Source organism: Xyrauchen texanus, chromosome 11 (genome assembly GCF_025860055.1).
Source record: "Xyrauchen texanus isolate HMW12.3.18 chromosome 11, RBS_HiC_50CHRs, whole genome shotgun sequence".
NCBI classification, from domain to species: Eukaryota; Metazoa; Chordata; class Actinopteri; order Cypriniformes; family Catostomidae; genus Xyrauchen; species Xyrauchen texanus.
The window spans coordinates 14,544,684-14,654,240 of NC_068286.1; the positions used below are offsets into that span (position 1 = coordinate 14,544,684).

At 38.2% G+C, this 109,557-nt stretch overlaps 2 protein-coding genes and 1 long non-coding RNA gene across 4 annotated transcripts; 2 read left to right on the top strand and 1 right to left on the bottom strand.

Moving 5' to 3' along the window:
* The first annotated feature begins 29,377 nt into the window (after positions 1-29,377).
* On the top strand, positions 29,378-67,232 carry LOC127651511 (palmitoyltransferase ZDHHC5-A-like). 2 transcript variants are annotated; one of them, XR_007971588.1, is made up of 12 exons: positions 29,378-29,711; positions 41,632-43,289; positions 47,238-47,359; positions 47,704-47,861; positions 48,185-48,357; positions 48,692-48,794; positions 51,639-51,730; positions 51,829-51,955; positions 59,073-59,190; positions 59,367-59,479; positions 61,333-62,336; positions 65,378-65,517. XR_007971588.1 is itself a non-coding variant. In XM_052137373.1 (12 exons), the coding sequence occupies exons 2-12, from the start codon at positions 43,135-43,137 to the stop codon at positions 65,604-65,606; spliced, it is 2,304 nt and encodes a 767-aa protein (XP_051993333.1). In that variant the 5' UTR covers positions 29,378-29,711; positions 41,632-43,134; the 3' UTR covers positions 65,607-67,232. The 2 variants fall into 2 exon arrangements, 1 of the variants encoding a protein (XP_051993333.1); XM_052137373.1 differs by having other exon boundaries at positions 61,333-62,246; positions 65,378-67,232.
* Positions 67,233-69,521: 2,289 nt separating this feature from the next.
* On the bottom strand, positions 69,522-78,282 carry LOC127651512 (thioredoxin-related transmembrane protein 2-B). The gene is made up of 8 exons (XM_052137375.1): positions 77,822-78,282; positions 77,497-77,557; positions 75,382-75,495; positions 75,087-75,163; positions 74,597-74,703; positions 74,043-74,108; positions 73,831-73,960; positions 69,522-70,649 (listed from the first exon to the last, which is right to left on the bottom strand). Exons 1-8 carry the CDS (start codon positions 78,008-78,010, stop codon positions 70,467-70,469), a joined length of 927 nt encoding a protein of 308 aa, XP_051993335.1. The 5' UTR covers positions 78,011-78,282; the 3' UTR covers positions 69,522-70,466.
* Positions 78,283-88,100: 9,818 nt separating this feature from the next.
* On the top strand, positions 88,101-95,239 carry LOC127652178 (uncharacterized). The gene is made up of 3 exons (XR_007971675.1): positions 88,101-88,191; positions 88,551-88,683; positions 95,183-95,239. It is a non-coding gene; the product is annotated as an uncharacterized LOC127652178 (long non-coding RNA).
* The last annotated feature ends 14,318 nt before the right edge of the window (positions 95,240-109,557 follow it).

A 109,557-nucleotide genomic window follows, 5' to 3' on the forward strand; every position in this document is an offset into this window, starting at 1 on the left:
ACCCATTTTCTTTATCTCTCTTTTTTTCCCCCTATATCTCTTTCTTTACAAATTGTATAACTACAGGTGTTCAGAGCAATGTGAAGGTGCTGCAGTGCTTTATGAGCACAAGATTCGATTCGTTTTTTAGGCCCAGCGTTTGATGGTGTCCTCATAATCGAAGAGAATGACTGTGAATGTCTGATGCAGGGTGAAAATAAACAGTGAGGGGCACTGATTTGAGAGAGTGTATCATATCTTTGCAAATCTCTTCTCCTTACTCTGCATCCCCTTTATTCTTCCAACAAACTGACAAGAAGCACTAAGTTTGCATCTTTAGATGTGATCTCAGAACAACACACATATTTATCTTCGTAAATGAAGAAAAGAGACAGAGTCTGACTCGAAAGGGAATGAAAAGAGAGACAGCAATGGAGGAAAACAGACTGAAAGAGACATTAGCAGAGCTCAAATGGTGTGTGAAGCAGTGAATAAAATGCAGGGAGGAGTGAGAGGAGATGTGAGATATTTCAGTCACATTCTTGGCAGATTCCTGTGCCACAGACATTTGGAGTGTTTATGAATTGCGTATGCAAAATCACACACTTTGCGCGGGTGCACACAAACACACTCATTTAGTCCTAATTACACATTCTCAAAGCGCTGCACTCGTCCTGCAGTGAGGCAGACGTTTGAACGGAGTGCGTCATCACTCCCTTCAGTGGACCGTGGAGAGTTCACGTGCATCCACCGCCTTCATCCCAAACTCACACACATAGCTGCACCTCAACTGTCTTAAGAAACTGATTTCATATGAAGCTCAAAGCCTACTGGATCTATGTAAGACGTCATGGAAGACTTGATTAAAGCTGTCAGTTAATAAAGAAGTTGACATTTCTACATCTTAATATTTTTGTTTGGGTGGGTGCACGTAATTGTGTGTATTTATGGTTGTGTGCGCATGCTATATGTGCTGAAACTTAAAATAAATAATATCCAAATTGAAATCATGATTCAACATTTGAGCTTTTTGGCTTTTTACCAATTGTTGTCAATTCAGTTATCTATATGTGTATGCCTAAAAGTTGGAAAAATCTTCACATTCAAGTTTTACAACCAAACTATTGTTAATACATTTGCATAATTCAAATTTTGTCCAATCAATGTTTTCTAGAATAAGCTATACAATACTACTAATATACACTCACCTAAAGGATTATTAGGAACACCATACTAATACTGTGTTTGACCCCCTTTCGCCTTCAGAACTGCCTTAATTCTACGTGGCATTTATTCAACAAGGTGCTGAAAGCATTCTTTAGAAATGTTGGCCCATATTGATAGGATAGCATCTTGCAGTTGATGGAGATTTGTGGGATGTACATCCAGGGCACGAAGCTCCCGTTCCACCACATCCCAAAGATGCTCTATTGGGTTGAGATCTGGTGACTGTGGGGGCCATTTTAGTACAGTAAACTCATTGTCATGTTCAAGAAACCAATTTGAAATGATTCGAGCTTTGTGACATGGTGCATTATCCTGCTGGAAGTAGCCATCAGAGAATGGGTACATGGTGGCCATAAAGGGATGGACATGGTCAGAAACAATGCTCAGGTAGGCCGTGGCATTTAAACGATGCCCAATTGGCACTAAGGGGCCTAAAGTGTGCCAAGAAAACATCCCCCACACCATTACACCACCACCACCACCAGCCTGCACAGTGGTAACAAGGCATGATGGATCCATGTTCTCATTCTGTTTACGCCAAATTCTGACTCTACCATCTGAATGTCTCAACAGAAATCGAGACTCATCAGACCAGGCAACATTTTTCCAGTCTTCAACTGTCCAATTTTGGTGAGCTCTTGCAAATTGTAGCCTCTTTTTCCTATTTGTAGTGGAGATGAGTGGTACCCGGTGGGGTCTTCTGCTGTTGTAGCCCATCCGCCTCAAGGTTGTGCGTGTTGTGGCTTCACAAATGCTTTGCTGCATACCTCGATGTAACGAGTGGTTATTTCAGGAAAAGTTGCTCTTCTATCAGCTTGAATCAGTCGGCCCATTCTCCTTTGACCTCTAGCATCAACAAGGCATTTTCGCCCACAGGACTGCCGCATACTGGATGTTTTTCCCTTTTAACACCATTCTTTGTAAACCCTAGAAATGGTTGTGCGTGAAAATCCCAGTAACTGAGCAGATTGTGAAATACTCAGACCGGCCCGTCTGGCACCAACAACCATGCCACGCTCAAAATTGCTTAAATCACCTTTCTTTCCCATTCTGACATTCAGTTTGGAGTTCAGGAGATTGTCTTGACCAGGACCACACCCCTAAATGCATTGAAGCAACTGCCATGTGATTGGTTGATTAGATAATTGCATTAATGAGAAATTGAACAGGTGTTCCTAATAATCCTTTAGGTGAGTGTATTTGCATGCAGGTCAGATGTCTGCCTGGTGTTCATAAAGAAGGTTCGCATTTGAGAACCGTTGATAAAAATTTATCATTGGTTAGATATTATTGACTAATTATTGATTAATAATGCTTAATGAGTCATAGCAAACAAAAATATACTTTCCATTCTAGCCTATGCAGTCGTTGGGGCTGGTTATCAACACAGATTTCCCTATTTGATTAGATTCTGTTCACAAGCTTGATATGAATCTCATTTTGCTTTGGTATTAATGTGATTTGGATTAATTTTGGTATATTAAGTACATTTTTAAGTAGTTTTTAAAACTATCAACAGGGCCCAAACTTTGCAGTTAACTTGCCATTTATTTAACAGCTATAATAATCAGAGTTGGGAGCAAGTAACACATGTTCAAGTCACAAGCAAGTCTCACGTCTTAACCATCAAGTCTCGAGTCAAGTCTCAAGTGCAGTGCAGACAAATCAAGCAAGTCAAGTAATTTTATGGAGACCCGCACAAACACCTGTACTCAATTCCACATTGCAACATGTTACCTATTGTTTGCATATTTGTTTGTTTTTGAGTAGTCTAAGGGCAATATAAACATTTTATTTTGAGAAGGTTTAGAAAAGGCACACACACATTTAGAGGAAATGTCGGGTCATTTCAAACTTGTCATGCTACAAAACATGAGCTTAATCGTGAATCATTTTAACCCTCTGACAACCCTCAAACATTTGAACATTAATTTGACATATTAATCTTTCTGAATAATGAAATGATTTTATTACCTTTCCTTGTGGTTTATAAAATGTCAGATGAAATTCAAGGTTGTGGTGGTTGTATCGGATATTTTTTGCTTGCATATTTTTGTAAAATGTTTTATGTCCAATTCTAAAGCTGTTTATCCAAAGGAGATTATATTGGGAACTCGACATTCATCTGTTATTTTGGTACATTGTGAGTGCAGTGTTAACTGCGCAGATGTAGATCAGTGGTGCTGACGGGCTTACAGATTTGCATATGAATTAATTGATGTTGCAATATTTCATTACTGTTTATAATAAGTTATTGAAAATAATAATAATAAAAAACATTAAAGTCATTTTCTTCATTTAGTCAAGCAAGTCACAAGTCCTTAAATTTGCGACCCGAGTCAGACTCGAGTCAAGTCTTGTAACTCGAGTCCCCCACCTCTGATAATAATCAAAACAACCAAAACTGAATTAAACTTAAAAGTAAAAGTTATTTGGGGGGATTTTAAGAATCAGTGTTGGGATTATTCACTTTCAGTTTTCAATTAATAAAAAAAAAAAAAAAAAAAAATCTGGATGTTTTACCATGCCCTAACAGTCTGTCATTATGTACATTATGTCATACTTTAAGTTAAACTTGCAGGGGAACTGACTTCTACCACTAAAACCAACCTTGAGACCAGTTGCATTGCAAAAATGGCTCATATTTGTTTTTTTACTAATGCAATGACTTTAATACCTTACTGGTCTCTGTGAAAGTAACGTTTTGGTCTCTGTGACAGTACTAGACTGTGCAAACAACAAACAAAAATGTCTTTGTGGGCTAGGTCTCAATGGTTCAACCTTATGTTTGGAGGGCAGGTTTTTGGAAAGAGGGGCGTGTGTAATTCAGTGGCTCAGTCTCTTAGAAATTGAATGGCTATAAGCTCTTACAGAACCTTTAAGATGACAAAATAATAATAATAATAATAATAATAATGTTCATTTTTGTTGGATAATTTGCATATAAATCAGTCTGAGCTTCACTTCTGGTGATGTGTACTACTATGTAATACTATTTTTTGATTGATCATTGACAGTGACCATTTATTTAGTGCTTCTTAATAGCGGCCACTTTCTATCATACTATTTCTATCCGGTGAGAATAAAAGTCTTGTAACAACTATTTCAGTTTTTGCGTCCTATACACCCACCCACACTACACTAATAATACATTTTCGCCAGACAGTGTGTGACGAAACCAATTAAGCGTCATCGCTTTTATTCACATGCTGCCAATCCCTCGATTCCCCATCCAGAGTCATAATCTTTCAAAACCTAGCACTCACCAATGCATTCATACTGTACGAATAACAAGAACGTCATCCCAGATTTTTTCTTTATCACTGTGTGATCACAGATCAACTTATTATGCGAGTTACTGTGATGTCAAAAGTCTGGTTAAAACATTTCATAAACTGCCATTTAACCACATTTAATATCGTCTGCAGGGAATAAAAATAACTTTTAACACAGAATACAATCACAGACTATTGATTTTCTATTGTTCTTGTTTAATGGGCCTATATCAAAATAAATATTTTTATAAATACTTCAGATTTATCTGTATTTTGGATACTTTCCTTCAGTGCATATTAAAATCTTTGTTACTATTTAGGAGGCTTCTTACAAAACAAACAAATCCTTTAATATATTCAGAGATCTAATTAGTTGACCTTACTTAGATTTTTAAAGGGTTAGTTAGTTCACCCAAAATGTTTAATTCTCTCATAATTTACTCACCCTCATGATATCCCAGGTGTGTATGACTTTCTTTCTTCAGCAAAACACTTTTGAAGAAAAATATCTTAGGTTCTTAAAATGCAAGTGGATGGTGATCCAACTTTTGAAGCTCCAAAAAGAAAAGATAGCACAAATGGCATCCATTTGACTCCAGCGGTTAAATTAAAGTCTTCTAAAGTGACACGATCTCTTTTGGTGTTAAATGATCAATATTGAAGAATTGACGCACATGCAACACAACCGGAAGAGCAGCGCTGTTTGCAACTGAGTAGGAGGAACACTGCACAAAGCTTTGTTAGTTTTGGTTTAGATCAGTATTTGTGTCTGTTTCTTTACTCACAATGGTGCATTTGTGTGCTTATACTGGCTGTCTTGACTGAGAGAAAACGTGAGATATACGTCACATGAGAGACCACATGAACTAAGTGCTCTCATGAAGCTTACTGGAAGTGATTATTTAGAGTTTAGAAAAGTACTTAAATATTGAAATGTTTCACACTAAATGTGATCATATCACTTTAGAAGACTTAATTTAACAGCTGGTGTCATATGGAGGACGTTTATGCTGACTGTCTGTGATTTTGGAGCTTCAAAATGTTGGATCACCATCCACTTGCATTTTAAGGACTAACTGGGCAAAGATATTTTTCTTCAAATATGTTCTTGTGAAGAAAAAATCATACACACCACTGATATCATGAGGGTGATTAAATAATGAGAGAATTTTCAATTTTGGGGTGAACTATCACTTTAAATGTAATCATTTTAAAGTAAATTTAACTCATTTATGATTAAAATATAATTGTTTTTATTAGCTTATTTAAAATGAATTATAGCACATCTTGTACAGTATGAGAGAAATCATGACTGGTATCTAGGTTAGCCATAGGGCACATTGGATACTCTTCAGTACTCCTCAGTGAACATGAATCTGCTCTTTTGTTAAGTACAATTGAGAAGAGAAGAATGGCTTAATATTCACAGCCTCCAAGTTCTCCAGAGGTAACAGTTATCACCCTAATGGTGACTTCGCACAAATCACAATTATCAAACAGCTAAAACAAAACAACAACAATAGCCATAAGTATTAAAATTATGTGCATTTTTAATTACCAATTATTATTTTTCGACATAAGTTCCCTTGTTTTGACCAAACTTTATTAAAGCGCAAGGGCTTATGGGTATTCCACACAGCCTTCATTTTGTACTTTAAAGAGTTAATACTCAAAGCCAAGGTTTAAAGAACATATATATATATACTTGAGTTGTGATTTCAAAATGTGACATTTCAAGTATTGTTTAATTAGGAGCAGGGGCATAGATTCTCTACTAAAGACAAAACCATAATAGATAAATGTCTTGGGTATTTAATCTGCTGATTTTTTAGGGTTATTTAAAATTGATTTAAGAATTTTTATTTTTTTTATCTAAACTGATTAAAACTGCACCACACTCTTTTATAATTTAAATTGACATTTTAAGAAAATGTGTTGATTTTTAAATGATTTAATAATCTGAACAATGATCAATTTTATTTGTATTAACTACAATAACAAAGATGAATAAATGCTGTAAAAATTGTTCATTGAATGTTCATGATATCTGATGCATTAACATATTGTAAATGAATGGAACCTTATGATAGAGTGTTACTATTGTTATTTTTTATTATTTGAAAAAAGAAATATCATAAATATTTTGTTGCATATTTTCCAATCAATCTATAATTTTCAGTTTCACTGACCCATTTTATCTGAACAGAATGGTGTTGATGGAGAGGAACATCTGACATTTAAACTGATCTTGGGCCTAAAAGGTAGTATTTATGTGATTTTTTTTTTTTTTTACCAAAGAATAAGAAGAGTACTGTAATGTATGTACATAGATATTTGATGCTGCTCTACATGATCAGTCCAAAAATGTCCCAAATTTACCTGACTTTACTGAAACGTTGTCCTTTTTGTTCACTAATCACCCTGTTTAAAAATCGTGTGGTGCATTGTTCATTGTGAAATCTTGTCTCATTCATTTTCAGTCTATTCTATGATCATCATTCCAGTTGAATGGATTTCTGCTCGAGTATTTCAAAAAACAATTTTGTATTTTTTTTTTTTTATGATCCTCTTCACCATTGACCATTAGGCCAACTTGTTTTAACCTCGATATTGACTGTGCAATTACCAAAATAATTTGCACTTGAATCCTACACTCTGTTTGTCTCCAGTTATGTTGGCTTGCCAAAATACTGTTATACTGCAAACTTTGTATAGGGATTTACACCAAAATCCCTAAACCAAGACTAAGCTTTCTAAAACTAACTCCTCCAAGAGCTTTCAAGCAACATTAACCAATCAAACATGCAAGTATCACACTAAAACCCCCCAATGTTCAAGCCAAATCAACACCCTTGAGGAGCACTAAAATGTTTTTAGTAATGACAACTTTAGGGTTTAGAGAGTAACAGTAACTTAAATAAAACTAGTTAACAATATTGAAAAATGTTGAGTAACCTGTTTTTGTTTTTTTTGGACAATGAGATAGCTATTAGTATTTACAGTGTTGTTACTTTTTTCATAATTTATGAGCATGTTAAATGTTTATGTCTTCTTTCCACTTTCCTTACAAAGTCCTATCTATGTTTCGTTCCTAACTGCTAGATCTCCCTCAACTTAATGCAGACACTCTTTCTCTGCATCAGCTTGTCTACGTCCTCCCTGCTGCTGTTTTCGTCATACTCATTCTTTTGTTTAAATCCCTGCCTCTGCTCCTTCCCCACACATTCTCGTCTTGTCTTACCCTCTGCTAACTCTTTCGCTCTTTGTTCTACTTCCCGCTTCAGCCTATTTTTGCTCTTGCTTGCCTCAGCAGTGTGTAGAGGGATCTCAGTGAGTCAAAAATAAACCAGGACAGATGCAGAGTTGTGCCCTGGGACATTCATGGATCCCATTTCATCCCTCTTAAGATGGCCGCCCATAATGAGTCATCAGCTGTCTGCCTCTTCATTCATCTGCCTTACAGCCTGTGAGCTATTAAAGAACACTCTTGACAGACAGACAGACAGACAGACAGACAGACAGACAGACAGACAGACAGACAGACAGATAGATAGATAGATAGATAGATAGATAGATAGATAGATAGATAGATAGATAGATAGATAGACAGATAGATGGACAGTCCAACAAAATCTATTATTCGATGAATGTCACACATTTTAAAACAATGACTGTCAATGAGGATATTTGTGATGACTGTAAAGAATATTGTCATGGCTTCTGTTAAACAATATATTCATTATAAAAAATATATATTAACACCCAAAGCAGTGGAAGAAACTGTGATGGGCATGGTTTGAGGAAATAAGGTGATGTCAATAGGAATGCAGTGCATTTTACTTTAAGCCATTGTTTTTGCTTCACCATCTACCTGATTGCCGTTTGTAGTTTTCCATGGGATTCCGGTGCCCTCAAGAGGAGAATGTTTGCAACAGACGTCTCAATGATCTAGATATTCCTCAACTATGATTTTCATTAATATATTTAATATTTTGATTATATCTCTGTGAAAGTATTGTTTGTTAATAATCCATCCATTTACTTTAAAATATAGAAGTCTATTGTGCTCCAGATGAAGTAAAGTGTTGTAAAACAGCAACAATCACAAGTTAAAAAATTGCTCAAATTCTGATGGCTAGTCAAGGCTTTTTTTGGCTGTAAAACCTCTAGTAAAACCTTTAGAGTAACTGTGTCTGTGATCGTTTAGTTAAAAAAAAAAAAAAAGAAAACAAAATTTGGGGATTATTTTATATAATGCAAATGAATTGTTCGTTTTAACATTACATACTGAAACTGGCTCTCTTTTCTGCACAAAGGTCCTTGACTGCCTGATAAACCTTCAAACAACATGAGATGCAAATCCTGGCCAGGAAGGGGGCGACATTGTACAAATGTCTTCTATGTATTCCTAAACTTGAATACAGCTACATGCTATTTAAACTTTGTAACACAGCTCTCAAGAGATTTATGTCTTTATGAAAAATTTAAGTGAAAGCAAAATAAAAAGTAATATTACCTTAATACTCATATAATATTATGTAATATTAATATGTATTATCTATTATTTCACTATTATGATTTTAACATTATTCATATTTAATATTAAAACCATAATAGAAAAATGTCTCAGGTCATTTACTCTGCTGATTTATTTTGAGTGATTTAAAATGTATTTAAGATTGATTTGAATGTGGGAAAAAAATATCTAAACTGATTAAAACTGCACCACACTCTTTTATGTTTTATATTTACGGTTAAAGAAAATGTATTGATTTTTAAATGATTTAATAATCCATGCATACTTAAATATTTTACATAGCAGGAGGCACTTTACGTAGGTAACAAATTGTCAATGAGCATAAATGTCACAATTCACTGTTGTCTGCCCTGTGTTTCTCCCCTGTCATCTGTTCCCGGACAACACTTCCCATAATTCCCTGCCCTCATCACTGCCAGCTGTCCTTCATTGTCCTCATCTGTGTTTCATTTAGTCATTATCCTTTGTGTATATAATGTCCTGTTGTTCACCGTCTGTCGCTCACTTCGACGTTGTGTCGAAGAAGCGACACTAGGGGTTTCTCTTGAGCGCCGAATATACCTCTTATCTATGAAAATAAGGCCAATGAGAAGTTGGCGAACAGAATTTGCATGTCCCGCCCCCGGACATACGGGTATAAAGGCGGGGAAATGCATCTATTTCTTTCAGAAATTTTCTTCGGAGCCGATGGTCGTGTATCCAGCGAGCTGCGAGTCACACACCTGTTCTTCTTACCTCTGGTCGAATCTGCTGTTGGATCTACAGCTTTCTCCTTCTCTGCATGGCAGTGCAGTTTGCCCCTGGGCGCTTCGACAGAGCGAACTTAAAAGAGTTTATAAAAGAGTGATTTTCTCTAAAAGAGTATTTCCCTCTTAAAAGAGCAATACACAACGGCATTGAACGTCCTTTTCAGGACGTGTCTTTGTAAAGATGCCTTTCTGCCCCTGTGTAGTTCCTGGATGCGGTACAGTGCTCTCTGCTTCAGACGGCCACAGGCGCTGTCTCGTGTGCCTGGGCTGCGATCACACCGAGGCAGTGTTTGTGAATGGTTCATGTTCTCACTGCAAGAACATGACCATGGCAATGTTGCGGTCACGGCTTTCCTTCAACCGAAGGAAAATGTCTCAATACTGCCTCGACATCGACCCTTTTTACGGTTCGCGTTCAACGGCCAGGCGTATCAGTACAAGGTCCTCCCCTTCGGCATGTCCCTGTCCCCTCGCATCTTTACGAATGTCGCAGAGGCAGCCCTTGCCCCGCTCCGAGAAGCCAGCATTTGCATACTCAACTACCTCAACGACTGGCTCATCCTGGCCCACTCCTGAGAGTTACTATGTGCCCACAGGGATCAGGTGCTCAGGCACCTCAGCCATTTAGGGCTTCAGGTAAACTGGGAAAAGAGCAAGCTAGCCCCGGTTCAGAGCATCTCTTTTCTCTGCATGGAGATAGACTCAGTCTCAATGTCAGCGCGCCTCACCAACGAGTGCGTGCAATCAGTGCTGAAATGCCTTGCCACTTTCAGGCCAGGCACAACAGTCTCTTTAAAACTTTTCCAGAAGCTCCTGGGGCATATGGCATCCTCAGCTGCGGGCCATTGGAAAGGGGCCCCGCTGCTCTGGCACATCAACTACCTGGAGTTGCTGACTGTATTCTTTGCCCTGCGGACGTTTCTCCCACTAGTTCAGGGTAACACGTCTTGATCAAATCAGACAGCACCACCGCGGTAGCGTACATAAATCACCAAGGCAGCATACGCTCCCGCCACATGTCACAACTCGCCTGTCGTCTCCTCCTTTGGAGCCAGCAGTGACTCAAGGTGCGACAACGCTTGCCCAGTGGAGAGTGGAGGCTTCACCCCCAGTCGGTCCAGCTGATTTGGGAACGGTTCGGCAAGGCTCAGGTAGACCTGTTCGCCTCCCGAAGAGACCTCCCACTGCCTCTCTCTGGTATGCCCGAACAGAGGCTCCCCTCGGGGCAGACGCACTGGCACACAGCTGGCCCGCAGGGCTGCGCAAGGACACCTTTCCCCCAGTGAGCCTTCTTGCACAGGTGCTATGCAAGGTCAGGGAGGACGAGGAACAAGTCACTCTAGTGGCTCCCTATTAGCCCACCCGGGCTTGGTTCTCGGACCTCATACTCCTCGCTACAGCCCCTCCCTGAAAAATTCCCCTGAGGAAAGACCTTCCTTCTCAGGGATGGGGCATGCTCTTGCATCCGCAACCAGACCTCTGGAACCTCCACGTCTGGGCCCTGGACGAGACACGGAAGATCTAGTTGATCTACCACCTACTGTCGTAGACACGATCAACCAAGCCAGATCCCCTTCTACCAGGCAACTTTACGCCCTAAAGTGGTGCTTTTTCGCGAATTGGTGTTCTTCTCGGTGCGAAGACCCACAAAGGTGCGCAGTCAGGTTAGTGCTCTCATTTCTGCAGGAGAGGTTGGAGGGGAGGCTGTCCCCGTCCACCTTGAAGGTGTATGTAGCTGCTATCGCAGCCCACCATGATGCAGTAGACCGCAAGTCTTTGGGTAAGCACGACTTTATTATCAGGTTCCTAAGAGGTTGTTCCCCTCCTGGGATCTCTCAGTGGTCCTCTCGGGCCTTCAGAGACCCCCCTTTGAGCTGCTAGAATCAGTTGGACTCAGGGCCATCTCCTTAAAAATGGCCCTGCTGATCACGCTCGCCTCCATCAAGAGGGTCGGCGACCTGCAAGCGTTCTCTGTCAGCGACACTTGCCTGTAGTTCGGTCCGGCAGACATACATGTGATCCTAAGACTGCGGCCAGGCTACGTGCCCAAGGTTCCTACCACGCCCTTCAGAGACCAGGTAGTGAACCTGCAAGCGCTGCCCCGGGAGGAGGCAGACTCAGCCCCTTCGTTGCTGTGTCCGGTATGTGCTTTGCGTACCTACTTGGACGGCACGCAGAGCTTTAGACGCTCTGAGCAGCTCTTTGTCTCCTTCGGTGGACAGCGGAAAGGGAACACTGTCTCCAAACAGAGGCTCTCCCATTGGGTGGTGGACACCATTTTATTAGCCTATCGCACCCAGGCCGTGCCACCCCCCCCCCCCCCCCTTTGCGGGTCCGAGCACACTCAACAAGGAGTATTGCATCCTCATGGGCACTGGCCAGAGGTATCTCCCTGGCAGACATACGCAGAGCAGCGGGTTGGGCAACAACTAATACCTTTGCGAGATTGTACAATCTCAGGGTAGAGTCAGTTTCGTCCTGTGTTTTCTCAGGTCCGAGCCGGTAGAACTCAGTAACACGCTGATGGATTGACCGGGTGAATCGCTTGCACCTAGCACCTTTTCCCTCGGCTGAGGTAATACCGTGAGCTTTTTCTCCCAGGAGAGCCCACTCACACGGCTCCCTGGATGACTCCTCCCTAGCCCTGTGGGTTTGCAATTCGGCAGAGGAATTTGCAGACCTAATCCACTGTGGGTACTCAAATCTACCCTGTACTGGTATAGGTGCTCCACAGGTTAGGGCTCCTATGTGGACGTTCCGCCTGTATGTATTTTCCGTGGTGCGGTCTCCTTACGAGTGAACCCGTGTCTCCCTTGGGCAGTTCCCGCTTTCCCCCGGTCGCCGTGTCAGTGGGAACTCCTTCCTCCGAAGAGGTGGGATCTACCACTGCGCCACTTACCACATGTTAACTAAAAGCCCATGTGGTGTATTTCGGCACTTTTACCTCCCCCTCTCTGGGCGGGTGTGGTCTCTGCAGGGTTTTTTCCCCCTGAAAGAATAGGAAACTGGGTAATACCCCCTTCCCACGATGCGTGTAAGGGCCCCAGCCTTTTTGCTCTATGCGAGAAACATAGAGAGAAAAAAGGCCCGGCTAGGCTCGGCCCGTTCCCTGGTTGGCAAGCGTCGCCTTGTTCCTCTGTCTAGGGTAACTATAAGGGTTCCGACAACTTTATGGGGCATTGGGGAAGGCTACGTGCAATCTGATACAGCTTGTCGTTTTGGCACGTCAAGTACCTGTCCGCTCCTGTGTCAGCAGTACACGTACACGGCTCAGCACATGGCGTTAAATTGGACCCTTAGTGTCGCTTCTTCGACACAAAGTCAAAGTGAGCGACAGACGGGGAACGTCTAGGTTACGGATGTAACCTCCATTCCCTGATGGAGGGAACGAGACGTTGTGTCCTCCCGGCCATGTTGCTGAGCAAAGCCACTGTTGTGGCCAGACCATTTCCGGCTCCTCAGAAAAATCCTGAATGAAACAGATGCATTTCCCCACCTTTATACCCGTATGCAAATTCTGTTCGCCAACTTCTCATTGGCCTTTTTTTCATAGATCAGAGGTATATTCGGTGCTCAAGAGAGACCCCTAGTGTCGCTTCTTCGACACAACGTCTTGTTCCCTCGATCAGGGAATGGAGGTTACATCCGTAAACTAGAAGTTTGCTTGTTCTTTGTCAGTTGTTGTATGTGTTTTGACCTCCCGAATATTACCGTTGCATTCGTAGACATTTACTCCTGTTTATGTTCTTGTTTCTCATCGTGGATGTTTTATTTGTTCCAGTATCTACCTGTTGTTTGTATTTGTTTACCTTCATTAAAAACCCTAGCCGCACCTAGATCCAGCTCTCGTTACTTCCTTCCCAGCGTCACAATAAACTACATGGCTGTTTGAATAAGAGGCAAGCAATGACCAAAAGCAATATATATATATATATATATATATATATATATATATACTAACAGCTACTAGTCTGATTACTGAGCTACTAGTGGCAGCTTACTCTTCAATTCTTGCATGTTTTTTTTCATCTTAAAACATGAAAATCCATCATAAAAGTATTAATTACATTTTAAAATGGATAAGCCATTTCAGTATTTATTGTGTGGAACTGATTTAAAGTGGTGATTTAAATCTAAACACAACTTATGACTGTCCCTCAGTCATGACATACAGTAATTTCCATTATGACTTTAAGAGCATGCTTGTAATATGAAATATGTGATGTGTGAACAACATTTTGTGAAGAATTGTTTTGGTAACACTTTACAATAACATTTCATTTGTTAACAACATTTGTTAATATGAACTAACAATGAACAATACTTTTACAGCATTTATTAATCTTGGTTAATTATGTTAATTTCAACATGTACTAATACATTTCTTGTATTTTTTAACATTAGGTTATGAACAATGAACTAACATGAATGAACAATGAACAATTTTATTTGTATTAACTACAATAACAAAGATGAATAAATGCTGTAAAAAATTGTTCATTGTATGTTCATGATATCTGATGCATTAACATAATGTGAACGAATGGAACCTTATGATAGAGTGTTACCATTGTAATTTTTTTTTATTTTTTTAATATCACAAATGTTTTTCTTGCATATTTTCCAATCACTCTATAATTTTGGATATGTAAAATGCTTGCTATGAAATTAGCAAGACAAATGATTCATAATTTTCAGTTTCACTGACCCATTTTATCTGAACACAATGGTGTTGATGGAGAGGAACATCTGAAATTTGAACTGATCTTGGGCATAAAAGGTAGTATTTATGTGACTTTTTTTTATACCAAAGAATAAGAAGAGTACTGTAATGTATGTACATAGATATTTTGATGCTGCTCTACATGATCAGTCCAAAAATGTCCCACATTTACCTGACTATACTGAAACGTTGTCCTTTTTGTTCACTAATCACCCTGTTTAAAAATCGTGTGGTGCATTGTTCATTGTGAAATCTTGTCTCTTTCATTTTCAGTCCAGGTATTTCTATTCTATGAACATCATTCCAGTTGAATAGATTTCTGCTCGAGTATTTGAAACAACAAATGTTTTTTTTTTTTATGATCCTCTTCACCATTGACCATTAGGCCAACTTGTTTTAACCTCGATATTGACTGTGCAATTACCAAAATAATTTGCACTTGAATCCTACACTCTGTTTGTCTCCAGTTATGTTGGCTTGCCAAAATATTGCTATACTTCAAACTTTGTATAGGGATTTACACCAAAATTCCTAAACCAAGACTAAGCTTTCTAAAACTAACTCCTCCAAGAGCTTTCAAGCAACATCAGCCATACTTGGCACAGACTTTCAGACTGTTCTGGAATAGTGTTCAATGTCTTTTTTAACTGATCGGACTTACAGTTTTTGCACAGCGAATGATCACAAATGGCTTGCACTGATGGAATGTTCAAATGGGCAAATGGAATGCTTGTTAATTCAAACCCCAACAGACAAATATTCAGATGTAAACAAACCCACAAAAGGCCTTTAATTGTTTCTCGGTCTCTTTCTGTTCTCTCTATCTGACCATCTGTTACAGTCTGTCTGACTAGCTAGCTGGCTGTTTGTCTTACTGTAATGTCTGTATATCCATTAGAAATTTTAAAATTGGTTAAACTTTCAGACAAGGTTTTGTGAAGCCAACAAGTTTGTCTTGACAAACTTTACCTACAGCATGTACTTTTACCTGTACTTTCCTAAATACTTTACTGAGTATTTTACCTGTATCATATGTATTACTAGGCTACCAGTAATAAGTAAAACTGCTAAATCTTGCCACTTCGTATCTAGGATGAAAGGAATAGTTCACCCAAAAATAGAAATTCTCATTAACTCACCCTCATAACACAAATTATGATTTTTAGAAGAATATTTATGCTTGGCAGTTCCATACAATGCAAGAAGAAAATCCTAACCTTTCACTTTCAATTCCTCATTCTTCTTTTGTTTTTGACGTGCATTCTTCATGCATATCACCACCTTATGCATGTGAAGTAAATATATCAACTTACATAAAAGTTGAAAGCTTGAAAGAAATTCCTGAAATAATGTCATTTAATGAGCAGGGGCGAAAATGTCATCAAAATGTTGGGGGGGACAATTGTCAAGAGCAATTTTTGAAAGGTTTTTTTGTTGTTGCCCCGTATATATTTGTATTCTTTTATTTCTTAAACAATTATTTTAAGAATATATCATTATATTATTTACAATACAAATATTTTAATTATATTTTAGGGGGGGGACAACCCTCAGATAGGGGGGGTCCCCCCGCCTATGTTAATGAGTATAGTCGAGTATTAGATGCTTAGTAACAGTGTTGTGGATTCTTCATCCAAGGGATGCTTTAATTTTCTGTTTTAAGACTTCTTGTTTTTGCAATATGTAGTGGCAATGGTGTATTCGAAATGTTATTATGTAAATAACTTGAAAGAAAGGACTCGTGCCCATTAATGCACTCTATCTAAAAGTCAAGCTCTGTTGTACATTCGCTTCATTACAGATTTAATTTGTAATATTATATTTATGCAATTTATTGTTGATTAGAATCATATACTGTACATATATATATATATACCAAAACAAAAGTACCGGTACTTCGGTACCAAGTCGATACTAAAATAAGAAGATGTAATGATACCAGTGTTTCTGCATTACTCAATCCGGTAGCCTACCAGCCTGCAGTAAAACTGACACAAGACTGTTTTAAAATACTAATTTTGAGCACGTGCTCTGTTACTCCATACACTGAAATGGATAATTAATCAAAATAAAATTGTGACATTCCCTAGTATGATTTATTAAACCACTAAAGCCTGCAATCTTGGTGTGGAAGAGATGCGTACTTTAAATTAATGTATAAATCTGACCGCTCAAACTCTGGAAACTCCAGACATTAAGAATCATTCATGTTGTATCAGATGACTGAGCAGAGCACTAATCCACGGTGAACCACGCAGCACATTTGAACTATATTTCTGTAATTAAATCACAGAATTTGCGCTTTAATCTCAACTCAACTTTATTAAAAGAGCATAAACAACAAAAGAGTTGACCAAAGTGCTTCAGAGTAATAACATTTAAAACATAACACTTCAAAATTACCACATACACAAAATCAGTAATCTATAATACAAACACTTCAAAACTGTGCAAAGGCCTGTGTAAAGAGATGAGATTTCAGACATGACTTAAAAGTGTCGCAAACTGTTTATCTGGAAAGTGGAGCTTCCGGCAAAAAATACACTTCATCACATTTAAAAATATAAGATAGATCCCTGAAATTGTGACAGAAATATATTAAATCTGTATAGTAAACAGTAATATTCACTACAATGATAATAAATAAATAAATAAATGTTAACTAAGCAATATATCACAAGCAAGACTGCTGTTGAATAAAAGTGTAGCAAAAAAAATACAATGACATGTTAAAAAGTTATATTTTCACTTGCTAAAAGTTTTAAGAATGATTTTATTAGACTCCATTTGAAATGAGTGTCAATTAAATGAAATTCTAAAACATGGAGTTCTGGAAAAATAATAATAATAACAAAAAGGAAAACTTGATTTGGTAAAGAATAAAAAAAGATTTCAGTAGGGTGCTACTTAAAAACACTTAATCAATGCATCCTTGATTAAAAAACATTTGAAGGAAACATGCATGTCTTTTAATTTATTATTTACATTGAAATTGAATATTGAATTTAATTTAAATAGGCTAAACTGGTGTGCTCAAAAGCACAATGTCATATTTTTGTGATTAACATTTTTTATTGATTCATCTATTAAACAAAGAAAAGCAAAACATATACAAACAGAATCAATATTTAACCCTCACTAATGCCCCCTCCCCCATCCCCAATCCCAGCCCGACCCCCAACAACACCCCATTTGTCACATAATTATAGACACACAAACAAACAAAAACAAAAAACAAAAAAATATATAATAATCACACACATCCACTACACCTCTCTCTCCACTGTCCCTCTCTGAGAGCTGTCAGATAAAAAAGCCAAATATTTGCCACATTTCCCCATGAACAAGTCTAAATTTCCCAGTCTTCTGGATAACTCCTCTTCAAAAGCTGTCACCCTGCCCAATTCCGAACACCACTCCTGAAATGGGGGCACTCCAGCCGACTTCCAACCCCTTAAAATGATCTGTCTGGCGATCATAATGCTTGTTAGGACCAATTATTCATATGCTTATTCTCCATATTAATCACCTAAAATACAGAGTCTGGGACAAAATAACATTTGAGAAAACACTGAATCTTCAACCAAAATTCTTGGATTTTAACACATCCCCAAAAAGTTGTGTCTCCATCTTCTGATTGACATCGGCAGCAGGTGGGTGTGTCTTTAAGACCAAGCCTATACAATGTAGAGGGGGTCCAATAGACTATATATAAAATCTTGAATCGCATAAGGCGCACCCTTGCATCTCTGGATGCAAAATGTATGTTATTTAGAATCCTATCCCACACTCCCTCCTCCAATACCAAGTTGAAATCTTTCTTCCATAATCTCTTAAGAGAAGTTAAAGCTCCATCCCCCAGACTCTGAATTAGCAGGGAGTAATACACTGGATATAAACACCAACTGTATGATTTATTTTTCTAAATATGTGGCAACACCTCTAAACTCACCAGGGCATTATCTGACACTAAGATGTTTCCAATTGAGCAATCCACAACAGATGAAATGAGGAACTTAGATATATAAAAAAATCTATTCTAGAATAAATCTCATGGACTGATGAAAAAAAATTATAGTCCCTACCAGATGGGTTCAAAAGCCTCCCAATATCTGTAAGACCAAAATGTTTACACATCCTGTGAAGCATCAGTGTTGCTCTAGTGGGCTTGCACACTTTTGCTTCACTATGATCAAGGACTGAGTCCAACAAAAGATTAAAGTCTCCTCCCAATATTATATCATGAGGGGTGTCAGCGGCTTGCAACATGCCTTCAAGATCTATAAAAATTTTCAACGTTAGGTGCATAAATATTAGCCAAAATCAAACTTTGCCCCTGAATTTCTGCTAATACAATAATGACTCCTAATTTATCTTTAATCTGTTTGAGACATTTGAATTGTTGATGCTTACTTACCAATGTAATGATTCCCTTGCTCATACTTAAGGTGTCAAAAACAAGATTATAAAACCACATTCCAACATTAGTGCAACAATTAATCCCCTAAACCCCCGAACCAAACAAACAGAAAAAAGACAAACATGCGCATTAACCCCACGCACCGTAGCACCATCAAACCGTCCATCCATCAAACAGTCCATATATGCCTACGAGAGCACCCGCAACTCAACTGTCACATTTCTTAAATCCAGTGCTTCTATACAAATTTTGGGAGACAGAATTACATAACAGAAGAAAATCTATAAAACAAACTCCAGACAATAGGCAGAATAAACACAAAGAACGGGTAGATTCATCCACATACTGTCTCAAAGGTCTAGTCCTCCCCAAAACCAGCTCCAGCACACACACACACACACACACACACAAACACAAATAAATAAATTAAATACAAATAAATAACGGTCATTTTCTTCGGGAAGTCAAACGAATGTTCAGTGAGCCGGCTGTTTCATAAGTGCAGCAGATGACCTAATCCTTCCAATGTCCTTAAAATAATTTCCACAAAACAAACTCCATCCTATAGGAGGCATAAGCACAAAGAATGAGTAGATTCATCCACAACTGTCCCGAAGGAGTGTTATTCCACAAAACAAACTCCAGCCGCTAGGCGGAACCATCACAAAAAAGGGGCCCAGCTTCCAGCACTTGCAGCACGTTTGGGAAAAACTGGAGGATTCGGAGAATCGTAATCGATGAAACAACATCTGAATTGTTGGAATTCCTGAGCATGAGGAAGGCCAAGATATGGTAAAACTCCTAGACGAGCTCTTCCTGAGTCTGCTCGACATAACAAGACATAAGCTGGAAATCGAGCAAGCTCACAGAGTCCCAGCTCGGAGATCCACTGAGGGAGACAGGCCCTGATCAATTCTGGCCACATTTCTGAAATCATCCGATAAAGATCTCGTGTTACGCAATGCGAGGAGCAAAGGAACGCTTTGAATGGACCATATAATTTTCTTGTTCCCAGACTTTGCGAATTCGACGAGAGAAACGTGATCGATTCAGGTAATTCAAGAATCTCATGTTCAAAACATCAATGGAAGATCGCTTTTGTACTGATGTTTCTGGCCAAATTGTAAATAGATTCTAAGTATGGCCACAAAATATTTACATGGCAACAGCAAGCATTGTCTTTCATAAAAACTTTGGAGTGAGTAATCCATTTAGTGATTTTCATGTTGCTATTTAGTGGACTTGTCTCACTGAACATACACTCGACTGTCTGAGGAAGCTGGCCGCCTTCTTTGTTTCTTTTTGTGCTGGTTCCGCCTAGTGGCTGGAGTTTGTTTTGTGTAATATAATTTCTTCAGGACAGCTTGTGAATAAATAGTTTTTTGGTGCTTATGCCTCTTGTGACCTGGAGTTTGTTTTGTGGAAAATCTCTTGCAGGACATTGGAGTGATTGGTTCTTTTTTTGCACTCATGTAAAGGCCAAATGGGCCGGCTTACTGAACATTCGTTCCACTGCCGGAAGAACTTTTTGTGTGTGTGTGTGCTGGTTCCGCTAGTGGCTGGAGCTTGTTCTGTGGAGAAACACACCTTCGGGACAGTTACGTGGATGAATCTACATATTTTATGGGTTTATTCTGCTTATTGGCTGGAGTTTGTATTATAGACTATTTTTTGTTGTGTAATTCTGTTTCAAAATTTTTTATAGAAACACCGGACTTGAGCAATCCTTTGGCAAAGTTGTTGCGGGGAATCTCGTAGGCATAAATGGACTGTTTGAGTTTAGAGGGATGGACTCTGGTTGGCGCTGTTGTGCACAGAGTTAATGCACATGTTTTTCCTTTTTCTGTTTGTTTGGTTCGGGGGGGATGTTTGGGGTTTAATTGTTACACTAATGTTGGAATGTGGTCTTCATAATATTGTTTTTGACACAATCTATTTTTTCTAATATGTCAAAATGTCAATATGAGTGGATTATCTCTCTCCACGTGAATGGGCTGGGGCACCCCATAAAAAGAAGGAAGGTTCTTTCCTTAAACGTAAGAAGTACAATATAGTGTTTCTTCAAGAAATGCATCTATCCCCATAGGAAGCCGAAAAATTTGGGACGATAAAGGGTGGACATATTTTCTTTAGTGCTGGCTCAAGTAAGAGCAGGTAGTCAAGTCAAGTCAAGTGGTTTTTATTGTCGTTTCAACCATATACAGTTAGTACAGTACACAGTGAAATGAGACAACTTTCCTCCAGGACCATGGTGCTACATAAAACAACATAGGACAAACCCAGAACCACATGAGACTACACAGCCTAAATACCATACCTATATAAAGTGCACGTGCAAACGTGTGCAAAAAGTATGGGACAGTACAATAAATTACTAACAATGAACAGGACAATAGACACAGTAAGAGACGGTGCAGCGCCGTCTAGTACACAGTAGTGCAAAAGACGATAGTTTTTAAAAATGCCTAATGTAAACATAACATACTATGAGATAGTGTTCTATGCACATAGCAGAGATATTGAGGTAGCAGCCAGTTATAAATTGACAAAATTAAAGTGCATCTCAGGACATGTGTGTGTGTGTCAAACCAGTCTCTGAGTATTGAGGTGGGGAATACTCGGCTTGGGGGAAGAGGGGCTTGGGGGAAGAAGCTGTTACACAGTCTGGCCGTGAGGGCCCGAATGCTTCGTTACCTCTTGCCAGACGACAGGAGGTTGAAGAGTTTGTGTGAGGGGTGTGTGGGGTCGTCCACAATGCTGGTTGCTTTGCGGATGCAGTGTTTTATGTAAATGTCTTTGATGGAGGGAAGAGAGACCCTGATGATCTTCTCAGCTGTCCTCACTATCCTCTGTTGGGCTTTGCGGTCCGAAACGGTGCAAGTCCCAAACCAGGCAGTGATGAAGCTGCTCAGGATGCTCTCAATAGTCCCTCTATAGAATGTAGTGAGGATGGGGGTGAGAGATGTGTTTTCCTCAGCCTTCAAAGAAAGTAGAGACACTGCTGGGCTTTCTTGGTAATAAAGCTGGTGTTGAGGGACCAGGTGAGGTTCTCCGTGAGGTGAACACCAAGGAATTTGTTGCTCTTGACGATCTCCACAGAGGAGCCATCGATGTTCAGCAGAGAGTGGTCACTCTGTGCTCTCCTAAAGTCAACAACCATCTCTTTTGTTTTGTTGACATTCAGAGACAGGTTGTTGGCTCTACACCAGTCTGTTAGCCACTGCACCTCCTCTCTGTATGCTGACTCGTCGTTCTTGCTGATGAGACCCACCACGGTCGTGAAGGTGGATTTTTGGCTATTCAGGGAAAACAGTCATACTTTGAATCAGGGAGAAAAGCAGGGAAGCTTTGTCTAGATACATAAAGCAGAGAGAATCTTTTTCTACCATTCCTTCAGTGAAATCTGCTGGTAGGGAAATTTTTTCCTTAATCTCTATAATTCCATGTCTTTGTCTACTGATGATGATATTAGAAACTTTGTTGAACAATTAGAACTCCCTAAACTGATGACGGAGCAAAAAAATTCTCTTGATTCTGAGATAACCTTGGAGGAGCTTGACAAGGTAATTAAGGCCTTGCCTACAGGCAAGTCTCCAGGGCCAGATGGCTTTGCTGCTGATTTTTTAAAATCTTATGCTATAGAATTGGCTCCACTTTGCTATAAGTTTATACTGAATCATTAAAAAATGGAAAGCTTCCGCCAACCATGACACATGCATGGATCAGTCTGGTTCTTAAAAAGGACAAAGATTCAAGCGAGTGTAAGAGTTACCGTCCAATTTCCCCGGTCCAGCTAGACGTTAAAATATTGTCAAAAATTCTGGCTAACCAATTAAGTAAAGTTATGACATCTCTTATACATATAGATCAGGTGGGGTTTATTCGGGTATGCAGCTCTTCTGATAACATTAGGCGTTTCATCAATATCTTGTGGTCAGTGGCAAATTATCAGACTCCGGTCACTGCCATCTCACTTCACACCGAAAAGGTGTTTGATATAGTAGGATGGGATTATCTTTTTAAGATTTTGGAAATATACGGGTTCAGGAAAACTTTTATTGGATGGATTTAATGAAGTTATTTTATAGACACCTGGTAGTCACGGTACAAACAAATTGATTAATTTCAGATTTTTTTTACTATGGACAGGGGCACCCGGCACTGTTGCCCTCTTTCCCCCTTATTGTTCTGTCTGGCCCTGGAACCATTAGCAGCCACGATAAGAAAGGAGGATGATTTTCCAGGGGTGGTGGCGGGAGGTATGGCGCATAAGCTTTTGCTTTCCACAGATGTTATTTTATTTTTTGTCTCCAACTGTACTAGATCTATGTCTTGCCTCCGCAGAATTGTTAATTCCTTTTCTAATTTCTCAGGATACAGATTTAATTGGTGTAAATCCGAAGCTTTGGCTGTGACAGCATACTGCCCAGTAACAACCTTCCAGCCAGGCACCTTCCAGTGGCCCAAACAGGGCATTAAGTTTTTGGGCATTTTATTCGCAGCAAATTAGTTAATAAAAAGAGTTAATTTTTATCCTTAATAAAGAGGTTTTCGAGCGATGTGGACAGGTGGGCTTCATTACATTTATCAATGATTGGGAAGGTTAATCTTATTAAAGTGAATTGTATTCCAAAATTTAACTACATGCTACAGTCTCTCCATATAGATATCCCCCTCTCTTATTTCAAGCAATTTGATAGCAGAGCGAAGTCCTTCATTTGGTAAACATCCCAGATTACACTTCAGTAAGTTACATATTGCATATTAACACAGGTGGGCTAGGCCTACCCAATATTTTGTTTTATAATTATGCATTCATATTGCAATTATATTGAACAGGAAGTTCTTAACCCTATTTCGCCATTGCAAAGCCTTTCTATCAAACAATAGGAGAAGTTAAGGTACACCCCATTATCTCGCATTTGCACTCGGTATGGAAGAAAGTGTCCAGAGTGTTTAATTTGGACATTTATTTAAATGGTTGAACCTTAAATTATGTATTAATAAGACATCTTTCTGCTGGTCAGACTGGATTGTGGGGGGGTTACTACACTCGGTGACCTATATGAGAATGGAGTGTTGAGATATTGGGATTCCCAGATCTCTATTCTATAGGTATTTACAACTGAGCTACCTGCTCTGTATTGTATTTGGGAGTAGCACAACCCCTCCTAAAGCTGCATATACTCTGGATAAGGTGATTACTGCTTATGGAAAAGGTCATGCGGCATCAGTGTATTACTCCCTGCTAATTCGGAGTCTGGGGAATGGAACTTCAACTTCTCTCAAGAGATTATGGGAAAAAGATAAAAACTTGGCATTGGAGGAGGGAGTGTTGATAGGATTCTAACAAAACATCAAGTCTACATCTAGAGATGCAAGTGTTCGCCTTGTCCAATTCAAGATTTTACATAGATTCTATTGGACCCCCTCTACATTGCATAGGCTTGGACTTAAAGACACACCCACCTGCTGGTGATGCCAATCAGAAGATGGAGACACAACCCATGTTTTTGGGGGGGCAGGATTTTGGTGTCATATGTGACGTTTTGGGCACTCAATTTTTATTTGTATTCAATTAAACTCTGTATTCTGGCAATGGGGCGGTCATAAATTTGGGAGACAAACACATAAAAAATTGGGTCCTGGTCAGTATTATGATTGACAGGCAGATTATTTTAAGGGGATTGAAGTCACATGGGGCTCCCTCATTTTCAGAGTGTTGTGCAGAGATGGGGAGGGTGGTGGCTTTTGAAGAGAGCTTGAGGTTTGAGATTTGTTAGCTAGAAAGTGGGGAAGGTATTTGGTGTATTGGCAGGACTCTCTGGGAGGGGTTGTGGAAAGAGAGGTTTAGTTTTAATTATATATGATTATTATATATATGTCAGGATAATAGTGGAGAGAATTATTTATTTCAGCTTTTATTTCTTTCATCACATTCCCAGTGGATAAGAAGTTTACATACACTTTGTTAGTATTTGGTAGCAAGGTCTTTGCTGTTGTTCTGGGATTGATTTGTACTTTTCGCACCAAAATACTTTAATCTCTAAGAGACAGAATGCGTCTCCATCCTGAGCAGTATGATGGCTGCATGGTCCCATGGTGTATTCCGTACTATTGTTTGTAAATATGAGTGTGGTATCTTCAGGCATTTGGAAATTGCTCCCAAGGATGAACCAGACTTGTGGAGGTCTTGGCTGATTTCTTTTGATTTTCCCATGATGTCAAGCAAAGAGGCACTGAGTTTGAAGGTAGGCCTGAAAATACATTAACAGGTGCACCTCCAAGTAACTCCAGTTATCATTATCAGAAGCTAATTGGCTAATTGCTTAAAGGCTTGACATAATTTTTTTGAGTTTTCCAAGCTGCTTAAAGGCACAGTTAACTTAGTGTATGTAAACTTCTGACCCCCTGGAATTGTGATATAATAAATTAAAAGTGAAACAACTGTAAACAATTGTTGGAAAAATTACTCGTGACGCGTTCATATACAAAGTAGATGTCCTAAAATAAATTATTTAATTACTTCAACCTAAGTGTAGGTAAACTTCTGACTTCAACTATATATATTATATATATATAATATATATATATATATATTAGGGCTGTCGATTTAACACGTTAATTCAGTGTGATAAATTTTTTTTAATTAACGCAATTAAGCGCCATGCCCCCGGACCGTAATAAGGAAGATTTCTGAGAAATGCAAGATTGTAGTACCACCTGTTTACTCCAGAGGGAAGTAATTGAAATTGCAGCTGTGTGGCAATGCAGTTTATACAGTGAAGAAAACAACCATCAGGCAGACAACACAACACAAACATGCGTTACATTCTTGTGTTCAATACATTTGATGGAGAGATCTCAAGAAGTTTTCTAAGTATTAAACTATATTTAACTTGACATAGTTACCTAAAAATGTTATGTTTATGACGCAACACACAAGCATGTTTGACACAGGTGTATATTGACGGATCCTTAAACAAACCCTCATAATCTCGAACTGATTGACAAATTAATTTGTGAAATGGATTGCTGTGAACTGTATGCCAATGATTATGTTCAATAATATGGTAGTTAACAATACATTGTATTCTAAAACAGCATTTTGTATTATCTTATCAATGATTAACTCTTCTGCCACAAGAATGTAATGCATTTCAATTATTTGAATATCATGTGTTTTGCACCATACTCACTGCAGCAACTGTAGTAAAAATGTGAGCGTACAAGTTTCTTAAGTTGTGATTCGTAGGAAAGGATTTGTGCACCTGCAGTGAAGAATTTGAGAAGGTGTAACTGTTGTGTTAGTGGAAGAGAAAAAAATCTACAAACTCTTAATTTTTGTTTTCTGTGACTTCAAATTTACTGATACACATGTGTGGCTAATCTCTACAACTACAAATTACACTGTCACAGGCGCTCAGTTGATTTGCACCATTCATACATTCATAATTATGATGCATGCACACTGGAATTCATTCAAAGGTTAGCTGCTTAGATGCTTACATCCTTCAGCTGTTACTATGTGATGTGGGCATTTTAAGGACCTTGTGTTGCTCACGTTTCATTTCACTAGTCATGTACAACTGCACAAAAGATCTAATTGCTGGAGCTTGTTAAAGAAATTGTTTACCAAAAACTTAAAATTATCTCATTATTGACTCACCTTGATACTATCCCAAATATATATTTAACTTTTTTTTTTCATCAGCAGAACACATATTAAGAATTTTAGAAGAAAATCCAAACTCTGAGGGGCATCAGTGAAAGTGAATGGGTGCCAAAACTATGAAGTAAAAAAATCAGGGCAAAACAAACTACCACTGTACCATGTTTATATATTGATTTACCAGTGACCGTGCATAACTCCTAAACATATGCTAAAATGTAACATTACACTGTAGTAAAGGGCAGTGTTCCTGATAAAAAATAGACTTTGCTATATTTATATAATATAATTATATAATTATCCATACTAATTATGAACACACACATTTGTTTTTCAGGAGTTTCATCTGGATAAATCCTGAGAGAGGAATCAAGGATGGACGAGGCAAAGTCCGTACGGGGAAAGTCCCCCAGAAAAGATGACATCAGTCAACCCATGTGTTTCCAGTCTACTAAAGAAACAAGGGACTTTATATAAGTCAGTGAACACAGTCATACACACACACACACACACACACACACACACACACACACACACTCATGCTGGTCTACCTATCATTATGAGGACTTTCCATAGACATAATGATTTTTATTCTGTACAAACTATAGATTCTATCCCCTAACCCTCACAAAAAACTTTCTGCATTTTTACATTTTCAATAAAACATTGTTTAATATGATTTTTAAGCGATTTAAATTATGGGGACACTAGAAATGTCCTCATAAATCACATTTCTAGCATAATACCCTTGTAATTACTAATTTGTAACTTACAAAATTGTCCTCGTAAATCACAAAAACACGCACACACACACACACACACACACAAACACACACACACACACACACTGTTTTAGTCATTCATTCAGTCACTTTCTCAGTTATTTACATTATTTGTTATAATATGTATTTATTATTTATATGGCTGAAATGTAAGTTTATTTACCCGAATCAGCTTTGGGCTTTGTTTTACCAATTACCTTCTAATTTTGTACAGATGTTTTACAAGAATGGGTTTTTGCAAATAAAGAGAGACATGTTTTGAGAAGACACTTTGAAGCTGTATTATTTGTGTTAAAAGATTAAGTCACTATTTCAAATGCTACATTTATACACTGTATTAAGAAAAAAAAGTGTTACACATTGTAGTCCTTTTTTCTAGCGGTCCATTACTCAATAGCTTATACAGTAGCATGTAGTTTATTTGTATTGTACAGTAAAATCCTGAAAATATACCTCTTGTGAAAACGTACAAATAAACAGTAATTAACTGCTGATTCTTTTGTCAGTATTTTACTGTAAAGGTAGTAAAATAACAGCTTTATGCTGTATTTGCAAAAACAGAAGCAAACTGTAAATTTCAGCTACAGCAAGATACCGTTAATTTTACAGTAACTTGCTGGCAACCCTGCAGCCAGTTCTTTACTGTTTTTTTACAGGACATTTTTTAACAGTGTATGGCAAGTGCTACAGGAAGCGTGTGATGAAATATCACCTGAGGATCTGCACAAGCTGACAGCTAGAATGCCAAGGATCTCTAAACCAGCTGCCCTGGTTTTTTGATGACAGAAATACTCAAGCCAGCACAACTGGCACTACAACCATCCATGCGAATATCTAATCAGCCAATCGTAATGACTTGTTGATGAGAGAGGTCAACAGAGAATGGCCAGACTAGTTCAAACTGACAAAGTTTACGGTAACTCAGATAACCGCTCTGTACAATTGTGGTAATAAGAATAACATCTCAGAATACCATTCTGTGATGCGGGTTGGTGCTGTTTTGGCAGCACACCGGGGACCTACACAATATTAGGAAGGTGGATTTAATGTTGTGGCTGTTCAGTGTACATATATAATATATTGAAAATAGGTGATTTAAAAGCACTTCAATTTACCAGGGATGAGTGGCGCTTTCATCTCACTGCATTGAGATGGAGGGGGTGTACCCCACCCCACCCCGAAATTTCCGCAATTTCCGCCTATGGTTCCGCACCAGTCTAGAATAAGGTCACAATCATAAAATGCTGCTTTCGCCCCAATTGTTAGGGCCATGGCTATGCAACTTCAGTTGAATTATGTGGAAAAGCGATGTTGCTAGCCTAGCCTATTCTAGTTGACAACACATTTTATGCTTTGACTCATTGTCATTTTGACCATATCTAGGCATTTCAGAGTGTCCATGCTTTCCTGTATATTCCTTAGGAAATGACAGTATGGCTAAACCCAGGCATCTTTCAGAGTGCTTGTGTGTGTGTTGTAGGCTACACAGAACAGTATATTTGTGTTATTTTGTTCTATGAGGCAGCATGACAGATGTTGGTCAGATTTGTGGGATTTTAGAGTGGGGGAGACTCTTATCTGTAAAACTCCTGCTGTCTCTTTAATCCTGTGCTCAAGACAAGCGTCATGTCGGTCTACCTCCCTACCTCTCTACACATATTTAATGTCAATGTGTCACTTTTATCCTTCATTGAGCTGTTTATGTCTGTCAGTTCATTACAGGCTGAAAAGTATTAACAGTATTAACTATGAATGAAGAAAAAAACCCATAAAAACACTGAAAGCCCAACCAATGCTCGCTCTTTGTTTGGGCAGCCCTGTGCACTAGCGCGCTCCTGACAGGTGCCCGTTATGCTTTTTCATCAACACCTGAGATTCGGATGAGTTTGACAAGTCCAGTCAATGCTATCCTGCGTCTTGCCATTGGTCGCTACGCTTTGATTGATAGTCGCTGACGGCGAATGAGCTCACAGGAAGGCGGAGACTTCGGATTCTTCTGAGAGGCTCGTGCAGCTGAGCTGGTTGAAAATACGTAAAACCCGCCGTTAGCTTCAAGCTAAGCTTGCTTTATCAAGTCATGCGCGACAGAATATAGATTTAACGGAAATAGTAACGACTAGCGCGTGGAACCGAAACCGCGAATGGCATTTACTATGTACGGGTGTGTAAAGAAATAAGGCGAAAGCTTCATAATTTGGACGCAGGCTAACAGGCTAAGTGAGCCGTCGGGAGACCCCACCACCCAAAGATCGAAACAGAGATTAAAGTCATCATCTAATCTATTAAAGAGGATAACCAATGTCACACGCACCAATCCTCCAAAGCAGCGACGCAAATGAACTGACAGGTAGGTCGCCAGTGGTATTATTTTATTTTAATGTAAACATTGTTTTAAAAGGGGAGCTATAACGCTAGCTGTCATGCTAATGGTCCTTTCCAGCTGTGTTACAACTTCTCGGTGTGTAAATATCGATTGAACTCTTCCATATTTATTAAATTATCGAAATTTTTGACATGTGAGTCGATTATTCGCCACATCTCGTCGCTGTCAGTTCTCTAAAGTCCAAGTTGTCAAGGTGGTGACCACGGATAGATCTTACATTAACGTCTATGATCAACAGTTTTCAGATAAATATGCGGATTAATCAAAGCCTTTCGCTTCAGTTGCATTGATCGATTAAAGCCCCGTTATGAATCCGCAGCTGAGAATCGAAGTCGCGCGGATTCATGTTGAGGCCTAATCCGATGACAGCCGTGTAGCTGCAGCGAAACACACCCAAAAGATACACACCGCTTCTAAGTAAAACCTTTGCACAACGTGACACTTATTTTTTATTCTTTTTATCTCTTTAATCATCTCACCTGCTTACAATAAGATCACGTTCTTCAGTTCTGCACGTTTTGTATTCACAGGTGAGTCATTAATTTTCATCAGATGACTTGCTATAAATGCCCTGTTATGATTTCAGTCAACAGTGAGTAAAAAATAGCAACCTTTGTTTTCAATTGAAATCATAACCAGGGCCTTAACCAGGTTACTGCAAATCAATGACTCACGTATGACAAAACCGAAACGGAGACTATGTGTTTCCTCCTACCAGATACATGCCTGTGCTTGGATTTAATCGAACGATTCCTGGATTTGGGCCAGTGATTTTCCCAGTGTATTGGGTCGCATAACTAGCTGCCCCAGCTTTCATCTGGTGTGTCTGTCTGTTTTATGATTGGAGTGCAGAGGGGTGCGTCTGGTTAGACTGCATAAGCTATATGAAAGGAATGTCTATCTGTCTGCCCGTCTGTCTATCATTGGAAAGACTTTGATTCTGTGAGAGGAAACGGAGATGTTTTGCTTCACTATCACCATGTGAAGATGGCAGGTAGTAGGTTTCAGTCATTCTTTTATGCTGTTGAACAGGATAAGAAGTACTGCAAGCATGTCCATGAATGAGAAGCGTGTCTGACTTGGAGCGAGATGCTCCATTTCTTTGCAGAGTAATTTAACCTCAGCATGAAATATTGAATGTTCCTGGTCTTATTGGGCTTGATGCATCAGTGCACATTATGTAAAAAAAAAAAAAAAAAAAGTTACTATTTAAAATGCATTTTATGTAATTCTTTTAAGTAATATTTTCGAAATGGGGCTCCGGATTGGTTGGTTGCTTGGGGCCTCAGAAATAATGAGTGTACTGTATTAAACTGTATATAATGCTGAATAAAATGTATAATAATGCTTATTTTATATTTTTAAAAATAATATTTTTGCTAATATTTATGCACCTAACGCTGATGATCAGGACTTTTTTTTTTTAATAGATCTTGAAGGGATGTTTCAAGCTGCTGGCACCTCTCATGATATAATATTGGGAGGAAACTTTTGATGGATTCAGTCCTTGATCATAGTGAAGCAAAAGTGTGCAAGCCCCCTAGAGCAACATTCATGCGTCACAGGATGTGTAAAAATCTTGGCCTTAAAGATATTTGGAGACTTTTGAACCCATCTGGAAGGGACTATATATATATATATTTTTTTTTTTTTTCATCAGTCCATAAGATTTTCTCTAGAAATAAGTCCCTCATTTCATCTGTTGTAAATATTTGATTATATCTTTTCATGTGACAACACTGAAGAAATTACACTTTGTAAAGTAGTAGAGTGTACATCTTGTATAACAGTGTAAATTTGCTGTCCCCTCAAAATAACTCCATTAATGTCTAAACCGCTGGCAACAAAGGTGAGTACACCCCTAAGTGAAAATGTCCAAATTGGGCCCAATTAGCCATTTTCCCTCCCCGGTGTCATGTGACTCGTTTGTTACAAGGTCTCAGGTGTGAATGGGGAGCAGGTGTGTTACATTTGGTGTCATCGCTCTCACACTCCCTCATACGGGTCACTAGAAGTTCAACATGGCACCTCATGGCAAAGAACTCTCAGAGGATCTGAAAAAAGAATTATTGCTCTACATAAAGATGGCCTAGTCTATAAGAAGATTGCCAAGACCCTGACACTGAGCTGCAGCATGGTGGCCAAGACCATACAGCGGTTTAACAGGACAGGTTCGACTCAGAACAGGCCTCGCCATGGTCGACCAAAGAAGTTGAGTGCACGTGCTCAGCGTCATATCCAGAGGTTGTCTTTGGCAAATAGAGGTATGAGTGCTGCCAGCATTGCTACAGAGGTTGAAATGGTGGGGGGTCAGCCTGTCAGTGCTCAGACAATACGCTGCACACTGCATCAAATTGGTCTGCATGGCTGTCGTCCCAGAAGGAAGCCTCTCCTAAAGATGATGCACAAGAAAGCCCGCAAACAGTTTGCTGAAGACAAGTAGACTAAGGACATGGATTACTGGAACCATGTCCTGTGGTCTGATGAGACCAAGATAAACTTATTTAGTTCAGATGGTGTCAAGCGTGTGTGGCGAAAACCAGGTGAGGAGTACAAAGGCAAGTGTGCCTTGCCTACAGTCAAGCATGGTGGTGGGAGTGTCATGGTCTGGGGCTGCATGAGTGCTGCCGGCACTGGGGAGCTACAGTTCATTGAGGGAAACATGAATGTCAACATGTACTGTGACATACTGAAGCAGAGCATGATCCCCTCCCTTCGGAGACTGGGCTGCAGGGCAGTATTGATAATGACCCTAAACACACCTCCAAGATGACCACTGCCTTGTCAAAGAAGCTGAGGGTGAAGGTGATGGACTGGCCAAGCATGTCTCCAGACCTAAACCCTATTGAGCATCTGTGGGGCATCCTCAAATGGAAGGTGGAAGAGCACAAGTTCTCTAACATCCATCAGCTCCGTGATGTCGTCATGGAGGAGTGGAAGAGGACTCCAGTGGCAACCTGTGAAGCTCTGGTGAACTCCATGCCCAAGAGGATTAAAGCAGTGCTGGAAAATAATGGTGGCCACACAAAATATTTACACCTTGGGCCCAATTTTACATTTTCACTTAGGGGTGTACTCACTTTTGTTGCCAGTGGTTTATACATTAATGGCTGTGTGTTGAGTTATTTTGAGGGGACAGCAGATTTACTCTGTTATACAAGCTGTGCAGTCACTACATTCAATTTGAGCAAAGTGAAATTTCTTCAGTGTTGTCACATTAAAAGATATAATCAAATATTTACAAAAATGTGAGGAGTGTACTCACTCTTGTGAGATACTGTATATAACACAGAATGTTATTATTTTATGTTTTAACCCTCTGGGGTCTGAGGGTGTTTTGGGCCCTGGAGAAGTTTTGACATGCCTTGACATTTGTGCTTTTTTCAGTTGCTTAAAAACATATTAATGGCTAAAGTCTGATAACACTGTATTCAGCACAAACTGGGCTACAATAATATGTGAGCAACATGTATGTACAGGTTTGTATTTTTGAGAAAATAATGTTTATGCATGGTTTTTGAAAAAACTAAAATTTTAAGTCACTGAAATAAGGCCATATAACACATACTAAACATGCTAAACATTTGACTTTTGAGAACTGGATCTTGTAGCCTAGAGTTTTGCTACAAAATGATGTGAAAATCATCCTGATCACTCATTCATACAAAACAATATAGTCATTTAACTTTTGTGTGACAATTTTAGAGCTGAATGGTAATATGCGAGGAGGCGTGAACGATCATGAATATTGATGAGATTCACACCTGAGGACACAAAGACCACTCCTCTGGGCCTATCAGTGAGGAATGTGACAGAGAGAGAATTAATGTGAGGAGACTTAATGATCAAAATCAAGTTTTAAGTTAAAAGAAGTAATCTGACTATATATTTTCTTTACATAAAGACTTTACTTAATTTTAGACCTACACTACCATTAAAAGAAGTCTCTTCTGCTCACCAAGACTGCATTTATTTGATCCAAAATACATATGATAATATGCTGATTTTCTAATATGGGCATATTTAAAGTGCATTTTAACCTGAACAGATATTTGCAAGCACAAGCTTTGTTGATGATAACGAGTCAGCATAAACACATTAAAATATAATCTAACATTCATATTATTTTTATATCATATTACATATCATATTTATATCATACAGCATACAATGTAAATAACAACATTTACATGTAACTAAAACTTGCCTATTAGGACATGTCAAACTTTGAATCCTGTCTGGAAACAGTCCCACTAGTAAAATATGTACATGTTTATATAAAATAGCTTGTCAGCTAATGAAAACTAAATGACTTACTCGTTTGAAATTGTATCCTCTGCTGGAACAAATCTCTCTTCAAAATACAAATGTCCACCTCTTCGTCTGAGAAAAATGTTAACTCTTCCTTAATAGCCAAGAGTTTGATCGCCTGTGTATCGTTACAAGCACGCAGAAAAGTTTAGTTGTGTTTGTTTACATCAAATCTCGCAGTCGGGGGCGTGTACTTTTCCCTTGATCGCCTCAGCACATTAGCGTATGAATGGCGCTCTGCTGGTGGGTGGGATCACATTACAGATAATGAGATGGACCGGTAAAAAATGTACATCGCTTTGTTTCAAACAGATTGCATTGCAGGAGAATATTTGTTTTAAATTTGAATTGTTTTATTTAAAAGTAGACATTTTAAGCTTTCTTTAGACATATGTTTCATGTTTGTGTGAGAAGAATTCGCGGAGTTTAAGTTAATTTTAGTGACGTGTTTCTGAAATATGATCGTGAACACAGAGACTGCTGAAAGCTTACCCTTTTTATTTTATTTATTTAAAAAAAAACACAAGGTTTTGATGTTAATATGAGTGTACACAAAAAAAGAAGACCCTCTATAGTTTATAATCATGTATTGATTGTATTTATATGACCATAAATGACGGAGTATTTTAAGTCTATGTTACTGCTATGTGAAAAAAAAAACAGCAAAACGCGCCGGCGCGTTTGCCGACCCCAGAGGGTTAATCTTAGATGTACAGGCTGCAGAGTTGTGGTCACAATGAACTGCTCTGTGGAAATAAAGCAAACTTAACACAGAGCACCTCCTGAGCTGAGATGTCTGAGGTCCTTTGCAGCACTCATAAATGAAAATGTTCTTGCAAAAAAATTCAGAAGATTGCAACAAAGAATGAGAACCTTTTACATGCGTTCCACGAGACTGCACAACTCTGTACAAACAGTGTGTCATACATGTGCATAGACGGCTTTTCTGTCTTCTGTTCTTAATACTATAATATAGTGTGTTTCTTCAAGCGCGTGTCTATGGGCAAATTATTTGTAATATTAATTTAAAAATAGTAACCTAATAATAATTAAATACATTAATGGGAAAACGAGCCAAATATCATAATGTCATCGTCAAAGGCATCAGATATTGGGGATCACTCTGACCATTGTCGATCCCTGAGATCATCATCTATTGGCACAACCCTATTACAGATGATTGTACTAAATATAATGTTTAATAATGCTAAGGGTTGATATTTGATAGTCCTCCTGATAATGCCAAGCTGATCAGAATTATTAATATTTCTATTCTGGTGTCATCATTACCCTCTGCTGGGCTGATTTTTAGTCCCTCTTCGGATTTGAACAAATCCTGAAAATAGAAAATAGAATCGTGAATTTAGTATTGTATATCAAACCAAATCCTTACACTGTTCATCATTTCAAATTTTTTTTTAAATATATTTTACAAAAATACAGGACATTTAATTTTGTTTATCTGATTAATAATATAAGATTAATTGATGTAATAAAATATTGTTTGTTGCAGCCCTATACACAATCACTGATGAGTGAAACCTCAACATTTACCAGCCAGTGGCTATTCACAGACATTTTTAGTCACATTACACAATATTTGGTATCAAATGTGAGTTAATTTCTCGCATTGTAAAGGGTTGCAACTTGGAGTAAAAATCAATCTTGGGGTTTAAGAGTTGATATTAAGACTGTTTAAATAAAAAATCTATGTTTTTACCCTGTCCTAATGTAAACGTGTTTACAGAGGAAGCATAATTTCATAAAATAATGGGTATGTTCCAAAACTAAATGAGCTTCCTCGCCTTCTATGACAGCATCCTTATTGAAATGATGCCTCAGAAGAGAGCGGTTTGGCGGCAGCTCCACAAATCATTCAAATAGCACTCATGTGCAGCACACAGGACACTCAACTCGCAACTGATTTCAATGCAGGTGACACAAGAGAAATTACGCTGTCCTCTAATGAGCCTAAATATGGTTTTGTGTCCTAATAAACTGTTATTTATTTAAGCTTTTTTCAGTATTGATTGGATTATAAGTATTTTTACACTGATCAGCCACAGCATTAAAACGATATACCTAATATTGTCACCTCGTGCCACCAAATCAGTGCCAACCCACATCTCAGAATAGCATTCTCAGATTATATTCTTCTCACCACAATTGTTTAAAATGGTTCCCTGACAGTCAGTGGGAACTAGTCTGGCCATTGTCTGACATCTCTCATCAACAAGGCATTTCCATCCGCAGAACTGCCTCTCACTGGTTGTTTTTTGTTTTGAAACCATTCAGAGTAAATTCTAGTGCCTGTTGTGTGTGAAAATCCCTGGAGATCAGCAGTTGCAGGATTACTCAAACCAGCCCATCTGGTACATTTTTATCTTATCCAAACATGTGGCAGCAGTGTATACAATCATTCAGATATGGGTCAGGGGCTTCATTTCATGTTCACGTCAACCATCAGATTGGGGAAAAAATGTGATCTCAGTGATTTTGACCATGGCATGATTGTTGTAATGTTATATATGAGGTTTTCTGTAACTGCTGATCTCCTGTGATTTTTACACACAACAGTACCTAGAGTTTACTCAGAAAGGTGCCAACAAAAAACATCCAGTGAGCAGCAGTTCTGCAGATGGAAATGCATTGATGAGGGAGGCCAACAGAGAATGTCCAGTCTGGTTAGAACTGACCAAGTCTACTGTAACTCAGATAACCGCTCTGTACAATTGTGGTGAGAAGAATTTCATCTCAGAATGCCATTCTGAGGTGCGGGTTTGCGATGTTTTGGCAGCACTAGGGGACCTACACAATATTAGGCAGGTGGCTTTAATGTTGTGGATGATCGGTGTATAATCTATATTTCTCTTGCTTTGTCCGCCATCTTGGATTTATTGTTCCAACAAGCTCATCACGGTGCATTCTGGGATCTTCTACACAGGGAAGGATACTTACGATGCTACCTTTTAAAATTTGGCAAAAACAAGTTATCTAAAAGAGGAAGCATAATTAAGAAACCTACCTTTTGGAACAGCCTTCGTTTCGGGAGCGTGCTTGTGATGTCTTAAAATGCTGCCTCCGGAGGACGCTCACTAGGTTTTGGAACAGACCCAACGTATCATTGTGGTGAAACAATGCTGGACATTGTTTAGAGAGCCTGGGGCTGTCATTAATACAGATGTGATATTATTGGACACCTAATAAAATCTGTCAGGCATTGGGGACATTCTGTGCCTTACTTCATAAAACAATCACTTGCCGTTGTAGCACCTTTTAAAGTGCAGCCTTCTCATATGTAGTAACAGTAGCCTCTTCCTGGAGGTGTTGGTTACTGTATCAAATTGCTATTCTGGATTGCACCTTCACTCCATTCAAAAATTTATGAGAACATTGGTCAACCATCACCTTGGCCTAACTGATGTTACTTTAGCATCTTCCTGGGGGGGTGAAATCACTTCACACACATTCAACAAAATTGGTGACAATACACGCAAGAACTAATGTGGGTGATTTCTTCTCTACCTTTTCTCCTGCCTTGTTTAAACCTTCGCCAGGCACCACAGAGTTCCTGCGTGTAGATTTCCACAGCCCAAAGTTTTTAGTCAGTGTCAGGTGCACTCACAGCTGTGCTTATGTAAACAAAGATGTCTCATGTGCACCATTTCAAATTGGGGAAAAGATGAATTGATACTTAAATTTCAGTCTGTTCCTCACACAACACTACCGAATGGCTTTAGAGAAATTTCAATATAAGGCACAAGTGATCAGGTGTGGTTCTGGGGGGTGAGGTGCCCCCCACCCCCCAAGTGGTCTTGCACAGCCAAGCAGTTGGTTGGGCTGTCACGATTATAACAATTAATTAAAATGAATTGTTATACAAATTGTCATACTTCAAGTGTATGTGTGCTTAATAGTCATACAGTATTCAATTGTGTTATGGTCTTGTTTGGGTTGTCTAATTTCTTATTTATTTCCACATTCTTAATTCATATAATGAGGCCTTATATTTACCTAATTTATATTATACGTCACAACTGATTTAGTAAAAAGGTCTCCTCTCTCATGGATTGATATGTTTATTACATTCAGCCAACAATCAAATCTTCAACTCAGTGACTCAGTCTTTGATCCTGCCAATGAAAACTTTACACATGGCCCAAATTTTGACAGCAAGATTAAACAGGTGACCTGAAACCCATCATTCGCTCCACAGAACTCTTCACTGAAAAACACATGTGTAAATGTGACAATTTTGGGGGAAATTGTGTTAAGAACGTTATTTATTTATATATATATATATATATATATACACACACACAGTGGGTACGGAAAGTATTCAGACCCCCTTAAATTTTTCACTCTTTGTTATATTGCAGCCATTTGCTAAAATCATTTAAGTTCATTTTTTTCCTCATTATTGTACACACAGCAGCCCATATTGACAGAAAAACACAGAATTGTTGACATTTTTGCACATTTATTAAAAAGAAAAACTGAAATAATCACATGGTCCTAAGTATTCAGACCCTTTGTTCAGTATTTAGTAGAAGCACCCTTTTGATCTAATACAGCCATGAGTCTTTTTGGGAAAGATGCAACAAGTTTTTCACATCTGGATTTGGGTATACTCTGCCATTCCTCCTTGCAGATCCTCTCCAGTTCTGTCAGGTTGGATGGTAAACGTTGGTGGACAGCCATTTTCAGGTCTCTCCAGAGATGCTCAATTGGGTTTAAGTCAGGGCTCTGGCTGGGCCATTCAAGAACAGTCACGGAGTTGTTGTGAAGCCACTCCTTCATAATTTTAGCGGTGTGCTTAGGGTCATTGTCTTGTTGGAAGGTGAACCTTCGGCCCAGTCTGAGGTCCAGAGCACTCTGGAGAAGGTTTTCGTCCAGGATATCCCTGTACTTGGCCGCATTCATCTTTCCCTCGATTGCAACCAGTCGTCCTGTCCCTGCAGCTGAAAAACACCCCCACAGCATGATGCTGCCACCACCATGCTTCACTGTTGAGACTGTATTGGACCGGTGATGAGCATTGCCTGGTTTTCTCCACACATACCGCTTAGAATTAAGGCCAAAAAGTTCTATCTTGGTCTCATCAAACCAGAGAATCTTATTTATCACCATCTTGGAGTCCTTCAGGTGTTTTTTAGCAAACTCCATGCAGGATTTCATGTGTCTTGCACTGAGGAGAGGCTTCCGTCATAAAGCCCCGACTGGTGGATGGCTGCAGTGATGGTTGACTTACTACAACTTTCTCCCATCTCCCAACTGCATCTCTGGAGCTCAGCCACAGTGATCTTTGGGTTCTTCTTTACCTCTCTCACCAAGGCTCTTCTCCCCCGATAGCTCAGTTTGGCCGGACGGCCAGCTCTAGCAAGGGTTCTGGTCGTCCCAAACGTCTTCCATTTAAGGATTATGGAGGCCACTGTGCTCTTATGAACCTTAAGGGCAGCAGAATTTTTTTTGTAACCTTGGCCAGATCTGTGCCTTGCCACAATTCTGTCTCTGAGCTCTTCAGGCAGTTCCTTTTGACCTCATGATTCTCATTTGCTCTGACATGCACTGTGAGCTGTAAGGTCTTATATAGACAGGTGTGTGGCTTTTCTAATCAAGTCCAATCAAACACAGCTGGACTCAATTGAAGGTGTAGAACCATCTCAAGGATGATCAGAAGAAATGGACAGCACCTGAGTTAAATATATGAGTGTCACAGCAAAGGGTCTGAATACTTAGGACCATGTGATATTTCAGTTTTTCTTTTTTAATAAATGTGCAAAAATGTCAACAATTCTGTGTTTTTCTGTCAATATGGGGTGCTGTGTGTACAATAATGAGGAAAAAAAATGAACTTAATTTTAGCAAATGGCTGCAATATAACAAAGAGTGAAAAATTTAAGGGGGTCTGAATACTTTCTGTACCCACTGTGTATATGTGTATATATATATATATATATATATATATATATATATATATATATATATATATATTCGAATCGGAAAGACGTGAGGCTCCTGGCCGAGCATGCGGAAAATCGGCTAATTCCGGTCCCTGGCCGGTCGATCGGTGCATCTCCATTTTAAATGTATATATTTGATTTACAAATGTATTACATTTTTTGCATAGATTGATGTAGAGAACATTTTGTCAGAACCTCTAGTAAATTGTTACTTTGTTTAGGGCCCTTATGTCAAGGTTTTGTACATCACTGAAATAAGAATTTCTCTTCAGAATCGTGATCTTTATTCTAAGCAAAAAAAATCGTGATTCTCAAGTTAGTAAGTGATGTGTACACTAAGTGATAATTAAAAAGAAAAAGAAAAAATAAACAAAATGGCCTTTTAATCACCATAAAATGTTTAACCATGAATGGAACCCATCCTCAATAAACAAGACTGGTAAAAGAGTTGCTAACTGAAATGTCTAGATCATGTTGAACTAGTTAAAGAAAAGGTAGATCTTGCATTTAAAAAAAAAAAAAAAAAAAAGATGGGCACACCTTATGTAGCCAATCTCTGTCAGCTTGAATTATGTGTATGTGTGTGTGTGTATATATATATATATATATATATATTTTATTCTAGATCTGCTTTTGGTGTCTGTTGGCTTTAGATATTGTTTGCACAATTGTTTTGTTGTTGTTATTCAATCGTAGAGTGCATCTAAATTTAGGCTAATGAATCCATTTTAGCCAGACTTGACTTCATATTAACAATTATGCAATTTTAGTTAAATAATTTTTCTGATTAATCGTCAGAATAATCGTTAGATAACTCGATTACTAAAATAATCGATAGTGACTTCCCTTCAACTAGCCTAATATTTAGCAAACTATAAAATTGTTACAAGAATATCTGAATTTTTACAAATATTTCCCCAGCCCTAATGGACACCTGTTATTACGTCGCCACTCTTTCTTTAGCATGTGCACACGCACACACCAGTGTCTGTGTGCTCTCACAAAATCAGACAGTCATGATGCTATGCAAACATCCAAACATTACCTTTTGTTTGCATACATTTGATAGTGAAAACTTATGTGATGTCATAGAGAAACTGGTTTGGGAATGCCCTACTCATGTCCTTTGTTATTAAGAGCAGTTTGTTTATAGCTGTGGGAGAGTCGTTCAAAGGTGGAATGCAAAAGAGGAGAGATGTGAATATATCAAATCAATTTGGTGAGGTACGTGGCTAAAAGATGTCCTTTCTACTTGATGAAATCCTGAAGAATAAAACATGCTTGAACACCCATACACAAGCTTGCACATTTATACTGGAATGAGCGAACCACTTTTGAATTTTTTTTAAAAGAAAACCATTTCGAGAGTTTTTGTTTTTGGCATTTAACTAAGTACATACGCATGGCTCATGCTTCACTATGGACTGTGATGCCACTATTTTGGATGATTGGAAATTAGTTTGAAAGTAGCTTAATGACAGTTTCAAAATGTACAAATGTTTGGCTATAATTATATACTGTAAACAGTGGCTGGATGTATCTGAATATTTTAATGAAACCATAACTTTTTGTTGACTCAGAAGCCAAATTTTCTCTTTTGTTCTTTTCAGATGGAGTTTATACATTCATAAGTACAGTCAAACACGCCCTCTGAAAAGGCCCATCATTGGATTAAAATACAAGTGTGTTTTCACCCTGCGTGTGAGTGTGCATGTGGTCTGCTGAAGGAAGTGAGGGCATGGCTCAAGACACTCCCTTGAGACCACGTCCCCCTGAGGTCCTTATGTAATGCCTCGTCATCTGCTAATAGCTGGACCTGATACACTCACACATAAGGATTCCCTAAAGTGTCCCATCAAATAAATGTAAGATCTGTTTTTCCATTGCCTCCTCTGCTTCCCTGTTCCCCCAAGCCCCACACACTCATCTGAGCATCCTTGGATTCTTCCTTTCGGAGTCGTTTGGCCAACCTGGATCAATTGCCAGGAGAGTTAGTGGGTATGTGTGTGAGCTAAGTGCTGATTTTTCACTTCTCTTTTGTCTCTGCAAGCTCCATCAAGAGAGTTGTTTTTGCTAGAGCATCTCATTTTAGGCCTCTGTTGTTGGAAAGCCATGCAGGTGTAAGCTTAAACTGGACTGTTTTTCATTGCTACCAATCACCTGTGCATCAGCAATGCTTCGACTTAAGAGAGAGACACTTACTATCCTATTTCTTGAGGTGCAATGTAGCACGTGCTGGTTGAAATGAAGGAAAGACATTTTTACATTTTCTGATAGTGTGGATGGTGGGGGAAACGGCTTCAACTGAACGGTTGTGAGTGCCAACTAATTCCCTCACTATTGCGGCTACCTTCCAAACTGAATTACATTTAAAACTGAAAACAAAATTCTCCTTCCTCCTGTTCCTCACTCTGTCTCTAGCTGTTGCATTGTAATTTATGTCTTGTTTTTTTCTCTCTGGCCTTTTCTACCTCTCATTTCATGCTGTACTGCTAAATCTTCAAAATTGTTTATTTGATTTTGTAAATTTGTAAAAAATCTGTGTAATTTTCCATTTATTAAGCAGTTGTAAATCAGAAATTCTTTTTAAGCTTTTTTTGTCGTTTTATTTTCTTTCAAAGCAAATGTTTTTACAGCACTTATTTGAGTTTTTCTAAGCCGTTTGAGATGAGGTAGTTCCTTTTTTGCTTTCAGATTGTTTTTTTTAATAACTGACCAAAAAAACATATGACAAACTAAAATAATTTGTGCTATTTTTTGTTTTGTGCTGTACTTTATGTATATTACCATATATTCATTTTTTAATATTTTTAAGCCAGAGAGTCCAATCCCATCTTCACATTTTAAATCAAGAATTTGCAAAAACTTTTCTTTTATTTACTATTCATTATTTTCTTTCTTTTTTTTTTTTTTTTTTTATTTATTTATTTTTTTACATTTCTGCATTTTATCACTCATAAGGAGGATAATTTGACTGAAACAATGCTCATGTTGTGGCCTTTTTATATAATGCTGAAAGGACAACAACTGCTCCTTTAGTCTATACATTTGTGCTGTCTCTACAACAAAAGCACACACACAAACGGATCATTTGCCTTCCTGCTCCCTGGGTTATGCCAAGCATCAGCATGAGTGGGGGTGTGTCTGGACCCACATCCCCACCCCACCCCACCGTTCCATCAAAACCGCTCAGGCCTAGTCGCTATGTGCCGGTCTCCGCGGCAACTGCCTTCCTGGTTGGAGCAACCACACTCTTCTTTTGCTTCACGTGAGTACACACACTTTCCATTTCATACAGGAATAAACATTTTAACATTTGTGCTGGAACACTGATTGGCTAATTTTATTCATGTTGGTGAATAAAAGTGCATCAAAAGTCATGGCGTTGCACAAAAGATAACTTTCTTAGATGTACAAAATTATTTTGCCTTGCTTTACAACACAGTCATGTTTTCCTTTGCTATTAGTATGGCTGCAGTGTCTGTTGATGAATACTGCCATTTAAAATAACATTTATTACCATATTAACATCTGAACGCCACCTTTATTGCATACCACTTACAGAGTGTTAACATCAAGGGGACCCTGCTCATTATGCTGACTTAGCCAGTTTCTTTTAATAGGCTAACACTACGTTATTGCTGGTGCTGTTCCAGTCGTGACTGAAGTTTTATTTGATCGATGTTACTTGATTTGTGGGGTTTGTTGTTGTTTACCATGGTGGTTACAAGAGATCCATTTCCTGTACATGACATAAACAGCCCATCACTGTAAATAATATAAAACACCCAAATGGATTACAGGGTTGGAGATTTAGCCTACATTTAAGCAAGTATATCACTAATAGTGGCCCTAAGCCACATGTTGGTTTGCATTTATTATTTGTATACATTTTACGTTTTTATACTTGGACATTTTTATTTGAATTATCTTCTCTCATAGCAACCATGTCAGCGCAATTGATGACTTCAAATTTGGATTTTTCTCTCCAGAAAACCCATCCTATGGATGCATAAGACTTGGAATATGCATTCCAATGTCACATGGACTGCTTTTATGATACTTTAGGGTCCTCTTTTAAGCTTCAATGACAATTTTCATATATTTTTTTTTATAACAGTTTTCATTTTTACATATCATTTACATATTATTTTGCCTATAATATGATCTCTGGATCATCATACTGAATATCTTTTATCCGCTGAGATTAAAAATAATGCAATTCATGCTGTTCTCTGCTGATGAAATACTGATATTGTATCAGCTTCTTGTTAACTTAATATCCACTGGATTCTTTCAATTGTGAACTGTGAATGGAGCTGTAACACACCACAAATTTCCAAAAGACCAAATCAATTTGAGCTTGTAAAATTCAAAAGCTGGGCAAGTGTAAGCTGTAAGCCGAAGGAATGCATGTCTATGGTGAGCTAAAAAAAGAAGAGAAAAACTCTTCCAATTGGCGCATGAAGGAAAATGTAGTGGCTTGAGTCAGATGCTGTGTCATGTCTGTTCATTCTTGTCATTTCCCCCCTCTGATATTTTGCTTCTCACCTACCCCTCAGATTAAACACTGAAAAGCAATGAAACATCTGCCATACAATGCCACCTCTTCTCTTCCAGCCTTTCTTTTCATTTCTCTGTTCCCCCTTTTTTTTTTGTCTGCTCCCTTTATTTGTAACTTTTTAAACATTGGGTCTATTCCAGAACACCGTGAGCTGCATCGTTGTCTCCTGTTTACATAGGCAGCTGTCTTCTGTGGCAGCATCATTTCTGAAATAAAGACTCATAAGAGACTGACACCAGCTCAGCATGGTTTATTCTTGGATCACGTACCCGGAGAAGGATGAATACAATACTGCCTTAGAATTTGTCCAGAATTAGATATATTGGGAGAAGGTATAATTAAGATACCTAACTTTTGGAAACCGCCTTCATGCCGTGAGCGCCTATCATTCCTAAAAATGCTGCTTTTGGAGGCAGCTCACAATGTTTTGGAATAGACCTATCGTCTGCTCCTTTTAAACATTTCTCTTGAGCCAACAGTATTGTTACACTTAGTCTCCCAAGATATAGTATATGCATATGGTCATATGTGTCCAAGGTCAAAATTAAAACTCGGCAAATGTGAGTGAAAATTAACTTAAGTAAAACAAGTGGAGTTACTTGCCACTTGACCAGTAATTTCATTTGGAAGTACAATACAATATATGGTTTTAATGAAATTGTGAGAATGATGGCTGTACCCTCACTGGTATGATGTAATCAAATACCTACAGTACAAACTGTCTTGTAAAGTAAACTTAATTGACGGTTGCTACTTGAATGTCTTTTGACTTTTACCTCAGAATTCCTAATCTTTTTCTCATATCTCAGATTTTCTAATATCCATCTATACTCATATCTATTTTTTTCCTCATAACTTGCCTCCTTATACTTGATATAGTTTTCGTAAAAATGTATGTCTACATATGGGCACAGCGGGACTAAAAGCTACAGAAAGTCTTTTTTTTTTTTTTTTACCAAATTGTTTACTGTTTCCAGGAGTGTTGGTTATTCATGTTTGAGACATTAAAGACATTACAGCTGATTATTTTGTAAAGCTGCATGGAACAATGTCTATTGGGAAAAGCACAAATTATAAAACTATAATGATGCTAAAAAAAATATTTGACTTATGTTAAAATAAAATCTCAATCTTCTGTCTTTGTACTGTCATACAAACGACTGATAGGCTGTGCTGAAGCATTTTATCAATCAGAAATTAGCACTATTCTTATACAAGTAATAGCCAGCATCATCCAATCTCTACCAACCATGTTAAAATAAAATTATACATTATAAATTCTGAATCCAAGTACTGATTACCATTGTCCCAAGTCTGCCAAACAAAAGTGGTCCAAACATCATCTGCTGCCTTAAACTAAACTTTTGGTCAGATGTTAGGAGTGAATGAACTTGGCTGCATAGGAAAACTAAAGCTCCCCATTTAGTGAAGGACTTAACCTTTAGTGTGCTGTCTGTCTGCACTGGTCTCAGAACAGTTCAAAATGCACCTTATTTCCAGCCTAACACCATATAAAGCCTCTGAAAGCAAATTGATTCGCAGTGTGATGATGCACAGTAAATATAGGATTTCTAATGGAAAAATAGTCCGTTATAGTGATCATTGTGTTTAACAGCATGCTGTTTTGTGATAAATTGCTAAAATTTTTAAAATAGAATATCGGATGAAACTAGAGACTAATCTTTTGACTCAAATGGATTTCAATGTAAAAACTTAATTGGGTTTCTTACCAGATGTAGTTTTGTTGGCGTTTCTACCATAGACACACTTCCCTGAGATCAATGGCTTGATTTGTCGTCACAATACTCTGTGCTTCAAAAGTTGAACACTTTACTGATAGCCCAGAGTGTCCTGAACTGAGATCAGTTGGTTTAAATGATATTAAATTATGCATGGTGTATAGCGAAGACAAAACACACAGTCCGCGCAGAAGGAAACGGGGTCGCATTAGGCTAGAATGCCTTAATATCTTGATGTGTCACCACCTAGATTCACCGTTGGACATTTGATGTTGCGAGTGACACAATCAGTAAGTTTACACGTGCAGATATTATTGAGCTGCAGTCGGTTATTACGTTGTCAAGCTACAGTCTTCATCCATCTGTCCAAGTATGCATGACAAAATTGTAATCGAATGTTTGAAGGAAGATCATCAGCTGAAGAAGGGTTGATGGCTCTTATGCGTCACTGCTGAGTCTTTCACCGCATTCGTCCAACACTGAGGCCAATTGAAGTCGATAAACCTGTACATGCTTGAAGAAGCCAAGCTACAATTGCATTGTATAGGTCTGTTAGTCCAACTTCACAAAAATCGGCTTTGTACAATTTCAGTCTGACATTTACTTATTGTCTTTGTTTGACTGATATCAAACTTAATAATGACTGTCTCTGTCACAAACATGCAGAGGACAAAGCAGTTCAATAATCCCATTGTAATGGGAAAACAATATATACAGTCTCATGGCCTTAAAATGGTTATGACCATAATTCATCTGTCATTTGCAGTGATTCCCCCCCCCCCCCCCTCCAAATCAGGATTCTTAAGCACACTAGCAGACTCAAAGTAATATTAATAATACTCGCATAGATTTTATGTGATTTCAGACCGGAGAAACTGGGAGAGATACTCATTCAACCCTCTCTCTCTTTCAGGTGCCCTTGGCTTTCGGAGCAGTTTTCAGTCGCTGTGCCTATATACAATGGCATTATGTTTCTGTTTGTGCTGGCCAACTTCTGTATGGCCACCTTTATGGATCCCGGCATCTTCCCCAGAGGTAGTGAGACATAACGTTTAGTATAATGTGTCTGTGTGCTTATGCTTATCGCTTTAGCGTCTGAAAAAAAAATTATAATTGTCTGATACTATATGTGAAGAAAAACTGTTTAAATTCACTTGTTTAGTTACTACTGTCTGAGTGCAGTCAATTGAGAAATTGAACAGTGGGTTTTATTTATTAACTTGGAATCTGTGTGGTTTTGGTCAGTGAATACAACAGTTCGTCCATTTTTATTAATAAAATGACATTGTTAAACTGAATTTTAATTCCATTTTAGGGAGAAAAAAAATTATACTCTGGTGGCAGGTATGTTAAACTGTGTATGTGTATATGTTTTGTAGCTGAGGAGGATGAGGATAAAGAGGATGATTTTCGGGCTCCTCTTTATAAGACGGTGGAGATTCGAGGCATTCAGGTGAGGATGAAGTGGTGCTCCACCTGCCGTTTCTACAGACCTCCTCGCTGCTCGCACTGCTCCGTGTGCGACAACTGTGTGGAGGTACACACAAACACACATACAGAGATCTTATTCATAGAGAGAAATTGTTTTCAGCTGAAATTGGAATATATGACTTTTATATGACAATTCAGTTTATATATTTTTCAGTTTTTTTGAAAGAATAAATCTTCATTAATCAATCTGTCCTCTCATGCTCTTGACTAATGAAGGCTCAATTGATCGATTCTTGTTAATTAAGTAGAGAAGTTGCTTGCATTGGACAGCCTTAAGCTTATGCTCATGCTCTGTCTCTCTCTCTCTCTCTCTCTCAATCATGATGCACACCCACAGTCTCCAGTGAATTGCCCTTTCTCTTCACACAGGATTTTGATCATCACTGTCCATGGGTTAATAACTGTATCGGCCGGAGAAACTACCGTTACTTCTTCCTGTTCCTGCTCTCTCTGACGGCTCACATCATGGGTGTGTTTGGCTTCGGCTTGCTCTTTATTCTCTACCACACCCAGCAGCTGGACAGTGTCAATTCAGCTGTTACGTATCCTAACATAACCATATTATTTTTGTTCTCACATATCTGATAAGTCAACAAAATCAGAATTTACCCCATTTACTTTCACACAGCTGATGTGTGTAATTTCTGTAACACCAGCTCTGGCTCCACGATTCAAACAAGTAAAAATAAATGTCATTGAATATCCTGTTTCATGCTAAAATAATCCACATTGCTGAATTCAAAATGGTCACTTTAATATGTACAGGATGTTCCTTTTAATCCGTGTATGAGACAAAAACTTCAAGTTAGAGCTATAGTTGTTGACTAATGTGTGTGATGTTTAAACCTTGCTGTTGCCTCCTTGACCCTTGATCAGTATGGCCGTCATGTGTGTCGCTGGTCTTTTCTTCATCCCAGTTGCAGGCCTCACTGGTTTCCATGTCGTTCTGGTGGCAAGAGGCAGGACCACCAATGAGCAGGTTAGTCGCAAGTTGCGTGTAGAGCAAAATGATTGACATACGCAATCTTAATCTTCTGTTGCCGTGTTTGTTTTTGCTGTCCTAAAAAGTAATCATGTTGTTGGTGGGAAAACTAGGATTAAAATCCCTATTAAGCAGTTTTATAATCCAAGAAAATGTAACTTTAGATTATAATCTAATTTTAATCCTCTTTCCAAATCCGTCTCCTCCTTTCTTTTATGTCTATGTCTCCTCTTGATGTTTGTGTCTGGACTGAATTTGTTGATCTTTTTATATTCTCTACGGCTGGTATTAAGATGCGTTTTTGGTGATCTGATCACGTTTGGTCTGCGCCAAATACTAGGTGTGCACTGATCGATCGGCCACTGATCTAAATTTGCCGATCTTCTTAAGTCTGTGATCAACCGATTGTGCTTAGAATCAGGGCCGATCTTTTTTGCAGCATGCAGGGAATCACACATACAAATAAAAAAATAAGGGATTGTCCTATATTTAAAGATAAAACGATGTGTCCCCTATCGAATCGATACCGGATGCGATTTGTCCTGTATTTAAGTGTTAGGGGCCAGGGGCCGTTGAGTCGTGATAATCAGATGTTTGGTTGAGCAATAGAGACCGTTTGAGCGATCATGAGCACTTTCTGATTCACTCCCTTCATTATGCTCACTTGCGGTGTCAATCAAACATGTGATCGGATCAACCAAGATGCATCTTAGTACCAGGTGTAAAACAGGGTCATAGTATCACACTTTTTCTTTTTTCCTAGTGTGCCTTTTTAAACTTTTTCCTCCGCCTTATCTCTGCTCATTTTGGTGGATTTCTGACAAGGTACGTTTGCTTCGGTCCAAAACCGAGTGCGATTGTTCGTTCTGAAGCGTCATGTGAACAAGAACGCAAATTCCCTTATGGCGTTAAAGGGATTAAGAGAAAGCGGTTTAACATGTCTAAGTTGTAAATACACTGGCTTATGTGGCCATGTAACCACATAAGCAGTGTTCTTTACAGGTTTTTGAAGAGTGTGCATGTGCGTGAACAGACCGGATAATAAACGTCATGGGATGGAACCCAACAACAAGTCAACACGGCATTAAGAATTCAGCATTTCTGAGAATACAGTGGAAAGCACCTACATTATAATGTATGCCTATTTTATACAGTACTATCCAATGTAAAATGTCCACTGTCCCTCACATTCGTGTGTATGTGCTCGTACATTGGAGGAATTCTGGAGTTTTATGTGAGGAAAACCGATTATTGCAGCGCAATTCCGTTGCAGGCCACAATGGAAACAAACACAGCAACGACTATGGAATATCTCTAAATAAATTAGAAACAGAATAAAGTAGCAAAGTCTTTCTCGGATGCCATGTGTGTTATTTCTCCAGCGTCTCTGAGAAATTATGTTGCTGTGGAGAAAGCTGCTTACTGACCGAACCGTATTTGGAAAGCTATGAACTCAGTGTATGTAAATACATACACCTATTTCAAACCTTAAAGGGGTCATGACATGGGTTTTTTGTTGTATTATTATGTTCCCTTAGGTGCAATTATAGTATTAATATATTTTTTTTTAAGAAAAACTTTGAAAATCTAGTGATTTATGACCTTTTCCCACCCTGTTTCTCATCCTCTGATTCAAACAGTCTGTTTTGGGGGCGTTTTCCATTTAAGACTTCAGTGTTAACGCCCACTGTTATGATTGGCTAACGTCAGTGCCTATGTATCAATTATTGACGCCCCCAGCCAGAACAATATGCAAGTAAACTAAGTAAAAACACTGTGATTATTCATAATGAATGAAATTGCGTTTTAAAAAGTAGTTTAAAGTTTAAAATAGATTACTTACAGTTTGCGTCGTCGTTGTTCCCAGAATAGTCGGCACGGACTTATCTTTGAGCAACAGTTTTCTGGCAAAGCCAGCATCATATTGAGATTTGTTCTCAAAACAGTCATCCTTAAAATGTACAGAACAAATGCTTAAGTTAACACTGCCGTGACTGGGACGTCCGCAAAAATTAACTGCATCCATTTTTCCCTGACGTCTGGATCTTTCGGCAGCTTATTCAGAGGTTTTGTTTGACCACAGCCAGGAACAGCACATCTGTGTGGCATCGTAATTTTCCTGTGCACAAGTAGTCTCTGTCAGAGCTCGCTGTCCATCGACTGAACACTTGTGAGGCGCACGGCGATACTGAAATGAGCGTGAGTTGTCTTGCGCTTAAAGCGTAGTTATCTTGTGCTGGAGGCGGTCATATGCAAACGCTGGTACGTCACTTCTAACCGTCACGTCACTTCTAACCATGAATCCAGAACGAGCTGTATTTTGAGCTTGATTAAATAAATGATTCGTTTAGAATGGGGAGGACGTCTTAAAATATTAAACTTGCAGGACGCTTTAATGATACAAAGACCTCTTATATACCAAAAGATCAAGGCAAATTTGGTTTCTCATGTCATGACCCCTTTAAGCAGCTTTCTTGTTGTAAATGGCTTTTAGGAGTCCATGTAAACGTAATCACTATGCTCATGCACAGTAACTACCAATGGGAGTACAGAAAGTGATGCTCCTATGGTCTGCCACCTGATTGAGTTGTATACTTCAGTTGAATAGGAGCATTTACCAGCAGCAACCAAAAGTACAGCGACATGGCGACCTCCGGCAATTTTACCGCTGTCAGTGTGAACACCCCTTATACCCTGTACAAAATTTGACCCAAAGTCAAGTCATTGTCCTTAAAATTAATGTACTGCAAATCACTTTAGTTGGAACAAATGTGTTGAATAACAAACAGCTGATAAATTAATGGATAAGGAAATGGCTTGATGGTCAACTCTCTCTTCTAGGTGACAGGAAAGTTCAGGGGAGGCGTGAACCCCTTCACAAATGGCTGCTTGAGGAACGTCTCGCATGTCCTGTGCAGTTCACAGGCACCGAGGTATGCCTTCAACTCGCACTCAAATATGCCTATTTCTGTAAGTCCTTTTTAAACTTAAAATGTATCAGTTTTTAGAGTGTTGTATTCTGATCTTTCAGGTATCTGGGTAGAAAGAGGAAGGCTCAGACCGTGTCTGTTCAGCCTCCATTCCTCCGACCACAACTCACTGAGGCCCAGCTGGCTGCCAAGGTGCTCGACAATGGAATCCAAGGAGACCTTCATCGGGTAGGAAATCCTCCCATTTTGCTTTCACTCTTTCTCTCCAACTGTCTCCATTCAGAAACACAGTTTAAAATGCTTTCTTTGAATCCTTTTTCTTGCCCTAATTTCATTCCAAAACGAAATGCTTTTATTTCTTCAGTGGAATGGTAAAGTAAAATTTGTAAGACTCTTAACGCAGCTCTTTCAATACAATGACAGTTCGTAGTGGCCATGTCTGTCACGTTCCAAAGTGCTTGACGTAATTTTGATTTTTGTATGAATTATTACTTCACCCAAACTGCCAAGAAGCTATTTAACCCTCCAAGGTCTAAGGGGTCTTAAGTCCGCCTGGCATTATTTTGATATTTTGGCTTCTGGAATGGTCAATTTTCATAGCAGAGTGAAGAGAGTCATATTTCTGGATTCTATAGATTCTCATCTACAATGTGGATGCATTGTAAATACACTTCTTGAGAAATTTTACATGTTCTGATGTGATATATCACCAAAAAATACAAAAAGCGGATATTCAATTTTGTTGTTTTTATTATATAAAAAATATTAAACATAAATGAATAATGAATTTTACAACAAATATTTATTCCTCAAAGGCTTTAGAACAACTTCAAAAGAAATTGGGTGAAAAAATATAAAGAAACAAAACAACTATTTACATTTCTGTGACTATAGTCACCATAAGTTTTTTTTTTGGTTGAAAAACATAAGCAAATATAATAGGGAAAAAAACGTTCATGTGAATGGAATAAGAAGCTGTATAAATGGAGTAATATCCAAAAACACCACAAGATGGAACTGTTGCACCACTGATTGATGTGCTTTTCATCAGTCATTCTCTGCCACACTTAGCTGAAAGGAATTTCACACCCCTCCCCCCTTTTACTCCAATGACATCTGACCATGTCATTCTTTGCTTTTGGTCTGTGATTGGTACACACACACACACACACACACACACACACACACAGCTCTGTGATTGGTTCACACACACACAGGTCTTTGATTGGTTTACACACACCAACAGCGTTTTATATCATTAGATAAAATAAAGTACAATGTCTTTGTTTTGCGGTAAAATCTATAATAATAATGCTATAGATTTGCACTAAAATACGGAAGGCTTATCATTCGCGGAAGTCAACACAGCCTATGCAGACGAATGTCAGCTTTTTCATAAAAAACAACAAAAAAAAAAGTAAGTTAATACCTTGATCCATTCCGAAGTTATTAATAGATATGTCAGAGGTGCGCACTTTGACGCTCTGGATCGTCAGTCGACTTAGAAGGGTTAACAAAGCATTTACTTTTGCATTTAGTTGCATTTTCAATGTAATAAGCAGTGAGCAGTTAACATTAAGCCATGGCCATTACCTTGACAATTAAAGGAATGGTTCACCCAAAAATGTCATCCCAGATGTGTATGACTTACTTTCTTTTGTGTTTTTTGGTGATTCAAATTCTTCATGCATACCACCAACTTCTGGGAAGGGAGAAAAATAATAAGATAAAAAATACTTAAATATTTATCTGTATCTCACCCACACTTATCACATCACTTCTGAAAATATGTTTTAAAGCACTGGAGTCATATTGATTTCTTTTATTATGCCTTTGTGCTTTTTGGAGTGTCGATTTTTGCACTCATTCACTTGTCATTGTGAAATCCTACAGAGTTGAAATATCCTTCTAAAAATAATTATTTGTGTTCTGCAGAAGAAAGAAAGTCATACACATCTGGGATGACATGAGGGTGAAGAAAGAATGAGAGAATTAAAATTTCTGGGTGAATTATCTCTTTAAGGTGCAGATGGTCCTGACTTAGCCAAACATGCATAGGCCAGGAGTGCACTACTGTGTTTTGCAAGTTACTCAGGTTAAATTCCCCTCTTTGGCATCCACAGCTCAAAAATATCAGTTTGTGCCCTTTTGAAAAGAGCAGCTTTTTAGCAGAGCTTAACATTTGAGTACGAGAGAAGACTTAATATGGCTGAAAAGTAGACCAGCTCTTAATCAGTCAAAAAAACTTCCTTGTTCTATAATGAAAGTTTATGGTGCGAAACACCATTTGATTTATTTTCTTGAAGAGCTGTGGGAATCACCTTTCTGTTTGGAGTTATTTACATTTTTACTGTGCTTGCAAGGCAGCACTGATATCTCTCAAACATTTTTGTTAAGGTTTGTCGCTAACCTTAAGTTTTAAACATATGCAGTTAAAGGAATAGTTCACCCAAAAAAAATGTATTTGCTGATAATTTACTCACCCTCATGCCATCCAAGTTGTATTTGAGTTTCTTTCTTCATCAAAACAGAATTTAAGATTTTTAGGATTTCATTTCATGCCTCCTCCTTTAATCAATGCAAGTGAATCTACTCTTTGACTTTTTGAAGGTCCAAAATATTAAGGGTGCATCAAAATAATTCACATGGCTCCAGTCGACTAATAAAGTTCTTCTGAACTCAAATTATTGATTATTCTTAGAAACAAAACAATACTTTTTAATATGCTTTTTAACTACAAATGTTCGTTTCTGTACCTCTTTTTGATGTGCGCTCATTAGAGGGATGATGTAAGCTTGTTGGTAAGGTCACGCGTAGAGGTCGACCGATATTGTTTTTTTTTTCAGGCCGATGCCGATCTTTTGAAATCCGGGTCGGCCAATGGCCGATTAATGCTGCCGATTTATTTTGGCTGATATGTGCTTGTTTTTAACCTCTTATTTGAACCTTTTATTTGAAAGATAAAATGTAACACAAATAATTACTTAAGATAGACCAAATTTCTCAACAAATACATTTATTGAACACTTGACCAATCTGCACTTGTACACTTAAATTAAAAATGTATAATGTAAAAACGTATTGTATAAATAATGTGTAACAAATATATTAAATAAACAAAGCAGGTGTTACGAAATGCTCCGAGACACGAAGGTTGAGATCCAAATGCAGCTTTAATTAAGGGGCAATCCAGACACGTAATCCAATATTCAGAGCATCCAAGAGAAGCACAGGCATAACTAGGGATGGGTATCGTTGAGGTTTTAATGGTACTTACCGATACTGCTTATCGATCCGGTACTTCAACGGTATTCTTAACGGTACTTTTTGTTATATATATATATATATATATATATATATATATATATATATATATATATATATATATAAAAAACAAAGATAAACAATTACACAAAGATAAACATTATATAGGCACAGTGATTTAATTTCAGGAAGGTCTACTAACATTACTGTTCAGGTGTGGTCTAAAAAGAAATCTAATAAAGTAATCAATTGTAAAATAACACTGCATAGTTTATCATAGATAGATTAATGCTTATTAAAGCAGATGTTATTCATTCAAGAGCTGTAAGTGATTTTCTCTTTGCCTTTTGTTGTTTGATTCGCAGTAACGTCTCAATCGTCAGCATGTTTATTAGACTGCTTCCCCTTTAAGACTGAGTCTAATAGACTCCTGATGCGCCATATTTTCTCCCAACTATTTCCATAACTACATCCATTTAAGACATAAACTGTGTTTAAGTGAATCTCCAAGCCGGTCGTTTTGACACATTTTTGTGTATAGTTGATCGTTTAGACGCGCACATGAAACCCAAAGTATACTTTGCTTGTCTCGTTGTGGTCTGTATCGGAGCGCGCGTTGCCTTGGGAACGGTATCTCTTGCGCTCTTTTTATTATTAAACGCGTCCCGCAATTTAGTAACAGTAGCTAGACTGCATTTTAAAACAATCACCGATCGTGCTGATTCTGACGTTAAGTTTGAGTTTTAGGGAGGAATGTCAGTGCACCGCTGTGAAGGCAAAGTTGTGCTAGACAGAATGCGGCTTATGTATAAATATACTTTTTATAATCTTTGGAAGGCAAAATCTAAAATAAAATCAGACTAATATCACAGATCTAAACCAGGCTACGTTTGAATGTTTAGTTCTGTCACTCATTTAGCAGGGCTGGTGTTGTGCTCGCTGTGGCACCGCGTGAGAGATCTCTCTCCCTCTCTCTGACTGCGAACAGCTAAATTGCATCACAGACAAATGGTTTAATTTATTATTATTATACATAGAAATGGCTGGCGAGATAAAATAACTTTCTCTTTATAGCAATAATACATTTATTTTCTTAATTTCTCCAGTACCGACAGCAGAACCGATAACGTCCGAGCTTACCAAAGCCAGTCCTTCAATAGCATATACTGCGTTGGTATATTTTTATTACTTATTTATCTGCATTGAGTGACAACCCTCTCAAATATAAAACACACAAACAGATCAAATAAAAGTCTCAGATTCACTGTCTGTAATTGCAAAATTCTTGCTTGCTTATTGTGACACGATAGCAACCCTTCTGCTGTGATAATGCAACTTCAACTACGCTATCAATATCCAAAGTAGCCGAACGTCATGTCGCGTGTTTTCTCGAATTTGGCAGTAACGTATCAAAAGTTTTTAATGAAATATAAAGAAGTTATACAAATTTAATCCTTACCGTTTTCTCCAAGGAACTTTGCTCCTTCTTTAGGCACTGGATGAGGTCTGCTCACTCTGCTGGAAAATTACTCTAGGGGCAGTGTGCGTTGAACACGTGTTCCACAACAACACTAGGCTGCCCACAGATGCGCCTGCCTAATAATCGGCTTGATATACTTGGATTTTTGCCGATGCCGATTATATTAAAAAAGGCAAAAAATCGGCCGGCTGATTAATCGGTCGACCTCTAGTCACGCGTCACGTGGAGGAGGAGGCAGGAAGTGCGTTAAAACTGACTTTAAATGTATTTGGCTATGGTGTATGTAAACATTTGACTTCATCTGTAGGTCCGTGCCAAATCAGTGAATTCCACCTGAAAATGACAGGTGTCAGAGAAGACTGTCCTGTGAAAGTCTACCTCCGTCAATGTAGACTTGGAAACATCAATATACAACATTGTTAACTAACTTCCGCCTTCTAATAGACTAGTTTGCATTTTGTGCAGTTGATAATGTGCTCATTTTGTTTTAATGGAATTGTCCAGAGAGAAGCCAATACTGATTATGAAATACTTTCTTGGTTGGAGTGGAAAATAATGTGCATCATTAGTTTAGCGTTGCAGACTACATTGGTTCTGCTTCACATTTCCACTTGTTTTAGATTAGGTAACCTTAAAAGAATAGTTCACCCAAAAAATGACAATTCTGTAATTTACTCACCCTCAAGTTTTTCCAAGCTCACATGATTTACTTTCCTCTGTTGAACATACCCCAATATATGTACACGCATTTACTTCTATTGCATTTTTATACTGCATTTTTCTTTACAATTAACCTCTTTTTGTGTTTCATGGAAGAAAGTCATAAGCCCTGTTTATGCCTGGTCATAACGTGTCTCCTTTTGTTTTTGGATTTCTAGGGGGGGGGTTCTGATTTCATCACATCATACATATCACTACACCAAGGGCAAAACGGAAAAAGTGTGACAAAATTAGTGCACCGTACCTCTCAATTACACCTGCAATTAATGTAAGCACAAATAAGATGTTTAAAGCAGAATTCGTAGTTATTTTAGGGCGGGCGTAGACGGTGCGATTTTTGGCTGTCGTGCAAACTTTCCTCCGATTTTTACTAATTGGGAGAGATTGCGTTGAAATCGTTGGTGGTTGTGTGGTCGCGGCTCACTTCATGTGTGAGGAATTGCAAGTGGATCCAAGCGGCTTAAGAGTAGCTCTCAACCTCCCTATAAATTATATACATTTCTAAAAAGTGCGGCTGTTGTCAGCTTGAATTTGTGAGGTGTGTGTGGATTAATGTGTTGATTTGGCGATCTACCTGAAGTTGACCGGTCAGGAGAAGGTTTTACAACTCACACGATCAATAAAAGCTAAGTGTTGATGAAGCCATTACATATTTGGAGAAAGGCCATGTTGTTCTCTGCTCTTTAAACAAATAATTTGCCATACGGGTTGCGCTAGAAAACAATCTATATCACTCTGACAGACAGTTTTTACATTTCTGTCGTGGTCTATTTTTATTCAACATACTTGCATTCGTTTCATTTCTAGGGGTACATTTTGGGGGTTATGTATGTTGCATCTGTTATAATTGTATATGCGCACGATAGTGGATATGTTAGATATTTTGTTGAACTCCACAAGTGTGTGCCTGGTGAAACCAAGGACTTCTAGTTTTAAAGGTCTACCTTTCAATCAAGCTCTGCACTAAAGCAAGATTCTAAAGCCTACTCCACTAAAATAACTCAGAATTCTGCACTAAAAGTCTTGTTTACACTTGGATTAAATCCAAGTATAACCATCAGAAATGGTGCACAAATTTTTCCTGAGTGTCTGAACTCACATTGAGTACCTGTATTAACTGAGCTTCAGATGTGCGTGCTTGTAATCTATATCACTGCATGTTGATATCAGGCACATTGAGGAACTTCCGTGGAGTCTTCTGGGTGTAAATGTATGCACTTTTTGTTTTATTTTATTTTTTTAGATTGGACATTTATTTCCTTTTTAAAACTGTATGTAACCTCAGTGCAGTGGTAGATTGACAGGCGGTGCTTCACTCCTGTTTAAATGCATTCAAACAAATGAGTGTTTACACTACGAGCCCAATCTGGTCACATGTGTTTTTGACCACCTACAAATTAAGTTTAAGTGGACAAATCTTAACGTTTTGGACCCCGTTGACATTTGTCGTTTAGCAAAGTCTTGTTTCAAACGGCTCGCCAGAAACAGATGTTAATACCATGTTTAAATCGGGGCATACAGGTTTGGAACAACATAACTGGGAGTAAATTATGACTATTTCCATTTTTGGGTGATTTATACCATTAAAGCCAACATGAAATGGCATTCACAACCCATTTTATGTTTAAGGACAGGACTGGTGAGGAAGCTATGAATGCACATGCAGTTTGGTACATTTTCCTATCAGACACTTGGTCTCTCTGAACTCTTTGCTGCTTTGCATCTTCTGAGCAATAATAAATCGCTCCAGCCATTCTGCTATCTGTCGGTTTCATCTGAGTCAGAGACGTGCATCTACATTTAATGTATCGTCAGCTGTTTTGTCTGCTGCTTTACTTAATTAACCACCCATGTTTTGTCCTATATCTTGCAATCTTTCAGTCTAAAAGCAGTTTGGAGATGATGGAGAGCCAGTCTGCTGACGCAGAGCCTCCGCCTCCCCCCAAACCAGAGCTCCGATACCCTGGGCTGTCTCGAGGACCTTCTGGACACTCCGAGGGTTAGAGCAAATCACAATGCAAACTCTAATAGCTCTGATTGTAGAAATTTTAATTTGGAATAGAGCATGAGATGGAAGTATAAATAACTTGTTGGAATAATCTTGTCAACTTAATCCACTTAATATATTCCCAACATGCACTTAAAAACTTAGAATTCATTTGTCTTTGTTTGCAGAGAGTAGTCTGTTAAATAAAGCTCCGCCTACCCCCATCATGTTCAAGTACAGGCCCACCTACAGCAGCCCGGGCAAGAACCACACTGCACTTACACACGCCTATGCCAGCCAGGTAACATTTTTGTCTGTGAATATATTTATATATGTTTGTGTATGGAGTTTCATCAAAGTAAAAACTGGTCAAAAATGTATATTTGTGTTCCGTCAAAATCTATGGTGGTGGTCTCTTACAATTAATATCTGGCATCATTTGCATACTTTTGCATGTCTGTTATCATGATTTATTTTGTACCACATATATTTAACCCTTTCTTTTTGCTCTATTTTATTCAATCCATTAAATTGTTTTTTCCCTTCCAAATTGGTTGACACAGTGGCTTTCAGTTGAACAGTATCAGTAAGTTGACATTGTACACCTCTTTCCTGTGTGTCTGTTTTATTTGTCTATAGCCCTTTCCTCACTTTATTATCTGTGGTTTATTGTTGTTTTTTCAGTCTATGCATTATGCATTAGCATTGTAAATGCAGCATAAGTGCAGCAAAAGAGTTTCCATTTAATTGAGTGTTTTGTTATTGAATAATGATTCCCATTATTAACTATATCTTAATATACTGAAAATATAGTACAGTAGCGGGATTTTATGCTCGTTATGATTCAAAAGGTTTGTATATACAAAGACATATTCTTTACAAAGGTCAAGATCAAATTTGCCTTAGACTTAAAAAAATCAAAACATTTGGCATAAATAAATGTGATTCATTGTGAAAGTAAAGAATAAAGATCCGCTCCATGTGTTTTATTAAACCCCAGTTGTTTTGGTTAAGTCCATTTGTGTCAGTACAAACAGCCCATCTGTCCTCACAGAGTGGCCATGTGAAACATTTTGCCGGTTTTATCCTAAAATGGGGGGGGGGGGAGGGTTAGTGTGTCAGCGTTTGGCAAGTTTCCACACAATTTCATAAAAATACATCAAAAAAGTTGCTGAGTTGGGCTGAAATGGTAACTGACTGGCAAAACAAACCTTAAATGCAATCCAAACTGTATTGACTGAACTTTTCTTTTTTTTTAAGAAATTAAAAATGAACAACATACAGTATGTGGTCTTACAATTTTCACATTTAGCTAATTCAAACATTGGTTTGACATTGGAAGGGAGGGCCCAGGTCAAGGTCATTGCCACCTTACCTCCACTAGAGGTCATGAAAGGCAGAATGTGTTAGACATTTTTGGTACAGTACAAAGTCGTCTGCAAGTACTGCTGACAAGTCCAAGGATTAAGCTTGCAGCGTCCAGACCATATGTGCAGCATTATTTGTTGCCATTACCTGAGTGTTGAATAAATACAATATGTACAGTACACAGCCTCTCATGTATGCAGTTAAAAGTAGCACAGTTACAATCTAACATAATTGCAAGCTTTCTCACCAAGAAGCCAAGCATAATTCAAACAAGTCAGACATGCTATTTACAAATGTTGTTTTTTTTTTTGCTCTCTTATTTATGTGGCACCAGGCCTCGTTCCCAGTTCCACAAAAAATCTAAAGCAGGGGTTGTTGGATTTTACATTGTTCTTTTGTGACCCATTTTAGTTATACTTTCAGTCTTTGGTTGTATTTTTTTGAAACACAAGGCAAAATGGACGCATTTAAACTTCTGTGAGAAATGACAGTGCTCTGCCCTTGGTGCTCCAAGTTTGTTGCCAAAACTTCACTTGTGTCACTGCCTTTCCAAGCTTATCCTCTCTGTCTGTCTTATCCTATATTGCTGGCTCTTTATTATAGCTCTAGAAAAGACTTTCTCGAATAATTTCTCTCCCCTCTAATTTCTCACCTGACCTAGTTGTAGTGCCCACATGATCCTTACCATGGGGTTTTCCTCAATGTCCTTTTAATTCAGCTTTTACATTGCCCTTATAACTTTGGTAAACGTTTCTGCTTGGTCTCTCTCTCTCGTTTTCTCTGTAGATGAGTCGTGGGGACAGTCTTAAAGAGTCCTCTTCCTCTCTCCTACAGTCCAGTCAGCAGCCAGGTTATCGCTCTGAGCCCAGTCTGGATGGGCATGAGGCGGGAGGGGTGGAGCGAAGTGGGCCGGAGCGAAGATGTGTGGGCCCTGGAGGACCTCCGGGCTCAGGGATGCCTGGTTACTCCCACGGAGGGCATTCATATCCCTCCTTCTCCGATCCTACGGTGATTGTCGGAGGCACCTCACAGTCCTCCAGTGTTCGCTCTTCCCACAACGCCCCACCGTCTGAAGCCACCAGCTACAAGAGCTTAGCCAATCAGACGCCTCCACCGGCTTCTCGTAATGGCAGCCTGTCATACGATAGTCTACTCGCGCCCTCTGAAAGCCCAGATCTCGAATCAGCAGCACCAGAGCTGTCTCCAGGGCGTCCACGCACGGCAGTACTTGGATACAGTTCACCTTTCCTATCAGCGCAGATCGCCCAGCAACGGGAAGCAGAGCTCCACCAGCCCTCTGCCTCCAGCACCGGCCTCCTCGCCTCCCCACAACATGGTGCCTATTTACGTGGCTCCACCTCCTCCCCGCCACCTCTGCCTGAACGCGAACGGGAGCGCCTGCTACGTGACCATCCCCATCACCACCACCACCGCCAACATCATCACAATCATCCTCGGCCACCCCGCTTCTATCGACCACCTTTGCTCTCTGACTCGGGCCACACTCAGCCCTCCTATCCTTACCGTACCCGCTCTACTGACACGCCCCTGCCGCCCACCACTCACCCGCCTCATTCGCCACACCCCCCACCACTGGGGAAGTCTCTATCTTACTCTAGCGCTGCAGCTGCTGAGATGCAGTACCGCCTGGTCCGCAAAGCCTCAGCCTCGGTCGGGGGAGGGGGCATACAGGCACCAAAGTGAGTAACTCCTCCCCTCAACCTTTCGACGCTCTTCGCAGCCTGCTGCCTTCTTCCTTCTACTCTTCCTCCTCCTCCTCCCAGACTCCTGTGAGTGTATCTCTTTCACTTCCTCCTCAGTTTTTCCCATCTGAAGTTAGTGTGTTGCATTGGGTAACACTTTACATTAAGGTTGTATACGTTAACATGAATTAATGCAGTAGTTAACTAAATTAATTTCTTAACATTCTTGGCTAATGTAAATTTGTTATGTGCTAATATACTTTTAATATTAAAAGTTGTTTAAGTTATTATTAGTTAAAGGAATGGTTTACCCAAAAATGATAATTCCCTTATTATTTACTCACCCCTATACCGTCTCGGAACCATATGACTTCTGCAGAACACAAAGATATTTTGGATATATGATGTGCTATACAATTTTGTTGATTTGCACAAAAGTTGATTTGCACAAAAATTTATTTAGAGTTGTTCCTCCTCCAAAAAAAAAAAGAAAAGAAACAGGTTACAATGGAAGTGAATGGGGGCAAAAAAAATTGGAGTGTTTAAAGGCTGAAAAGTGAAGCTTATAATTTTATAAAAGCACTTAAATTAATTATTTTAAAACGCATGTATTATTTGATCTGTAAAGTGTTTTTAAATCATAATTTTTACAGTCATTTTTGGGTTTTGTTGACATAACATTGTCATGACAATGTTGTAAAAATGTAAAATTAGGTATAAATTTACACAGAAAAGGTACGTGATTTTATCATACTAAAATCATGTTAACACACATATTGTTTATGTCTTGTGGCTAAACTTTTGAAACAGTGAGTATTATAACGTTTACAGATTGGCCCCATTCAATTTCATTGTTAGTGCTTCACTGCAACCCAAATGTATGCATTTTAAAGAAAATGAGGGGCAAGTCAAAATGTATTTTTGTGGTAATCAGTATTATGCCACAAATGCTGTTAAGTTTAACATGTATTGAACCCGGAATATACCTTTTATAAGTCAATTTCAAGCCCTAAAAAGGGCATAAAGGCAGCATAAAAGTAATCCATATTACTTAAGTGGTGTAATACATGTCTTCTGAAGTGTTACAATTTGTTTTTGAGTGAGAAAAAAACAAAATGTCCTTTTTCACTATAAATCTTGACATTTCAAAGCGATCATGATTTAAAACTTGATAACACTACCTCATGCTGGATGTGTATGCATTTTCTCCTAAAACTGAATGTACCTCTTCAGAATACATGGATCAAACTGCTCAAGTCTTAGGGATTACTATTCTGTCTTAATATCCTTTTTGGAGCTTGGAAGTGTTGGACCCCATGGACTATCGCCATCAAAATATCTTCTTGTGTGTTCTGCAAACGAAAGTAAGTCATTCGAGTTTGAGACAGCACAACAGTGAGTAAATTATGAGAAAATTATCATTTTTGGGTGACCTATTCCTTTGATGCAATTAACAAACTTACAAGAACTAACAATGAACAGGTATATATTTATAAATCAACATTAATTAAGATTTATAAATGCTGGAAAAGGTGCATTTTTAGATCATGATACATAATGAATTTATTGTAAAGTGTGACTGTTGCGTTGTTGCATGTTTGATATATCTAGGTAGCATTCCAGTAATTCACTTATTATTGATCACCAGCTGCTTTCTGCTTGTGTGTGTGTGTGTGTATGTGTGTGTGTGCGCGCGCGTTTTCTACAACAAAATCATGCAAACATTATTTGAAAACAACCAAGGGCTAAATGATGAGCCCCCCCTCATCATTAACAGACATTTCTGTGGCATGCAGAACAATAACTGAAGGTTATAATGGGTTAAGGTTATAACTGAAGGTAGAATGATTCCTTTCCATATTGTGTCAGTGAGAAATTGACTGGCTGCCAGTGCAGATAAATTGTAGCCATTATTTGTATTGCCATCTTGCACGCTCCGCGCATTCTGCACTGGTGCATGCCCTGAGAGCTCTTTTTAAATGTCTACCAAATTATATATTTGTCATTTTTGATTGCCCACAATAGAGACACCGGGTTCCAGTGGTCATGGAAAATCAGAGAATTATAACATGTCTGTGCCTTGATTTTTTTTTTTTTAAAAGGCATGAAGCTGTTATAGAAATTTCTTTAGTAAATATACATTTAGCATATTCTCAAAAATATAGCTCTTTTATGAGTGCAATCTCAAAAGTCCAGTAATTGGTGATCAACAGGCGTGGGAACCCTGGAGATATGATATAGCAGGCATCCTGTGATACATATTTTGTAGGATTATCATATTCCATTTTCTTTTTAAATACAGAAACCAAATGAATTTATTACTTTTGGTTCTGTTAATGGTTCCTAAAAGTGTCATTTTAGGGTGATTGTATGCATTTTTTTAATATATATATATATACAGTACAAGGAATACAGCGCTACCAGTGTAGTCTGATTCCTGAGAAAATGACTCGTATGAGTCGGTTCTTTTTAGTGAATCAAAAACTTACAAATTGACCAGTTTAATCCTGTTAGAAATCCCAAAGAAATTACTCTTACGAACTGTCTCTTTTTAATTTATCAAAACAGTTAAACATTAGTTGGTGCAGTTAATGACTTTTGTCATGTTCAACTCAATGAAATGAGCTGTAACTGTGTTCTGTAAAGTTCAATCAGGCCGTGCATTTACTTGACTGGTTGTACTGACTTGTGTAAACATCCCATTTACAAGAATTGTTTTACATTTATTTCTGATTTGTAATATCTTTGTCCATATAAATCTTCCTCAAAGGTACTAAAAGAGAACCATTAATTAATAGAATCATTCAAAGGAATTGGAAACTGAATCGTTAAAATACTTGCGGATCCCATCCCCATTGTTATGTCTTTACTTTGAAACGGTGATGTCTTAATGTTTTATATTTGACTGTGGGAAGTAAGATTTTGTCAAATAGCATGTTTCGTTTTGCATTTCATTTCCCATTGTTCTTTTAACGTTGTAAAAACCCACATGCTTGATTTAAATGCATGCTAATGGACATGTTGCCTTCATCAGAATTCTCAAACCTTCGCTCTGAAATAATCAAAAAGATTCACTAACAATGTGAAGCATCCTCTAAGTATATAAATTCTCTTTTTCTCCATTTTAGGGATGAGATTCAGATGAAGTCATATAGTCGGACAAATGGCCAGCCTAAATCATCTCTCCCTCAGTCTCCTTCCACACCCTTGTCCCCCTCTCATCCTATCAGCGTGTCCACTCGCCCAGGCCAGGCCTATTCCAGTGCCGGCTCTTCTCAGAGCCCCGCCAACAAGCCTGGAGGTGGGGTGAAGAAGGTGACTGGCGTCGGAGGGACCACTTACGAGATATCAGTGTGAGAGATGAGCAGCTGTTGTGATTGATCTTGTCAAGAGTGGAGCCTTGGACTTTGTCGGCCACTTGGGCATACAGTAGTAGAGCCTTGATATTAGAAGAGAAAATTAAGACTTTTGGACATTTATTGGTGCCCACCGAAGATTTCTCTTGAAAATGTAAGCATTTAAGAACACTGTTTTTTTATTTATTTTTTATTTTATTTATTTTATTTTTTTCGAAAAGGAAATCAATTGCTGACAAGCAGGTTTTGGTAAGATGTGACATTGAGGAGGAGGAGGAGGAGGAGTGTTGATGTTTAGCCGTGACATAGTGTGGCCTGTCCTATACAAAACCTATATAAGACTCCTCGCGAGTAAGGAGCTGTAACACGTAATTGGTGTAACGGCAAAAGACTGGATTGCCTTGGAAACTTTCAGTACATCACAAGAGTAAAATTGTTCTATCCAGCTTAAATATGTACATTGTTCTGTATAGAGGAAAAAAAGTTGTGTCACAGTTTTCTCACAGAGTGGAATTAAATTTTTACACAACGGGACCTGTGGCATGAAGTAGCCAATTCAGACCACTGTGATTGGCATGCGACAATGTATCCGATCTATGCCAGGGAAGCAAACCGTAGTCGATTTAAAGAAATGGCCTAATGCATTATTTAAATGACAACAGCCTTTTCCATTAAGTGTTTTCAGAGCAATGTCTTTGGAAATCAAGGAAGAAAGTTTTTATTTAATTTTTTTAAATGTTCTTTTATATGAATTTATAAATGGTTATTGATAAGATCAAAATGTTTTTTTATTCTACAAAGGCTGATGATTTGTTCTCTGTGGACTTATCTAATCAGATGAAGGGGTGAAGAATTGCAGGCTGGGAAACCGATATCACCACCCAGTAAATTATAGTCCTGTGCAGAGAGTTACTAGTAGCATTAAAATGCATTTGACACAGCAGAGACATATTTCAGAGTTTCTTTTAAACATTGATTGTGTGCCTCTTTTAATTTGTACCTACTACGTTCAAAATTTGTGACATTTTGCAAGACTCATTTCAATCATTGTCTAACTTGTCAGGGGTGTTGGTCAACATTTAGATCAGAGCTGGTCAATAAAGTGGATGCATTTGAGTGCCGATACAATAGCCAATGAATACCCTCTCAGAACGATTATGTGAATATTTAGGATAAAAAAGATGGACTGAGAAGAGGGAAAGAAAAGTGTACTGTATAGTTTAGCGTGAGTGACCATGGTTGTTGATATGCGTGTGTGTGTGGTTTAGCATTGGTAATAAACTCTTTATAAATCATTTGTGATGTTGATTTGCTTTAACCTTCATGGTGTGTTCCAAACTCTGGTGGTTTCTGAAACGTTGTAAGTGTATACCTGATAATGCCCATGAATTTTGTTTCTCTGTTCTTAAAAATGTAAGCCTGTTGTCATGTTAGATGTCAGGAACATGGTCTGCAAAATATATTGTCACCTCATTACCAGAAATATGTTGCATAATTTGAAACAATCCCCCAGAGAAAAAAAAAATACTGTAGTTGGTTCCAATGTGTGCTCTCGTTTGCCTCCTAATCAGCCCACATGTGACAACACAATAATATACAGTTTAAGTCAGAAGTTTATATATGCTTAGGTTTAAGTCATTAAAACTGTTTTTTTTTTTTTTTTTTTTTTTTACCTCTACACAGATTTAATATTAGCAAACTATAGTTTTGGCAAGTCGTTTAGGACATCTACTTTGTGCATGACATGAGTAATTTTTCCAACAATTGTTTACTTTTATTTGACTATCACAATTCCAGTGGGTCTGAAGTTTACATACACCTTTATGTAATTAACCAATTAGCTTCTGATAGACTAATTAGCTAATTGAGTTAATTGGATGTATACCTGAGGAAGTACTTTAACGCCTACCTTCAAACACAGTGCATCTTTGCTTGACATGACTTAAGAAAAAAAAACTGTGGACCCTCACAAGTCTGGTTCATCCTTGGGAGCAATTTCCAAACTAATGGTACCACGTTCACCTGTACAGACATTAGTATGCAAGTATAAACACCATGGGACCACGCAGCCTTCATACCGCTCTGGAAGGAGATGCATTCTGTCACCTTGAGATGAATGTAGTTTGGTGCAAAAAGTGCAAATCAATTCCAGAACAAAAGCAAAGGACCTTGTGAAGATGCTGGAGGAAACAGGTAGACAAGTATCTATATCCACAGTAAAACGAGTCCTGTATCAACATAACCAGAAAGGCTGCTCAGCAAGGAAGAGGCCAATGCTGCAAAAAACGCCAAGTGCACATGGGGACAAAGATTTTACTTTTTGGAGAAATGTCCTCTGGTCTGATGAAACAAAAATGTAACTGTTTGGCCATAATGTCCATTGTTATGTTTGGAGGAAAAAGGGTGAGGCTTGAAAGCCGACAAACATCACGCCAACCATGACGCATGGGGGTAGCGGCATCATGTTGTGGGGGTTCTTTGCTGTAGGAGGGACTGGTGCACTTCACAAAATAGATGGCATCATGAGGAAGGAAAATCTCAAGACATCAGCCAGGAAGTTAAAGCTTGTTCGCAAATGGGTCTTCAAAATGGACAATGACCCGAGCATACCTCCAAAGTTTTGGTAAAATGGCTTAAGGACAACAAATTCAAGGTATTGGAGTGGCCATCACAAAGCCCTGACCTCAATCTGATAGAAAATCTGTGGGCAAAACTGTGTGTGAAAAAGCATGTGCAAGCAAGGAGGCCTACAAACCTGACTCAGTTACACCAGTTCTTTCTGGAGGAATGGGCCAAAATTCCAGCAACTTATTGTGAGAAGACTGTGGAAGGCTACCCAAAATGTTTGACCCAAGTTAAACAATCTAAAAGCAATGCTACCAAATACTAACAAAGTGTATGTAAACTACTGACTCACTGGGAATGTGATGAAAGAAATAAAGCTGAAATAAATCTCTACTATTATTCTGACATTTCACATTCTTAAAATAGTGATCCTAACTGACCTAAGACAGTGAATTGTGAAAAAAGTTGTAAAGTATTTGGCTAAGATGTATGTAAACTTCTGACTTTAACTGTAATTTGTATAAAGAGTCTGCCAGAATTTTTTTAATCCACTTATAAACCTATGAATAGCAATGCATTAAACAACAAACTATCAAACCAAGTGTCATCTAAAGAAAGCACAAGAACACTTTTCAAGCAAAAGAACAAATTTGGAAGTTTGATTTTTAATTATAAAGCAATAGAGGTACTGTTCAAAATTCAGAGGAAAGTATTTGGTTGTTAAACATGTTCGTACTTGTGAACGACCCTGGGATCAGTTAATTAAAAGTAATTGCAAAAATGGAGTTAGTTCTTTTCATTCAGATGCCACTTTGTTTTGTTTTATATATTGCAATGAAATTCATAAAAATGAATGCTTAAGTGTCCAAATACTTTGTTACCACATAGTTTGTCAATTCATGGGAGGATATTTATGTTGAGGACAATAATGGTAATCCAATTATAAAGCACTACAGTATTCTGATTCAACACCTCTGTGAATGCTTTTACATGCACATCAATAAGCTGATCATAACTACCAAAAATCTGCATATTCAAAAAATCTGTTTTGACAAAATGTAAACAGGCATTCATGCAACACTTGCACACATTGGATAATCCGTTATGAACACTGGTAAAGGTGTTTATATGTGCAAAATAGGGGTATTTAGCAAAAATCTACCAGTGTCAACCGGTTTATGCTTAAACCGTTTATGATCTTACTACCCCAATAAAGGAAAGCTTGTGTAAGATCAGGCATGTAATCGCACTGCGTTTGTATTGAAATGGCAAAAAAACGAAACATCCATCCACAACCATTCAAAGCACTTGGTCATCTTCCAGTCATAAACAATTAATTGACAAAGATCAGTGAAAATCAAGACTTGTTTACTTCACAGGGCACAAAAACAATATTGTTCTTTTTTTTTAAGGGAACTTAGTGACAATATTCTGCTTTGACATTTCATTTACATTGACAATAATAGCTTCCCACAGCGACAGCAATGGATCAATAAGGTTAAAATATTAAGTCTGCCTGCAGCTTTCTTCTGTGCCTGTCAGTTTCAAATAAAAATGAAATGTTAAAAAGGCATTTATCATTCAGCACAAAGGAAATTCAAGTAAAAAAAAACTGTATACAAAACAAATATTTAAGACTTTTACAGCAGTATTCAGTCTAAAAAGAAATGTGTAAATGGGTCTACAGGTCAAAGGTTAAAAGCTGAACACTTTTTGCAGTGTCAATATAAAAAAATATGAATACTGTGAAAGCTTTTCATTTTGGCATCCACTGGAAAACTGTCCCTTTAAACAGTGTATATTCAGTACCATAATACAAGCCAAGATACAGTATGTCTTGGAAATTAGAAGACAACTAGGAGTGACTTGGGTGGAAAAAGGAATTAAAAGTACAGTAGGAAAGACTTGGTTTGTACCCCAGTAGTGATGCATTTGCAACACAAAATAACAATTTAATAAAAAGTTTACTTCACAATTATAAACCATATTAGAGGTAAGAGGCATCTAATTATTAATTGTATTTAATGTGATTAAAATACCAACACAGCTGACAGACAGAATCATCAGTAACCAGTTTAAGTCCCGTATGATGGTTATTTGGATACGAGCATACTGTGCCCACTGTATATATAATTATGAAATAAATAAAAACTAAGATTTACTATATTATTAGACTGATTTTGTAATTAAATTAAGTCATATGTTAAACAAACAAAACAAAAAACAATCAATCAATCATTAGCAAAATAGAGTCCCATCCCATTATGTCCCAGAGCTCTTCAATAGCGTGCACATTCTATTTGTCCTTCTTGCTCTCGGTGTCCATTGCGCTGATGGTCTCAGCCTCAGGTTCCTCCTCTTCAGGCACTGGGGCAAATTGTGATTCACTGGGCCTTTCATTCTTCTCTCCTTTGGTCTTATCAAGCTTCTTTGACTTCTGATACAGCTCATTGAGGTTAAACTCCCGGATAATGTTTTCCTAGGAATTGACAAGATAAACATTGTGTGTGCTAACTTGCTGTATGATTTAATATACAGGTGAAACTCGAAAAATTAGAATATCGTGCAAAAGTTCATTAATTTCAGTAATTCAACTTAAAAGGTGAAACTAATATATTATATAGACTCATTACAAGCAAAGTAAGATATTTCAAGCCTTTATTTGATATAATTTTGATGATTATGGCTTACAGCTTACGAAAACCCCAAATTCAGAATCTCAGAAAATTAGAATATTACATGAAATCAATAAAAAAAAAAAAGGATTTTAAATACAGAAATGTCGGCCCTCTGAAAAGTATAATCATGCATATGTACTCAGTACTTGGTTTGGGCCCCTTTTGCATTAATTACTGCCTCAATGCGGCGTGGCATGGATGCTATCAGCCTGTGGCACTGCTGAGGTGTTATGGAAGACCAAGATGCTTCAATAGCGGCCTTCAGCTCTTCTGCATTGTTTGGTCTCATCTTTCTCTTGGCAATGCCACATAGATTCTCTATGGGGTTCAGGTCAGGCGAGTTTGCTGGCCAATCAAGCACAGTAATACCATGGTCATTGAACCAGGTTTTGGTACTTTTGGCAGTGTGGGCAGGTGCCAAGTCCTGCTGGAAAATGAAGTCAGCATCTCCATAAAGCTTGTCTGCTGAAGGAAGCATGTAGTGCTCTAAAATGTCCCGGTAGACGGCTGCGTTGACTCTGGACTTAATAAAGCACAGTGGACCAACACCAGCCAATGACATGGCTCCCCAAACCAACACAGACTGTGGAAACTTCACACTGGACTTCAAGCATCTTGGATTATGTGCCTCTCCATTCTTCCTCCAGACTCTGGGACCTTGGTTTCCAAATGAGATGCAAAATTTGCTCTCATCAGAAAAGAGGACTTTGGACCACTGAGCAACAGACCAGTTCTTTTTTTCTTTAGCCCAGGTAAGACGCTTCTGACGTTGTTTGTTGTTCAGGAGCGGCTTGACAAGAGGAATACGACATTTGAAGCCTCAGTCCACTCCTTGTGAAGCTCCCCACACATTTGAATGGCCTTTTCCTGACAATCCTCTCCAGGCTACGGTCATCCCTGCTGCTTGTGCACCTTTTTCTTCCACACTTTTCCCTTCCACATAACTTTCTATTAATGTGCTTTGATACAGCACTTTGAGAACATCCAACTTCTTTTGCAATTACCTTTTGAGGCTTTCCCTCCTTGTGGAGGGTGTCAATGATGGTTTTCTGCACAACTGTCAGGTCAGCAGTCTTCCCCATGATTGTGAATTCAACTGAACCAGACTGAGAGACCATTTAAAGGCTCAGGAACCCTTTGCAGGTGTTTAGCTGATTAGAGTGTGACACTTTGAGCCTACAGTACTGAACCTTTTCACAATATTCTAATTTTCTGAGATTCTGAATTTGGGGTTTTCATAAGCTGTAAGCCATAATCATCAAAATTATATCAAATAAAGGCTTGAAATATCTTACTTTGCTTGTAATGAGTCTATATAATATATTAGTTTCACCTTTTAAGTTGAATTACTGAAATTAATGAACTTTTGCACAATATTCTAATTTTTCGAGTTTCACCTGTAGTTCTGATAAATGAAGGAAGCAAATTGTCTAAGATTTTTCAGCTTGCCCATGCTAAATATGCTGGGTGTTATGGGTGGTTGCCATGCAGTTGCTATGTGACTGCTAAGGTGTTCTGAATGGTTGTTAGTGTGTTGCTATGCAGTTGCTAAAGTGCTCCGAGTGGGTTTTGGTGCATTGCTGTGTGATTATTGGGGTTCCTTTGGTGGTTGCAAACTGATCCCTTTTTTAAATGCAAGTCTATGGGAAATTTTTGCCAAGGTTATTGTCTACCAGTTGAAAATCTTTAGTCAGATCACTTTGAAAAGTAATAGCACACTCTCTTCAACAAGCCACATGAACTGGAGTATTATTCATATCTGTCGCACAAAAGGTGCGGAACGAGTTACACTGAATTTCGAATCAAGCAAGCAGCACTAATAAGACTGACTGCAGTCAAACTAATACACCTCCATATAGTAAATCAAACAATAAGAGAATAAAAGGCTCTGGAAATATATTGTCTTTTAGAGTGTTTTAAGATCAGCTAATGATTAGGTGTGAAATGACATAATACTTATGTAATAACCAAGCTTGCATTAAGCTCTACAAAACATACAGGTTTCTGGGCTCTTTTTCATGAAAGACACTATTTTGCGATAACAATTGGCTGACTGTTCATTTTCTCACTTATTACATGACTACTAACCAAATAAATAAATACATGGGCATACAATAGTGATTTGTTTTGAAATTATATAATTATTTGAGAAGAAATCGCTGAACAGGAGAAATACACCTCTGGTTTGCATTCTGTTGGTGTTCATTTTGTAAATAATAACCATCTGACTGCTCATTATGCATCTTATTACAAGACTACTTGCCAATAAATAAATAAATGTACATGAAACATGTATTTGAGCTGACATTATTTTGAGCTTACTTGTAGAGAAAGCACATTGATCCGCAAAGCAGGAAAGATGACTCGTAAATTCTCAATACCAGTAAGCGGTCCACTATGTGGGTGTGCGGTTGTTACTCTGAGATATCAGACCACTAGATGGCGCAATTGACTAATCAGAATTGATCATTCCAGAGAACAGTGTAATAAATATTGTTAATCACAATCATCACAATGACATTGGGGAATCTTTTTTTCTGAAATAGTTTTGCTTGCCCTCGCAATAATTTTCGCAATCCCTCACAATAAATTTAACATGAGTTTACTCTATAAATATTGTAGTAACTGTGTTTTCTCAGAAGACACCATGGCTTTGCTTTAATATGTGGGGGGTATAGTAATTACTATTTACTATATTAATATTGTATTAACTGCGATTGTAGTAACCATAGATTTGATGGGGGGTTGCATGGTTTTAATAGAGTATACTTATCCATATAGTAATTTGGGTTTTTACTATAGATTAGCCATAGCTAATACAAATAATACAAAATACCATGGTCAAACTATGGTTACTCTAGTAAGATGAGGGAACGCAAAATATATTGTGAGGGCACGCAAAACAATTTCTAAAAACAAAATCCTGCCCTGTCCTCTATGGGGCTCCGTAGATGTAATATGCAGTATGTGAGTAAGTCTAACCTCTGTGAAGGTCCAAGTCACTGCCCTTCCCTTCTTGTCAACCTGAGGGCGCCTCATAACCTCCTTTCCCCCCTGGAAGAGCACCAGAGAGGGCAGTTGCTTTGAGAGGGGTGATGTGCTCACTTTATACCTGAGGGGGAAAAAATACAATATTGTCACAATATCGTAAGGTGTTTAAACTAGACCCATGTAACAAAGCCTAAGCTACTTACTTCTTAGAAACTTCACTGTAACGTCCAATGTCCACTTTGCCAAATTTTAGTCCTGCGCAGTTGTACCTGTGAGAGAGAGAGAGAGAGAGAGAGAGAGAATAACTAATGTTGTTAACTAATGTTAACAAATGGAACCTTTTTGTAAAGTGTTACTCAAACAATTTGTGGCACTTAAAGGGATAGATCGCCCAAAATAATAATTATAATAATAATGTCTGTCATCATTTACTCACCCTTACATCGTTCCAAACCCACATGACTTTCTTTCTTAGGACACAAAAAGGAAAGGCAGAGTGTTTGGGGTTGCCAGCCTCAGTCACCATTCAATTTCATTGCATGGAAAAAAGATGCAATGCAAGTTAATGGTGACTAAGGCTAACAATCTGCATTACATTTTCTTTTATATTCCACAGAAAAAAAAAAGTCAAACAGATTTGGAACAACATGAAGAGGAAGGCTTAAAGAATGATTAATGATTCTTTGATTTTGGGTAAACTATCCTTTTAAGTTTACAGAAATTTGTGAGCAGCATATATCAAGCATGACATTCTTACTTCAAGGACAGATCAGCATAGACTGAGGCGAAAGACTGACACTCTGGAGACCAGTTAGCAAAAAACTCCACAATCCAAGTCACTCTGTGGTCCTTTTCCAACTCCTCCTAAACATAAAGTATATGTGAGCTCCTATACCTCACATAATCCAAACAGTTTCTAGCAAGCACATACAGGCGTGGTAGTATACAAATATGAACACTAGCCCGAAGGGAATGAATAAAGAAGTTAAAGTTTAACTGAATATGGCTCAAATTTGGGCAAAACCAGGGGGCTGAATTCCTGTTTTTGTATTCTGGCTTGCTTGTATTCAAAGGCTATTGGGCTGCATTGGTAACTGTTGTGTAAGTGACAAACTTTGCCATGTTTGCCAAACTTTTTTTTTTTTGACAATGGCATACCGAAGTAGACTTGTTTCATATGTAGTTGATACCTGTGCTATTCTAAGCTTGTTTCAAAAGGAAACTCCATGATCTGAAATCATACTCACGTCTATGGTTTTATCATTGAAGTATTTGATGTACTCAGGGCCCATGTAAAGTGGAGGTTTGCAGATCATCAGAAAAACTTTAAAACAGAATATTAACATACATGAAAATTGCCATCTTGCAATGTTTACCAATTGTTTGGTTTAACCTATAGTTTCTTTTAAAAGAAGGCATCTGTCACATACAATCTGAAATCTCTTTAGGGTAGCCTGATACTTATCCTGGGAAATTTAAATTTATGGGATTGTTGGAGGATGAAGGAAAACAAATATAGTGAGAGATCAGTGAAAGACTGACCAATGCACAGGGTCAAGTAGAGAAGCCCCAAACGTATGTCCAGTCTGAAGAACAGAATCACATTGGCCACTTTACTAAAGAGAATGATGTTCCCCAAGTGCTGCTCAATAGTTACTGGAATGCAAAAAGAGAGAAAACTTAAAGTTAAATAAGTGCAAAAAAAACATCACATTCTGTAAAAATGTGCATTCTCAAAATGCAGTTTTGTGTCAGTTTCTAATATACATAAGAACAAATACTCAAGGGGGGTGGGTTGAAGCACATCTAGAGGAGGGGGAGAGGGCAACATAAACAAAGAATAACAGAAGAAACTGATTCAACCACAAACAATATGACAACCGCCACTGAGAAAACAAAGAGTCCCAGGTACCCTAAACATTTAGTGTGTAAACAAAACCTTCACATTACAACCTCGGTCCACTGACATCACATTCGCTATGAAATGGGGATTGTTTGTGGGCTTTTGAGTGTCAACGTGAAAGCCAGTAGCAGAACTTTTGGGTGGGTGGGCCAAGAGAATTTATCGACTGCATGAGATCTGTTAAGTTTTTATTAATTTATTTTAATTTGACATTTTTAATGTTTAGCTAATTGTTTTCAGGGTGTATTTAGAAGATTTAGCTACTAAAGGTTGTCTACTTTAAGAATATTAAAAGATCAATAAAAAATATTTGTTTTTGAGTACAATCCGACTTTTTTATTTTTATTTTATAAAAAAATAAAACATGATATTTGGATATAATATCATTTTATTTTAGTTGAACGGGGGGGAAAAAGGAGGCTGGAGATTTGCTTTTAATGAAACAAATAGAAGTTATGGTCAATAAAAATTATGATCAATTCATACATGTGATATTGGTATTTGAAATTATTTTATCTTGCACATGTGGGTCGTTAGGAGGTTTTGTGGTTGAGAACAGATATTTATCATTATATGAGGATTCAGGGGAATAATAAATCTTTGTAAATGTAAATACAGAATGGTCATTTTAGCCACAGAATGGACCAATATTGGTAAAAACAATTACCAACCCAATTTTCTGGTGTCTTTGGACAGATAAAAATAGCGGATAAAAATGACGGAAATGGGTATTGTCGCTATGTCTCCATTGTAGTTTATTGTAAAAAATAAAAGACACTTTTTCTCTCTGAATGTGTCACAACTCAACAAGTAGGGAAGAGATAGCGCTGCTGCAAGAGAAAAAGCATAAAAGGAATCTGATTCCGAAATAGAATTTTTTCGAGCCATCCATGTCTGTAACTGTTTCCTAAGTTATGACATTCAAAATCCATGGCAATAAATTCATGCACATGTTATTTGGAAATAACGTATTAGTCATAATACAGAATCAAATAAGCTGGAATTTAAAAGTCTTAGGAGTTTTGAGAACATTTTCATCATCCAAAATAATTTATTTCATAGTAGTTTAATTATGCCGTCATGAGCTGCTTTTAATGCAACAAATAGAAATTATAACTACTAAAATTCATAATCAATTCATGCATGTGATATCAGTAGTTAAAATAATTTCACTTTAAAAAGTGATTTTTAAAGTGGATGAAATTTAGAGTTTTGGGAGCATTTAAAAAGTTATTTCAATCAGCATGGCAACTCGATGAACAGGTTATACGTTATTTAAATTTATAGCCTAATTAATACAATTCAGCAATCAATTCAAATATATGACATTTGTTACAAATATTTCTTTGAAAGGGAAAATAAAGTGGTTGGAGCCGCTGCATGATACCGGATGCACGTCAACTGAAGGTGCTTTGGTTGTTTAATGTGTAAATATCTTCATTACTATGAGAGCAATCCAGTTTTTTTTTTTTTTTTTTTTGAGCAGTCATTGTTTTGGAAGCTTTAATGCTCACATTATCCATCCCAACAGCCTCTGACATTAGTGGTTAATGGTTTGATGCCAGAAATATTTTGGCTGTTGGTGCATTAGGGGCATAAGACAATGAATGGGTGGGTTGAATGCCTATGGGTCGCACCGGCCCACCCGTGGCTACGCCAGTTGTGTAAGTGGCAGAGACAAGAAATAAGTGCACAAAGATAGAAAAGGGTGATTGGAGTGTTTTTATGAGGGAAAGAAAAGAATGAAATCTTACTCGCTCTTCTGTTCTTCATCATGACTATAGCACTCAGGAACATCAAGATCTCTACCTCTCTCTGTAAAAATCAAAACAAAGGCTATTATGACAGACAGACAGACAATTTATTGGCATGCATAATTTATATGCATGATATTTCAAACTATTTCACCATGTATTTGGCTTGGTCTCTATTCGTCCTAGCTAAATAGCGACCCCCTTCCAAATTCTCAAGCCCATCATCATCTGCTGTGCTGCTCAATTCCTTTATTGCAAAGCAATGTTGCTTTATATTGAATCGATCAGCAGGTGTTAAACACCCAGAGGTCTGTTTTATACATACCCAATCAAATTCGCATGAATTTCCATCCTCCCGTTGCGTCGAGAGATGTTCACATATCCCAGGCGTCTTGCGAATAAACAGGAACGCGAGACACATAAATAACGAGGCAATGTAGTACGGTTTTAGTAGCCATTTGTACACCTGCGGCAAATGATACAGAAAAGCGAACAGAGTCGTTAATAAGGCCATTTTATTTTCAGAAAACTGCGGTTATGGCCAGAGACGACAGAAGCCGCATCTATGCTGCTATCAGAAAAATTACGGTCGGCCAATGAATTAAAAGGTTTAAAGGAACGGAGGTCACTGCGGACGAAGAAAAGAATCGCCCCGCCTCTTTAAAGTAAGCGCGTTGATTGGTCACGTTAGCGAAACGACAGCGCTTATTGGTTAGATGTCAAATAAAGGGGAGGATGAGAGGAAGTTCGTCGCTTTCTTTATTTACCGTAATTATTAGACTTTAAGCGACGATTTTAACATTGAGTCATTGACCTATACATTAATTGCATTTATCATTTCCAAAAATGATTTATTTCATTACTATGATAATTTATACTATATGGTGCACTTTTAATACGCATTATGTAACTAAAATTTAGGAACCGTAACCAATACGAATACGATCGTGAAACTGATACATTACGGTAAATTCCTCAACTACAAGTACATCCGGAAGTAATTGTCAGCGAGCAGATTGTTAAGGGGCGTCTTAAACACATTTCCTCATAATATTAACACAGCAGTGTTGCACTCTTCAACATGTCAGAAATCTTCTCCTCGCTGTATGGTCAGCCTAATTCACAGAGATCAGCGGGACCGTCCGCGCTGGCCTTTGCGCCCGGGAAACCACAGATTCTTCAAAACATGGACCGATGTCTTTTCCACACCAGATGATGAATTAAGGAGCTCCGCTCAGAAAACCCGCGATGAACGAGCCCTTCTACCTGCTGCGAGAACTGCACAGTGAGTGACATCTGTTGGCAATATTAAGGGTGTTATTGTTTGTGTTAAAAAATATAATATGTTCTACGCAGAAAAAACAGATTATTAGATGGTATTACTATTGTACTTACATATACAAAATTCATGCAATGATTACCAAATCCAACATGGTATTTTCAGATAAACTACAAGTTAATTAAAATCATTCGATGATGATTTTAATTATAACTCCTATAACTCCTGTTACATGTATAAAAATAAATAAGAAATCGTAATACCATTGTTTTTTGTTTACACCTTCTAGATTGTAATAATTATACGCTATTATGTTAGTCAATTGTTATTGATCAAAAAGTTTCGAACCAATGATAAAATTTAAGTGTTGTGAAATTATCAAAATACCACAATTAATCACAACTACTATGTTGGCTTGATGAAACCAACACTGTTATTCTGCAAACTTTTTGAGTTTTTTTTTCACTGGAAATGTATATTACTGATAACTAGAGCTTTCAAGTTACATCCACCAAATTTGTCACACACCATCAGACAGTTCTGGAGTAGTTTGCTATATCTTTTTTAACTGATCAGACTTACTGTTTTCACACAGCAGATGATTAAAAATGTTAAAATCCTAATAGACTTAAATTGACCGAATGTTCAAATAGGCCAATGAAATGTTCATTAATTCTAACTCCAATTGTCAAAAATTCAAATGGAAACAAACTCACATGATTTTGACCTGCTTTTAGTCTCTCTCTCTCTCTCTCTCTCTCTTCAATTCAATGGGGCTTTATTGGCATGAATGTAAACAATACAATATTGCCAAAGCAGAACTACATCTTAATGTACATCTTACATAGATCTCTATCCATCCATCTATCTATTGGTTTATCTGACTATCTGTGTGACAGTTAGCTTGCTAGCTGTTTGTCATACTGTAATGTTTTAATAGCCATCAAATTTAAAACTTACTAAACTACTTTTAACTTTAAGACAAGTTTTTCTCAAGCCTTGACAAACTTGACCTATCTAGTTGTGAATACAATACAAATTTAGTTGTATGGTGTATGCCATCATTGTCATAAAAATATCTAAAACAAGAAACAAAACAAAGTGATGGAAACTATGGTGACCATGGTGAATTTTGTAACAGGAATGGGTTAATTTGGGGTCTTGTCACCTCCACGGACGTATAATCCCAAGTCAAATCATCCAAATATCAGTAAAGTATGATTGATTTTTAACACGTCAATTTTACACATAAATACATTTTAAATTGTTTATTTAAAAAAATTTAATTTTTGGACTCACATCATTGGCAAATATGATGTGAACTGATTTTAGATATATACCTACCTGTCTCTGTGTAAAACTATAATAATGATGATTGCTGCCACCCAAAAATTAAAAGTGATGGGCACACACACAATCACATAAAGAGACAAAGTGCTATCTTTCATATTAACTCAGTCTCAATGCTTCACTACTACAGAAACTCCATCAGATTCAGACCATAAGAAGAAGAAGAAAAAGAAGTATGATGACCCGGATTGAAAGGATAAGGAGAAGAAGAAGCTTATTTACAAGAGTTATTATATACTTTAAACGATAAAACAGATTACTTCTTAAAAGAATAGTTCACCCCCATGCCATCCCAGATGTGTATGACTTTCTTTCTTCTGCTAAACACAGAAGAATATTTCAGCTCTTTTGGTCCATACAATGCAAGTGAATGGTGAAAAATAACCCATAAATCTCCAGTGGTTTGTCATGTCTTCTGAAGCAGTCCAATGGGTTTTGGGTGAGAACACAACAAAATATAATTATTTTTCACTATAAATCCTGAGATTAGTACCTTGGCGTTTATGATTTCAAGCCCGAAAACACCTCCTAGAGCTTGACGGATGCACAGAGCACTAGATTAAACCACTGAAGTCATATGGATTACTTTTATACTGCCTTTATATGCTTTTTGGATCATAATTTTGCTCACTGTTCATTTGCATTTTATGGACATACAGAGCTGATATATTCTTCATAAAATCATAGTTATGTTCTGCAGAAGAAAGAAAGTCATACACATCTGGGATGGCATGAGGGTGAGTGAATGATGAATTTTTGGGTGAACTATTCCTTTAAGGTCACATCTTGGTTTAATTAAATTGAGATTGATGCTACACCTAGTACCATATTTATTGTGTTGTTTCTTTCTGTTGTCAGAATCGTCATAGTCCTGTTCACCCAGGACTCAGCCCAGCAGCAGTTTGAGATAAGAACTGCCTGAGTGATGAGGAAAAGGGGAGAAGATTAAGTTAGAATGAAGCACATACTGGAAAAATGGGCCTTGAGATGTTAAATGTGTGTTGCAGTTAATATGAATGTCAGATGCTGGTGTGTGTGTGTTTATTTTTTTTATTCATGTTTTTCTTCAGGCATATTTATGTTGTTAGCAAAATGTAGCCAATGCAAGCACCATTATGTTGAAAAATCAACAGAATCATTGGAAGCTTTGAGAACATGTTATCAGTTCTTTAAAATAAAATAACAGTTATTAAACTTTCCTCCGTATCTCTTATTGCGCAATTGAAACACATCGAGCAAAGAATATAGTGCAAACCAGTCCCTGAAATAGTCAAAATAATGACCAGTCTATAGGAGTGATATACCCCACACAGAAGAACATTCATAAACAATTAAAAAAATAAAATAATGACTTATAGTGATACATTTGAATATGCCTGTGACCCACACATACATAATTAAGTTGATATTATGGTACTTCAAAGTTGACATGAAACAGCATTCGCAAAACATTTTACTGATGTAATGACATTTTTGAGTGAAACAGGATATTCAACGAGAAAAAAAAATATTTGGCTATTGTTTAACATCAACCATTAGCCCATATAGACAAAACGGAAAATAGTTTCGGAGGCATTTCTTTCTTTGGAATAATGAGCACGGATGTATCATGCATAAGAAGATAAGAAACATGTATTAAAGTAGATGGGGTCAATTTTGATTTTCATGTTGATATTAAGAAAGGGATGAGGCAGTAGGTGCTTATGTACTCTAAAGGAAAGTTTTTTTTGAAGTTAATAAATCACAGTTGTTTGCATGATATGAGCGCCAAACGTTGAATAACGTATAATGTGCGAGTAAGGCCAGCCGGTGGACTTTCTGGTGCCCTCCTAGGGTAAGATGGTGCCCCTCTAAGGAGTTTGTGCCCTACGCAGACTGTGTAGTCTGCTTATAGGGAGCAGCGGTATTGAGCGAATCTCTGCTCTCTTCCTAACATAACGGACAAATTACTTCTCACCCTCTCTGCTACCTTGTGCTTCACAGAAACATGGCTGAGTGAAGCCATTCCAGACAGCGCATTACATCTGCCAGCTTGCAGCTGGTTAGAGCAGATCACTTCACAGAGTTAACTGGGAAAACGAGAGGCGGTGGAACAAGCTTTTACATCAATGAACGTTGGTGTTCAGATCTAACAACATTCAAGATGTGCTGTCCTAATTTAGAAGTGCTCGTCATCAACTGTAAGCCTTTCTACTTGCCGTGGGAGTTTGCCTCATTTATTCTGGTGAGTGTTTATATTGCTCCACAAGCGTGTGTAAGTGCAAAGCTGCAACAGCTGGCTGATCAGATCATGGACATGGAACAACAATACCCCTGGACTCACTTATTATTCTCAGCGTTTTTAACAGAGCCAACCTCACTCATGACCTGCCAAAATACAGACAGCACATTACATGTCACACCAGAGATTTAAATATTCTGGATCACTGCTACACAACATTAAAGATGCATATCGCTCTGTCCCTGAGAGTGTGTTGGGTCTTCCAGAAACAGAAGAAAAATAAAGCATGAGGCCCAGGCAGCATTTCACCAGTCTGTTTAAAAGCCTGTGCTGACCAGCTGGCCTCCATCTTCACACAGATGTTCAACAGATCAACTGGAGCAGTGTGAAGTCCCCTTCTGCTTCAAAAGCTGCACCATCATCCCCATCCAAAAGAAACACAAGATTGCAGGATTTAATGACTACAGATCCATCCTCTGATGTCTGTGGTCATGGAAGTCATATGAGAAACTCGTGTTGGCCCACTCGAAGGACATACCTGGACCTTTACTGGATCCCCATCAGTTTGCATATCGAGCAAACAGGTCTGTGGATGATGCAGTCAACATGGGATTGCATCATATCCTACAACATCTGGACAGACCACGGACAAATGCAAGGATCTTCAGTTCTGCTTTCAACAAAATGATACCAGCTATTCTCCAGACTAAATTAACCCAGCTCTCTGTTCCTGCCTCTACCTGTCAGTGGATCACCAGCTTTCTGACAGACAGGCAGCAGTTAGTGAGTCTGGGGAAATTCACTTCCAGCACCTGTACGATCAGCACTGGCACCCCCCAGGGATGTGTGTTCTCCCCACTAATCTTCTCCCTGTACACCATCAACTGCATCGCCAAGGACCCCTCTGTCAAGCTCCTGAAGTTTGCAGATGACACTACAGTCATCGGCCTCATCCAAAATGACGATGAGTCTGCATACAAAAGGGAGGTTGAACAGCTGGCTTTCTGGTGCAGTCAAAACAATCTGGAGCTGAACACTCTCAAAACAGTGGAGATGATTGTGGACTTCAGGATGAACACCCCAGCATTACTCCTCCTCACCATCCTGAACTGCACTGTGGCAGCAGAGTCATTCAGGTTCCTGGGCTCTACCATCTCATAAGACCAGAAGTGGGAGATCCACATGGACATTGTGAAAAAGGCTCAGAAGAGGTATTTCTTTCGCCAGTTGAGGAATTTCAACCTGTCACAGGCTTTGCTGATCCAGTTCTACTCTGCAGTCATTGAGTCTGTCCTCTGCACTTCAATAACTGTCTGGTTCAGCTACCAAATCGGACATCAGAAGACTACAAAGGACAGTTCAGACCGCTGAATTGATTATTAGTTCTCCCCTTCCAACCCTTCAAGAACTGTACACATCCAGAGGTGTGCGTGCGTGTGTGCATGTGTGCCTGATAACTTTCTAATTTGGGCTTCTTACTGTTAACACTCTCTGTGGGTGAAGGAGGAGGTTGCCATTTTCTGTTTTTTGTTTTCTCCTGTTCATTGCTAGCCAGGGCAAAAGGTAAGAATTCTGTTGATAATTTGTTTCATTTCTGTTCTAGGTTCACTAAACCATTTCTCCGGGCAGCTAGACATTTTATATTTGTTATTTTTGCCTGGACCCCTCCTGAAGTCTTGCTTCTTTTAAACAATTATAAATAAAATCTTGTATGACACTTCTAGCCAGTGTTTTAAGTCATTTTATTGGATCACTTTTTGTTTCCTTTTCCCCTATCCAAGACTGGGGTAGAATGTAACTTTTTTTTATTCTATTTTTTATTATCTATGTCTTATTGTTGTATTGTTTGTGCACTGGAAGCTTCTGTCACCAAGACAAATTCCTTGTTTGTGTAAGCATACCTGGCAGTAAAACTAATTTTGATGCTGATTCTGATTCTTTTTGGAGTGTCCAAATGTTTGCACCAATTCACTTGCATTGTGAGGACATTCAGAGCTGAAATATTCTTCTAAAAATCACAATTTGTGTTCTGCAGATAAAATAAAGTCATACACATCTGGGATGGCATGAGTGTGAGTAAATTATGAGAGAATTTTCATTTTTGGATGAACTATCCCTTTAACAGGAATGCATATTTTATTAACTCCCCCCTAACCCAAACCACAACCTAACTGTTCACTGAGTAAAATGTAATTTTAGAGCGAAATTGAGACCTCTGAATAGAGCTGACTAATGTTTATGTGAATGTGATTACTTCCTGGTTCCCATGGGACCAGAACCCAAGTCTGGAGTGTTGCTCACACAATGTGCTATCAGTAGTGCTAGACATGATTTCTATTACATTGCTCTTCAGCCTCCTTCACCAACTCATCAGAGGCTAAAACATAGAAAACAACACAATATAAATCCAAATCCAATTTAAATTCATATGTATACTAGTGCCCACATACAAACACCCACCCACTAACTCATGCTCCTGTGAAACTATAGCATACGTTACATTTACCCATCTATTCTTGACCAATCACAGACAAACTCATTTTCCCATTCCATCAAAGGAAACAGGCATTAGCGGTTATAGTTAGGGTCGCCATGGGTAACCAGGAACTCCAACATCTTATTCATGGCACCCATGAAATATATTCCACGTTGTTGGGTCATCGGCATAGTGATGAGTATCAAGAGGAAGATTGGTGAGCGGACAGAATGATGGAAAGGATGAGATCCTGCCATTCCACGAACATAGGAAAATGTAATTATCACAACATTACTTGAGCATTTAATGGATAGAATATTTGTGAGACATACCCTGGCTCTGTGGTACTGTTCCATCACTGTGTCACTCCTGGGAAGGTGACAGCAGAGGAGGCGTAAGAGTCAATCATGAGTGAAAGAATGGTTGACCACACATTTCCAAACATTTTTGGCAACTGAGAAAGGGAGGAAAAGTAAAGGTAGATGGTAATAAATGAATTATAAATGGATAATAAATATTTTCTAACATTAAAGTCCGCACAGAATGTCTTTAGGAGAGTTTTACTTTAATTCTATTTTCTTAAATGTATTAAAATGCATATGTTGCTCTGTTCTGCTATTATTTTCCAAACTGTAATGTTTGTCTCTTGCCACTAGAGGGCAATATTAGTTTGGTTTTTAGCTACAAAGCATGTGTGAAAGTTTGATGATGGTATAAAAGTTAAATAAAACTGGAAACAATTTTATTTATTTAAAATAGGGTAATTTACAGGGGCGTGCCTAGGGGGAGGCTGGGGGAGGCAGTGCCTCCCCTAGGATAAGCTCTGCCTCCCCTGAGAATTTGAGAAATAATCTGTCCATCTGTTGTTTTGAGTGTAGCCCTGAATGTATTTTGAATAGTTGACTGACAAATATGAAACCGGACAAAAGCCTATGTAAACCCCCGAAATCATAAGTTGCCTTATTTCATTGTGCTTTGGCTTTGCACATACTGCATACAGCCTGTAAAAATAGACATAGGCATAATCTAGCCTATAGAATAAGTTCCTTTGCTGTCGGTAGCCTATGGGCGACTCCGTTTCTTCCTCTCTGTTGAATATGCAGCAGGTAGAGGAGGAGCTTGCACAGTCGTTTAGGAGATCAAGTAATTTAGGAACAACGCTTCTAGCAGAACAACGAATAACATGAACACATACTTGGACACACTCACACAGTCAGAAATCCCAAAGCAAACTGACACAAACAAAAAAGTTCCATTGAAAGAGACTGTCAACAACGAACAGCTCATTACAAGTCATAATTTTTACTCTACAATTTTAGCTCCTAAATACGGTACACATTCACTCATTCCCATCACTAACTCAGCCAGATTGTTATGAGCCTTTTCACCCTACATGACATCGGTCTTCATCTGAACCTTGTTAATGTAGGGGAGATCAGGGCTAGCTGTCACATGGCGATGTTGTCACAAGAGATACAGTAAATCTCAGTAACTATAAAGCTTCTAAAGTGTCAAAAGTCCAATTACACAAATGTATATTTTCTGTAGTAGTGGTTTTGTGTGTTGGTTTCAAACACCTTCACAATCCTATTTGTGAATTGTATTCTCCAAACTAAAATTTAAATATCATATTTGTTATATCGCTTTTGGAAAACATAAGAACAACAATAATAGCTTTAAACAACAATAGCACACATGTTTATTTAAAGGAATAGTTCACCAAAAAATGAAAGGTTTCTCATCATTTACTCACCCTCATGTCATCCCAGATGTGTGGCGTCCTTAAGCACAATACAAACAGTTTTTTTTAGAAGAATATCTCTGCTCTGTAGGTCCATACAATGCAAGTAAATGGTGATCAAATATTTGTAGCTCCAAAAATCATATAAAGGACACATAAAAGTAATTCATAAGACTCTAGTGGTTAAATCCATGTCTTCAGAAGTGATATAATAGGTGCGAGTGAGATCTGATCAAATTGTTAGTCAGTTTTACTCTAAATCTCCACTTTCACTTTTACATCTGAAATTCACATGTAGTGCCTGTTTAGTTTCACTTTCAGATCTGAATGTGAAAGTGTAGATTTAGAGTAAAAAAGGACTTAAATATTGTTCTGTTTCTCACTCACACCTATTATAGCACTTCTTAAGACAACCACTGGTGTAGTATTGATTACTTTTATGTTTCCTTTATGTGATTTTTGGAACTTCAAAGTTCTAACCACCATTCAATGGCATTTTATGGACCAACAGAGCTGAAATATTCTTCTAAAAATCTTAATTTTTGTTCTGCACAAGAAAGAAAGTCATACACATCTGGGATGGCATGAGGTTGAGTAAATGATGAGAGAATTTTCATTTTTGGGTGAACTATTCTTTTAAGATAGAGTGTCTTTTTATGTCAGGTCAGGGCACGGCAGGTCACATTTTAATAAGTCATTTAAAGTTGGCACATGCGTCTTAAATGTATTAAATATCTTACATTTTTATTACCATTTATATAAAATTTTATAACCATTTATTAATGTAACAGTTAAAAGGATGGGCAAGGAGGAGGAGGGAACCAGCTGAACAGTTAACATAATGTTTAATGGTAAACATAAACTTAAACCACAATAAAACATATGGACACACACACACACACACACACACACAACATGGCCGTGTGTGTCTCTCTCTCGAACTGGAGTCTCCAGGTCCCCTTTCTCTTGCTCTCCCACTGATTCAGTGTTGGCTGTGCACCCTCACGGCTCCTCATCACAATTAATAACAACATTTGTTGGCCTTTTACTTTTTTGCTGTTGCATAAATTGTTTTGTGCTTCATCATTGTTTTAGTTTAATTTAGCTGAAAAAACTATAATAAACTGTTTAATGGCAGGTTCCATTGTGACAACTTACTCAATATTCTTGGGCAATAATGGTGGAAATGTTTAATAGTATTTTTGTAGCGAAGACTTTAAGGTATGTGCCCATAATGAAATTGACATTCTGTCAGAGATCAACCAAGCTTGATTCCATCCACCACACAACGATCACTCTCTCCGGATTACTAATCACACACACCTGTTCACCATCAGCAGCCTCATCACAAGCACTATAAAACACTCACCATAACCCCAGTTCAGCGTCAAGCTCAACAGGAACAGACATTTCACCATTGTCTTCTGAGCCTCTGATGCATCCTGGTTACTAAGACGTAACGTAACGTAACGTAACGTAACGTAACGTAACGTAACGTAACGTAACGTATACTCACCTGCGAATCTCTAACCTCCAGGATTCCTGTTCGAATTGCCTATTGTCAGTGATCCTGTATTCTTCCAATCCTCCAGTGAGTCCTCCGAACCTGCTTGCTAGTGACTGCATTGGTAAGAGAGAAGACTAGTATCAATGAACTGTGACTACTTGGTATCTACATTCCTGAAGAGAGTGTGCTTACCTGCTGCCCGTCCTGCACTGAGTGATCTTCACCGTATCTGCACTTGAACTCACTAAATACTCTCCTAGCACTCTTGCCACCTTGAATAAAGCTGTGTTTGGATTCACTTACCTCTGTCTCCTTGCCTATATCCTGACACATTCAAACATACTCAAATATTTACACACAAATATTCACTAAAGTAAAATTGTGAAAACTAGCCCCAGTCTCCCCAACAGTTTCTTAATATAATTTTCATGTCCTTCTCTCCCTTTCTTTCTGCTTGTATTTTCTGCACATGCTAAGCAGTGCTGCCAGGATGAAACAATGAAATTTGACTGCCCGAACAGCAAACACACACAACAACACAGAGTGACACAGAAGACTGGTGCAGGACAGAAAGAGCTAATGCCTTTGATAAGCTAAAAAGGGAAGGTTGTGGGTAAGATTGCATGACTTTAAGGCACATGTTGTGTGATTGGCTAACAATCCGGCACATATACGCATAACAATCTGCTTTAAGTGCTGTGCAGTGATATGATGAACAGTTTTTTTGCATCATGTTACTATATTGTGTATTTTGACACAAATGTAAATTGAACTTTGAATTGAAATTTATGTTACTAAAAAAATAAGGAAGCAGCTCATTGGATCAATGGGCAACCGACAAAAGTAATAAAGAAATTAGAGGAACAGAAAGTGGAAAAACAGAAATGTGAGGAAAGAGAGAATTAGAGAGAGAGCATTGACAGTCTAGTCTGTGAATGTCCCTGTGCACTTAGGTTGGGGAGAAGGTGGGTTTGGCGCAGTTGACGACGTGAAGGCAGATCTGTGCTCTGATTGGCTCAGATCAGCATGCAAAAAAATGCAGAATGTGGGGAGGGAAAACGTCATTGGATATGCACTCCTAACACAAATATAACAGAAAAGCGCAACAAACATTGCACAAGTTTTGACATTCTGCAATGATAAGCTGTATAAATCTTCTCAGCTGTTTAAGGATAATTACACAGTAAAAAATAGATACATAAGTATAGTCAACAGGGCTCATTTAGGATTACATTTCACCCATTTATACACACAAAATACCCAACTACAGCTTTCAGATACACACAAATACACTTACATTATAACATATACACTAATCATTGGCTATAGACATATGGGTAGTTGACACATACTATGTCTATGGACAAAGAAAAAAAGTAAATATACATGCATTTTTAAAAGTAAAAATATTCCATGTAGTCACACCGCAGGACATTTTAACCTTCCATAAGTATTAATGCCATCTACCCATATAAAACACACAAACATCTATGCATTATACACTAATACACACTTTTACAAAAGTCAGGTCAAATGGCAACATGACCACCACCCACTCATACAATGTACACAAACACCATAGCTACAAACTTTTCAAAAGCTCACACGTCAAAAGGAAATCTGATTATAGACACAGATAAGGTAGCAATTGTGCATGTTTTGTTTTGTTTTGTTATTAACAAATTTTATTGATTACATTCACAAAATAACAGAAAATATGGAATCAAATTATATATTATAATTATATATTAAGCCCCTCCCCCCAAACATCCCCCCACCCGACACAAACATGCACTCCATTGTTCATAATTAATTAGAACGTAAAAAAATATGTACTTTCACAAAACAATAAGAATGCACATATACATTTAAAACTACAAATCCCTCTCCACTGCCCCTCCTCGAGTACCCTCCAAAAAGGCCAGATACCTACCCCACTTCCTGTTAAACAAATCACTATATATCACCTCCTTGAATGCCGCCACCCTGCACATTTCTTAGCACCACTCCTGAAATGAGGGTGCTCCGGTCAACTTCCATCTCCTAAGAATGATCTGTCTGCCATCATAACTCTGGTTAGGACACAACATTTTATATGTCTATCCTCTGTATTAATGACCACCCCATCGCAAGATACAGAGTCTGGGGTAAAACAAAAATTGAGTGTCCAATACATCACACATAAAGCTCTGATCCCTCAACCAAAATTCTTGGAACTTAACACACCACCAAAAAACACTGATGCATCATGACCTTTTACAAAAGCAGTAATCACCACTCCCAGAGTATCTGCCACTTTAGGGGGGGTGTACACTACTCCCAAAAATAGTACAGAGCAGTCAGACAGTTGTAAATACCTAAAGAACTGAGATCTGGGAATCCTAAAATGTTGAACCATATTGTCAAAGGATCTAAACACTCCACTCTCATATAGGTCACCGAGTGTATTAACCTCCCTCACAATCCACTCTGACCAGCAGAAAGGGGATTTATTAATACATAATTTTGGGTTCAGCCATATGCTCGAGGCAACATTTAAATATGTCTGAATTAAACACTCTGGACACTTTTGTCTATACAGAGTGCAAATGCGAGATAACAGGATATAACTTCTCCAGTTAGTTTAATAGAAAGGCTTTGCAATGGTGAAATAGTCATCAATACAAAACCAGGGAGGGGCTCTCTCAGATGGAAGTGACCAATGAGCCAAATGTCTGAGACCGAATGCATAATAATAAAGCAAAATCTTGGGTAGGTCTAGCCCACCTATGTCAATCGGCCTATGTAATTTATTGAAATGTAATCTGGGACATTTACCATTTCAAATAAAAGGCTTTGCTATGCTATCAAATTGCTTTGATATAAAATAAGAGAGGCGATATCTACAGGGAGAGATTGTAGCAGGTAGTTGAATTTTGGAATACAATTAATCTTAATAAAATTAACCTTCCCAATCATAGATAAATGTAATGAAGCCCACCTGCCCACATTGCTCGAAAATCTTTTTTTAAGGGGTCAAAATGAACTCTAACTAAATTACACACATTTCCTGGGAATAAAATGGCCAAATACTTAATGCCCTGTTTGGGCCACTGAGTGGCTCTCAGAGATAAAGCTTTGGATTTAGACCAATTGACTCTGTATCCTGAGAAATTAGAAAAGGAATTAATAATTCTGTGGATGCAAGGCATAGATCGAGTAGGGTCGGAGACGAATAATAAAATATCATCTGCGTAAAGCAAAAGCTTATAATATATACAATAATCTGTAAAATAATCAGAAATCAATCCATTTGTTTGTACTGCCGCTACCAGGTGGCTATAAAGTAACTTAATCCATTCCATAAAAATAATCCCATTCTACCATTTCAAATGACTTTTCAGCTTCAAGTGAGATGGACCAGAGTCTGATCATTTGCCAATGACCACATGAGACTGATGAAGCACCTAATGTTATCAGAAGACCTGCGGCCCTCAATAAACCCCATCTGATCTATATGTATAAGAGATGTCATAACTTTACTTATTCGGTTAGCCAAAATCATTGACAATATTTAAACGTCTAGCTGGATCTGGGAAATTGAATGGTAACTCGGGCTATTGTCATGGTTGCCGGAAGCTTTCCATTGTTTAATGATTCAGTATAAACTTCTAACAAAAGTGGAGCCAATTCTTTAGCATAAGATCTAAAAAATTCAGCAAAGCCATCTGGGCCCAGAGCCTTGACTGTAGGCAAGGCCTTAATTAGCTCGCCAAGCTCCTCCAAGGTTATCTCAGAATCAGAAGAGTTTTTTTGCACAGTCGTCAGTTTAGGAAGTTCTAATGGTTCCACAAAGTTTCTAATATCTTCATCAGTAGAGATTATTTCAATGGACGGGGTAAATATTTCACCACCAACAGATTTCACTGAGGAAATGGTAGAAAAAGACTCTCTCTGATTTATAAACCTAGTCAAAAGCTTCCCTGCTTTGTCACCCGACTCAAAGTATGTCTAGACTGTCTTGCCCTAAATAGCCAAAACTCCACCTTCTGTGACAAAATAGTATTACATCTGTATTTCAATCGGGTCAATTCTCTGAGGCCATTAGACGACATTTGGCACTTCAGCTCTGTCTCGGCACTTTTAATATTCTTTTCCAATTCCACGAGTTCTTGTGCTTTGTATTTTTTGGTGAATGAGGCATACTGTATGATCAGGCCCCTTAGAACCACCTTAAGTGCTTCCCAAACCATGCCCACAGAGAATACTGAGGACCAGTTGTTCTTCATATAAACATTTTTTTCAGCCTATAAAATTTTTTGTAATTCAGGATCTTGCAAAAGGGATACAATTAAGCGGCAACTATATGATTCCCTCTTCTCCATATGTGGCAACACCCTAAACTCACCAGGGCGTGATCTGAGACTAAAATAGTTCCAATTGAGCAATCAAAAACAGATGATAGGAGGGACGTAGATATAAAAAAATATGTATATTCCAGAGTAATCTTATGGACTGATTAAAAAAGGTATAGTCCCTACCAGATGGGATCAAAAGTCTCCAAATATCTTTAAGACCAAGATTTTTTACACATCCTGTGAAGCATGAATGTTGCTCTAGGGGCCTTCCACACTTTTGCTTCACTATGAGTCCATCAATAGATTAAAGTTTCCACCCAATATTATATCATGAGGGGTGCCATTGGCTTGCAACATCCCTTCAACATCTATAAAAAAAAGCCCTGATCATCAGCGTTAGGTGCATAAATATTAGCTAAAATAAGACTTTGCCCCTGAAATCCTACTAAAACTATAATGACTCCTAATTTATTTTTTTTGAGACATTTGAATTGTAGATGCTTACTAATCAGTGTAATTACTCCCCTGCTCTTATTTGAGCCAGCACTAAAGAAAACATGTCCATCCCATATCTTCCCCAAATTTTCAGCTTCCTGCCAGGAAAGATGTGTTTCTTTAAGAAACACTATATAATATTTCTTACATTTAAGAAGAGATATAACACTTTTTATGGGGTGCCCTAACCCAGTCACATGCCACGTGGAAAGAGACAATCCACTCATATTAATATTTGACATTTTGACATATTAGAAAAAATAGATTGTGTGTCAAAACAAAATTATGAAGACCGCATTCCAACATTAGTGCAACAATCGTGTATGCTTACGAGAGCCCCCGTGACAACTTTGCCATCGGATTGCTAAAGTCCGGTGTTTCTATACAAATTTTGTGAGACAGAAATACACAACAAAAAATACTCCACAAAACAAACTCATGCCAATAGGAGGCATAAGCACAAAGAATGTGCAGATTTATCCACAACACTGTCCCGAAGGAGTCAAAACAAACTCCAGCTGCTAAGAGGAACCAGCAAAAAAAAAAGAATCAAAAAAGGCACTCAGTTTCCTTGGACAGTCAAGTGAATGTTCAGTGTGTCGGTCCACCCAAAATAATTTACTCATTGACTTGATGAAGGAATTGCTTGCTGAGGACATGTGAATGTTTTACAGCCATCCTTAGCATCTATTCTCAATTTGCCTGGGAACATCAGTGCAAAAGCTACCTTCCGTTGATATAAGAGTTTCTTGCATTCCTTGAATCAATCACGTTTCTCTCTCGTCGAATTCACAATTCTTCCAAGAAATCCTTCCTTTACTCCTAGCCTCGTGTAACACGAGATCTTTATTGGATGATCTCAGAAATTTGGCCAGAATTGATCGGAGCCCTCAGCGGATCGCCAAGCCGGAACCTGTGAGCTTGCTCGTTTTCCAGCTTATGGTTTATAGCCTGTTATGTCGAGCAGACTCGGAAAGAGTTCTGGGCGCCCTGCTTGTATAATGCCTTTTTTAAAGTCAAGTTCAGACAGGGACATGGCCTAGTGAATCGTGCATGTGCTCTAACATGTTCTGTGGTGACACTTTTGTGCAGGTAAGACATATTGCAATCTCCAAAATTACAATATTACAAAATTAAATACTTCTCAGTAAGTCTCTTACTCTTACAGTATCTCTTTTCCAATATTTCTTAATTTCTGGCAAGCTTGTGTTCTTTGATTATTTTCTATGTTTCTGTTAATCAGTATTATTAGAATCCTTTAACCCCCTGGAGCTGTGAACATCATGAATCATTCCCTTTTTTCTCAACAATAATGTTTGTTTGTTTGTTTGTTTGTTTGTACCAACTTGCATCTAGTTGTGTTAACTTAAATAGTTCAGTTAATGAGTTGTCAACTTATTTGGATTTTAAATGTATATAAGGTTTTTAAGGTCTATTTTTGCTAAAATATCAAACTCAAAAATGTATTTAGGCCTGACTTTGTTATGAATCTTATCTAAAGTGTCAGCTAGTAATTAAAACCAGCACAATCTAATAAAATATGCTTCAAAGTGGACAGTGGAGTCTGGCCTGAGGCACATACTGATATTAAAAACTTGTAAGCCTAGAGTGTCCTATTTGGCAGCAGGACTTGTGAAATGATCTGGTCCCAGCAATTAAATGTTTCTTTTGTGTAGCTTGTTTGTGATGCATTGATCCCATTCAGATATTATAATGGGTTTGAGATCTTGCGTTGAGCATTTTTAGGATCAGTTGACAAAGGCTCTTTAGCAGCAGTGTCTGCTTACTCATTTTCTGGGACCCACAATGGATAGGTCTCCCTATTAATGACAGCCATGTGTGTATATTATATGTGTGTGTGTTTGCGCAGGTCTCACTGTCAATGAAGTGATATAAATATGAATATCAGAATAAATATGAGAGCTGATAACATTGTGAAGGAGAGGATAGAAATGTCTTTATTAATTATAAAACATCACATATTCAGAAAGAACACCAATTACAGAAAGGTGGCATTTGAAAAACATTATTTAAAACATAATTTATTAATAATACAAATTATTATTATTTATTTATGTTGGGTTTATTTGTAGGAAGTAGTTTTCTATATGTCTTGTGTGACCCAGTTTTATAATAACAGAATGAGGTATATCAATATTGGAAATGCCTCAGGTTTGTTTCAGTGATATGTTAAAAGTCTTTGGTATTTTTCACACATTTTACATTTTTGAACATATACAGTGAAATTCTTTTTTCTTTTTTTTTTTTTTTTTTGCACAGGACAACATGAGTCAGAGACAGAAAAAGAGGGTTGATGGAAATGAAAGGAAATGGCAGATTCAATACAAGTTATGCTCAATCGACAACATTTGAGTTGCTCAGTGAGTATTGATGCTGGTTACCACCCCTGGAGATGTGAGTTCGAATTCAGGGTGTGCTGAGTGACTCCAACCAAGTCTCCTAAGCAACCAAATTGGCCCGGTTGCTAGGGAGGTTAGAGTCAAATGGGGTAACCTCCTCGTGGTCATGATTGAGTGGTTCTCCCTCTCAATGGGGCGCATTGTAAGTTGTGCATGGATCGAAGAGAATAGCATGAGCCTCCACGTGCTGTGAGTCTCTGTGGTGTCTTGCACAGCAAGCCACGTGATAAAATGCACGGCTTGACGGTCTCAATAGACTTGTATTCAAGTCTTGTATTCAACCCCAATCATTGGGTTAATGTAATCCTGGGTTATCTTTGTTCCAAACTGAGTAGTTAATCCAGTGTGTTTAGGTTATTGGCTTTTGACGCTATTGGCATAACCCTGGGTTAAGGCAACATTTAAACCTGTGTTAAGGCACATTTGACACTTTTAATTTTAAGGGTGGTAGCACCACTTTTAACCCGGGATTAGAATTCCTGCTCCAAATTGTAATTTCTGAATTGAAGTGCCAAAGGTATCCAGTTTGAGTAACTAACTCAGGGCTAATAAGTATGAACAGTGAAAACAAATATCCCAGGGTTAATAATAAGCTTGGTTATTACAATTTTAAGTGTGAAAAGCCCATAAAATACTGTATGTCATACACAATGACATTTACAATGGGCAGATGTAAGGAATGCATTCAAGGTATACATTTCTGAAAAATACATGTGATAATATACTGTGAGAGAGTAGCCATAAGGTATATATTTTTTAAGATTTTACAAATATTAATTTCAGAACAAAATTCCATCAAATTCAATTGAGTAATCTTTAACAAAAAAAAAAAATATATATATATATATATATTTTTTAATTATTATATTAATTTAATTTAGTAAAAAAATTACACAATTCAATTTGATGGAATTTTGTTATGAAATGTAAATGTTTTCATAAAAAAAAAAAGGGTGAAATTTTTTTTTTGCGTGTAAGTGGTCAAAATTTAGTGGACTTCATAGTGATGATGGCCAAATTATGGGTCTGGTACAGTGTCAAAAATACACTTTTACATTAAGGGGCAGGAACTGCCCCCGGGATAAATTTTTCAGGGGTGTTTTGTACTTATATGAGGGCATATTTTGTTCTAAACATAAAAATAGCCTTTCATTTTGTGTACTTTAATTTAATAAATTGATTTACCTAATGCTCCATCTGAATATTTAGATATTGAATGAACATCAACTCCATAATATGTATAACTAGGCCAAGAATAGAATATTAATAACTACATTGTTACAAATATAACACAAAGGGGTTCATGCCACTATATGCTAAATAAGACTTCACTGGATGTTGCAACCATGTACCTGTGCACAGGTGTGGGTAGAAACCCTCGTTCTTCACCATAAAGAGGAGGGAGCCCCAACCCAGCAACACAGCAGAAAAGAGCAGGTTTTCTATGACTGATGTGACAGCCATCCACCAACGCCTCTTATAGGCCTGAGAGAGTGATGGAGCCATCGCACTAGGATAGAGAGAAAGTTGTTATTATAGCCATGTATGCTACATTGTCTTAATAAAACATACAAAAGAGTCACAACTTAATATATTTAGAATTTGACTATTTTGTATTGATACTCTCCACAAACCCCATCCTTGTAAGAACTATTAGCAGGGCCGGATTAACCATAAGGGTAATTGGGGACATTTTTACCTAAGATGTTTTCTAAACGTTTTAGGTGCAATTTTATTTCAATAAATGGTTTTCTGAACTGTCAATCGCCCCCTACAGGAAGAAAACTTTGTGTCTCACAGGACACAGTGGCTGACAACAGGGGCAGTTCTAGGGTCAGAGGAGATTCTAGGCTTAGACCAGACCTCTGTGTGCATGTATGTGGCTATCCTTTGGTGAAATATTGAAATATAATATACTTAAAATAAAAAATTAAATGTTACATCTGTGGGGTGTCATTCATAGCCGCAGTCGCCAGTATTGCCATGGCAATACTACTTTTCTCCATTCATACAGATTCAGTAACCTGCATTTTTAGCTTTGGTAAATCGGCGCCTGCTGCATCTCTCTCTCTCTCTCTCTCCTCAAGCAGCATTCCGCTGTTCATTTTACACTTGTCGAGTTTAGTATGCTGAATTTAAAAATTAATCCTATTAATACCTGTTAATTCATCACGAAATGGTGTTATACATCACTGCAAGCAAGCGACATGATAAAACAATCGCTCCTGTTTATGCAGTGCAAGCTGCGATCTGGTTCCCTTACGACTCAGTACACTTGACATTGAGTCACTAAGCTGACACATATGGGGAGTGTCCTTCTACACAACCTAATTGCAGAGTAGTAACGTGCTACATTTACTCTGTTACATTTACTTGAGTAACCTTTTGGAAAACGTTTAATTTTAAAGTAGGTTTAAAAGTGGGTAATTTTTACTCTCACTCAAGTAAATTTCTAATAAAATGTGTTTACTTATACTTCTTTACAATGGACGGTGTTCCTGTCATTAAATTACTGGATTTAATTTTAATGAATGCGTAATTTATTGAGAGATTATTGAATGGGACTTTTTTTGAAGTTCACACAGAGGCTTGCTCTTCTGTCTCAGACTGTCACTCAAGTCACCAGTGCTGCTGCATCATGCTCTTCAAACAAAGTGAAACACTTTCTTCGCTCCGCACAGTCAAAAAAGAATAGTTTCGTCATGCAATGCCTTCATTTAACACCAAGACAAGCGGATGTTTCAAGATTAAAATTGCAGGTACTTTAAGTTTAGGCTCTAATGATAACACAGGCTCTTATGTGTAATGAAATGGTCATTTTCAGTGTGATTCTGTAAAAATGGGCTCTTATGACATCAGTTTTTAAGTGTACATCGTTCGCTCGTTCACTATTTCCTATATAGTGAATGGCAGTTAGTGCACTATATCTCAGCAGTGAGTGAACGAAATGAGTGAGTGAATTCGGATGCTGACGTATACACTAAGCGTCGGATCTCTGGGGCTATCACAGAAACAACATCACATATGAACTTTTAAAATTCTTCGGCCTTACTTGTTATTATTCTTTTTGCACTGTGTGTATACTGTGTGTTAATATAAAGAGTAAACATATTTGATCAAATAAAGAGTACATTTTAAATGTATCTGAATGTTTTGCCTCTCTACATGTTACTATGTTATTTTAATCAAGTAATGATTTGTCAAAAAGTAATTTACATTCAGCATGAAAGAAAACATTGCAGGAGTTAAGGAAGCAGTAAACTCCCAGATCATACGTCTTCCCCATGGTGGATTGTGGGCAATTAACTGTCGTTGAGTGTACATCAAATGTACACTCGAAATTATAGTGCATTGTGGGTAATAATGAGTGAACAAAAGTAAGGAACGAGTGGCTCACTCAGAATTCAGACACGCCCACAAAATGGCGGACACTCGAAATAACATCACCATTCGATAACATTGAATGATAAAAAGATGCAGTGACAGTGAATGAGACTGAATGTTTTGCTTAACATCTCCTTTTTTTGTTCCACAGCAGAGAAAAATAATTCAGACTTAAGTGTGAGCAGTGATGACAGAAATGTCATTTTTAAATGAACTGCCCTTTAACTACCTGTTCAAGTAATTGTTAAAGGTATCTGCCAAGAAACAAAATATATAAATGTTATTCAGCACATGCTAGAACTTATTCACATCAGCATCATATTTAATTTTTGACGAGAATGACAACGAGGCTGTGAGGGATAGACACGCTGTGATTACATTGAGGGTCAGATCATTCTGTGTACAAAACATTGAAAAAATATATTTTCAAGGACAGACAAAAAACTCCAGACAACATGAGTTGTGGAAAATCAGATGGGATATTGGAGCTTTTTACAGATTTACACTGTGCATTCCATGGAAGAGATAAAGTAAGTATATCTCTCACAGATTCTTTCCATTCCCATTAGAAATTGCAATGGTGTACCAGCCCATGGGCCTCTCAGTTCTTAATTCATCCTTGCCTCTAGAAAATGCTTTTTTACTTTGTTTTTACTGTGAATCAAATGTGTTTCGCATGCAAATTCCCATGGATAAGAATCAGTTTCATTATCAATGGAATAACGTGAAACATTTCCAACATTCATCAGAAATGTATTTTGTACCCATATGCTGAGATATTGCATCTACTAATAAGGGCTGAAAAGATTGGATGAACAGTGTTTCAAAAGGTCAAACACCACAAAGTAACACACACACACACACACACACACATTCACTGACCCACTCACAACAAAAACAGCTCTTTCCTTCACACTGACTGCAGCTGCTATTGTGTGCACTTCAGTTTCCTAAAGGAATAAACACACCTCATGCTCATTTAATTGCCTACTGTATATCAGCTGTATAATTTAATAGTTTATATGAAAGTAAGGTTCATTATTGCAATTTGAATAAGCTTCCAAAACTCTAAACAAGCACAGTCCCAAACATAAACCTCTTATTACTGAAATATTTTAAACTTCCGAAACAGGACATCGTCTACCAATGCAAAATAAGCTGTTAATCATCCAAATGGCCCAGCCTACACTCGCCTTACAAAATGAAACTGATAATTAAAACTACATGTACTAATAAACATATATATATATATATATATATATATATATATATATATATATATATATATATATTTTTTTTTACTATTCTTCAGCTCTTTTCCAGTAACAAGTTGCCAAAATCTTAGCACTGAAACACGCCCAGGCGCATGGAGAGGGTAAACTTACCAGTATCACGACACATTTACTGATTTTTCTTTAATGTTAGTCTTCTTTCCACTGTAACAATTTAACGTATTCTGTTCTTGCATTCCACGCTATGCCAGCACTTGTGTGCAAACTACAGAGAATATGTTAAATGTAATACTCTCTCTCTCTCTCTCTCCCTCTCTCTCTCATCCCCCCTCTCTCTTCATTTAGCTGTAAATGGCTTCAGGCATTGACCATCCTCCCCACCATTCCAAAAGATTTCTGAGTATTTCACAGAGAGCACACACAAGACTGGATTGTAACAGCCAACAGTTCTGTTTCAGTTTTAAGGTGCTTTATTGGCATGACAAACATTTTTACATTTGTATTGCCAAAGCGTTTACAGCTGAGCTGCATACAAATAAAACAGTGCAAAACAAAGACTGTGCAAAACAATGCACATGATATAAGAAAAGACAAGCGTAACAAAGAGCAAAATGTTAAATAATACAAATGTTATAACAAAAAAAGTTTGAAGTAACACATAAGGAAAAATTAAATATTACAAAAAAACTAGAAAGAGAAAGTGTGTTGGAGATGCGGCTCGGGTAACTTCACTCACTGTCCCTCATTCAAACAGACACATATTGAGCTGCTATCACACAGCAGTCCTTGTATTCATTGTTAAATGGTCAAATATGCTGTGAGTATGTTTAATTTAGTGGTAAAAATATTCCCGGATGGCTGTGTATTTTGTGCATTCTGTTAGAGAATACAGCTCTGTCTCATTTTTGTTTTGATCACAGTGTGGACACAACCTTTCTTCCTGTGGCAGCCATGTTTTCCTGTGTCTGCCTGTTTCTATAATGAGGTTGTGCCCATCTGGTCAAGATGGCTCTCAGTTTTTCATCTGTCATTGTGTACAGATAGTCTGCCATGGGATATTCACTTTTTAGGACTGGATAGCACTGCGTTTTACTCAGTTGTTGTGTTTGAGTTTCCCAATAAGTGATTTAATTATGTTTTATTTGTGCTGTAATTTGGCTGTATCTAGTTTAGCAGTATAGTTCTGGTCCAGGTCGCCAGTGTGATGAGGGTTAGTAGAAGCTGGTGAAGCATCAGGACTAAAGCTCAGGACCAGCTGAGAGTGGGGATTGGTAGGCCCTCTTGACATTGTAGGGCTTTATAATGGCATGGCTGGGGGTCACTGAGTTTTAGATGTTTCCGTAATTTGATTGCCCAGTTTTGTATTTGATAAATAGTGGATATTTATCTAATTCTGCCCTGCTTGCATTATTTGTTATGTATGTTTGTTGTGTAGAATATTTTTTCAGAAATTTTGCATGAATTCTTGATTTGGATTTGTCAGTAGACCCCACACCTCACTGATATACAGGGAAATCGGCTGATTCTAAAATTTGTAACACAATTCAAATAGGTATCTCTATAGGACATTGTCTTTTATAGGCATAGAAGGCCCTGCAAGCTTTAGCTCTCAGTTCATTCACTGCAGAGTTAAGGTATCCAGTGGAAGTGATTTTTAGTCCTAGATAATTGTAATGTGATGAGTGTGTCATTTGGTTATTTCCTAATTTGAATAATCATTGCATTGCCTGGGATCTGTATCTTTTCTGGAAGGTCATGATTTTAGTTTTATTGAGGTTTACGGTCAGTGCCCAGGTCTGACAATATTGCTCTAGCAGGCCCAGGTTCTGCTGTAGACCCTGTTCAGTGGGAGACAACAGAACCAGATCATCTGCGTACAGCTGCATGATATTTGATTTATGAGTTGTGTAGAGTGAGACTACTGCTGGCAGGTGAAAACCTGGCCAGCAGGAGCCATCTCTGCTCTTCAGGACTGTTTTGAGTGTACTGACTGGCACATGTTCAGGGAGGCTGCAACATATGGCGATTCTACCAACTTGGAGGAATACACAGCATCAGTGACCAGCTACATCAGCAAGTGCATTAATGATGTCACTTTCTCCAAGACCATCACCACACACTCCAACCAGAAGCCGTGGATGACTGCGGAGGTGCGCACGCTGCTGAGGTCCGAGACTCCGCCTTCAGAGCAGGCGATAAGGCAGCCCTAAGAACAGCTAGGGCCAAACTGTCACGGGCAATCAGAGAGGCAAAGCGCGCTGCGCCCAGAGAATCCACAGTCACTTCCAGGACAGCGGTGACACGCGGCGCATGTGGCAGGGCATCCAGGCCATCACCAACTACAGGACAACATCAGTTGCCTGTGACAAAGATGCCTCCCTTCCAGATGCGCTGAGCGACTTCTACGCTCGGTTTGAAGTGCAGAACGACGTGATGGCGAGGAAGTCCACCCCTCCTCCCAGCGACCAGGTGCTCTGTCTTACCACGGCAGATGTGAGGAAAACTCTACGTAGAGTCAACCCACGGAAGGCTGCTGGACCAGACAACATTCCTGGCAGAGTGCTCAGAGGATGTGCAGACCAGCTAGCAGATGTTCTTACCGACATCTTCAACATCTCTCTGAGCAGCGCCGTTGTTCCAACGTGCTTCAAGGCCACCACCATCATCCCCATGCCAAAGAAGTCTTCAGTGTCCTGCCTCAGCGACTACCGTCCCGTCGCACTTACACCCATCATCATGAAGTGCTTCGAGAGGCTCGTCATGAGGCAGATTAAGACCCAGCTGCCCCCTCACTAGACCCACTGCAGTTTGCGTATCGTTCAAACCGTTCAGCGGACGATGCCATCGCCACAACCCTCCATCTGGCCCTCACCCACCTAGACAATAAGGACTCATACGTTCGAATGCTGTTCATAGATTTCAGCTCAGCATTCAACACAATCATTCCCCAGCACCTGATTGGAAAGCTGAACCTGCTGGGCCTGGACACCTCCCTCTGCAACTGGATCCTGGACTTCCTGACTGGGAGACCTCAGTCAGTCCGGATCGGGAACAGCATCTCCACCACCACCACACTGAGCACTGGGGCCCCCAGGGCTGTGTGCTCAGTCCACTGCTGTTCACTCTGCTGACTCACGACTGTGCAGCAATGCACAGCTCGAATCACATCAACAAGTTCGCCGATGACACGACCGTGGTGGGTCTCATCAGCAAGAACAACGAGTCAGCATACAGAGAGGAGGTGCAGCGGCTGACGAACTGGTGTAGAGCCAACAACCTGTCCCTGAATGTCGACAAAACAAAAGAGATGGTTGTTGACTTTAGGAGAGCACAAGGTGAACACACTCCGCTGAACATCGACGGCTCCTCTGTGGAGATCGTCAAGAGCACCAAATTCCTTGGTGTTCACCTGGCGGAGAACCTCACCTGGTCCCTCAACCAGCTCTATCACCAAGAAAGCCCAGCAGCGTCTCTACTTTCTTCGAAGGCTGAGGAAAGCACATCTCCCACCCCCCATCCTCACTACATTCTATAGAGGGACAATTGAGAGCATCCTGAGCAGCTGCATCACTGCCTGGTTTGGGACTTGCACCGTTTCGGACCGCAAAGCCCTGCAGAGGATAGTGAGGACAGCTGAGAAGATCATTGGGGTCTCTCTTCCCTCCATCAAAGACATTTACAAAAAACACTGTATCCATAAAGCAACCAGCATTGTGGACGACCCCACACACCCCTCACACAAACTCTTTACCCTCCTCCCGTCTGGCAAGAGGTACCGAAGCATTCGGGCCCTCACGGCCAGACTGTGTAACAACTTCTTCCCCAAGCCATCAGACTTCTCAATACTCAGAGACTGGTTTGACACACACGTGTCCTGAGTTGCACTTTAATAACTGTCACTTTATAACTGTCTGCTACCTCAGTAACTGCTATGTGCATAGAACATTATCTCATAGTATGTTATGTTTACATTTTTAGAATCTGTCATCTTTTTGCACTACTGAGTACTGGTCGGCGCTGCACTGTCTATTGTCCTGTTCATTGTCAGTAATTTGTTGTACTGTCCTGTACTTTTTGCACATGTTTGCACGTGCACTTTATATAGGTATATATAGGTAGTTTATATAGGTATTTTATTTCGTTGTGTAGTCTCATGTGGTCCTATGTTGGTCCTTTGTTGTTTTTATGTAGCACCATGGTCCTGGAGGAACGTTGTCTCGTTTTGCTGTGTACTGTACTAACTGTATATGGTTGAAACGACAATAAAAACCACTTGACTTGACTAGGGGCTTTAGATCACTCCAGACTGGTTGCTAGTTTGTTGATGTAAATGTTGAACAATGTTGGTCTAAAACAGCAACTCTGTCTCACTCCATGCTCCTGGTAAAGAAATCTTGTTCTTTTTATGCTAATTTTGGTGCCACATTTGCTTTCAGTTTACACTGATTTATTGAGATCATAGGAAGGAACACCACCTGCAACTCAACCCAGCCAAGACCGAACTCCTTGTCTTTCCAGCCAACCTTGCTGTTGAACACAACATCACCGTGCAGCTGGGTTCAACAACAGTCCAAAACGTTCAGAAATCTAGGGGTAACCATCAATAACAAGCTAAATTTCACAGACCACATCTCAAAGACTGCAAGATCATGTAGATTTACACTCTACAATATCAGGAAAATAAGACCTTTCCTCTCTGAACATGCCACACAACTGCTCATTCAGTCACTTGTCATAACTAGACTGGACTACTGTAACGCTCTCATTGCAGGCCTTCCTGCATGTGCAATTAGACCTCTGCAAATGATCCAGAATGCAGCAGCACGTCTGGTCTTTAATGAACCTAAGAGAGCACATGTTACACCACTTTTTGTCTCTCTCCACTGGCTGCCGGTTCATGCACATATTAAATTCAAGGTTCTGATGCTGGCATACAAAACAGTCACTGGGTCTGCTCCAGCATACCTAAAAAATTTATGCAGATCTACACTCCTGCCAGAAGCCTGCGGTCGGCTAAGGAACGTCGCCTTGTTGTACCAAAACAGATGCACCAAAACACTTTCCCGGACTCTCAGTTTCATCATACCACGTTGTTGGAATGACCTTCCCAACTCCATCCGTGAAGCTGACTCACTCTCTGTCTTCCAAAAACGGCTAAGAACAAATCTTTTTCAAGAGCAACCAGTCACTAAAAAAAAAAAAAAAAAAATCTGAAAATCTGTTTTTAATGCTATTCTGATGCTAGTAAAACTTTGTAGTATGGCACTTTTCATACAAATGTCTCCTTAAGATGATTCGCTTATGTTTTCCTCTTTTGTAAGTCGCTTTGGATAAAAGCATCTGCCAAATGAATAAATGTAAATGTAAATGTAAATAGGTTTTACCTCCAATGCCACTTTCAATCATTTTTGTATAATAATCCATTGTGCCAGATTGAATCAAATGCTTTTTTTCACTAAAGTCACTAAAGCATGTAAAAAATGTTCCTTTATTTTGGACAACAGACTTTTCAGTAAAGGTTTGTAATGTGTAAATATTTCAGATGTACAGTATTTTGGTAAAAAATCCCAATTTCACTTCTGCTCAAAACTCTGTGTTGTGATGAAGTCCAAAAGACTTCAAAAGACAGCAAAATATTTTTCCCAGGTTGTCACAGAAATGCCTCTGTAATTATTCGGGTCAAATGTATCTCCGTTGTTAAAGATGGGTCCTTGATTCCAGATGACAGGGGAGTAACCTACACTCAGAATTACATTGATTAATTTTAGAATGGCTGATCAGAATTTAGTGCAGTTCCTCAGCACATTCCAGCTCCATTTCTCCCCTACATCCGGGGGAGTGGCATGCAAATTCCACTCGCCAATTCTCATTGGCCTTTTCTCAAAGAATGGGAGGTGTTCGGAGCTCTCAAGAGCGACCTCTAGTGTCACTACATCGACACAATGTCTCGTTCCCTCCATTAGGGAATGGAAGTTACAATAGTAACCATGATGTTTTTGGTTCTGAGTGTATGTTTGTATTGTTTTAATGTTTCACTGTAAAGAATGCAAATCTATGTGTTATTTGGATTTCTATGTTTTCGATTAGATAGTGTTCAGAGTTTTTGTTTTACTAATTTCCTGACAATCTTGATCAAACCAATTTTTGCCATTTGTGGATATGTAATTTTGTCCAGTTTTTGTTTTCATTTTTAACTGTTTTGCTGATTTCTCAAATATATAATAATATTTCACAGCCAGATTAACAGCTTTAGTGTGAGCATAGGTGGTATCCAGAAAGTTATCTATGAGCAGTTTTATTGTTTGGCTGCTTATTGCATATTGGTACACCTCTGTGCTGTTTTCAGCCCATCCGTATGGTTTTCTGATATTGTTCAGCTTGTGCTGTATGTTATTAATGTTAGTCCCTGTGAGATACACATTTGGCTGTGATTGCTCTGAGGGATGAAGCATCTAAGTCTGTTATCATATAATCTACTGTGCTATTCTCAAGAGGTGAGCAAAATGTAAATCTAAGTGTCCCCTCATATCCGTTGACAATGTACAGACCCAGATTTCAACAGAGCTGCAGGAGGTCTTTCCCATTCATATTGACATTCTAGTCATATTTCTGTGAAGATGAGAAAAATTGTTGCTTATACTGGTCAATATATTTTTAATATTTATTCCCCCTGCATGTCCATGAAGTCAGTCTGTTGTCCTGTTCCTATAAATAAGTAAATTTCCCTGGAAATGGCATGTCTCTTGTACTAATGAGTAAAATATGTCTTCACTGTAGTAGGAGGACCTTTGTGGTGGGATGTTTATAGCACACAGGATTGTGTCATTTATGACAGGAGTAGTTTCTAACAGAGCCAACAGTCTGCCTGATCGTTTTACAGCGCAACTGGCGCCTTCATGAGACCAAGAAATTATTGTCTTTGGCTCCGCTAATGGTGTGATTTTAGTCTCATGATAACTCATACCAATGATAATCATTTACAGGAAAAATCATAGATGGGTCAATGGTGGGATGCTCTTTTTTTCCGATCTATTAATTAAGTTATTCAAACACAAATTAAAAATGCAATTAACATAAAACAATGACTTGTATACTACTCTGCCATGATCAATCAGTGACCATGACATGGCCAATGATTATGATGAACATGTTTTTAATTTTGAGTAAAAGAAATGTAGTGATGTAACGTAAGAGAGTAAACGTAAATAAATAAAACTTTCATTTAAAGCTGAAATAAAAAAAAAAGAAATGTGGTTTGGAACTGTTAGGGGTATAACAGTTGTGACCCAGACCAGATATGGAGAAAGAAAACCAGGAGTCTAGAAATTCAATTAAAGAATCAAAATTTACTGAAGAATAGTTTGCAGTGAAATTGGTAGAGCCAAGGTAAAGTCTCACGAGGAGATCGAAAGCTAACTCGTACCTTACACAAAATCTTACATCAATTATACCATTTGCAAGGACGTACATTCCATTATTTTACTCCTGATTGGCTAAAAGAACATAAAGTCACAACATATAGATAGTTAAATGGCCTATCAACATTAATCAGCGCACTTGTCATCCGCGCCCGAGATTTACGTCTGAAGTGACCTCGCAGATGGTTGTGGGGCGTCTTCGAGTCGGCCTGGTGTGCACCCCTGGTTCAAAACCTAGGTAGAAGGTCAAACGCACACACAAAACACTGACGAACGACAGTTCTTCTCTGGGCACAAGAGAGCCAGAGCACACATTATCAGGCCATTTGAACCAAAACAGAGAGATAAAATATTCACTCCTCAGGCAGAGGAGAGGGTTGAAATAACATACATTTCTTCCCTAAAGAAATAACATACATTTCTTCCCTAAAGAAATAACATACATTTCTTCCCTAAAGAAATAACATACATTTCTTCCCTAAAGAAATAATAAGAGAAAATCACACTTCTACTATTCAGGTGTTATTACATAGGACTTTAAACCATATAATTAGTCATGGAAAGGTAACAATCAAACACAGAATACATCTGGAACACATGTTTAACGCATCCCCCCTGATCCCCTCCCCTGAGAGGCTGGAGAGCGTCACAAATAAGCTTATCCCCCAAAAGACCTTCAGCCGACGTGCAGGACAGAGAGACTCTGGAATGTTCCTAAAAGAGACTCACTAACATTCAACACACATATGATTCAAAGTATATTTCAATTATGCATAAGAAAATAGAATTGATTATGTGATCATGCATATAGTTAATTCATCACTTTATTAAAGAAGTTAAGCAACAGAATACAGATAGATATTAATATAAAAGGATATATATATATATATATATATATATATATATATATATATATATATATATATATATATATATATATATATATGTATTGATATATCTGAAGAGCCAAGGGATTTTGACCCTCACCCTTCAGAACAATATGGTGTGTCTTCACAATAAGGTCTGATAACATGAACGAACAATGAACAATTGTGTTTTTATAACTAACATATAACATTAACAAAGATTAATATATTAATTAAAACATGTAGTTCATTGTTAGTTCATGATACCTAATGCATTAACTAATGTAAACAAATGAAACCGTGATGTAAAGTGCTTCCAATAATATATATATATATATATATATATATATATATATATATATATACATATTCTTACACACATACACACACACACACATATATATATATACATATTAAATTAAGCAGTGAAACAATTTTATTTAAAACATTATTCATATTTAAAAAAAACCTTTGTCCAGCAAAAACATTAGGTGGCATAACCAACATGCTGGAAGCCATTCTACTACAAGAACAAAAAAGAGGACCCCTTTAGACACTCAAGACTAAATGTGAAGTTAAAATAAATATCATGAATCTTTGAGTCACAAATATCAAGAAGTTTTCTTAGGGTTACTCCATTTGACTCAAAACTCTGACAAATAACTTCTTCTTTATATATATATACAGCAGACCATCCGTGATCCACACATTTGATTGGCACAGGTTTTACGACGTATATAAATACTGTATATGTTTTATGCATTTTGTGAGCATAGTGGCTAGGTTTCTGGACAATGAATCAAGCCTCACTGTGATACAAAACATGACCATATGGGCCATTACTGTTGTGCCTAAAAGAGAAGCATACTTGAACCAAATATGTTTCTCTTCAGGTTTATACATGTAGCCAGTGTTAGGTGTAATCTGATTAGTAAACGGTTACTGTAATCTAATAACTTCTATGTCACAGAAAAGCAGTGTAATGCATTACATTTTAAAGTACTGTTTATCAGATTCCAGATACTGGCTTTCAGTGTAGTTAATTTGAAACAATTATCTAAATCATGCCTAAGAATCTTGCCTATTGGGCGGCAAAATGATCAGACACGGCCCTGATTACCCTGATTGTTACACCTTTATCAGCTGTTAAAGGGATAGTTCACCCAAAAATGAAAATTCTGTCATGATTTCCTCACCCTCATGCCATCCCAGGTGTGTGTGACTTTCATTCTTCTGCAGAACACAAATTCAGATTTTTAGAAGATCATCTCAGCTCTGTATGTCCTCACAATGCAAGTGAATAGGTGTGAAAATATTGAAGCTCCAGATTCCACA

Coding starts and splice junctions, on each gene's coding strand:
- LOC127651511 (XM_052137373.1), top strand. CDS start 43,135: ATGCCAAGCATCAGCATGAGTGGGGGTGTGTCTGGACCCACATCCCCA. Junction 59,191..59,366: donor ACCTTCTGGACACTCCGAGG/GTTAGAGCAAAT, acceptor CTTTGTTTGCAG/AGAGTAGTCTGTTAAATAAA. Junction 62,247..65,377: donor GGGGGCATACAGGCACCAAA/GTGAGTAACTCC, acceptor TCTCCATTTTAG/GGATGAGATTCAGATGAAGT.
- LOC127651512 (XM_052137375.1), bottom strand. CDS start 78,010: ATGGCCTTATTAACGACTCTGTTCGCTTTTCTGTATCATTTGCCGCAG. Junction 75,496..77,496: donor GATGAAGAACAGAAGAGCGA/GTAAGATTTCAT, acceptor TTTGCATTCCAG/TAACTATTGAGCAGCACTTG. Junction 74,704..75,086: donor TCAATGATAAAACCATAGAC/GTGAGTATGATT, acceptor CTTTATGTTTAG/GAGGAGTTGGAAAAGGACCA.